This window comes from Schistocerca cancellata, chromosome 2, assembly GCF_023864275.1.
Source record: "Schistocerca cancellata isolate TAMUIC-IGC-003103 chromosome 2, iqSchCanc2.1, whole genome shotgun sequence".
NCBI classification, from domain to species: Eukaryota; Metazoa; Arthropoda; class Insecta; order Orthoptera; family Acrididae; genus Schistocerca; species Schistocerca cancellata.
This window is the reverse complement of record NC_064627.1, coordinates 84296771-84440949: the sequence shown is the minus strand read 5'-3', so window position 1 is coordinate 84440949 and position 144179 is coordinate 84296771.

Below are 144179 nucleotides of genomic sequence, written 5' to 3'. Positions count from 1 at the left end.
CACCATCTGTGTTTACGTTTCCTGAGAGGCTGACCCAACGCATTGCAATCTGAGTTGTCTTCGCCAAGTCTGTCCAATTCTCTGTTGTATTCTGATTAATTTATTCAATAATTTTGTCTTAGTTTATCGTAATGTATTTTGGATCTCGTCTTATAATTTTTTCTGTGTTGTCTTTCTATTCTTTGGAATTGGCCCAATCTTTACTTGTAACAAGTGATGGTCAGACTCGAAGAATCCTTTGCGAGTTCTCACATTCAGAATTTCAAATGTTTTTTTACTTGTTATGACTACCAGGTCCATTTGGAATTTTCCTCATAAGTTTTTGGGGGTTTTTCACGTTGTGAGTTTTCGTCTTGGTTCCTGAAATTGTGTCGACATAACTTTTAAGTTAAAATTATGATAGTACGTTACGAAATGTTCTCCTTTCTTCTCTGTGCGATTGTGTGCCGGATGTGGGCCTGTGATTTGCTTCTACTTCTTCTCTTTGCATTGAAACCTCCTAGTACAATTTTGACGTGTCTTTCTGGTATTCTGATTTTCATTTATTCCATATCTTCGCAAAAGTCTTCTCTTCTTGTGGTCTCTTCTGTTGTGATTATTTGTAGGTGCATGAGCGTTGATGATTCTGCATGTTTTGTTTCCTGATTTGGACGTTATTGTGTAGATTCTTTCTGATACTGAATGAAATCTATGATGTTGTCTATGACTGATTTATGTACTGCAAATCGTGTGCCAGACATTGTTGGTGTTCCTCCCGTGACAGCAGGTTTTCCTTTGTCTATCCTGTAGTTTTCCGTGTTGAAATGGTTCTCGTCAGTAAAACGCGTCTCTTGTATTGCGAGGATTTTGATGTGACTTTTCCAGTACATCAGTAAGCTATTGAAGTTTGCCTATCTTAACTAGTGTGCTGGTGTTGAGAGTGCCAATAAAATATTTGCGAAGAGGTTTCGAGAAACTCCGAGTCTTCTCTTTTTCATGATGTTCCTGGTCCTCCAGAACCCGATGACCAGGAAAATCCAGTAAATTCACTGTGGCCTGGGGTATCTCTTCCGTTGCTCCATCACGATTTTTACAAGTTGAAGGTGGGTGTGGTGACCCCTGTTGGAGGTCACAATTGTTAAAGACTTGATCGTTGAGATCAGGCGTATTTGTAGCAGCAGCACCAACTAAGTGAACAGACGCAAAGTTAATTATTTTAATTTTTTGTATAATGGTCAAATATATTAACTGATATAGAAATGAAGCTCCTCTCGTTCTATCCATCACTGTTCTACAGTTCGCAGATATTGTTCTCTGTGATAATTTGTAAAATTATGTTCGAAGCGATTTGCCCAACCCAGACGCGTCCGTTGAAGTTCAGACAGGAACCTTTCGCCTCATTTTTTTTCGCACTGTTTCCCGTTCAATGAATCCGTAGTCTTCACAATACCCTCGTCATTTATGACTAGAACACCTACTTCATCAGGATTCACCACCTCTAGTTCGGCTAATCATCTTACATTTAGCAGGAGTTGTAGAAGGACGTATAACATCTTTGGTACGAGACTCCCTTGTAGAGCTCAGCTTTTAAATGCCATTTGCACTGCAGGAAAGAAAAAAACATTACTACACCTGGAAAGACGAAGTCGATGTATATCCGATGACGGCATACCCCTCTGGCGATAGTAGATGTACTGATAATGGTTTCAAAGTTGTCCGCCAACGGATAGCGTAGCGGCATAGCTAACAGGGCTCCACTTGTATTTATTGTGTGTGTGTGAAATCTTATGGGACTTAACTGCTAAGGTCATCAGTCCCTAAGCTTACACACTACTTAACCTAAATTATCCTAAGGACAAACACACACACACACACACCTTTGCCCGAGGGAGGACTCGAACCTCCGCCGGGACCAGCCGCACAGTCCATGACTGCAGCGCCTTAGACCGCTCGGCTAACCCGGCGCGGCCCTGTATTTATTCTTTAATAGGGAATAGTATTGGTTAAAAAAAGTCTTGGTTGCAATTTTTAGTTTTTTATTTTTCAACGACGCATTTCGCCTTATTTAGGCATCTTCAGGTTGTCTTTTCAAGATAAACGCGAGAGGTATCAAGATTTGGTAGGAAGCTACCTGAGCCCCCATCTAACTCTGTTACTCTTTCCTGTGAACGGGAACGCGCTATGCAGATCTTGATGCCCTTCGCGTCCATCTTGAAAAGATAGCCTGAAGATGTCTAAATAAGGCGAAATGCGTCGTTGAAAAATAAAAAACTAAATATTGCAACCAATACTGTTTTTAACCAATACTGTTAAGCACTGTTTTGCTGTATGCCACATACGGATTGGAAGAATGTAATAGCCAGAAGGATCAGTGGGGTTCAAACGTGTGAAGCAAGTAGGCAATCATGGCACGTAGACGCACTGATGCCTCCTGCAGCCAACTGAGCGATTGAAAGGAGTCAAACTGTGGCCTTCCGAGCGGTGGGGTAGTCCTTTCTGACCATTGCCACTCAAGTTGGACGTGCTGCTTCAGTTGTGCACCGTTGCTGGTACCAGCGGTCACGTGAACATTCTCACACACGCAGACGAGGTTCAGGACGTCCACGGAACACAGACGCCAGCCAGGGTCGTCGTGCTCTAAGGGCAGCAGTGGCAACTGCCACAGCACAAATTAGAGGGCTAGTGAGCCCAGACGTGTCAACAGGAACAGTTGCGAACCGGCTATTACCGGGACTACAAGCACGCACACCTCTATCCCGTCTTTAAGTCACGCCACAGCGTCGATTGATGCTGTCAGAGGATCACTTGGAAGATGGAATGGCGCGCTGTGGTCTTCAGCGATGAAATCAGATTCTGCCTGCGCGCAAGTGATGGTCGCCTGTGCGTACGACGCAGGCTAGTGACCGCTGTCTCATACCGTGCATGCGTCCAAGCCGCACTGGCCCCACCACAGCCGTTATCGTCCGGGGTGCGGTGAATTACAACTATCGTACACCTTTGGTGCTTCTAGAGGGGAAGCTAAACGGCAATCGGTACGGGCAGAATGTTGTTAGACCCTTCCTTTTGCCGTTCTCGCTACAGGAAGATGATGTGTTGTTCCAGCAGGATAATGCTCGCCCACACAATGCCCGTGAAACCCACCGTCCTCTGCAAGACTTGCACAACTTCCATGGCCAACACGATTTCCGGACTCGTCTCCAACTGAACACGTGTGGGATACGATGAGACGAGAAGTGACTCATGCGACTCGTCAGCCAACAACCGTTACAGACCTATGTTAGCATATTGAGCAGGCGTGGCATAACTTAAGCCAGGACAGTATTCGCCAACTGTACGATCGACTGGCTGCCAGATCCAGCGCCTGCATTGCCGCCCATGGAGGCTGCACCGAGTACTAATGTGGGTGTTTGAGCACAGGTCGACACCTGGTACCTCAGAACCACTCGCGCTGTTGATCTGCAAATGTAATCATTTCATGTACTCCGTGCGCACTGTCGCAACAATGAACTTCGAGTGATGATGATGTTTGGTTTGTGGCGCGCTCAACTGCGTGGTTATCAGCGCCCATACAATTACCCAATCTTTGCTCAGTCCAATTTCGCCACTTTCCTGGATGATGATGAAATGATGAGGACAACACAAACACCCAGTCATCACGAGGCAGGTGAAAATCTCTGACCCCGCCGGGAATCGAACCCGGGACCCCGTGCTAGGGAAGCGAGAACGCTACCGCGAGACCACGAGCGGCGGACAAAAAACTTTGAGTGAATTGGAAACTTCTGGGTATACTAACTTTTTTCTGACAGCGTATTTGGTGGGATGGCCATTGTTGGAAGTTTTTGTTCGCACACTTTCACTATGTTGGTTAGTCGCTTTAGAAATACGTCGTTGAAACATATACGTATAAAAGCCATGTCGAAGTATTCGTGGACCACTCTACCAAATGTCTTTCAAAAGTCCATGAAAGGTAGAACACATTATGCGGACGCTGACGACATAATCACTATTGCGTCCCTGTATGCGCACATAACTGAAAATTCTGTGTCCAGGAAGACGTGTTTGATATCTCTCAGTCGTCTATTTCAATGTAGGTCTCTCAAACTTCAGTTCCTTTCCTTATCCTTCAATTCAGAATGGAAAATTTCTCTGGCTATAGCTTGATTGATAATTTTCATATATCTTTTTCTGTTACAAGCCAAAAAGTTTTGTAAACCTCAGTCAGAAATCCGTTAGTCCTAGCAGCTTTTAGGGCCGGTGATCTTTTTTATGTATTTCTAAACATGGTTGCTGAAAACTTCACTGGTGAGGTTCCCAGGGTCACCTTCGGTTATTCAACTGTCTATTTCGGTACCATCTAATTCTAATAGATCTGGTGCGTAGTGGGGGCTGCACAGATTCTCACAAAGTAATCGATTATTGGATCTGCACGCCTCATTTAATGTCTTCCTGTTCATACAAAGTGCTGTTATCGCCCGCCCGTAAGTTCCGGATGAAATTTCTGCGTGCAGTTTTCTTCTTCAATAAATTATTGTTCAGGTTTTTGCAACCTGAGTGAATAACTGCTCCGCAGTAAGCTATTAATAACGTGAAACTTCCTGTCAGATTAAAACTGTGTGCCGGGCCGAGACTTGAACTCAGCACCTTTGCCTTTCGCGGGCAAGTGCTCTACCAACTGAGCTACCCAAGCACGACTCACGCCCCGTCCTCACAGCTTTACTTCTGCCAGTATCTCGTCACCTACCTTCCAAACTTTACAGAAGCTATCCTTCTGTAAAGTTATCCTGTAAAGCTATCCTTCTGTAAAGTTTGGAAGGTAGGAGACGAGGTACTGGCAGAAGTAAATCTGTGAGAACCGGGCGTGAGTCGTGCTTCGATAGCTCAGATGGTAGAGCACTTGCCCGCGAAAGGCAAAGTTGCTGAGTTCGAGTCTCGGTCCTGCACATAGTTTTAATCTGCCAGGAAGTTTCATAACAGCACACACTCCGCTGCAGAGAGACAATCTCATTCTGGAAATATTAATAACGTATTTTCGACGTTTTGACGATTGTAATTGATTTTAAAAAAAATTATTACGAGTTGTGTGTTATTAGTTATTATTAAAAATTGAAGTAACCATTGAATAAAACAAGATAATTCCATATTTTAAAAATTATATTACTCTTCAAAATAAATGAGGTGTCCCTTCAAAGTACCAGAACTGTCTAAGTGTTCCACCAGAGGAAAATTTTGGGAACCCCTGCTCTGATTGCTTCCTTCTGATATCTTTTATCTGTACCTTCCTTATCTACATCTACATATATATCTACACCTATATCTATATGACTCTCCGATTCACAATCAAGTGCCTGACACCTTCACCAATTTCTCTACCGTTCCAATTTCGAGCAGGGCGCGGGTAAAAAGTACACTTAGATCTGTCTATGTGAGCTCTGATTTTACTTATTTTATTACAGTGAGCAATTTCCCTATGTAGAAGAGTCTAACAAAAGATTTTTTTCATTTGGAGGAGCAAGTTGCTCATGGAAGTTTCACGAAAAGTTCTGCCGTAGCGAGAAACGTCTTTGTGTTAATGATTGCCATCACACCTCGCGTATCGTATCCGTGACACTCTCTCCCCAGTTTTGCGATAATACAAAGACGAGCTGCTGCTCTGTGACTTTTTCGAGTGATCTCTGCTGATCCTGCCTGATGCGGATCCCACACCACAAACCAGTACTCCATAAGACGACTGGCAGGCTCAGCCTAGGCAGTCTCTTTAGTGGACCTGCTGCATTTTCTAAGTATTCTGCCAATAAACCGCAATCTTTGGTCAGCTTTCCCCACAACATAAACAATGTGATTGTTGCAATTTAAGTTTTTCTAATTGTAATCCCAGAGTATTTAGCTGAATTCGCAGCCTTTAGATTTGTGTGATTTATAGTGTAGCCGAAATTTACAGGATTCCTTTTGTAGGCACATGGGTAGCCTCAAGCCACTTTTCTGTATTTTTTCACTTTTTGCACCACACAGATATCATTTTGCAATTGCTTTTATCATTTTATGATTTTACGAGAAGGTACATGACAGCATCATCTACAAACATTCGAAGAGGGCAGTTCAAATCGTCTCCTACCTCGTTTATACAGACTAGGAACACTTCCTTCTGGAATACCAGATATCACTTCCGTTTGACTCCACGGCCTTCCATCAGTTACCACGAACTGTGACCTGTCTGACAGAAAATCACGAATCCATTCACACAACTGAGGCGACGCTCCTGAGGCACGCAATTTGATTAGAAGTCGCCTGTGAGTCGCGTATGTTTATTATAACTTGTTCAGAGTTTGGCCCATTTTACAGATCTCATTGGCAATAACAGTTAAAATCCCACTGTTGTTCTTCAGCACCTTACTTTGTCTCTACTACAGGCAATCAATGTAGCTGTCAGTTCATTTTTCTCACACATTGTCAACCTTTCTATACCTTTCTATGCCTCATTGTTATGGTTTACTGTCATGCTTCATTTAGCTACATTCCTTAGTGTTATCCGCGAGAAAATTATTACGGTTGAGTCTCCACGAACGCCGGCCCCAGTGAAGTGACTGGAACCACTCTACTGCGCTTACTTCATTTTGTCCACTTGATGTTCCGTAAATTCTGTAGATCCTGCTTCCTGATCTGCTGGAGATATGTGTATTTATATGCCGTTCGGATATTTAATTTCCCATGCTTGAGAGCTGTTTGGAAAAATTAAAATTTTGGACATTGGTTTTTCCTACTTATGACACATTTCCAGTCAAATCAGACTAATATTTCATCAAGACTGAGTAACACTTTGGAAAAACTTTGACCTTTCGCATTATGTCGGAATGGATAAGGGTTTAAAATTTTTCCATCAGATCACCGAAGTTAAGCGCTGTCGGGCTGGGCTAGCACTTAGATGGGTGACCATCCGACCTGCCGAGCGCTGTTGGCAACCCGGGTGCACTCAGCCCTTGTGATACTTGACTGAGAAGTAGCGGCTCCGGTCTCGTAAACTGACATACGGCCTGGAGAGCGGTGTGCTGATCACATCCGCTTCCAGTGACGACTGTGGGTGGAGGATGACACGGCGGCCGGTAGGTACCGCTGGGCCTTCATTGACTGCTCGGGCGGAGTTAAGTTTTTTTTTTTTTTTGTTAGCGTTTAAAATTTTACAACTAATGTCCCTCTCTGATAGTCGTAAGTAAATGCTGCCTACTCCGATTCCTTCTCTGGAAATAATTGCCGCACTACAGTCATCTTCTAAGACTAGATCTAAATCTTCTTTGCATCCCGCAATATGCAAACCTTGCAGTAGTGCTAGGTGAGTGCCAGATTGGTATAAGGTACGGTGACAATGTTTCTGGGAGTCGAAGCTAGGGCTAATTTGAAAACTGCGCTCTGCTCCGAATGGAACAATACACTGTAATTGTTAACATTATTAAAGCTTACAAAGTAATGAATAACAGGCACCAAATGAAAATAACGTAATCTAAAATACAGCCACATTCATAGTTACGCTCAAATGTTAGCAGTCAGTAAATAGACGGGACTTAGGTAACTACACACAGCTTTTAAAACGCGCTTGCTCATGCCGCCATACTTCTGTGATGAATGAATCTGATTCAGCAGATTTTGCTCCTCTTTAAGTTTAAGAAGTCGTAGAATTACGAACAACTGCATTTGAAGCTAATTTTGAGCACTAATTTTACTTTCAAAGTGTCAGCTTTCACTTGGGTTTTGTCAAATGTCCGTATGTTATTTGTCAAAGAAACTAAACACTCGACTGGTGTGTTTGTACCGGAAGACATGACAGAAGTTCCACAATCTTAGAAACATTTTCATACGTGTTTTGATGTGAAGTGCTGGGACATTCGTACCCAACGCATGCTCCATTTTTCTATCTACACTCTTGGAACACGTCATTATCATTAATTTTGCAGATTCAGCGCAAGAATTATTGAATATAACGAACGCGAACGCATCATCAAGTAGGCCGTGTGAAAGGATTTCACAATATGGCACGTCATGATATGTTTGATTAGGGATACGATATTCATACTGCAGAAGAATGTAGAAAATCAGATGGACCGATAAGGTAAGATAAGGTCCTCTGTAGAATCGACGAAAAAGAAATACGTAGAAAATATTAACAAGAAGGAGGGACAGGATGGTAAGACATCTACACTCCTGGAAATGGAAAAAAGAACACATTTACACCGGTGTGTCAGACCCACCATACTTGCTCTGGACACTGCGAGACGGCTGTACAAGCAATGATCACACGCACGGCACAGCGGACACACCAGGAACCGCGGTGTTCGCCGTCGAATGGCGCTAGCTGCGCAGCATTTGTGCACCGCCGCCGTCAGTGTCAGCCAGTTTGCCGTGGAATACGGAGCTACATCGCAGTCTTTAACACTGGTAGCATGCCGCGACAGCGTGGACGTGAACCGTATGTGCAGTTGACGGACCTTGAGCGAGGGCGTATAGTGGGCATGCGGGAGGCCGGGTGGACGTACCGCAGAATTGCTCAACACGTGGGGCGTGAGGTCTCCACAGTACATCGATGTTGTCGCCAGTGGTCGGCGGAAGGTGCACGTGCCCGTCGACCTGGGACCGGACCGCAGCGACGCACGGATGCACGCCAAGACCGTAGGATCCTACGCAGTGCCGTAGGGGACCGCACCGCCACTTCCCAGCAAATTAGGGACACTGTTGCTCCTGGGGTATCGGCGAGGACTATTCGCAACCGTCTCCATCAAGCCGGGCTACGGTCCCGCACACCGTTAGGCCGTCTTCCGCTCACGCCCCAACATCGTGCAGCCCGCCTCCAGTGGTGTCGCGACAGGCGTGAATGGAGGGACGAATGGAGACGTGTCGTCTTCAGCGATGAGAGTCGCTTCTGTCTTGGTGCCAATGATGGTCGTATGCGTGTTTGGCGCCGTGCAGGTGAGCGCCACAATCAGGACTGCATACGACCGAGGCACACAGGGCCCACACCCGGCATCATGGTGTGGGGAGCGATCTCCTACACTGGCCGTACACCACTGGTGATCGTCGAGGGGACACTGAATAGTGCACGGTACATCCAAACCGTCATCGAACCCATCGTTCTACCATTCCTAGACCGGCAAGGGAACTTGCTGTTCCAACAGGACAATGCACGTCCGCATGTATCCCGTGCCACCCAACGTGCTCTAGAAGGTGTAAGTCAACTACCCTTGCCAGCAAGATCTCCGGATCTGTCCCCCATTGAGCATGTTTGGGACTGGATGAAGCGTCGTCTCACGCGGTCTGCACGTCCAGCACGAACGCTGGTCCAACTGAGGCGCCAGGTGGGAATGGCATGGCAAGCCGTTCCACAGGACTACATCCAGCATCTCTACGATCGTCCCCATGGGAGAATAGCAGCCTGCATTGCTGCGAAAGGTGGATATACACTGTACTAGTGCCGACATTGTGCATGCTCTGTTGCCTGTGTCTGTGTGCCTGTGGTTCTGTCAGTGTGATGTATCTGACCCCAGGAATGTGTCAATAAAGTTTCCCCTTCCTGGGACAATGAATTCACGGTGTTCTTATTTCAATTTCCAGGAGTGTATTATGATGTTGGGGAATAACTTCCACGGTAGTAGAGAGAGGAGGACGACATAGCCTGGCATATATTCATCAAAAAACTGAGGACATAGATTTCAAGTGCTACTCTCAGATGAAGAAGTGGCACAGGAGACTAATTCGTGGCTGGCGGCACCAGATCAATCCCTTAAAAAAGAGAGAGAGAGACAGAAAGAGAGAGAAAGACAGACAGGCAGAAGAGAGAGAGAGATTCTCTTACAATGCTCAAAACAAATGTTACATGTTTGCAATCTCACATGACGGAAATTTGATTTGCTTTCTAAAAAGCAGTACATGCAGGCGTCCCCGCAGAACCCATTGAGGGCATGGAGACTGGTTTCCAAAAATCGGACGAGGAAATTTCCGCTGCACAGCGCTTTGCAACAGCAGCCGCCTGTGGTCATATTAAATTCATCACCCACTACCGCCTGTAGGAGGGGTGCCTCAACTGCTGCAGCTATCAACCTTAGCCAGGAACCGTGGAGGGAGGCTCTAACGTATTCTGGATCCTGATGCAGAAGATGAAATGGAGCGAAACAGTTCGCATTTGGTGGTGAGGCTGCGTGATATTTACGGTTGGTGCACCTGGTGTTTAATTTTGGTGGCGGTTTAGAAGGACTGAATGTTGACAAACGGCAAAAAACCACAGATGAGAGAAGTACGCGGCAAGAGAGCAGGCTGAGGTCTTAAAGACAAAATTTCTTTTTAAGGTAGGATAATAAAAACGACGATAGTCTCATTTCTGTGCTTATGTTAATGCACAGCGGTTCTTGGTGTGATGCGATGGCTGGCGAGTCTCAATGATGCAGATAGCCACATGGTAGGTGCAAACATACGGGAGAAAGTATCTGTGGAAAAGCCAGACTAACATAGGCTTATTGAAGGTGGCCAGCAGCCTCTTCAGTTTTTGCAGAAGCAACAGTAGGTTTGATTCACTGATGAGGCGTTATAACAAAAGCCAGCATTGACATGGTAACTATGTTGGAACCTTGGGCCGCGTAAAAAAGGAGGAAACTGCAGTCGCTACATTTTCAACGCTATTGTACTGTATAGTTTAAATTACATTCTATAATTACATTCTATAATCACAGCTGCTTCACTCATCTGCTGAATACCACTATTATACAGGGCGAGCCACTAACTATTGCCATCTAGAATAACTCCGAAAGTGTTATGCTAGCTGAAAAGTTGTGGGACAAAAGTTTCCTGCGACAACGGGAGCCATAATATGACGTTGGTTTTTTGTTACTAGGTGAGGTCGCTTCAGAGAAATTAACTTCAACTTCGTGGGATGCTATAGTTTGGCACTTATTTTCTGATACCGGCTATCGAGACGAATCCAGTGATGTGTAACAGTAAGGTCTTTGAAGGCCAACGAACGTCAAAAGGTGGCATGAACGTCCATTTATAGAAGGTGTTCTAAGTGATGACCATTGGTATCAATGCAGTGCTGCAATCTTCTTATCATGGATTGAGTAGTATTCCTTATCACATCAGCACTTATCGAAGCACATACTCTGACAATTCTCTCTCGCATATCTTCAGATGTAATCTTTATAAACAATGTCTTTTATGAATACCCACAAGAAAAAATCCAGAGGCGTCAAGTGATAACTTGTGTCTCACTAGTAGAAATACGAGGTGCATTCAAGTTCTAAGGCCTCCGATTTTTTTTTCTCCGGACTGGAAAGAGATAGAAACATGCGCATTGTTTTAAAATGAGGCCGCGTTCATAGTCAATACGTCCCAGAGATGGCAGCACCGTACGGCAGATGGAATTTTACCACCAGCGGAGAGAATGAGAACTGTTTTAAATACTTAAAATGGCGACGTTTTCCTTACTTGAACAGCGTGCAATCATTCGTTTTCTGAATTTGCGTGGTGCGAAACCAATTGAAATTTATCGACAGTTGAAGGAGACATGTGGTGATGGAGTTATGGATGTGTCGAAAGTGCGTTCGTGGGTGCGACAGTTTAATGAAGGCAGAACATCGTGTGACAACAAACCGAAACAACCTCGGGCTCGCACAAGCCGGTCTGACGACATGATCGAGAAAGTGGAGAGAATTGTTTTGGGGGATCGCCGAATGACTGTTGAACAGATCGCCTCCAGAGTTGGCATTTCTGTGGATTCTGTGCACACAATCCTGCATGACGACCTGAAAATGCGAAAAGTGTCATCCAGGTGGGTGCCACGAATGCTGACGCACGTGTGGCATGTTGCCAAGCAATGTTGACGTGCAACGACAGCATGAATGGGACTTTCTTTTCGTCGGTTGTGACAATGGATGAGACGTGGATGCCATTTTTCAATCCAGAAACAAAGCGCCAGTTAGCTCAATGGAAGCACACAGATTCACCGCCACCAAAAAAATTTCGGGTAACCGCCAGTGCTGAAAAAATGATGGTGTCCATGTTCTGGGACAGCGAGGGCGTAATCCTTACCCATTGCGTTCCAAAGGGCACTACGGTAACAGATGCATCCTACGAAAATGTTTTGAAGAACAAATTCCTTCCTGCACTGCAACAAAAACTTCCGGGAAGGGCTGCGCATGTGCTGTTTCACGAAGACAACGCACCCGCACATCGAACTAACGTTACGCAACAGTTTCTTCGTGATAACAACTTTGAAGTGATTTCTCATGCTCCCTACTCACCTGACCTGTCTCCTAGTGACTTTTGGCTTTTTCCAACAACGAAAGACACTCTCTGTGGCCGCGCATTCACCAGCCGTGCTGCTATTGAATCAGCGATTTTCCAGTGGTCAAAACAGACTCCTAAAGAAGCCTTCGCCGCTGCCATGGAATCATGGCGTCAGCGTTGTGAACAATGTGTACGTCTGCAGGGCGATTACGTCGAGAAGTAACGCCAGTTTCATCGATTTCGGGTGAGTAGTTAATTAGAAAAGAAATCGGAGGCCTTAGAACTTGAATGCACCTCGTATATTCCCCACATCATTTTATTTTTCGAGTGTGGCCTTGCATTTTTTGATGCCTCCCAGGATTCCAGTTCGCTAACTCGAAGATTTTCTCGAAAACGAATCAGTCACGTAGTTTAGAGCTTGAAAATATTCATTATAAAAATCGACATATTCAATACACATACCTGTGCACGATGGGAAAGTCTCAGGCTTAAATGTTAAGTTCGGCAGCAATTCTCTATGCTGGGGTAGTTCCTGCCGGAGAGGTAAATACTTCCTAACGGATAACTTGAAACTCTTAGGTGAATAACATGCTACTTAAGTATTCACTATTGACTCTATTACTGTCGACTCTGACATATATTATAATAACAGAGCACCATGACCAGTCATCAGATATCCACTACTGGACAGAAGCCTACCCTGGCTATTTCCATGCATTGCAGTGTTCAGATGTACGAATCCTTGCCGTTCCTACAGAAAACCAAATACTAAAAACATTGTTTCAGCTAAGCATAACCTGACACCACATTGACTCATTATTACTTGGTTTTATAAAAGACGTCTGTGTACCATTTGTATGAACAATAACAAAATACTACAAATAGTTTTCACTTTTAAGATTATGTGTGTACATTTTTTTCTAATCTAGTGTTTAACTGGGTCCCAAACGTCATTCAGGATATTAAACAATACAGGATGTCGTTCAGGGATAGTGGCCTCAGAAAGGTTGGCAATCATTACTCTAGAGTGGCATAAGATGGTGGGCTTTGAGGAACAATTTTCATGGTGAGTAAAATAATTTTGTTTACTTCTGAGTAGCTCATTGCCGATAAATTGGAGTCCATAGGCCAGGCAGGTGAGCTACGTGAGTGTTCAATAAGTAATGCTAAACTTTTTTTCTAAAAGCAGGTTGGTTTTATTAAGGATTCCAATACACCATATTATTCCCCACTTCTTTGGGTACAGAATCCTATTTTTCAACATAACATCCGGTCAATACGACGGCCTTACGCCTCTTTACTGGGAGGGCCTGTCACGATCAACCTCATAACGCGTAGGCATTTCCGTAAAGATGATCCTTCGTTGCCCGCATCTCGTGGTCGTGCGGTAGCGTTCTCGCTTCCCACGCCCGGGTTCCCGGGTTCGATTCCCGGCGGGGTCAGGGATTTTCTCTGCCTCGTGATGGCTGGGTGTTGTGTGCTGTCCTTAGGCTAGTTAGGTTTAAATAGTTCTAAGTTCTAGGGGACTTATGACCACAGCAGTTGAGCCCCATAGTGCTCAGAGCCATTTGAACCATTTTTTTTTTTTTTGATCCTTCGTTGCTGTTCATGGTCTTCTGTTCGGCGACGAGGAACCCAGCGGGCACGCACTTCTGAGTACCCCAACTGGTGGACGTTTGTGTCAGTACATTGGTTGCCAACAGAGACTTTCAGTTGTGCCGCGACGTGTTTGACTGTGACCCGTAGATCAACAGGTTTGCGCGACCTTGTTGCGATGATGAGAGACGCCTCGCCCATGCTTTTGTTCACTGCCAGGTCTCCGTAAACATTCTGCAAGTGCCTATGAATATCAATGGTGCTCTGATTTTCCGCCAAAAGAAACTCAACGACAACTCTGTGCGTTGAGTGTGCCTCCGTACAGATTCCAATTTGAAGGCTACTTATAGCGCCGCCACCTTTCGGAACTTTATGAATCTTTAGGAGCTGATCCGGTTTTGTATCGCGTCTGCAGTAAGTAAAGCCTTACTGCAGAACGGAGTCATTCGGGAGTAAGATTTCGGCTCCCACGCTGGCTGAAGGATTCGTTGATACAATACGGCGCTGCCGGTGGAAGGTACCGACAGCAGCGAGGTATGTAGGGAAAGCACATTTACTCTGGCGCGAAGCAAGTAACCTTGCTTAATAAATATTTGCTAAAAAAATTCGTTTTTTCCAATACAGATATTAGGAGAAGCCTAGAAGGACGTAAGTACTTTCTTGCAACAATATAACAACGCTACAGAATCGATTATCTTAATAGATAAATAAATAATGTTTAAGCCAATGAGAATGCAGGAAAGGCTACAAAATATCACAAAGTAAATTCTGTGCGCAATAGTCCAGTCGCCAATAGGATGCCTTCTGTCGCACCATTCTCTCAGGAAATTGTTAGTTTTCAGTTACTCATTGTTAATTATGTCAATATTGTCAGTTTGTGGTATTTAGTAAATAAATACATCATAATGGCACCCCTTTTGAACGTTATTACGAATAATATACGTTCTCGTTTCATCACTTAGAATCATAGGAAATAGAAGTGCACTTTACAGAGAACCCGACGGTGCTGATACTGCTTCTGCTAGCGGCATGAATTTCGACAGCTTCTCGGCAAAACAGGTAAAAAGTATCCTACACGACGACTCACTAAGATAGTCCAAGTACGGATTGTCTTAATCTCCGCTAAACGCACGGCCAGTCGTACTGTACGCCTCTTTATGTCATCGTCTACTGGCTTGTTTCCTAAACTGACATTTCTGGAGGTCTAGTGCTGGGAGGAATCGTTCTTACAGTCTCACTTTCCGAACGGCGCTTCCGTTTGAGTTCTGCGTGTTCGTGATAATATTTCGAAATGGGATTTTCGTTTTTTTTTCTTTTTGTTTCAATCATCGATCTTCTAATTGGGTCCACAGTTCCTCCATCGCAGAATTCTCCATAACCTGTCATGCGCATCATAGGCTCTGTGTGCCAGCTACTTGTGCCCTCTATTGTTTCTTCTAACGCCAAGCCAACTACGAGGACTCACGGATTCCACAGCAAATGTTACACTTATCCGCGCTGTCTTCTGACAAGTACTTTTCCATAGACTCTTTCATCACTGATTCCTAGTACTTCTTCATATGCTACATTACCTGTTCATTAAGGAATATGAGTATTTAATTCTAAGAAACGTGACAATACTCGGCCATTATTGGATATCTACATGAAAACATAAACAACACTGCTTCTTTTCTTTAGAACCATATACTTAAAATTATATTTTCTAGTTTTTAAGATTCACTCAAGAATGTTTTAGGACTTTTTATGGCGTACTAAATGACTAACAGATGAATTATGGTTCACTAAGAAATTTTGTCCTGTAGTACTAGAGACTATTGACCCAGTTTGCAGCACTCGTTGGCTGGAATTTTTTAATCCCTATGATACTTATAAAAGTGAATCTCGTAAAGATTTGTTTAAGGTTCGTAAATACTTAACTTATAATGTTTATCTTTCAACATCTTAACAGATTCGGAAAGAGGTGTAAGTTACATACATTCCCCCTCTCTAAAAATCTGCGCTAGGTTTCGTAATACTATCCAAATATCCGAGAAGAAAGCCTTTGTTTGTCAGGAACGAAGACGTAATAAACATATCTACATCTACATCATCCGCGAGTCCATCTCTGGTAGTGTGGTGTAGGGCACTTATGATTACATTATCCTTTCTCCTATTCCCTGTCACCAGTCTTGAATGGCACATCGTAAGAAATCCACAGTGAGGAGCCTAATTTCTTTTAATTTTCTCTTCTGGTACTAGAGTGCTACTTTCTTTGAACGCTGGACTTTATTGAGGGGTTGCGGACCTATTCCTTATTCGTGGCTTTTGGAGTTCATTGGACCCCTGGCGCAGTAAACGTTGGAATTGGTAAGTGAGAAGGGGGTTGTGAGGGGGGATGGTGGTAAATATTTGTCATCTTCAACGTTATTTATTGGCAATCCAATCCAATTTATCAATGCGCCCGAGATTAACAAAAATAAGAAAAATATTACTTGCGGTAAACGCTAAAATAGACATTGCCTTGCAGTGAAAAGGTGTGCACAAGGTAAGCCAACAAGCCTACAGCTAATTAACTACACAGGCTGGAGTCAACCGGGCCCAACTCAGCACACAGTTCCCAATTGAAACACAAACGAGATGTCGCCTGCTACAGGCGTAACCTAACATTGATTCTGCAAGTCAACGATAGGTCGTAGGAAATACACAGTTCAACAACACGATGCTAGAATATGAGCAACATACACAGCGTCAGCAATTCACAACACTAGCGAACTGATTTATTAATGATACAAGTTAACCAGGTACCGTCATTTAACTACAATGAGGAGAACGTACTCACTGTCTAATTTACATAGAATTTGTCACAACTGAAACGTATTTCAGCTAAATACACTTAGGGCTTCCAGAGCTCCACAATTCATGAAAATTCGCAATTACGTATGTGGGCTACCATCAAATGTAGAATGTAATGGCGGCAATGAAAATTTGCGCCGGAGCGGGACTCCAACCAGGATTTGCCGCTTATCGCGAGCGCTCGCCATACCATTTGGCTACCCGTGCACAGCTCACGGCCAGACCCAGACTTCCATATGTCGTCAACCATGCGTCTAGAAACTGTACTCACACATCCAGTTCCGTACAGGAGAGACATTTTACCAGAAATTCTTTGGCCCGATGCGGGAGGATACGTACGATACTGCAGAGCCTGTTTTATGCCCTTCGGACCAGTGTAGAGAACTATAATTTAGTTATTTTCAAAATTTATGAGGAGGAATGGATATAAGTTACACCTCTTGATCATTATCGGTGGACTCCTACGGAAGTATGGCATTTTGCTCACTTCGACAAAGATAAAAAGTATTGCCTGTAATGTTAAAGATGATCCAGATCTCCGAAATCCGGGTCTGTATCATTTGCCACGCGAATGTGACGTGTCTCACATGTGGCGATTGTCAGAACAGTCGAAGAACATCATGGACACACCCGACTAAGCCAAGCAAATCAGCTGTCGCCGATCACAACCTTGAATGTAATCGTGAAATGAGATACTGAGACCAGTGTCATGGTGCAAACGCAAATTTGTGGGACAGCGTAATTGAGAAGTACAGTACATACCCTTCTCTCTGGTGAACACCCGCCGGTGAGGACAACACACTGAGTTCTGTTACTTAAGAAGTCTTCGAGCCATTCACATATCTGGGAACTTATTCCATATGTTACCTTTGTTAACAGTCTGCAGTGGGGCCAACTGTCAAATACTTCTGGGGTATCTAGAAATAGTATGGAATCTGCCTGTTGCCTTCCATCCATGGTTCGCAGAATATTATGTGAGAAAAGGGCAAGCTGAGTTTCTCTCGAACAATGCCTTCTAAAACCGTGATTATTTGTGGACATATGTTTTCTGGCTCAAGGAAATTATCATATTCGAACTGAGAACGTGTTCAAGAAATCTGCAGCAAACTGATGTTCAGGATATTGGTCTGTAGTTTTGCTTCTTGTATAAAGAAGTCATATGCGTTTCTGTACATTAGATTGTGACTTTGGCCCGCTGAGAGATGCGTGATAATGGCAAGGTGAGGAAGGGGCCAATGCCATGGTGTACTCTTTGTGAAACTGAAATGGGGTTACATCTGGATCTGACGACTTATTTGCTTCCAACTCTTTCAGCTTTTCCTCTACAGTAGGCATGCTTATTCATACAAGTTGCGACCACAAAATAATGAGACTGATTTTATTTGCAAGATGTGGCAACCCTGCAGGCTTACGAAGGCACGATATCCTTGACATTGGTCTATAAGCTGCTTCTAGTCCTAGCGGCACATCGATGCAACTGCTCAGTCGTGAGTTGTGCTGTAATAAGTTAACACGTGTTTGTGTCTCTCGTCAAGGAAATGGAACCGCATAATATTGCGCAACGGAATGCCATTTCTTTTTGCGTTAAACTGGGTGAAATCGCGACGACAACTTACGGTAAGCTTCAGAAGGCTTTTGGAGAGGAGGTTGATGTGTTGGCAGAATAGCGAACACCGTGTTGCTAGAGGAGGCCAAAATGCACGCGTTTACGCTCACGCAGACTGGCGTGAGGTCTGGAACAGGACAATGTAATTAATATAGCCAATAAGGTACGTTGCTGCTGGAATACTTAACTTTAATCCATAATTGGTGTACATCGCTCTTGACGGTACATTAATAACAATCTCAATATAAACTGGTAATGGCGCCTTGCTAGGTCGTAGCAAATGACGTAGCTGAAGGCTATGCTAACTATCGTCTCGGCAAATGAGAGCGTAGTTTGTCAGTATAGCATCGCTAGTAAAGTCGTCTGTACAACTGCGGCGAGTGCTAGGACGTCTCACTAGACCTGCCGTGTGGCGGCGCTCGGTTTGCAATCACTGACAGTGGCGACACGCGGGTCCGACGTCTACTAGCGGACCGCGGCCGATTTAAAGGCTACCACCTAGCAAGTGTGGTGTCTGGCGGTGACACAACAGAGGTTATGTCAAGAGCTCAAGTTTTTCTTTGGCATAAAATGTTTAGTGAAGGCAGAACGAATGATGAAGATGAAGACCGCAGTGGACGACCATCAACCTCACGGACGGATGTCAACTTGGCCAGGGTGCGTGAACTCGTACGATCTGATCGAAGATTATCCGTGAAAGTGATTGCAGAAGAACTGAACATCAACTGAGAAACGGTTAGTCTGATAGTAATTGAAGATCTTGGTATGATTCTGCATCACGATAATGCGCCATCCCATACTGCACTGTCATTAATTCTTGTCCCCCCTCGTTCTTACCATCTCCTCCTGCCTCTCTCTCTGCCGTCTCCTCCTCCCCTTGTCTGTCTCCTCCTCTTTCCTCTCTCTATCAAAGTCCTACTTCCCCCCTCTCTGTTCATCTCGCAATTTTTAATCTCAAAACAAATTTCAGTACTACCACAGCCACCTTATTCACCAGATATCGCTCAGTGTGACTTCTTTCTATTTCCGAGAGTCAAAACACCAGTCAAGGGACACCATTTTCAAACAGCACAAAATGTCCAAAACGCTATGACGAGGGTCTTGGAGGATATTACAGAAGATGAGTTCCAGAAATATTACCATCAGTGGCAGAAGCGCTGAAAAAAGTGTGTGCAATCAGAAGGGAACTATTTTTAAGGAGACAACACATTATCTTGACTAAAACGGTAAGCAACTTTTTTCACATCAGTCTCATTACTTTACTGCCGCACCTCGTATGTTCCCCATACAGGAGGCTCTGTCATGGTCGAACGACGATATGTTTGTGCGTTTCTCCTGTGTGAACGATCTGTTAGGAGCGAAATTTAACACTTCAGCTATTCTTTCGCTGTTTTCTGCGGCCACAACAGACTGGTCAACTTTTTACCCAAAACTGCAATATAAAACGTTTTTACTTATAACACATGTCTTCATACATATGGATGTACTTATGTTTGTATATATATAATGTATGTATGCATGTATGTTCCACATCTCCTCGTAAATCACTGGACCGATTATACCAAACAAGGTACTTACTGCTTGGAAAGTATCGCTGTGGAGGCAAGAAAAATATTCCTATCAAAGTGTGGGTGTGCCGGCCGTTGTGGCCGCGCAGTTCTAGGCGCTTCAGTCCGGAACCGCGCTGCTGCTACAGACGCAGTTTCGAATCCTGCCTCGGGCATAGATGTGTGTGATGTCCTTAGGTTAGTTAGGTTAAAGTAGTTCTAAGTCCCATAGTGCTTAGAGCCATTTGAACCATTTGAAAGTGTGGATGTGGTACTGAAAACGCATTGTGGCCGACATCGTGCGAATACCCATATTTTATTTATCCAGTATTTTTAATGAGCGCACTTTGTGACCTGCAAAAAGCTTTACACATAATCTGAAACCTTTGCGAAACTTTTTCTCGCTGAGAGTCCCCGCAAAATTACTTACTGAAAAGTTTACCACTTGCTACATTTTCGTAGTTCAAAAAATGGCTCTGAGCACTCTGAGGTCATCAGTCCCCTAGAATTTAGAACTACTTAGACCTAACTAAGCTAAGGACATCACACACATCCATGCCCAAGGCAGGATTCGAACCTGCGACCATAGCATTTCGCAGTTCCTGTATAAGACTGCCACTAATGAATGACGTTTTAATTAATTACTTGCTTACTACAGATAGAATGCGCTACATCTTTCAGGTATTTTCGCATATACCACCGAATGTACGAACAAAATTAATCATTATACAACACATAGTTCAAAAGATTTGACGACATGAACAATGCGATGTGGGAAGACCTGCTGTATTATGCATGACATTTAAATTTATTATTTCTTTGGTATTAACAGTATTCTCAACACATTTCACAGACAGTATTCATATATTCCGCTGCCTTACAAAATTATATCGTTGTATAACACATAGTTCAGGTGATACAACGTCATAAACATTCAGTGGCGTGAAAATGAAACTGCATGGTGAAATGTGCTAGAGATACAGGTGAGATGTGTGCAAATACGTGTGAAATATATTCGACATCTGCGTATGCGTGAAGTCATGGGTATAAAAGGTCATCCCCTGGTCAACCCCTGGAATGGTTTTGGTCATATGTGGTACACTTATTACTTACGATCCGGAAGCAAACACTGTGAAGGTAACGAGCACCAGGCTCCTAACTGGGGTGGGGGTGATAATGTGGAGAGGGAAGGAGGGAATAGGGGATGGACGCATGCAACTCAGGAAGTGGGAGTTGGACATGGATAGGGATTAAAGAGGAGCCAGAAAGAGAGAGACGGGGCCCAATGTACAGGAAAAAAGCGAGTGGGAGATGGAGAGGGGAAGAAATGAGAAGGACATGGACAGACACGGGAGATGGGAAGAGAGAGGGGGAGCAGGAGTTAGATGGAGATAGGATGAGGAGGAGATGGACCAAAATGGACGAAAAGAGGGGGAGAGGGAGCTGGACAGGGAGAAGAAGGAACAGGAGGAAGACAGAGAGGTGGGAGAACGACTTGGACAGACAGAGGCTTGAGCAGGAGATAGACTGAAAGAGGGGGAGGGGGAAATCGATAGGAAGAGGGGAGAGAAGGCATAGGGAGAGGTAGAGATGGACAGAGGGTAGAAGGAGCTGGACAGAGAGCAGGAGTAGAGGACAGAAATAGGAGGGGAGAAGTTGGAAAGAGAGAAGGGGAAATAGGAGGATGACAGAGACAGGTGCGGGGAGGAGTTGGACAGACAAACAGTTGATAAGGAGATAGAGAGAGGGGGATGGGGAAATTGATGGGAAGGTGGGGCGAGTAGGTGATGAAGAGAAATAGGGAAGAGGAAATGGACAGACAGCGGAGTAAGAGATGGGCAAAAAGAGGGCAGGGTAAGATGGACAGAGAGAGGGGGTGGACGAGTTGGACAGAGACAGGTGGTAGGGGTAGTTGGACAGGGAAAAGTGGAAGGAGGATATAGACAGAGAAAGGGAGAGGAGGTAATGGACAAAGGAAAGAGGAGGACATCAACAGAAAGGGGAGGCGGGGGGTGCAGGTTAACAGAGACAGAGGAGGGGAAAATGGTTGGAGGGGGAGGAGGTGTTGGAAAGAGAGAAGGCAGAGCGAGATGAACAGAGAGGGGGAAGTAGGACTTTGATAGAGGAAAGAGGAGGAGACAGAGAAGGTGAGGTGGAGATGGCAGAGAGAGAGGCAGGAGGAGATGGTAAGAACGACGGGGGACAAGAATTATGACAGAGTGAGAGAGCAGGAGTAGATGGATAGAGAGGGGGAGGAGGAGATGGAAAAATAGAGTGGATAGAGGACAATTAATAGGAGTGGAGGAGGTGAACAGATAGAGGGCGTGAACGAGATGGACAAAGAGTGGACCATTGGAGCCGGCCGCGGTGGTCTCGCGGTTAAGGCGCTCAGTCCGGAACCGCGCGACTGCTACGGTCGCAGGTTCGAATCCTGCCTCGGGCATGAATGTGTGTGATGTCCTTAGGTTAGTTAGGTTTAAGTAGTTCTAAGTTCTAGGGGACTGATGACCACAGATGTTTTAAGTCCCATAGTGCTCAGAGCCATTTGAACCATTTTTTTTTTTACCATTGGAGGGTATGGAAAGAAAGTGATGGAAGGAGGTCATGAACAAATAGATGTCTTGGATAAAAACATACCTGGGCAATGCTGGGAACTCAGTCAGGTCTGATATAAATAAAAAATCATTCCCTTCGAAATTGATGTAGCATAAAAATAAATCGAAACAAACACATAAAGGATTGCGGAAAAGCTTCTCTGTGGTTTGGGCGGTAGGATCTGAGGTACTGGCGGAAGTAAAGAAGCAGTGAGGGCGGATCGCAGGTCGCGGTGGGTCGCGGGTCACGTCCGGAGAGCACTGTCGGCAGCAGGCTCCAGGATCGACTCCCGGAGAGCACACAACTATGAACTTCGTCATCTATGCCGGCTCTGTAGGTAAACTAAGTCTCAGAACTTTTCTTAAGTATTTTGCATGCTTTTAATGACGACTAATCCATCTACAATAACATCTAATGTTACAAAATGATCAGCGTTGAAACGCGTGTGAGCAATTCATCGGAGTAACGTTTGTGAAATTGAAGTACTTGTATTTCAGAAAGTCATGCTTAATGTTGGACCAGAGGAAGGGAGAGCACTTGCTTATGCAGGATGATCAGAAACAGTCAGAAAAACTTATAAGGGTGTTGAAAGATAGGTTCTGCTGTGAAATAACTGTTAAGGTGAAAATTCGATACTCTGTGCCCTTTCCGAGTTAATTAGCATTAAAGTTAGTCAATGAAGCCCTTGCACACACTAATTCAAACGTCCCGCGCGAAATGTTCATCTACATCTAAATCTACACGATTACTCTGGAATTCACAATTAAGTGCCTGGTGCAGAGTTCCTCGACCCATCTTCAAGTTATTTCTCTTCCTTACCACTCTCGAACAGCTTGAGGGAAAAGCGAACACTTAAATCTTTCTGTGCGAGCAATGATTTCTCATATTTTATAACGTCGATCATTCCTCCCTAAGCAGGTGGACTCCAACAAAATACTTTCACGCTCTGAGGAGAAGTTTGGTGATTGAAATTTCATGACAAGATCCATCCGCAACGAAGAGTGCTTTTGTTTCAATGACTGCCACCCGAATTCGACATCGAATCCGTGACACTCTTTCCCCTATTTCGCGATAGAATAAAACAAACTGTCCTTGGTTGAACTGTTTGGATGTACTCCGTCGATCCCATCCGATGCGTATCCCACATTCGGGAGGACGACGGTTCAAACACGCGTCCGGCCATCCAGATCTAAGTATTCAGTGATTTTCTTAAATCTCTCCAGACAAATATCGGGATGGTTCCTTTGAAAGAACGCGGCCGATTTCCTTCCCCATCCTTGACACAATCTGAGCTTGTGCTTCGGCTCTAATGACCTCGATATCGACGGGATGTTAAATCCAATCTTCCTACATTCCTCCCTTTCTTTAGTACCCTGTTCCTTCTCAGCGTTCTGCCAATAAATCGCAGTCTTTGGTTTGCTCTACCCACAACCTTATTTAAGTTGTTACAGACTTTACATTTATGTGATTTATCGCGTAACCGAAATTTAGTGGATTCCTTCTACACTCATGTGGACGATTTCACACTTTTCATTATTTAGTATTTCTTCTGTAAAACTTAACCAATGTTGGGATTCTGCGTTCTTTTATATTTAGCATCATTTTCTCGTGGCTACTGCAACAGTGTTATGACCTGTTATGTGTACCATGGGGGATCATTACTTATCACTTTAAATTCGTTATATGTCTTTCAACTGCTACCGACAGTATTTGTTTCTTTTATCCATTTGTCAGTGTTTCTTCTGTGACAGTATTACTTTTATAAAGTAATGTTCAAAACTGTGATTTTATTTCAATGCATGATGCAGTCCAGCTTTAGATTGATTCTGGTCCTGCTAAGATTACAATGGTGTATTAAAAACGAGCCCATTGTAAATGTAAGTTTACAACGCATCTCTGAACATGTGAGAAGCGTCCGCCTCGGACAAAAAGAAAAATCCGCAGTAGCGGAGCACAGTCTCAGTGAAGAACAGACGTTTCATTTTGAAGAAACCAAGGGACTGTGTAGAGCGAAAGGTTACTGGGATTCTATTATCAAAGAGGCTGTGGAGATAGGGGTCAGTGATAACCTGGCCAATCTGGATAGTGACTTCCAACTCAGCAGCGCGTGGAACACAACATTATCAAGAATGAGACGAGAGCGCACCGATGGAGGCAGTCGGTGGCGGCTCCCCCCACCACGCGCCGACGCGCCGATTCCGCTCGCTCCTGATTGGCCCAACCGGCGGCTATAAAGCCTGTGATCCAGCGGCTATAAAGATCCGGACGAGACGAGAACCCGACACCCACCCACGACGCACACGCACACACACCGCGCTGTGGCTGCCGAAGCGTGCAGACGCTCTGTGCTGACACTGCAGAGGCTAACCCTTTGCTTCGGATCTTGTAGCGACCGGGCGCGCGGGTTCACGCAGTTGGCTACTCGCCTTAGTATTCTCGCTCACCAGCGTTTCTTCCAGATTCGACATCAGCCTGCAAGGGCCTTTAGGGACGGGTGGCAAAATCCACGTGGCGTGACTCCCTATCAAAGAAAGCAAAAATTGTCGTCGGTTTCTAAAAGAGTTAAGTTGTCGTGTTGGGGAGGCACGACATGGAGGAGGAGCCGAAACGAGATGATGGCTTCGGTGAGACGCATGGTGTAGCAGATGACGGTCCAAGGGATGTTTCCGGGACAACCGCAGCGTCTGACCCCCTACCATCGACGAAGACGGCGAGTGAGAGTGATGCGTGTGGCCGCCAGATGGACGTGGAAATTCCCCCTGACAAAGGAGGAAATTGCCGCCGCCATCGCCAGGCTGACCCTCGAGGAGAGTCGCATCTACATGCAACGTTTGGCCACGGGCACACAAGAGGACAGGGAGGAGGTACTCTCGAGACTCCGGTCCTTGGTACCCGAAGGTTGCGACATCCAAGCGCATGTCGCAGCAGCCACGACAGCTGCCTCGCCAGCAGTTGCACCAGCTACGCCGGCTACAGAAGCCGCCACTCCCTCGCCAATGTCCAGGTTGGCAACACCGGACGAGCCTGCAGAGGTCGAGCAAACTTCGCGGAAGCGACCAGCCGCGGCCGTAGAGGACACTCCTTCCCCCCAGGCAAGCTCGGGTCGCGCCAGGCGGAAGAAGAGGAGGGTGCCTCGCCGGACGACCGCATTGCCGAGGAAACCCGATGAAGAAGGCTTCATCGTGCCCTCTAGAGATGGGTAGATCACGAACGAACGGGTGCAAAGGAACGGTTCACCAAGATGAACGAAAGGACCGAGGAACGAATTCCAAGGAACGATCGGTTCATAGTTCACTTAGGTCGCTGCGGTCTACTTATAGTTCCTGGGAACGAGGAACGATCGGTTCATAGTTCACTAGTTCACTTTGGTCGCAGCGGTCACTTCGGCAGTTCTCGTTCCAGCCTCGGTCACGTGCTCGTCTCAGTCTCGGTCTCCCTCGGCTGCACTCGTCGTTCTTCGCATGACCACCTGTATCAGTTCCACTGCCGACTGCTCCTAGCTAGTTCAGTATCCAGTTGTTCGTTTCGTTCACTGTGCTCGCCTATTTTACATGTGTTCCAAACTGTTCTTGCACTTGGTTCTGGCTATTCAGTGTCCACGACCGGTAATCAAAAAGTATTTTATAGTTACGTAAATTACATAAAAATTACGTGGTGTGTAATAGGTACGTCTTTTCAGGTAACAAAAGGGCATATCAGCTCACTTAATTATATCGATGAACAGCAGAAGACATACTTATAACAAGGCAAGTCTTTTTGTTATTCATATATTTTTTGGTTTCATCGACTTGATTTAGCAGCTAACTTTCAATAATTTGCTTAATTTTTAGTGTAAGAAATTTCATATAAAACGATTTTCGTGTATCTTTCATATACAGAACATTACATTTAGGAAGGCTCTAATTATTTTTAAGTTTTGTTGTTTCCAATTTGCATTACCTGCTAGTTTGGTTTCTTTGGAAAAAAAGTGGGTTGTGGGTCATTTTGGCTCAGCAGGAAAAGCGGGGCCTCTCCATTTGAAAAGACATAGATTGCGATAAATTCGTATTTTACTTATTATCTCAAAAACATTTGTTCAGAAGCAGCTTTCAAACCAAAAACTTTATTACTGTGAACTTTATTATTATTATTACTGCTGCATTAACTTTATTAATGCAACATAAAAGCCTAATTTTTACTAAGCGTGTGACGCAAGTATGAGAAAAACCACATTTTATTTTATGCTTCCATAAAGTCTCTACTTCGCCTGCGAACTCAGAGACAACGTGAAGTATATATAGAGTGTAGCCGATTATTGTTTACAACTTAGCATAGTTATGCAGTGAAAGTCGAAACGAAGAATTTCAGACAAGACACTTGTGGTCTATTAAGTTGGGAAACAGCCACCAACAGGTTTGCAAGACTACATGAGCTATAGCCCATGCGCGTCGCGTGAGATTTTCATGTTCTCTTCTCCAGCTCTCTACACATCGTCATCGATTGTTTCGCAATTGTTGCTTGCATTAGCTTGTTATTCCTTCACTGCCTAATTATTACATGTTTGTCTGTTTGTTGTATCTGCTCGTAACGGGCAACACATCGTCCGTAATTGGCGAGCAGTCTGTACTTGGGGCCGGTTTACCGTGCGCCACCCTATATTATTTCCCTGCAATCAGCCACACAAGGCTGCGGTTGGCTAAACGAGAGGTTCTGCAGAATCACAGAAATTACTTCTAAAAGTGTGTAAGAATTGTGTAATGAATAAAAACTCTATTCTCCAGGGAGAAGGCAAGTCCCCCTCTCGGTACCCTCCATCCTTCAGTCACCTTTACAACTAGTTTTCAGTTATTCATACGAACCATATACCAAGCACAAATGAACGGTGAACGAGTAAAAATGAACGGTTCCCAAAAAAGAACGATCAGCAGTGAACTAGTTCCCAAGGATGAACGAGTTTGCCCATCTCTAGTGTCCTCCCGGCGCCACACAGCGAGAGCCAGGACGTTCGAACTGGTGACGCCGGAATAGGCCCAGGCTGCAAACCGGTATGCAGATCTGCCGGAAGTAGCAGAGACCGACGGCGACGGGACCACACCGACTATGGCGACGAAACCGCCCCGCCGCGCGCAGCTGATTACCATCCAGTGGCGCGAGGGCTAAAGTGAACTGAGAGAGAAGGTCTACTCGGTCGTAAAACCGGGAAAGATGATCGCGGCGACCGACACGTACAAGGTTAGAGTAGGATGCATTGAAGTCCACGCGAAACTCATTCAGCTCTGCTAAACAGAGAAGTGGAACTGCTTTACGCAGAGCACGGAACAGCTGAATGAGCTGCTGGTCGTCTTTCGCTATCTTCCGCTGAAGATGGAACCGGCGTTCCTACAGCGGCAGCTGCAGGAAATCGGCTTCCAGACCCGCCGGCCTGATGAGGTCGCCCAGGACCCATAGGGACGTGCCCTTGTTCCTGGTGGTATTGGTTGACAACGTTGACAAACGGAAAATTTTTCAGGTTGACAACATTGCCGACTTCGACGTAAAAGTCGAGCCACTCCGTGAGAAAGGCAGGCCAACCCATTGCCTCAACTGCCAGCGCACGGACCACGCGGCAAAATATTGCGCTGCTGCAAGTGCGCCGAGAAGCACCAGTCGCGGAACTGCCCGAAGTGCTGCAACTGTAACGGGGACCACGTCGCCTGCTATCGAGGATGCGCCACATTCAAGCGCGGGAAGCGCGCCAGCCAAATAGACCCGAGTCGCAGCTTCGCGGACGTCGCTAAGGGGTAGCCGCTCGCAGGGGAGGCCGCACCTGCACCGCAGCCGTCGTAGCTGCCTTCGCCGGTGGCACCGCCTGCAGTCTGGGAGGCCGGCTTGCCGGCGCCCGCGGCTGCGAGGAGGGTTGCCGCCTGCACAGGGTGTTCCTAGCACGCCGCTCTGTTGCCGACTGCGGGAAACGTCGCGATGGTGTCAAACCTTCCCGAAACCGGAAAGAAGACACCACCGAGCTGGCCACGCTTCTGCGGTCGCTCAACTCGGCTACCGGTGTTCGTGGAAGCAGTGACGGCGGCCCTCTAGGCCACCGCCGGGAAAATCCAGCCTTAAAATAAATAACAACCATATTTATTGGTTAACCATTTGCACGTTCAACGTTAGGGGCCGCCGCCAACAGCAGGGTGAATTTCGCCAATTCCTACGAGGCGGTCGGCATCTGCCTTGCGCAGGAGACCTTCCAAAAACCCGGGATCGACATGCGAGCGGCAATTTTTGATGCTACCGACATGACAGAGCCACCCACGGGGGCGGTACTGCCATCTACGTGAAGAAGTCACTGCGCCACCACAGGGTTCAACTGCCGGCGCTTAATGCGCTGGAGGCCACAGGAGTGGCCGTCAACACCACCGCCGGAAAGATTCTTTTCTAGTTGGTGTACTGGCAACATGGCAGACCACTAGACGAAGCCGACCTCGACGCCCTGCTGTCGTTGGAGGGGTGAGTTTTCATTGGCGGGGATCCCGCGCTGTTCACGGTAACGGCGCGATCACTGTGCGGCCGTTTGACCCCACGATCTTCCCTTTACGGGGACAACCGGACGTACTCGATAATGCTCTTCTCAAGGGTATTGGGCAATTCGCGACCGCCGAGACGCGTAACGTCCTGTCCTCCGACCACGTACCGGTCATTTTTGGCCTAGACGTGGTGGAAGCTTCTCTTACAGAGTGCCGTTCGAGCAATCGCAGGCTCGGCGCCGAGCGCTTTCAGACGAAAGCCCTCGAACTGCTAAAGGACCCGCCAAGCCCCGCAGAGGTAGGAGCAGAGCCGCCCTAGCATTCTTCACCCGAAGCAGCAGATGAAGGATACAAGGGATACCGACGTCCTACATGCCGCCACTGCGGTCGTACCTGTCTGAACGAACCTTCCACGTGAGAGCCGACGACGGTACGTTCACAGCCCGGCAGATACGTGCAGGAGTGCCGCAGGGGTCGATACTCGGCCCCTCGCTGTACTCCCTGTACACTGCCGACGCCCCGAAAGTGGCAGGAGTTGAACTGACGCTGTACGCGGGTGATACGCTCCTGTTGACTCGCAGCATGAATGCCCAAGAGCTGAGAAATCGCCTCCAACGCGGTTCCGAAATCCTGGGAGAACCTATCCCATGCAGTGGGACGGCGAAATACCTAGGGGTCACCCTAGACCGCAGGCTCACCTGGAAGCATCACATCCTTGATGTAAAAGGGAGAGCAATAGGACGCCTTCGCGCCCTGTATCCGCTCCTAGACCCGCAGTCGTCATTGCCACCGCAACACGGCATCACGCTTTACCTTTCATTGGTTCGCCCACTGTTAGAGTATGCGGCCGTGGTCTGGGGGAAAACCGCAGATGAGTCTGCAGCGGATACAGAACCGCGCGCTGAAGACTGCATCTTCCTAGGCGCTTCTCGGTCCTGCCTCTCTGAGATAGAATTCGCGCCATCGCCAGAAGTTCTACGAGAAAGCGGGCCACTCCCGCAGCCGGCTCATCCGAGGACTGGCCCAACAACCTCATCACAAGCCAACCACTCGGCCTGACCTGCTGAGGGATTACGTTTTACTAATCCCCCATCAGAGGGTATATTTCTCTTTTTCAGGCTCCACCAGCAAGGACGAATCAACAAGAATGGTAAGATATATTCTCTCCCTCCTAGGAACCGCAGGAATGACAAATTTTTGTCCAAACTGCACCATCTGGAGCCAAGGACAGGCTCGTCTTTTCAGCGTCAGCGTCAGCGTCGAACCCGACACTTCGCCTGAAGATGGCAAGTAAGAAACGTTGCTAGAGAACAACTCATTGACTCAGCTGTCAACCCGAGAACATTTTATCATGGAAATAATAAGTTATTTTTCGATTTGTATTAGTTTTGAAACTTATATTAAAAATGTGGTCCAGCTGTTCAAAATTATTTGCTGAGAAAGCATTCAGTATAGTTTCGGACAACGTTTTATGCCTGCCGCCGACTTTAGACATGTATTTTCGCGGGTAGGGTGAATACATCACCAGCTATAATTGTATAGTGGGGTTCCTATTTGAAATAAGACTCAAGTTTTGTTTGAAATATTCAGCAACTGCACCATCTGAATCAGGAGGACGGTAAAAATAACCAATTATTAATTTATTCCGGTTGTCAAGCATAACCTCTACCCATACTAACTCACAGGAACTATATACTTCAATTTCACTACAAAGTAAACTACTTTTGAAAACAATAAACAGTCAACCAGCAGATGTATTTCATCTATCCTTTCTCAACACGGTTAGGTTTTTTGTAAAAATTTCGGCTGAACCTGTTTCCTGCTTTAGCCAGTTTTCCGTACATATAAGACTTTGAGCTTCAGTGCTTTCTATTAGCACTTGGAGCTCTGGTTCTTTTCCAACACGACTACGACACTTTAGAACTAAAATGCGGATTGTTGCTAGGTGTACTTTTCTGTCCACTACGTGATATAGAAATACTTCCATGCTAGGGGCAGGCGATCATTCATATTTGGCATAACTTTGAAATATAGAAAGGTCTTGATCGCATATTGCGTGCACTCCACACAGCCCCCACTACCTGGTAGGCGCTTTGTTTGTGTAGTTTTCCTCTGAACGATTAAGTGAAACCCGGAAACCCACCACCGTATGGCGCAAGCCGAGGAATCTGCACCTTACACCGTCGCAGAACCGTCTGAGCCTCCACTCGGCTTTGTACCAAAAGACCACAATCGGTTCTGTCGACGATGCTACAGATGGTGAGTTCTGCCTTCATTTCGTAAGCAAGAATGGCGGTCTTTACTTCAGCTAGCTGTCCGATACCAGAGACCATCTCTTCAGATCCAAAGCGACGCAGATAGTTAGTCCGACATGAGCCATCAGCTGCAGCTTCATGATATACGGCAGCAGATTTTCCATATCTGGGGTGACATCTCCCGGCATGCACGCGGAATGTACACTCTATAGCAACCATGTAGTAAGAGGCCACATTACACGCCTAACGTTGGAGCTCCCATATACTGGTAAAGACCTGTTGTTGCCAAATTTGTCCTTCGTTTGGTTTCCTAAAACTGAACAAGAGTGCAATGCAGAAATTGGACACGGAACTCTATGAGAGCAACTGACACTAACTGCAGCTGGCGCGGCTCTTCAATTTTCGCACGCAATATCCTGGCTGGCTAACTTCGGTGTTAATTAACTGCAAAATGGGCAACGTATCGACTTTGTTCGTAACAATTATTTCTCAGCACAATCTACACTGCGAAAACTCTTACCAGCTCTCCAGACTGTTTCTAACCACGCTTTGCGGCTATGACCTTCGACCATAAATATAATAGACTGGCCCTGACGTCATTTTCGTGGCTCCAACATCTCAGGGCTAAAGTCACGTGACTGTTGGCAAAACATGGTTGTTTCGTGTTGCGCTTTCGGCTGTACTCAGCGTTTTGTCGGGGGAAATGGCATTACATTTCACGTGTAAGTGTTCCTATGATGGTGCAGATGCGTTTATGGAAATCTGCTGAAGTGACTTTTAAGTTTTTTACACTTGAAATAGAGTATCAAGTAAATTAAAGTGTTGAAAGTGATGCCTGTAAAGTCAGACTCATATTCCATTTTCGAAAGTATCTGTGATAATTCGGTTACAGAAGTAAGTATAATTGTTTCTCGTTCCTACTCATAGGTTCCCTAAGGATGAAAACCGAAGGCTGCTTTGGATACAGGCCCTGAAATGGAAAAACTTTAAGCCATCTGCACATACGCGCCTTTTTGTATATACAAGTGAGATTATAATAAGGTAAGAGCACCTATAGTCGACACATGAAGAGGATTTTTTTTCTACCTTCTGATACTATTAAATAAATGTAGGCTCCAAAATTATTTTCTGAAACTTCAAAGTCTCACCTTTCATCTAAAATGTCATTTTTTTTAAAAACTGATAGTTTAAACTTTTGTAAAAATAGTAGGAACTGAACCTTTAGAGTGCACCTAAAATTGATACTCTAAAATGGACCTGCTCCTAAAGTCGACAATTTTGGCACCTATAGTTGACGTAATTCCCATATCCCATTTTCTTTTATAAAGTGACTAGAGCTCAAAACGCGGCGAATCCAATGTTAGAAGTTTTGACACGAGCCCACTCTTACCGTTTAAAAGAATTTTAACGACATTTTACTTAGTTTATAGTAATTTCGTCCCGCTGGGCACCAGAGGGGCGTTCGATGTATTTGTTAGATTTTATAAATGGTACTATGAACAAATCCAGGTCAAATGTAGTTCTGACATAATTTTTCGCAAATAAAAAAGTAATTTTTGTTGGAAGCGTTTGGCAGTCAACTGAGAAATGTGGGTAAAATACGATACAAACATAGGATGACAGACCGCTGATTTGAAATCCCGCCACGTTTTGCCAACAGTCACGTGGTTTATGTTGGAGCCACACCAGCCCTATAGCTTCTGCACAGCAAGGCCAGTCTACTAGTATCTATGGTCGAAGGCTATGACCGATAGCAGGCGCGGCGCGTGGAGTCTTGAACAGTTGAACTGCTGAGTACGGTGTGAGGTCGGCGCTACGCTGGTGCTGTCAGTCTGGGGCACAAAGCTGCCTCTGCTTGTGGGAGGACAGCTGCTCGCTCAGATGCCGTACGTGGAGCACCCTGTGGGCTGCCCGTTCTCTGGGCGCTAACCTCCTGCTGAGCCTGAACTTCCGCGAGATTCTGGAGCTTTATAACATTTGGTGGTTCTTTAACTTTTGCTCGTGAAGAGCAGAACTTATCTGCATCGGGGATTGCTGGCAATATACAACCTCGGTTAATCTGCCTCATTTCTCGTGCAGCGTACAGTAGTTGACAGCGCTTTCAGCTCTTTGAAGTGTTAATGGGCAAGAGAACTTGCACATTTCAGAGCGATGACAAGATAGCATTAATGGGTGGGTGAACGATAACCGAGTATGATACTGAACTGATTGAACTTCATAATCAATAGGACACTGACTTTTCACAGCACAAGTTGAAATGTCATCAGCAACAGCTGTTATTTATCTACATATATTTTTATAAAGGGGCTCCGGAACGCCCTATACTTGCAATGTTAAAATAACGCTTATAAATTACATCTTTCCTCGCAAAGTATTTGAGGTAGGAAGTTGAACTTTTTATAAATTATTTATTGGAATATGGGCTACAACTTAACACAGGGATTTTACAAAATTTTAGTTCAGTTATTAAAGATGATTTTTTTTCAATTGTAATGAAAATTCACAACATTTTTTTGCAATTTTTTACTTATATATTCAAAAATATATAGTTTTTTGGAAAAAGGCTGTGTTAAATTATGCAGAAGGTACTGTGTAACATTTACTGAAAGTTTGAAACAAATATGTTTGGAAGATCCTTAGAAAACATGTAATTAGTATGAGAAAATAAAAAGTTGTGCGAATGGAGCCACAAAGATTGGATTAACTTTTTAGTTCATTCCAGGTCCATAGGATGGATTATCTTCATCCTCTGCAAACTACTCCTCCAACTTCCTCTTGTTCCTCCTCCTGTTTACTCTTGCTTGTATTTCTAGACATTTTACAGCCCTGTCTGCAGCCCGAAGGCGTTCCTTGTCTAAAGCAAGCATCGCTCCTACCATGTTAGAATGTTATTATTTACAGTAATAACACATACCTTTGGCTTTCCAACATTTCTCCTTTTCTTAAAAGCCTTCAGAGGATTTCTAAAAACTTTACTTTTACTCATTATTATACTTCAACAAAACAGAGACTCAAGAAACAGAATTAATTACGAATATTTTCGAGATAACGACAGAGTAAATAAACATGAAACAATCGACAATCACACCAGCGATATATATTGAACCATCACAGGTTAGCCACAACACATACTTTATCTCACATCACTAAAATGTACCTGATGAACACGGACGTTAATAATAACACCATTTGACAGCAGTTTAACAGCGCCACAGTGGGTCACGCCCATGTAGAACACATTTCAAAAAAAATTTAAAAATAGTTGTAGTCTTCGGAATTGAATAAATTATATATCTATTAAAAGGGAATAGTCTGCAGATTCAGAAAACGCAAAAAAGTAAAAATTGATCTTTTCATGATTTTGAGCCTTTCCGGAGCCCCTTAAATTATCTTCACTGAGATGTTGGTGTGTTATATCTCGTCTATACTATTTTAATGGTCTAATTGTAAGGATGTGCGTACCTCCCTGGGACGCGAGAAACGAGGCGTTTTTGTTGCAGGGCAGTATATTTTCCCAGGGCTTTGAAAACGTTGGATTATGTCCCTGAGAGCGAGGGTGAACTTACGCATTCAGAGAAAATTATCACACGTGGAATTACAGTACAATACAGTGAAAAAGCTGATTCAACTATGACATCATTTAAACCCCAAGATTAATGATTACGGTGAAATATGCAGAATTATGAAGGTTACAGCATATCACAGTTGCTCTATACACAGTCATTTCTGCAATGTATCTTGCATGTGCCGTCAGTTTAGAGTCAGAATAAAATTGTTCTTAGTAAAACGATTTTGGGGAAAGATACTGACAGATACTCTACACAATTATATGCTGCGTTCATGCAACCAGTTTTATAGAACAATGTAGGAAATGTTTGAGTGTACAGTAGCCCACCTCAGTAAGTACGATTGGGTGTCAGACACAAAGTTTTACGTCCATGAAAGGAGCGTAAAGAGCAACTGCTATTTGTTCTTTGCGTGAGATACACTTTCAGGCTGAGGACACTACTCTTCATTGATTTAACAAAAGCATTTGAGTGTGCGGAGCATGCTGTATTTATGCCTAGGTTGGAAAATTGCAATATTAGGAGGAAAGTTTGAACAATGGTTCTTTTTGTATATTCCTCTCTTATTCTTTGTAGAATGCGATCCTTTAGTGTCAACAGGGAAGATTTCTAAATCTGAATGGGCTGTTGTAAACAGGAGAGAAGGTTTGTCCCACAAGGTAATGTTCTGTATCCGCTGATCTTCGTAACATACATTATTAATGAGTGAAAGGTGTCGAATGTAATATACTGTAAATGATAGAACAGTGGCTCACTGAAAACAGCTGGGGATGGATCCTTAATTGCGTTTACTGGAACAAAATATGTTAATGATGTGCTAGTGCAGTGCCTCCATCTGAGGCCGAAATTAGTAACCCAACACAGGGTCGATACTAGCATCATACAGCATCGACACTGCTGTTACCTGAAAGCCGCTTGAGTTGGTTACCCCCTCCCATTTCAAGGGCGGTACCCACTAAACGTCTTATGCGTCTTATATAGCCCCGTGTGGATTGTTAACTGTGTAGAAATGTTTCAAAAATGAAGGACCAGTCGTTAGTGACTGTAAAGTATCTGGAAAATTTCCAGGAAGGCGTTAAATTTGTAAAGTGGAAAAGTAAACATCAACTTCAACGTGTTAGAGAGTGACCTTGTGCGGCTTCTTGCCGGTCGTGTCTAGTTTTATCAAGTTCTTTGAATCATCAGAACGCCACCTGCAAGAAAAATGTGTTGGAAATTTTCTTTACAGGGAGAACAGCGTACGGAAACAGAGCTCCCTCCACTTGCATAATTAGCAACGGCCTAGGCGCTGCTTTCATTTAATGGAAGCCAGTAATTAATGTTATTTATGAAGGGAATGTTCTTGAGAGCTGTGTTTTAATTAAGCCAGCATTTCCGAGTCCGAAATTTTAAGGCGTAGAAGCGTGTAATGGCTATAAGTAAAAGTCAGTGTTCGTTCTTGTTCAATGAGAAAAAAACTCTTAGGATCAATTTCTGGCTAAAGGATATATGGAGAAGCTGTAGAGAATGATGTGGTCCCTGCAAGCAATGCACTCAAAATATTTTTAGACATTTTTTATCTTTGGTAACGTTTATATGAACTACTTTACTTTGACATAGCACTCGTTCATTTGACAGTCACCGTGCTGCAGACCTGTAGGTAATACGTTTGTATGATACACGTGGACCTGTAGTCGAACCTTACGCATCCGTTAATAAGTTACCAATAATTCGTGTACTATTTTCAGTATGAACGTAGATCGCGCGGTGGAATGGGTGTTGTACGTCACTGTGTAGATATTACGCCGATTTTTCTGTTCGTAAGACGTCTCCGCCGTATGTCTAACTAGATACGAAAAGCGCAATTGTCAGTTTTCGTGGAACTGGATTCTTAACTTCACAGAGAGGACTCAACGCATGTTTGTTTAACAGGGAGAGCTCGTCAAACACAACAGTAACTTCGAGCTTATGCCTAGGATTGTTATCTGTTCGTGAAATATATAAAGAATCTGATGGCTAACATCGGTAGCTACGTAAGGCTGACTGCGAATGATTCTGTTGTCTGCAGGAAAATCACAACGCCAATGAATACTCCCTGATGATTGATACTTTCGTATTGTAGGTGCCTATTAACGCATAAATGAAACTCTCCCATTGCTCGCATACAACTGGACAGACCCACTGTTTTACCCTACTGGAGAGCAACCATAGAATACCTGCTACAGAGTCGCCGAAAATAGCACCCTGGCCGCCGGCAGCGCTGTTGCCAGCTTCCAGCTGCAAAGGTCAGGCGCAACAACAGCCTTACATAGACACCACTGAGGCGTTGCCGTGGAGATGTATACAAAATTTTTTAAAAAACAGAACCAAGGTTTACATTCACTGGGGACATCCTAAGCAGATACACATCACCCACCGAAAAGAAAGAGATTACTTAAGACAAGTAATATTGTTATAAAATTGGCTTAGAGGAAGAGGAGGAGGAGGAGGAGGAAATTAGTGTTTAACATTCCGTCGACAACGAGATCATTAGAGACGGAGCACAAGTTCGGATTAGGGAAGGATCGGGATGGAAATTGGCTGTGCCCTTTGAAAGAAACCATCCCGGCATTTGCCTGAAACGATTTAGGGAAATCACGGGAAACCTAAATCAGCATGGCCAGACACTGGTTTGAACCGTCATACTCCCGAATACGAGTCCAGAGTGCTAACCACTGCGCCCCCTCGCTCGGTAATTGACTTAGAAAATCGAGAAATACAGAAGAATAAAAGAAGCTAAATATGTAAAGCAAAACACCACACAAATTCAGGAACCCACAAAACACACCACAAACTCACACAGCCACAAAGCCACTGTGTTATTTGACCCTTTTTTTCGAAACTGTATCGTAACGTATGTAAAATAATACGAGGTGCATTCATGTTCTAAGGCCTCCGATTTTTTTTCTCCGGACTGGAAAGAGATAGAAACATGCGCATTGTTTTAAAATGAGGCCGCATTCATTGTCAATACGTCCCAGAGATGGCATCACCATACGGCAGATGGAATTTTACCGCCAGTGGCGAGAATGAGAACTGTTTTAAATACTTAAAATGGCGACGTTTTCCTTACTTGAACAGCGTGTAGTCATTCGTTTTCTGAATTTGCGTGGTGTGAAACCAATTGAAATTTATCGACAGTTGAAGGAGACATGTGGTGACGGAATTATGGATGTGTCGAAAGTGCGTTCGTGGGTGCGACAGTTTAATGAAGGCAGAACATCGTGTGACAACAAACCGAAACAACCTCGGGCTCACACAAGCTGGTCTGATGACATGATCGAGAAAGTACAGAGAATTGTTTTGGGGGATCGCCGAATGACTGTTGAACAGATCGCCTCCCGAGTTGGCATTTCTGTTGGTTCAGTGCACACAATCCTGCATGATGACCTGAAAATGCGAAAAGTGTCATCCAGGTGGGTGCCACGAATGCTGACGGACGACCACATGGCTGCCCGTGTGGCATGTTGCCAAGCAATGTTGACGCGCAACGACAGCATGAATGGGTCTTTCTTTTCGTTGGTTGTGACGATGGATGAGACGTGGATGCCATTTTCCAATCCAGAAACAAAGCGCCAGTCAGCTCAATGGAAGCACACAGATTCACCGCCACCAAAAAAATTTCGGATAACTGCTAGTGCTGAAAAAATGATGGTGTCCATGTTCTGGGACAGCGAGGGCGTAATCCTTACCCATTGCGTTCCAAAGGGCACTACGGTAACAGGTGCATCCTACGAAAATGTTTTGAAGAACAAATTCCTTCCTGCACTGCAACAAAAACGTCTGGGAAGGGCTGCGCTTGTGCTGTTTCACCAAGACAACGCCCCCTCACATCGAGCTAACGTTACGCAACAGTTTCTTCGTGATAACAACTTTGAAGTGATTCCTCATGCTGCCTACTCACCTGACCTGGCTCCTAGTGACTTGGCTTTTTCCAACAATGAAAGACACTTTCCATGGCCGCACATTCACCAGCCTGGCTGCTATTGCCTCAGCGATTTTCCAGTGAACAAAACAGACTCCTAAAGAAGCCTTCGCCGCTGCCATGGAATCATGGCGTCAGCGTTGTGAAAAATGTGTACGTCTGCAAGGCGATTACGTCGAGAAGCAACGCCAGTTTCATCGATTTCGGGTGAGTAGTTAATTAGAAAAAAAATCGAAGGCCTTAGAACTTGAATGCACCTCGTAATGCAAAGATCCATTCGATTGGGATAATTAATTGATAACGAGAAATGTGATATGTATAACAGTGCATAAGAACTGTCAGGATTGCCTGATATCAATAACAAGAGGTTAGACAGAGAAAGCTGCCTGTGACAACGAGTATCCACCTCACTGGCCACAGAGCGAAAGGAAAAGAAATTGAGATGTGTTTCTTCAGTATTAAATAGAAGGACATGCGTTACTGGTTAACTGCCTAAAGAATAGCCCAGAGAAGGAAAGCAGCATTTTTCTAAGGAACCCTCTTACCAGTCGGAACTTGGAAGAACAGAAAACCAGGAGCTCGAGTAGGACAAAGAGCGAAAACGCGGAAATGCGCGTTTTCCTTTTAGCGAAGGCTCTGTACGAGACTACTTCTTCTTAAGACATCTTCCTTCACAGCCGCGACCGCCGCCACCACCAGACTTCGGTTCTGCTGGGCTGTGACACCAACAGAGTTGATGTATCGAGGGACATAGATTTCCGGCTGAATCACACTTAGCCATTGGCGAGGGTCGTCGACCTCTCCAGCCTCCACCTACAAGATAATTATGGTGAGATCGACCATGAGACGATGCATGGGGATATTAAAGCCTCTTTATATCATTTCATAACATCAAGTTTCGCGATAAAGACTTGCAGACAAGCCTCCGTTGTGACCAAACGGTTCTAGGCGCTACAGTCGCAGGTTCGAATCCTGCCTCTGGTATGGATGTGTGTGATGTCCTTAGGTTAGTTAGGTTTAAGTAGTTCTAAGTTCCAGGGGACATGACCTCAGGTGTTAAATCCTATAGTGCTCAGAGACATTTGAAATTGCAGACCGACTCAAGGACCAGCTTGATTTTAACTCTGATGACAGGTTCAACGCATTCCTTTCTATAGTACTATATGTACTTTCTACTGACGCCATGACAATCATGGTACAACTTTCCTTTTGTAACCGGCCGGTGTAGCCGAGCGGTTCTAGGCGCTTCATTCAGCAACCGCGCGACCGCTACGGTCGCAGGTTCGAATCCTGCCTCGGGCATGGATGTATGTGATGTCCCTAAGTGAGTTAGTTGTAAGTAGTTCTAGGGTTCTGATGACCTCAGAACGTAAGTCCCATAGTGCTCAGAGCCATTTTTTTGCTTTTGTAACTGTTTCACTTATGCAATTATTGGATTCTTACCCCAGATCCTTTTATCAGAAGTGTCAACGTTTTACTAGAATAATATTGTCATTGCTTGTCAAATGTTTTCGTTCATGGAATGAACCGAATTAATTGGGGGTTCTTGTTTCACATAATAGTCTCTTAATGCCAAAATCATGACTTTGAAGGATACTTTATTTAACGTGTGTCAGACACAGGGCCCAGTCTCCACACATCCAACAAGAAGCAAACGAGTGTAAGCTACCAACTGCAACAAAACAACGGCAGTGCACTGAAACGCAACAGACAACATGGTAGATACTCATATATGGAAATAAATTGGCACACAGAATTGACAACATCCTTAAGAAACAAGGAATAAAATAAGCTTATCAAAGCATTCATCCAATACAAAAATAGAAAATAGCTGATCAGGCAAACATCTGCAACTGAGTAATATATGTATGGAATAGAAATCCACTTCAATTGCTGGTAATCGTGAAACCTCACCTTAGAAAAATTTATGAATTACTGTGCCATCTCTCTCCCCATATCCACCACTGCTGGCAGCTCACCTCCAACTGCGCAACGCTACGCGCTGTTCACATCCAACAGCCCAACACTACAATAGCGAATATTACAACAATGCCAACCAGCCACAGACTGCACACATCACAGTCAGTGATTTTCATACAGAGCGCTACGTGGCGTTACCAATATAAAAACCTAAACAGCCTACTTACATAGCCCCCATGCTCCCCACAAAAAATTTTACAAGTTGTCTTGGGCACTGGCCAATACATATTTGTTTAAAAAATTTTATATTAACGCTAACAAATATATCAAATGCACACACTAATCGATACAATGTTGCTCAAAAGCTAAAATTTTCTCACAGTCCATAAAGACAGTCCTGATCATTCATCACAGTATTAATTACAATTTTATGCACAAAGTATGAGTAGTAAAAGAAAATGCACACAGAAGTAGTGGATTTCCATGCATCTACATCTACATCTACATTTATACTCCGCAAGCCACCCAACGGTGTGTGGCGGAGGGCACTTTACGTGCCACTGTCATTATCTCCCTTTCCTGTTCCAGTCGCGTATGGTTCGCGGGAAGAACGACTGTCTGAAAGCCTCTGTGCGCGCTCTAATCTCTCTAATTTTACATTCGTGATCTCCTCGGGAGGTATAAGTAGGGGGAAGCAATATATTCGATACCTCATCCAGAAACGCACCCTCTCGAAACCTGGCGAGCAAGCTACACCGCGATGCAGAGCGCCTCTCTTGCAGAGTCTGCCACTTGAGTTTCTTAAACATCTCCGTAACGCTATCACGGTTACCAAATAACCCTGTGACGAAACGCGCCGCTCTTCTTTGGATCTTCTCTATCTCCTCCGTCAACCCGATCTGGTACGGATCCCACACTGATGAGCAATACTCAAGTATAGGTCGAACGAGTGTTTTGTAAGCCACCTCCTTTGTTGATGGACTACATTTTCTAAGGACTCTCCCAATGAATCTCAACCTGGTACCCGCCTTACCAACAATTAATTTTATATGATCATTCCACTTCAAATCGTTCCGCACGCATACTCCCAGATATTTTACAGAAGTAACTGCTACCAGTGTTTGTTCCGCTATCATATAATCATACAATAAAGGATCCTTCTTTCTATGTATTCGCAATACATTACATTTGTCTATGTTAAGGGTCAGTTGCCACTCCCTGCACCAAGTGCCTATCCGCTGCAGATCTTCCTGCATTTCGCTACAATTTTCTTTTTCTTGAAGAAGTAGTGTTGTCCTTCAAACAGAAAGATAATGCCGACTCTTGACATGCAGACAGGTAATGGTCCACAACAGAGAAAACCCACAGCAGAGTCAGTCGAAGTTAACGAATATTGGTAGATAGGCCATCACAGAGAAGGCCCACTGTAGTCCTGGTAGAGAGTGTGGTGTTGGTGGGCCATCAAAGGTACAGAACCACTGCAGTCCTTGTAGAGACGGCCAGCAACCATCTGTTGCGACTGTGCAGGTGCACAATCACCATCGAAGAGTCTTGCGAACAATATAACAAGTCCATAAACCACCACTTCTGCACTCAAAAGTTTTTGGAACTGTCCTTAGAACCAGCAATGTTGTTAACCAGTACCTTGCTGAATTATTAACACACGTGCAAACACTAACTGTCCCAACTTCTCACATATTGTGCACATACAATGACCAACAGAAACGTCGACAGTGAAATGAAACTTAATTTGAAGAATTGGTGTCTATACAATTATAAATTTACAACATAAGAATACAATTACAAAGGTACAAAATACATCATTAAAGAATGTAATAGTACGTAATTACATTTGTAGTAATATGGGCTTTACAAAAGAATAGAAATAAACTTGTACATCAGTGTTACAGGAATTATGACATAAATAAAATAATGAGAATAGTTTTCAAAACATTAATTTCACACATGAGCACTAAGACAGAACAGAATAAATAATATCTAAACATCCTTACAAAGTAAATAACAAATTATTAGAAAAATTCTACAACATAACTTTTATCAGATAAACACATAAAGGCAGGAAGAACACAAACACACAAGGGTACACGAACACATAGCGGAATAACACAAAAGGAAAGAACAGGGTTTGTTTTCAGTGAGACGTCTGGTACTGCAGTCCAACCCAAAACTTCATTCCATAGATCTTTCCTCTTATTTCAACATTTGCTCCTGCAAAAAAAATTCTATCCAAACCTATTGTCCCTAAAGCCTACCGTTTTATTCATATCCTCTTTAAAAATAATTGTTTCTCATTGTACAATACTCATTTTGGCCCAAATCTTTTTCATATAACTTCTGAATGCATTCTTTTCCTATTCTTCATAACTCATTCTCTTATACAGCCTACCCACTCTTGTTGTTGTTGTTGTGGTCTTCAGTCCTGAGACTGGTTTGATGCACCTCTCCATGCTACTCTATCCTGTGCAAGCTTCTTCACCTCCCAGTACCTACTGCATCCTACATCCTTCTGAATCTGCTTAGTGTATTCATCTCTTGGCCTCCCCCTACGATTTTTACCCTCCACGCTACGCTCTAATACTAAATTGGTGATCCCTTGATGCCTCAGAACATGTCCTACCAACCGATCCCTTCTTCTGGTCAAGTTGTGCCACAAACTTCTCTTCTCCCCAATCCTATTCAATACTTCCTCATTAGTTACGTGATCTACCCATCTAATCTTCAGCATTCTTCTGTAGCACCACATTTCGAAAGCTTCTATTCTCTTCTTGTCCAAACTATTTATCGTCCATGTTTCGCTTCCATACATGGCTACACTCCATACAAATACTTTCAGAAATGACTTCCTTGGACTTAAATCTATACTCGATGTTAACAAATTTCTCTTCTTCAGAAACGCTTTCCTTGCCATTGCCAGTCTACATTTTATATCCTCTCTACTTCGACCATCATCAGTTATTTTGCTCCCCAAATAGCAAAACTCCTTTACTACTTTAAGTGTCTCATTTCCTAATCTAATACCCTCAACATCACCCGACTTAATTCGACTACATTCCATTATCCTCGTTTTGCTTTTGTTGATGTTCATCTTATATCCTCCTTTCAAGACACTGTCCATTCCGTTCAACTGCTCTTCCAAGTCCTTTGCTGTCTCTGACAGAATTACAATGTCATCGGCGAACCTCAAAAATTTTATTTCTTCTCCATGGATTTTAATACCTACTCCGAATTTTTCTTTTGTTTCCTTTACTGCTTGCTCAATATACAGATTGAATAACATCGGGGAGAGGCTACAACCCTGTCTTACTCCCTTCCCAACCACTGCTTCCCTTTCATGTCCCTCGACTCTTATAACTGCCATCTGGTTTCTGTACAAATTGTAAATAACCTTCCGCTCCCTGTATTTTACCCCTGCCACCTTTAGAAATTGAAAGAGAGTATTCCAGTCAACATTGTCAAAAGCTTTCTCTAAGTCTACAAACGCTAGAAACGTAGGTTTGCCTTTCCTTAATCTTTCTTCTAAGATAAGTCGTAAGGTCAGTATTGCCTCACGTGTTCCAGTATTTCTACGGAATCCAAACTGATCTTCCCCGAGGTCGGCTTCTACTAGTTTTTCCATTCGTCTGTAAAGAATTCGTGTTAGTATTTTGCAGCTGTGGCTTATTAAACTGATTGGTCGGTAATTTTCACATCTGTCAACGCCTGCTTTCTTTGGAATTGGAATTATTATATTCTTCTTGAAGTCTGAGGGTATTTCGCCTGTTTCATACATCTTGCTCACCAGATGGTAGAGTTTTGTCAGGACTGGCTCTCCCAAGGCCGTCAGTAGTTCCAATGGAATGTTGTCTACTCCAGGGGCCTTGTTTCGACTCAGGTCTTTCAGTGCTCTGTCAAACTCTTCACGCAGTATCGTATCTCCCATTTCATCTTCATCTACATCCTCTTCCATTTCCATAATATTGTCCTCAAGTACATCGCCCTTGTATAGACCCTCTATATACTCCTTCCACCTTTCTGCCTTCCCTTCTTTGCTTAGAACTGGGTTTCCATCTGAGCTCTTGATGTTCATACAAGTGGTTCTCTTATCTCCAAAGGTCTCTTTAATTTTCCTGTAGGCAGTATCTATCTTACCCCTATTGAGATAAGCCTCTACATCCTTGCATTTGTCCTCTAGCCATCCCTGCTTAGCCATTTTGCACTTCCTGTCGATCTCATTTTTGAGACGTTTGTATTCCTTTTTACCTGCTTCATTTACTGCATTTTTATATTTTCTCCTTTCATCAATTAAGTTCAATATTTCTTCTGTTACCCAAGGATTTCTACTAGCCCTCGTCTTTTTACCTACTTGATCCTCTGCTGCCTTCACTACTTCATCCCTCAAAGCTACCCATTCTTCTTCTACTGTATTTCTTTCCCCCATGCCTGTCAATTGTTCCCTTATGCTCTCCCTGAAACTCTGTACAACCTCAGGTTCTTTCAGTTTATCCAGGTCCCATCTCCTTAAATTCCCACCTTTTTGCAGTTTCTTCAGTTTTAATCTACAGGTCATAACCAATAGATTGTGGTCAGAGTCCACATCTGCCCCTGGAAATGTCTTACAATTTAAAACCTGGTTCCTAAATCTCTGTCTTACCATTATATAATCTATCTGATACCTTTTAGTATCTCCAGGGTTCTTCCATGTATACAACCTTCTATCGTGATTCTTATACCAAGTGTTAGCTATGATTAAGTAGTGCTCTGTGCAAAATTCTACCAGGCGGCTTCCTCTTTCATTTCTTAGCCCCAATCCATATTCACCTACTATGTTTCCTTCTCTCCCTTTTCCTACACTCGAATTCCAGTCACCCATGACTATTAAATTTTCGTCGCCCTTCACTATCTGAATAATTCCTTTTATTTCATCATACATTTCTTCAATTTCTTCGTCGTCTGCAGAGCTAGTTGGCATATAAACTTGTACTACTGTAGTAGGTGTGGGCTGCGTATCTATCTTGGCCACAATTATGCGTTCACTATGCTGTTTGTAGTAGCTTACCCGCATTCCTATTTTCCTATTCATTATTAAACCTACTCCTGCATTACCCCTATTTGACTTTGTGTTTATAACCCTGTAGTCACCTGACCAGAAGTCTTGTTCCTCCTGCCACCGAACTTCACTAATTCCCACTATATCTAACTTTAACCTATCCATTTCCCTTTTTAAATTTTCTAATCTGCCTGCCCGATTAAGTGATCTGACATTCCACACTCCGATCCGTAGAACGCCAGTTTTCTTTCTCCTGATAACGACGTCCTCTTGAGTAGTCCCCGCCCGGAGATCCGAATGGGGGACTATTTTACCTCCGGAATATTTTACCCAAGAGGACGCCATCATCATTTAATCATACAGTAAAGCTGCATGCCCTCGGGAAAAATTACGGCCGTAGTTTCCCCTTGCTTTCAGCCGTTCGCAGTACCAGCACAGCAAGGCCGTTTTGGTTATTGTTACAAGGCCAGATCAGTCAATCATCCAGACTGTTGCAACTACTGAAAAGGCTGCTGCCCCTCTTCAGGAACCACACGTTTGTCTGGCCTCTCAACAGATACCCCTCCGTTGTGGTTGTACCTACGGTACAGCTATCTGTATCGCTGAGGCACGCAAGCCGCCCCACCAACGGCAAGGTCCATGGTTCATGGGGGGGTTGACTTAAATCTACTGAGGTCAGATGCATAAACTAAGGGATGAGGCTATGCAGCAGCACAAAACAATTAACACATACAGCAATGACAAAAAAATGCAAATTGGCTAAGCAAGCAGCAGTATATCTAAATTAGCACAGCAAATGCAATATTACAACTAATGTGAGGCAATGTGCAGCAAAAACAAGAAAAATAAATCAGTAGTAAAACTGGCTTAACAGATTAATACAAAGTGAAATTCAGTAGCACTATGCTTGGCAAACAGCAGCAGCAAATGCAATAACTTATATCTAAACATGACAAACCCACAAGCAGAAAAAATAGTACACTAAAGACAACAATGCAGATAAGGGAAATGTGTATTCACATCTTAATGTCTATGTCATTAAAGTGGTGCACCACAACAACTTATTCTACAAAAAAAATTCCAAGTACTTGAAAAGAAAATTATGTATGCAGTTACTGTTATTAGTCCCTTCTTATTGTTCTTTCCTTTCCAAGTGCTCCTTTTTTTTGAAGAATGTGGATCATAAAATCATTATTTAACTGATCTGTTGACAGAAAGTGTTCATATTAGCAAATGCATTTAATTTTATTTTATAAAACCAATGCTGAAACACAGCTGGAAACCAGATATCAAGTGAAATAAGCAACTATGTACAAAGCAAAGCATGAAAACGTCATTCAATAGCCATGTGGCATTTCATAAGTCAGTAGAAATTCTCTCAACTTTCATAGAAAGACACTTGTCATAATCAGGTGTGCAGATGTAAGAATATTTCCCATCAATTCATAAGCATTTCAGTAAGTAGCACAAAGTACGAGCTCCGCAGCATAATCCAAGTAATAGCGTGTCATATTTGCAAAGCTTTCTACAAAGGAATGTCAATAGCGAGGTTAATGTCCTCTTTTTTTCTCCACCTAATGGCTTTTTCTCCAGGCGGCTGGCACGGCTGTGCGCCCACAACACATTACGTCAAGGTCACTTAGCTTTCTTACCCAAATATTTACGACAGCATTTTGCACTACAGTGACAGTCTCATATAAAAAATTTTCACAGATCGAAAAATTACAGTAGAAAAGGGTAGAAACGAAATTTTATGAATAGCAGTGTTGTGATACATTCACACATGGACACACAAGTCATAACTCTCAAAGTACGATTCTTGGTTTCCAACATCCTTTTTCAGAAATCAGAGTCCCTAACCACTAACCATTATTCCTTACCTTATTACACATATCCATAGTCGTCGACACTTGTAGCTGAACCTTTACGAGCATCAGCAACTTCTCGAAGAGGGGGGAGCGACCCTATTATCTTCACATGAATTCTTCAAGATTCATTATCTTCACAGTATTATTCGTTAATTATCTTCAGTACCTCCTCTTTAAAAAATTTATGAATTACTGTGCTGATAAACCCCTTACGTTATTTGATTTTCAAACAGCTGAGGAAAACTGAACGTGCACAGACATTTCTCTCTTTACTTATTCAGATCATCAATAAACTGACACACAGTATTTTTCGCACAACGCAATCTGACTTTCAATAATCCCTACAAAAGAATGGCCCTGACTAACAATAACCTATACCTTTCATGAATCACTTACATCACAAAAATCTTCGTTACTCAAACTACTGCAATACAGCGAGCGCCAATTCTGCCAGCTAAATAAGAGATTCTAACTACTGAAGTCACTAACTACTGATAGGCATAGTCAGCAAATGAAAGATTTTGATAGAGAACAAACAATGTATTTACCTTAATAGTGTTCAAAAGTCATTCATGACATCCAGTCTTACAAATTTACTGTCTCTGATGGACACACGTCCAGATCATCCGCTCTCAAACTCCGCCATCTCTCTCCTCACATCCACCACTGCTGGCGGCTCACCTCCAACTGCGCAACGCTACGCGCTGTTAACATCCAACTGCCCAACACTACAATAGCGAATATTACAACAATGCCAACCAGCCACAGACTGCACACATCACAGCCAGTGATTTTCATACAGAGCGCTACGTGGCGTTACCTACCCACCAAATAAAAACCTAAACAGCCTACTTACAATCTTCTTAATGTATCCCACGAGCAATTTCCAAGCTTAATGCTTCATCTTCAGGTGCCACCAACTGCAAAGGAGAGGAAGGGCAAGTAACGTAGAAGTACTATGGTATTGACAAACTAAAATGGTAGCTACAGTTGTGTAAAGTGATCTACTCACATAGTTATAAAAACATAAAAGTGTGGCAGCCGGCCCAGTCAGGCATTAGCGATCGCACCCACGGCTAAAAAACGCGGGCGACTGGAACAAAACCGCTATCTCTGAGTGCGGTTCTGGACAGAAATGAACTCAGTAATACCGCAAATATATAAGTTAACGGAACACATGCGTTGGACCGGCAGCTACAGCGGCCGCCTGGACAGCGCGACACGGGAGTGACTGTACAGTGCAGGTTGCCCGGGAGCCAGCCGACTGCGCAAGCGGAAGCGACTGACGTACGACCGACCAGTTGGGGAACAAAGTATGTGGCCGCAGAAGAGCGGGAAACGGGGGCCGACTGGTCCGTCCGCTGACATTAGTGTGGTTCACAAGATCGATACAAACTAGAACTACAAAGATAAGAATAATAAAATAACACACAAATATGGATAACCGGCGAAAATGCCTAAAAGCCGACGTGACAGATTGCATCAGTTTATAGAGTTGAAGGATAAAAATATACATCTAACCCAGGACATACGATTGATATATAAAAAAATGTGTGTAAACTGACCAATAAGACAACGAGAGGTGTGTTGCTAGGATCGGTACTCATGCATAGATTCTTCCATACCAAGTAAAAACGTCTTAGTATAAAAACCTTAGTTAGGCTTAAAAAATGATGTACGCAACAGGAGTAAAAGTTCTGACATTTTAGTTAAAAAGTTGTGAACCTCTGTAGGTATGACAAACCAGCAGATGAGGTTAAAGAACATGGAAATATGCTACCAGCTATTCAATATTTGCAGAACACATTCGGCAAGAAAGCCAATACCCTATCACGATAGAAACACACACGAAAATAATCATATTCATCAACAAGATACATTTTCTGAAACAAAAAGAAAATTTCCAAATTTCGAAGTCAGTCGCAAAAAAGATATAATAAATGAGCAAACAAACATTAACAAGTAAACGTCAAACTAATGGGCCACATAATATAGGGTGATTCAAAAGAATACCACAACTTTAAAAATGTGTATTTAATGAAAGAAACATAATATAACCTTATGTTACACATCATTACAAAGAGTATTTAAAAAGGTTTCTTTTCACTCAAAAACAAGTTCAGAGATGAAACTTCCTGGCAGATTAAAACTTTGTGCCCGACCGAGACTCGAACTCGGGACCTTTGCCTTTCGCGGGCAAGTGCTCTACCAACTGAGCTACCGAAGCACGACTCACGCCCGGTACTCACAGCTCTACTTCTGCCAGTACCTCGTCTCCTACCTTCCAAACTTTACAGAAGCTCTCCTGCGAAACTTGCAGAACTAGCACTCCTGAAAGAAAGGATATTGCGGAGACATGGCTTAGCCACAGCCTTGGGGATGTTTCCAGAATGAGATTTTCACTCTGCAGCGGAGTGTGCGCTGATATGAAACATCCCCAAGGCTGTGGCTAAGCCATGTCTCCGCAATATCCTTTCTTTCAGGAGTGCTAGTTCTGCAAGTTTCGCAGGAGAGCTTCTGTAAAGTTTGGAAGGTAGGAGACGAGGTACTGGCAGAAGTAGAGCTGTGAGTACCGGGCGTGAGTCGTGCTTCGGTAGCTCAGTTGGTAGAGCACTTGCCCACGAAAGGCAAAGGTCCCGAGTTCGAGTCTCGGTCGGGCACACAGTTTTAATCTGCCAGGAAGTTTCATATCAGCGCACACTCCGCTGCAGAGTGAAAATCTCATTCTGGAAGTTCAGAGATGTTCAATATGGCCCCCTCCAGACACTCGAGCAATATCAACCCGATACTCCAACTCGTTCCACACTCTCTGTAGCATATCAGGCATAACAGTTTGGATAGCTGCTGTTATTTCTCGTTTCAAATCATCAATGGTGGCTGGGAGAGGTGGCTGAAACACCATATCCTTAACATACCCCCATAAGAAAAAATCGCAGGGGGTAAGATCAGGGCTTCTTGGAGGCCAGTGATGAAGTGCTCTGTCACGGGCTGCCTGGCGGCCGATCCATCGCCTCGGGTAGTTGACGTTCAGGTAGTTACAGACAGATAAGTGCCAATGTGGTGGCGCTCCATCCTGCTGAAATATGAATTGTGGTGCTTCTTGTTCGAGCTGAGGGAACAGCCAATTCTCTAACATCTCCAGATACTGTAGTCCAGTTACAGTAGCACCTTCGAAGAAAAAGGGACCAAAAACTTTATTGGCTGAAATGGCACAGAAAACGTTCACCTTAGGCGCGTCACGTTCATACTGAGTTGTTTCCCGCGGATTCTCGTCGATTCACTTCTGCCGTACTCAATAACACAAAAAGATTTCTGTTGAGCGGTCGCCATCTTAGCATCAACTGACGCTGACGCCTAGTCAACAGCGCCTCAAGCGAACAAATGTACAACTAAATGAAACTTTATAGCTCCCTTAATTCGCCGACAGATAGTGCTTAGCTCTGCTTTTGTCGTTGCAGAGTTTTAAATTCCTAAAGTTGTGGTATTCTTTTTGAATTACCCTGCATAATTTATTTCAGACGAATAGCAGATACAATAGACTCTCCGACAACTGCGGAAACAAAACAAAAGACAGTCGCGTCCACTAACACCAAAATAAAGTACGCGTGTTGTAAGTAGACATACACAACGTGGAAACTAAAATGTATTACGCGTCAGTGAAGTGCAGCGATTAAAAATCAACCAGATACGTGTAGAAGAACGTTAGGATGAAGAAGGCAACAAAAGAAGTTGTGGGTAATAACAATAATTTAACTGTTTCAGACCGAGCGAGGTGGCGCAGTGGTTCTCGCTGTTTGATTCCCCTCCCCCGAACCAGCAAACCAACCGACCCACTGTTTAAGAATAGTAACTTGAAACAATACAACTGTTTACGGACTTGGCATACAGATTTGTAAGTAATGCCATATTAATAGTGTGATTCCAGGTGTCCTGTCGAGTTCTTTCCATTTTCTGTGCAATATTTCGACGACCGACCAGCCATCTTCTTCAGGTGGCGCGAGTTTTGCTGTTACCTGTACTTGTCGATTGGATTCCGACCAGACTTTGAACTATTGTTGGTCTCACGCCGCCATTTATAGCCGAGTTCGATTACCGGCTCGTTCTAACTAGGTATTTTTCGGTATTTGTTTGGGCTTATTTACTACAGGTGTTATTTACTTTTTGCTAATAAGGGGTGAAGAGCCGAAATGTCAATTATCCATTGCAGCAGTACTAAATTTTTTAGTTTTTAAATAAACCTTTCTTGAAAAACGAGTAATTTTTTTTTTAAATTTCCATTGCTTTGAAATACTGCGTTATAACAGAGCGTGGTAAGAGCGGTCAGTGCCAAGTTAAGAATTGGTGCAGCACTGCTGACACAGATCCTCGATTACAACATGATTTTCGAACAGAGTTTCAAAAAATTAGAATACTGGTGATTATTTCTAATTTTCAGACACTTAACACTTTTCGACAAACTGCTAACAGTGGATACATTGTTTTCTTTTATTTGCCCGCTTAATGTAATATTTTGATTCTATGCATCTTCACACTAAGGGAGTCAAAATTTTTCAATCTTCCTTCGATTTCTACGTTTATTACAGGTAATACTGGGAATAAAAAACCAAAAATAGATTATTTCAGAAATCGGTAATTCTGAGCAGTTTCAACAGACAGGTTAAACTGGCTGTTATAACCCAAAGCTTCAGCGGTAACCGACATCCCTACTCCCGACTCCCACCACGCAGTTCGACGCTGTTTTGTTTTTCAGAGTCCTCGCTGATATTCCGTCTAACGCAAATTCTATCAGCGTTTACCAACTGGCGGATGTGATGGCCAGCGAGATATTGATAAACAGAGTGTTGGTCCCCCAGCGTTATTTAAATTGAAACCGCCATCCCTGTTTATTAGGTTTTAATTTCGATATACTGGATAATTATAATTAAAGCTAAACTTTCAAACCGCTGCACAAATAACACCACTGGTCAGAATGACGTCAAATTGCAACGGAATATTACCGTAGATGGGAGAAAACGTATGGTAGAAGAAAAATAAACAGTCACAAAGTGGCGCTGTACAATCATAATTTAATAGTGGTCGATTACAAATTACAGATGAATCATACAACAGTGCCTAAGGTGTATGTCTGACGTTAAACAAACTGTACTACTTAGCGTGCATGGGTGAACAGGTATGATACTGTTAGTTGCGTAAGCCCATCCACCACGGCAGAGTCATATCACATCGGATGGGAAAAATCTGTTTTTAATTGTCCTGAGGCCAAAAACCACATAAAAAGCATCAATCACATCGGTTGTTAATTGTCATGAGGCTGAAAACCACATAAAAAGCATCAATCAAAACCAAATCGGGTTATTAATTTCCGTGTGACCGGTGCAGAACATTTTCAGTATGCTGTCCACCGTTTTCTGCAACAAGTTGCAATCGAGAAACAGCATGTTCCCCAACTTACCGATGTGTTTCCGAGGTCGCGTTGAGAACATGTTGCGCAATGCGTGCCTTCAATGCAGCTAAGTTTGCTAAGTTGAACACAACACCTTTCAGGTAGCCCCACAGCCAGAAGTCACACGGAATAAGATCAGGTGATCAGGAATCACAGGCTGAAGGGAAATTGCGGCTGATAATTCTAACGTTTCCGAAATGGCGCTTTAGCAGCTGCTTAACTGGATTTGCAATGTGCGGAGGTGGGCTATCTTGTTAAAAAATGATCTCATCCACACATCCACGCTGTTGGAGAGCTGGAATGACGTGCAAAAGACACTTATAGCGCCTACCAAGCACAGGTACAGGTAACAGGGTAGGGAGCACCTGTCTCTTCGAAAAAATATGGCCCTATGATAAATGACGCCGTAAACCCACAGCACACACTGACCTTTTCAGGGTGAACTGGTACTGGTTGAACTGCGTGTGGATTTTCCGTTGCCCATATTCGACAATTCTGTGTATTGACATATCCTGTCAAATGGAAGTGGGCTTCGTCTGTCCACAAAATCTTCCGCAGCCAATCTTGTCCACTTCCACGCGAGCAAGAAATTCTAAAGCAAGGTCTCTCTTGCTGGCAGGTCAACAGGAAGCAACTCATGCACATGGGTAATTTTGAATGGATAGCAAAGAAGGATGTTTCGTAGGATTTTACGCACCGTACTCACGAGTATGTCCAATGTTCGGGCAATTCTCCGTGCACTACACTTTGTCCACCACCACTCGTCTCCTTCTGCATTGCTATAGCCGCTGCTTCCACTGATGTAGAATCATTTCCTCCCTCTACCAGGTTGCTCACGAAAAGAATCTGTCGTTTCGAATTTCCGAATCATTTTCTCGAGACCCACGGCAGTCATCGGACCAACGCCTTTTTTTCAAACCCTTCAGTGTCAGGAACTTCTGCAGAGCGATGTGTGCACAGTCATCATTCTTGTAATACAGCTTTACAAGTAGAGTGCTATCCTGCATTGAAACAGTCATGGCGAATGTCGCAGACGCGTAAGGAGGGAAAGCCGTGTACCCTGTGTGTTTATACCAACTGCAATGGGTCGTGTGCATGACAGGTGTTTTCATTTATGTATACCGACTCATACAGTGCCATCTATTGATAAGTTTTCACACTATTTTTTTCTTGAGCCATACTTCCCCCCCCCCCCCCCCCTTTCTCCGATAATATTCCGTTGCGATTTGATGTCATTCTGACCCGTGGCGTTATTTCTACAGCGTCTTGAAACTTTAACTTTAATTATAATCCCCCTGTACATTAGAAGGCGAATGGATAGCTTTAAGAGATGAAATAGTGACGGCAGCAGAGGATCAAATAGGTAAAAAGACAATGCCTAATAGAAAGCCTTGGATAACACAAGAGATATTGATTTTAATTGATTAAAGGAGAAAATTTAAGAATGCATCAAATGAGACGGAAGAAAGGGGAATACAAACATCTAAAAAAATGAGACTGACAGAAAGTGCAAAATGGTTAAGCAGACTAGAGGACAAAAAACACAGATACCGCCTACAGGAAAACTGAAAGGGCCTTTGGGGGAAAGAGTAGCAGCTGTATGAGTATCAAGAACTCAGTTGGAAAACCAGTCGTAAGAAAAGACGGGAAAGCTAGAAGGACTGTATAGAGGGTCTATACAAGGGAAATGAAAGCAGTATCATAGAGAGGGAAGTGCACAGAGAACAAGAGGAGATGGGAGATGTGATGCTGAGAGAAGAATTTGACGGAGTTCTGAAATATCTAAGTCGAAACAAGGCTCCGAGGATAGACGATATTCCGTCGGAACTACTGATAGACTTGGAAGAGCCAGCCACGACAAAGTACTTCCATCTGGGGCTCACGATGTATGAGACAGGCGAAACATCCTCGTACTTCAAGAACGCAGTAATTCCAATTTCAAAGAAATAAGTTGCTGAATGGTGTGAAAATTATCTAACTATCAGTTTAACGAGTCATGATTGCCAAACACTAACACAAATTCTTTACAGAAGGATGGAAAAACTAGTGGAGCGCGCTCTCAGGAAAGACCAGTTTGGGTTCCAGAGAAACGTCGGAACATGTGAGGCAATATTGACCCTACGACTTATTTTAAAGGTAAGTTAAGGAAAGAGAAACTTAAGTTTATTGCATTTGCAATTTCAGAGATAGCTTTTTACAATGTTGGCTGGAATATTCTCTTTGAAATTCTGATTGTAGCAGGAAGAAAATAGAGGGAGAGAAAGGCTATTTACGATTTGTACAGAAACCAGACGGCAACTATAATAGTTGAGTGGCATGAAAGGGAACTAATGTTTGAGAAGGGAATGAGGCAGGGTTGTAGCTTATCCCAGATGTTATTCATCTGTACATTGAACAAGCAGTAAAGGAAACAACAGAAAATTTCGACGAAGGAATCAAAGTTCAGGGAGAAAAAATATAAATACTTTGAGGTTTGTTGATGACGTAATTCCGTCAGAGATATCAAAGGACTTGGAAGAGCAGTTTAACGAAATGGACAGTGTCTTGAACGGAAGACATAAAATGAACGTCAATAAATGCAAATCAAGAATAATGGAATGTAATCGAATTAAATCAGATGATGCTACGGACATTAGATTAGGAAAAGAAACACTTAAGGCAGTAAATTAGTATTGCTATTTGGGTAGCAAAAAAATGGTTCAAATGGCTCTCAGCACTACGCGACAAACTTCTGAGGTCATCAGTCGCCTAGAACTCAGAACTAATTAAACCTAACTAACCTAAGGACATCACACACATCCATGCCCGAGGCAGGATTCAAATCTGCGACCGTAGCGGTCGCTCGGCTCCAGACTGTAGCGCCTAGAACCGCACGGCCACACCGGCCGGCCTATTTGGGAAGCAAAATGACTGATGATGACCAAAGTAGAGAGGATATAAAATGTAGTATGACAGTGCCAAGAAAAGCATTTCTGAGGAAGAGAAATTTTTATCATTAAATACTTATTGTTACGAAGTTTTTTCTGACGTTATTTGTCTGCACTGTAATCTTATATAGAAGTAAAAGATGGACGATAAACACTTTAGACAAAAAGAGAATAGAAGCTTTCGAAATGTGGTGCTGCAAAAGAATCTTGCAGATTAGGTGGGTCTATCACAATCCAATGAGGAGGTACACAAGAAATTTGTAGCACAGCTTGATCAAATTAAGGGATCGGTTGATAGGATACATTCTGAGATATTAAGGGATCAACAGTTGAGCGTCCGCCCCAGGTAGCTCATTGGTCAGCACGACGGAATGTCATACCTAACGACCCGGGTTCGATTCCCGGCTGGGTCGGTGATTTTCTCCGCTCAGGGATTGAGTGTTGTGTTGTCCTTATCATGATTTCATCCCCATCGACAGCAAGTCGCCGAAGTGGCCTCAACTCGAAAGACTTGCACCAGGCGAACGGTCTACCAGAGGGGAAGCCCTAGCCACACGGCATTTCCAGTTTATCAGTTGAGTACTGGAGGTAAGTGTGTGGAGTGAAACTCGTAGAGATGAATACAGTAAGCAGATTCAGAAGTATGTAGATTGCAGTAGTTATTTGGAGATGAAAAGGCTCACACAGGATAGAGTAGCATGGATAGCTGCATCAAACCACTGTTCGGACTGAAGACTGCAACAACACCACGGAGACGTATAGCCAGCCGCTTTTCTCTCGCTCTGTTTGCGAGTGGAACAGAAAATGAAATGTTTTAGGGGTGGTACAGTGTGCACTCTGCCACGCATTGTACGGTGACTTCCGGGATATGTATGTTGACGTAGGTGTAGAAAAGAAGGTAGCGTGTATTACAATTTGAGCAAACTTCCTTCGTTGGCACGTTGTGCATGCACTTCTCATTTCCTCTGCCACCTGGTCAGTTTAAGGAACTCCTGTGTCAGTGTGGAAGGGTGCCTTCCGATCGACACGATGCTTGAGATCACAGCGCGACGCGTTTGAGTGCGTGACTAAATTAATGAGTTTTCTCGAAATTAGTCATACTAAAGTATGTCTTTCGGACTTTTTATCGTATCAGATTAAAAGTTCAGGTTATCCGTCTTGGCCCAACATTAGTGTATATACAAAGATTCAGCATTCCTATCACAGGATATGAGTTACGAGTCTTTCGTTTCGCAAAGAGCATTGCTTTGTCTTCGTTGCCAGCGAAAATGACCGTTGCCCGACGACTCATTGTAATACATGATGTCGCACAAAAGATGAAGTAAAATAAATATTGAATAGTATTCAAAAGACAATCAATAATACAGAAAAATAATGTTAATAAAATTTTACGGTTTTAAACATGGCTGTTTCTCACCACCGTATATAAGTTTCAGCATAGGAGTCACACAGAAAATCGGTTGCAACCAACGGTGTGATACATTGACCTAAGTTTCGACACCTCTAATAAAGCCTTTATTAGAATGAAATTTTAAGAAATCCTATAAAATGATGCATAGAAAATTAACTTTGGCAAAATTATTAACCAAGATGACAATTATCGTGGCAAAGAAAGGTTCCTTACGTAAAGCTACATTGCGAGAGAGCAATGGTCACAGCATCAAAAATTAAAATTAAACAAGTTCCAGCCTTTGGCACGTATGCCTTGCTAGGAACAACATCAGGCTAATCAGCCTAGTGGCCTACATTGCTGACATAAAAACAATACTAGTTGCGCCGCTTGTCGGGCCCAGACAATGACATATGCCCATTTGATACATTATAATAGAAATAACTGACTTAAACAACAGTTCATTGTAAAAACAAAACACAAAGGAAGAAAGGTTAATGTGTTCTGAAAACACAAAGAAGTTAATCAAATGTAGTATAAAAGAGCCACCTATTAGGACATACAGAAATTATCATTACGTAAAGCACAGGATATTATATAATATTTATACAAACAGTCCACAATCCAGAAACAAAGATATCTGTATGATATTTGCAGTACACATCTATAGGATTCGAAGAAAAATAGGTTTCGAAACTAGAGGCAGGAAATGCACAGTAATAATAAAGGTTTTGTTTGTGGTTTGCGGTAAGTTCCTATGGGACCAAACTGCTGAGGTCATCGGTTCCTAGGCTTACACACTACTTAATCGAATTTGATCTAACTTACGCTAAGGATAACAGACACTCATGCCTGAAAGAGGACTCGAACCTCCTACGGGGAAAAAATAAAAGAATCAAAATTCTGCGAGTAGTAAGAAATGTTTGTTATGTAACTTTAACTGTTAATTGAGGATGAGGTCATTGTTCTTAGAAATATGCTCGAAAATCTCCAGCTCTTCAAGTACGTCGAGTGTGTGACCTTTCTTTCCCCTATGCACTATTCAGTTCGTGACCGGAAATTAACATATCATCAGCAAAAGTGGAATTATGTGCAATAGTAATGAAGAGTAGGCTGAAGTTCAAGACATTAGTCAGGAAGAATCAATACGCAAAGAAGTGGAATACGGAAGTACTAAGGAATGACGAGATACGTTTGAAGTTCTCTAACGCTATAGATACAGCAATAAGGAATAGCGCAGTAGGCAGTACAGTTGAAGAGGAATGTACATCTCTAAAAAGGGCCATCACAGAAGTTGGGAAGGAAAACATAGGTACAAAGAAGGTAGCTGCGAAGAAACCATGGGTAACAGAAGAAATACTTCAGTTGATTGATGAAAGGAGGAAGTACAAACATGTTCCGGGAAAATCAGGAATACAGAAATACAACTTGCTGAGGAATTAAATAAATAGGAAGTGCAGGGAAGCTAAGACGAAATGGCTGCAGGAAAAATGTGAAGACATCGAAAAAGATATGATTGTCGGAAGGACAGACTCAGCATACAGGAAAGTCAAAACAACCTTTGGTGACATTAAAAGCAACGGTGGTAACATTAAGAGTGCAACGGGAATTCCACTGTTAAATGCAGAGGAGAGAGCAGATAGGTGGAAAGAATACATTGAAAGCCTCTATGAGGGTGAAGATTTGTCTGATGTGATAGAAGAAGAAACAGGAGTCGATTTAGAAGAGATAGGGAATCCAGTATTAGAATCGGAATTTAAAACAGCTTTGGAGGACTTACGGTCAAATAAGGCAGAAGGGATAGATAGCATTCCATCAGAATTTCTAAAATCATTGGGGAAGTGGCAACAAAACGACTATTCACGTTGGTGCGTAGAATATATGAGTCTGGCGATATACCATCTGACTTTCGGAAAAGCATCATCCACACAATTCCGAAGACGGCAAGAGCTGACAAGTGCGAGAATTATCGCACAATCAGCTTAACAGCTCATGCATCGAAGCTGCTTACAAGAATAATATACAGAAGAATGGAAAAGAAAATTGAGAATGCGCTAGGTGACGATCAGTTTGGCTTTAGAAAAGTAAAGGGACGAGAGAGGCAATTCTGACGTTACGGCTAATAATGGAAGCAAGGCTAAAGAAAAATCAAGACACGTTCATAGGGTTTGTCGACCTGGAAAAAGCGTTCGACAATATAAAATGGTGCAAGCTGTTCGAGATTCTGAAAAAAGTAGGGGTAAGCTATAGGGAGAGACGGGTCATATACAATATGTGCAACAACCTAGAGGGAATAATAAGAGTGGTCGATCAAGAAGGAAGTGCTCGTATTAAGAAGGGTGTAACACGAGGCTGTAGCCTTTCGCCCCTACTCTTCAATCTGTACATCGAGGAAGCAAAGATGGAAATAAAAGAAAGGTTCAGGAGTGGAATTAAAATAAAAGGTGAAAGGATATCAATAATACGATTCGCTGATAACATTGCTATCCTGAGTGAAAGTGAAGAAGAATTAAATGATCTGCTGAACGGAATGAACAGTCTAATGAGTACACAGTATGGTTTGAGAGTAAATCGGAGAAAGACGAAGCTAATGAGAAGTAGTAGAAATGAGAACAGCGAGGAACTTAACATCAGGATTAATGGTCTCGAAGTCAATGAAGTTAAGGAATTCTGCTACCTAGGCAGTAAAATAACCAATGACGGACGGAGCAAGGAGGACATCAAAAGCAGACTCGCTATGGCAAAAACGGCATTTCTGGCCAAGAGAAGTCTACTAATATCAAATACCGGCCTTAATTTGAGGAAGAAATTTCTGAGGATGTACGTCTGGAGTACAGCATTGTATGGTAGTGAAACATGGACTGTGGGAAAACCGGAACAGAAGAGAATCAAAGCATTTGAGATGTGGTGCTATAGACGAATGTTGAAAATTAGATGGACTGATAATGTAAGGAATTAGGAGGTTCTACGCAGAATCGGAGAGGAAAGGAATATGTGGTAAACACTGATAAGGAGAAGGGACAGGATGATAGGACATCTGCTAAGGCATGAAGGAATGACTTCCATGGTACTAGATGGAGCTGTAGAGGGCAAAAACTGTAGAGGAAGACAGAGATTGGAATACGTCAAGCAAATAATTGAGGACGTAGGTTGCAAGTGCTACTCTGAGATAAAGAGGTTAGCACAGGAAAGGAATTCGTGGCGGGCTGCATCAAACTAGTCAGTAGACTGATGACCAAAAAAAAAAAAAAAAAAAAAAAAAAAAATGTACCTTTTTCCCCACCAAATGGTCCTTGTATCTGACGCTGAAAGATCTTCCATTTTGACCTATATAATAGACGGGACACGTACCACAAGTGATTTTACAAACTCCTGAAAAGTGTATAGGAGGGACTGTGGACTTTGTGAATGAGATTTTTTTTGCAAGTTAGTTTAGTGGAAAATATAACTTTGCATTCATATTTTTTAAATAGAAGGCGACTAAGTCTATATGAATAGGGCCTAAAAGTGTAATATATAAATTTTTTTTACTCGTTATTGTCAGAAACAGTGTTGATGCCTAAAACGGTTAATTTAGCGTCAGTTTTAACTTTGAAGGTCATTTCGACTAACGAGGGATCATAACGGTTATTAATTGCAATAGTTTTTATTAAATTAATCTCTTCATTAAGCTTTCCAAGTGACTTCTTCAAAGTTAAAAATTACGCTTTCTGTTGACAGTGGGTGTCGCATGAAAGACGTGACGAGCAGGAATTGTCGGGAGTGACTCCAGCTACGCACTGCAAAAACGAAGTCGCAAATGCATGCTGAAACACAAGGGAAAAAGCGCCTGATGACTGACAGGAGAGACACGCAGTGTACAGGGTGATGCAAAAAACTGATGTGACACATCGGGCATACGACAAAGATCAGTAACCACGTACGAACCAGGGCTCGCAACGCCACGAGATGGCGCTACGATCACGAGACTGAAGCTACACAGCGAGTGTCCTCTTCATCGATGAGGCTGTGTTCTCACTCGAGGGTGTGATGAACGTTCACAACCTGCATACATAGGTGGATGTGAATCCACATGCTACACATACGCATGCTTCACAATGCAAATTTACCCTTAATGTATGGTCTGGAAACGTCAGAGACTGTTTAATTGGGCCATACGTTCTCCAAGGGCAATCTGATGGTGGCACGTGTCCCGCATTCCCACGAGAGGTTCTGGGCGACGTTCCCATGCCTATCTGTCGCCGCATTCAGTTTCTGCACAATGGAGCCCCCACGTATTTCAGCAGACAAGTGAAAGCACATCTGCAGGCAACCTTTCCCGACTGCTGGACTGGTTGGTGGGCCAGTTGCATGGCCACCACGATCTCCCAATCTGTCGCCAATCGACTATTTCCTGTAGTGTTGCGTATGAAACACCTGTTCTGTCATCAGAGGACCTAGTGTGCTGGATTGCTGAGACAGCAAGATCTTATTGAGATACACCACGTATCTTTGAAATGGTGGCGTTGATGTCAGGTGTGTCTCGACGCATCGGGATGTATCTTTAAGCGTCATCTGTAGTAGGTGTCCATTTGTGGCATATTTCTAAATAACTGCAACGTCATCTAGTAGCCTCAATGGGACTTTTCAACCCCCAGTTCCTAAGTGATTACTGACCCTTGTTGTATGCCTGATGTGCCATGTCAGTTTGTAAACGTGTCTTTTTTTATTTTTTTAAGACCCTACATGTAGTATGTATGTCTGGCCGGCATCTGCCCTCAAACGCCTAGATTGATTTCAACCAGAACTGGTCAACAGCCACTTCACGAGTATCAGCCCTTAAGGGGATTAAAACCTCTACAAATGAAAATATGGCGCAAAAATATTTATCAGCCCCAACATGTAGGCTTCCCTGCACAACAGGGGACTTGTGTGGGAGTAGTATCAGCCTGCCTTATCGACCTGCTTCTCAGGGCAGCGTAACCATCAGGTGCAAGAAACTGATCTTATGATCCTGACATGTAGGTTGCCCTGCATAACTGGTGTGTTATGGGGATAGTATTGGTTTGCTTTATTGGCTTCTTATGTAGGGGCTACACATGAGCTATGTCTTGTGGAAGGTTGAGAGGGGTAAATGTGAGGATGGGCAGGGAGAAAGGGTGAAGTAATTAGTAGAGAGATGGGGAGAGGAGGAGATGGAAGATAGACAAAGAAAAATGGATGAGTAGGTGATGTACAGAGAGAGGGAATGGAGGAAATGATCAGTGAGAGGGAGTAGTGGATCTATGGAGAGGGGAAAGGAGGAGATAGAGCAACAGAGAGAGGCAGAACGATAGATGGACACACAGGGGGGAGGAGAGGGAGAAGCAGGAGGCGGATGGAAAAGGAAGAGTCAGGTTGAGGAGATGGAGAGAAGGATGGGGAGAAGAGATGAATACACAAAAAGAGTTGTGACGAGGAGTTGGGCAAATGTGGGAGGGTGAGGTGGTCAGAGAGATGGGTGGGAAGCAGGTGGACCCAGAAAGGGGTAGGAAGAGATGTGAGCAATATATGTGGTGAATTTGTATGTGAGTGAAACCTCTGTTGAAAACCTATTTTTTAAATAAAAGAAAAAAGTAATTGTATCCAACAATGTGATGCTGAGGTCTTAAGCAGGTACTATGGCAGGTGACATTAAAGAATCGAATCAAACATATACTTTGCAGGAAAAGTAATATTCAAACGTAACAGTCACCTGTGGAAAATCAGCAGCACATTGTGTATTTTTAGGCACGTCGTAAACAGGTGACAAATAGGATATGACTGAAGGACGTAATGTAGGGCTCAGGTCACCATTTTCGGGACAGATGGTAGAGGTCTGGTGATCTGATAGAGGAGGCGGCACGTGAGCGGGGCGTGCATTTGCAGGGGCGTTGCTCCAGACTGCACGGCCATTCGGTCGTTCAGACAGCCACGCGCAGCCCATTTGTTCAGCCTTCAGCCCCCACAAGGCACGTCGACCGCAAATTAGCACGTTTCCCTCCTCCCACCTAGCATGTGGCGCGCCTTGGCTCTGCGGCGACAGCGAGGCACATTCCCACGTTTGTTCCGGCATCGTTAATGAGCAAATACTGCCGGCCTTTCTCTTGCGGTCGCTTCGTATCGCGAGATATCAAAGGAGTTCATCCTGTTAGTCTGTGGCCTGTGTCACTTCGCACTTTTCTCTGTTACTCGTCTCCATGAATGAATAATGTGAGCCAGGTCGGCCTTTATTACGTTCCGAAGATTATTACACGAACTTTGAGGTAGTCCTATACTGTCTACTGTGGAGTCCTAATAAATTCCCCACTTTACTCAGTGCCTCCTAAAATTTTTCGCATCATTATCTGATAGAAACAATGTTCCCTAACAGGTGCTACAATTCTTTTAGAAATACTAACATCAATGCATTTCTTGCTAAACGAGGCTTCATATTGCATAAGGATAAAGGTCTGCCGGCCGAAGTGGCCGCGCGTTTCTGTCGCTGCAGTCTGGAACCGCGAGACCGCTACGGTCGCAGGTTCGAATCCTGCCTCAGGCATGGATGTGTGTGATGCACTTAGGTTACTTAGGTTTAACTAGTTCTATGTTCTAGGGGACTAATGACCTCAGCAGTTGAGTCCCATGGTGCTCAGAGCCATTTGAACCATTTTTGATAAATGTCAATAAATTACATATCACCAACAGGTACAGTTTATTATTTGAAGGTATGAATGTTAGGTATATGCAAATTTCAGAGAAAATACGTCCAGATATCAAGAAGTAATAGAGTAACTACCGGATTCCGTGTTGCTAAAGTCTAAGCTCTGTGGCACATCTTATGAATCAGTACTGGAAGTGAGGTGTTTCTTTGTTATTATTATTATTATTATTATTATTATTGTTATTTATTGATGATAGAACGACAGCCAAATCTAAGCTTCTTGTACAAATGTCTTTTGCATATGCACAGACGTCTAGCAGTTTATAGCTGTTGGCATCAAGGAGAGAGTTTCAACCCACAACTCTCGTGGATATGTTTCTACTGACCTGCGTTGTGAGTCCAAGGTTCCATAACACTGAGGTCGAAACGACAAACACCAACTTTTCGGAATGTCTTTTTACTGTCATTCGTCGTATTGCTCCGTTTGATTATGACCGCTCTCACTGTTGCTCCTATACAACTTACCAGACTCGAATATCCTTAGATTCACCTGAAAATGTCTCTCCTGACTGCCGTAACTCATTGGTAAACTCTGTTAGCTCTTTCCAGTTTGATCCGAAGCAACTCAATATAGTACGCTGGTTTCAGACGCCTTTTTTGTGGCGTCGGCCACGCACTACATCAGAATTACGGAGAATCGTATAAATCATATGGTATGCATAATTTGGAATGACACTGAAGGCCAATTTAAATATATTACATGAAATGACACGGCACGAAGATGGAAGGGATGAAAACATGCAAAAACTTTAATCACAAAAACTATCGAAAATAAAAGTTAAAACGCAATGTGGTTGCTATACAGGGTATCGTAGGAGTAGTGGCTAATATTTACATATATGACGGGAAAGATCATTTCTACCAAAGAAGTCTAGTAAACATGGGCTTTAAAATGCATACTGTAAGAGCTCTGACTACTTCTTCATCTTCGATACTGGGGAACAAATTTCTTCTACTGCAAGCTCCTTGCTTTCCATACCGTTAGAGGTATGGACAGAACAAGAGAACGATCGGTTTCAACAATTTGTTCAGTAGAAGTGATTCACAGCACGCTAGCGAAGGTGGACAAGTGGTCATAGCTGGACTGGTGTATCACCTGGCGTGATGGTATGGGATGCCATTGGTTACACGTCTCGGTCACCTCTTGTTCGCATTGACGGCACTCTGAACAGTGGACGTTACATTTCAGATGTGTTACGACCCGTGGCTCTACCCTTCATTCGATCCCTGTGAAACCCTACATTTCAGCAGGATAATGCACGACCGCATGTTGCAGTTTCTGTAAGGGCCTTTCTGGATACACAAAAAGGTTCGACTGCTGCTCTGGCCAGCACATTCTCCAGATCTCTCAGCAATTGAAAACGTCTGGTCAATGGTGGCCGAGCAACTGGCTCGTCACTATACGCTAGTCACTACTCTTGATGAACTGTGGTATCGTGTTGAAGCTGCATGGGCAGTTGTACCTGTTCACACCATCCAAGCTTTGTTGGACTCAAGCCCCAGGCGTATCAAGGCCATTATTACGGCCAGAGGTGGTTGTTCTGGGTACTGATTTCTCAGGATCTATGCACCCAAGTTGCGTGAAAATGTAATCACATGTCAGTCCTAGTATAATATATTTGTCCAATGAACACCCGTTTACCATCTGCGTTTCTTCTTGGTGTAGCAATTTTAATGACCAGTAGTGTATATCGTACATTTTTATTCCCAAATACACTCTAAGACAAAAGAAACGGGAACGACGCACGACGTAGGAATTACCCGAATGGAACGAAAATCGGTAGGTACGATGTACATATACAGACCATTACTCCACGTTATCGTGCAGTATCGCGGGCGACAGTTGGGCTGGTATTCCACCGCTGTTCGGGTCGTCTCCAGACATGTGTTTGCTGGTCACCGGGGCTCAGTTTGAAGCGGCAGTCCTCACTAAAGACAATTCTACTCGAGTCAATAAGATTCCAGGCGTCTCTGGAGACACGCCCCTTCTTATTGCCCTTCGTGGCAAGCAATCCTGCTCTTAATTTCAGCAAGATAATCCTCGCTGGTACAAGACGAAAGTTTCTACTGCTTGTCTTCCTGCTTGCCAAGCCATACCTTGGCCGAATCTCTCCTCAGTTGAAAACGTTCGGATAATTATGAGCAGTGCTCTCCAACCATCTAGGTATTTTGACGATCTAACGCGCCATTTGGACAGAATTTGGAACGACATCCCTCAGGAGGACGACCAACAACTGTGTCAGCCAGTGCCCGGCCGAATAACTGCTTGCACATGGGCCAGAGGTCGACCAACGCGTTACTGAATTTCTGAGTTACTTGCTTGTCTGTACCTGGACATCACAAAAACAGATTTCCGTCCTATTTCGATAACCCTTTCCGTGGGACGCCGCTTCTTTGTTTTTCAGTGAAATGACATGAATAACTCTAGTTCCGAGAAATTTTAGTTTCCTACCATAATTCCCTCATTGAGAACTGCGTCGTCTAGGAAGAAACTGAAACTGCGACTACTTCTGAGGCTGTGCATCCTGGACGACGTGCTGGTTCTTGCCTGTCCGTAAATTTCCGCTACGTGGTCGAATGTGGCCTCTTCATTAAAAGAGTACTGCTGATCCAGACGGTTTTCAGAATCCTACAAACACCGAAACAACTCGGTTTCCCTATCTGGACTCTATTAATGGTATGGGAGTAGAGCGCGAGATAAATTTCGCATGACCAATTCTTGTAATTGTCACACAGAGGAATATTTTGTTCAAGGTACACTATGTCATCGAAAGTATCAGGACAGCCTCAAAAAACATAAGTTTTCAATATTAGGTGAATTTTGCTGCTACCTGCTGCCAGGTACTCCATATCAGCGACCTCAGTAGTCATTAGACATCGTGAGAGAGCAGACCGGGGCCAAAAAACATGTTTTCAATATTAGGTGAATTTTGCTGCTACCTGCTGCCAGGTACTCCATATCGGCGACCTCAGTAGTCATTAGACATCGTGAGAGAGCAGACCGGGGCCAAAAAACATAAGTTTTCAATATTAGGTGAATTTTGCTGCTACCTGCTGCCAGGTACTCCATATCGGCGACCTCAGTAGTCATTAGACATCGTGAGAGAGCAGACCGGGGCCAAAAAACATAAGTTTTCAATATTAGGTGAATTTTGCTGCTACCTGCTGCCAGGTACTCCATATCGGCGACCTCAGTAGTCATTAGACATCGTGAGAGAGCAGACCGGGGCGCTCCTCGGAACTCATGGACTTCGTGAGCGGTCAGGTGATTGGATGTCACTTGTGTCGTATGCATGTACGCGAGATTTCCACACTCCTAAACAGCCCTACGTCCACTGTTTCCAACGTCATAGTGAAGTGGAAACGTGAAGGGACACCTAAAACACAAAAGCGTACAGGCCGACCTCGTCTGTTGACTGACAGAGACCGCCGACATTTGAAGAGGGTCGTAATGCGTAAGAGGCAGATATCTATCCAGACATCACACAGGAATACCACACTGTACCAGGATCCCCTGCAGGTACTATGACAGATAGGCGGGAGGCGAGGAAACTTTCATTTCATTGTCTAGTGGCTGCTCATAAGCCGGTAAATGCCAAACGACGCCTCGCTTGGTGTAAGAAACGTAAACACTGGACGATTGAACACTGGAAAAACATTGTGTGGAGTCACGAATCGCGGTACACAATGTGGCGATCCAGTGGCACGGAGCGGGTATGGCGAATGCCCAGCGAACGTCATCTGCCAGCGTGTGTACTGCCAACAGTAAAATTCGGAGACGGTGGTGTTATGGTGTGGTCGTGTTTTTCATGGAGTGGGCTTGTACCCCATATTTTGCGTGGCACTATTACAGCACACGTCTCCATTGATGCTTTAAGCACCTTCTTGCTTCCCACTGTTGAAGAGCAATTCGGGGATGGCGATTGCATCTTCCAACTCTAGCTGTTCATAATGCACGGCCTGTGGCGGAGTGGTTACACGACAATAACATCCCTGTAATGGACTGACCTGCACAGAGTATTGACCTGAATCCTATAGAACACCTCAGTGCAGCACTCCGTGAAGGATGGGCTACCATTTCCCAAGAAATCTTCCAGCACCTAATTGAACGTACGCCTGCGAGGGTCGAAGCTGTCGTCAAGGCTAAGGGTTGGCCAACAACATATTGAATTACAGCATTACATATGGAGGGCGAAACGAACTTGTAAGTCATTTTCAGCCAGGTGTCCGGATACTTTTGATCACATAGTGTAGGTCATAGCACTGACTATGTTCGCTAGAATTCTGATGCCACTAGAGGTGAGTAATATAATACGGTATTAGTAGTGGGGATTGGGCATTCTGACGCAAAGGGGGTGTTTTTCTCTTTAAGTAAACAAACCAGACACATCCGCTAGCCTAATTTAGTGGCACTTGTCTAAACAAATTGTTCACTTGGGCGCATGTTTTGTTTATTTAGGCAATAAGTAATAATGAATTACTGTCCTAGTAATTACTATAACTTGTAGCAAAGATGGTGGCCTTGCTTCATGTTTACTGTGGTGTTCAATGCTTTTAGCTTGAAGTAATAACTGTCATTTTTAATTATGATAATTTATGACCTATAAAAATGACACCATCACTGCGCTGCTATTGTACGTCCCTCGCCCCCAACCTCCACAGCTTCGGCTACACCTCAGAGGAGGAGGAGATTAGTGTTTAACGTCCCGTCGACAACTAGGTCATTAGAGACGGAGCGCAAGCTCGGGTGAGGGAAGGATGGGGAAGGAAATCGGCCGTGCCCTTTCAAAGGAACCATCCCGGCATTTGCCTGAAGCGACACCTCAGTGTGCCTGAGATTGTCATTCTCAATATGGAACTCACTGGAACGGCAGCAGCATCAGAAAATTCAGCTGATATTGCAAATATCCAGCATAGCAATGCACCCAGCAGTTTTGGCCTAGTTTTCACGAATGTTCGGCATCCAATGCTATTTTCCGCAACATACGAAAATATTTACAGTTTCGTGGCTATTTTTTAAGGAAACGCAGGTTTCATGGCTATTTTACCAATTTCCACCACTTTTTAAGAAAATACATGTAAAGATGGATTTCCTTGCTATTCCGCCTACTTTTTAAGAAGATACACGTAAATATGGGTTTCCGACTAATTTTACCGATTTTTTACAACAAAATACATAAATACGAATTTTGTTGCTATTTTATCCATTTTCAGTAAACACACATGAACTACATAGCTTCAAACGTTTAATAATAACAGTACCAATGTATGTTGCTACGTACAATCTTAAGCCAAATTTTATCGGTATTTCTCCCCGTATTCCGCAGATACGTATAATTTTACCGATTTTGAAGGCGACACACGTAACTACGGGTTTTTTGTTAAAGTTATGTCGACTTCCTCCACAAATAGCTCCTTTTTCAGGAATAAGCACGTATAAAAATGGTCAAACAATGACAACATTGGATAATCTAACATATTATGCACATAATCAGCGTTAAAAACTTCTTACTTAAAAACTGAAAATGCACATGGCCTGCATTTCAATTAAAACGAACTAATACCCTGCACTTTTAGTGTGTCTGACGTAAGCATCAGCTCTCCTAACACTATGCGATTATAGTGGACATGCAAAAAATAATACTTCGCTGATATGCTCAACTCTTGCGCCACTGCCACCAGAGTGAAAAACGGGAGAGCTATGCACTGTGCTAAAGAGCAATAACTTCCCATACTTCTCACAGTTCTCCTTCCGCACCACTTCCTCAAAGTACTTGATATGACGGAGGCCGTGGAAAGAGAGCTACCATTACTTCTTTACTTAATACTGAAAAAAAAAGCGGCAGGACCTATCCCAGTACACGTTACGTAGCCCTCAACTGGAGGGCCGCTACTTTAGTACGTGTCGATGGTAGCTTACTGCCACACGTGGATAAACAAATCATTACGACTATAGTGCTCGAGCTGTCTTCACTGTCGGCCGTGCCCCCCGCCCCACGACACCCCATCCCGCTTCCTGCTCCCATGGCCGCTGCAGTATTGTGCTGCCAGTCACCCTATCACAGCTGTGGTACTTAAATGTGCAGACACACACTAAGACTTTTCTAATGTAACATGGTCCCTACTTCTATAAATGAGACTTTATGAATATCTCATCACGCTAACACATTTTTCCCCATAACAAGACACGTACAGTTGGCTTTAATAAGTCATCTGTACTACCAATGATATTGCGATAGTGCACGGAATACACCTTAATGGCTCGTTGGTATACCATTTACGTCGGAAGCAACGTACGTTCTGTGTGATACAAAGCTTATATACGTTTTCACACGTATACAATTCCGTAAGTTTTCCGAAATTTACTTTCCATCGCAGTTTGACACTTCCAGTATTTATTTTCCCTCAATCCGACAGAATGTGTTAAAATGACGATCCAATTATGGCAGACGCCTCTGCCTTCGCTTCAGCTTCGCTGTCATAGCGATCAGATACTCGCTCTGTCACTCCTAGTAATTGTCAAACACATTTGTTTTTCGTCTGCAGTTAGAACTATTCGTGATTTGTACATGGAGAGAATGTCTGTCTGTCGATCAAATTTTTGAGCTGCAGAGCACTTGCTTCACATGACTTTATCTACTAGTCAACAGCTTTAATATACGAGGTTTGATCCTTCGTGAGTAATATATCTTTTCGTACCACATTCTCGTCTTTCACAATTCCACCACTACAAAACTTCAAGCATCGATATATAAATGTACAGCGCAGCAGTAATATCGCCTTTCTTCCATTCCTGTCCCACCCTAAGTTATCCACAAGGAGAAAACAAAACGACAGAAGTGAATGTCTCCCTTCGTATTAGCTCTTTATTTTCTCATTGCAGTCATTTCGCGACACGTGGTTGGGAGGGAGTAATATGTTAGCTGACAACACTTGGAAGAATCGCTAAAGAGATCATCTGTCAGCCTCCCTTTTTGTGAGAGAATTGTTTAACTCCCACATGCTCACCGTTGATATCGATATCTGGCATTTTTGTTATGATGACAAGTAAGGGTGGCCCTAGGTGTCGCATCACGTTGCGGCAGCGCTGTTCCATTAGTTAGAAGGCTGGCTACGTAGTGAGTTAACACAACTAGAAATATAGCATACTAACGTAAAGGAAGAATGTCACAACGATGTGGATGTGTACGTCCGGATATTTTTTACGTCTGGTACTGCTTACAGCGATTTGTAATCAACGATGTAATGGGAAAGTAGCAGATCTCTTCGGCTATTTTAAATTCGATAGTTACATTAATCTGTATTCAGCTGCAACGCCCACCAATCATCAGCCCTCGACATATCGCTGTAGCCTATCCGTGTCGCTACCCTGCTGTAGACAGGAGAATAAATCTGAATACATGTTCCACAAATCACTGCATAGGCGTGGACTATGTCGTAGCAGTCTTATCGATTTCATCATTCCTTTTCAACTCACATGCGTCGAGATAAAATGATTGTATGCCTCTGCATACACACTACTGGCCATTAAAATTGCTACACCAAGAAGAAATGCAAATGATGAACGGGTATTCATTGGACAAATATATTATACTAGAACTGACATGTGATTACATTCTCACGCAACTTGGGTGCATAGATCCTGAGAAATCAGTACCCATAACAACCACCTCTGGTCGTGATAACGGCCTTGATACGCCTGGCTATTGATTCAAACAGAGCTTGGATGGCATGTACGGCTACAGCTGTCCATGCAGCTTCAACACGATACCACAGTTCATCAAAAGTAATGACTGACGAATTGTGACGAGCCAGTTGCTCGGCCACCATTGACCAGACGTTTTCAATTGGTGACATATCTGGAGAATGTGCTGGCCAGCAGTCGAACATTTTCTGTATCCAGAAAGGCCCGTACAGGACCTGCAACATGTGGTCGTGAATTATCCTGCTGAAATGTAGGGTTTCGTAGGGATCGAATGAGGGGTATATCACGGGTCGTAACACATCTGAAATGTAACGTCCACTGTTCAAAGTGCCGTCAATGTGAACAAGAGGTGACGGACACGTGTAACCAATGGCACCCCATACCACCACGCCGGGTGATACGCCAGTATGGCGATGACGAATACACGCTTCCAATGTGCATTCACCGCAATGTCACCAAACACGAATGCGACCATCATGATGCTGTAAACAGAACGTGGATTCATCCGAAAAAATGACGTTTTGCCATTCGTGCACACAGGTTCGTCGTTCAGTACACCATCGCAGACGCTCCTGTCTGTGATGCAGTGTCAAGAGTAACCGCAGCCATGGTCTCCGAGCTGATAGTCCATGCTGCTGCAAACGTCGTCGAACTGTTCGTGCAGATGGTTGTTGTCTTGCAAACGTCCCCTTGTCTTGAGTCAGGGATCGAGATGTGGCTGCACGATCCGTTACTGCCATGCGGATAAGATGCCTGTCATCTCGATTGCTAGTGATACGAGGCCGTTGGGATCCAACACGGCGTTCCGTATTACCCTCCTGAACCCACCGATTCCATATTCTGCTAACAGTCATTGGATCTCGACCAACGCGAGCAGCAATGTCGCGATGCGATAAACCGCAATCGCGATAGGCTACAATCCGACCTTTATCAAAATCGGAAACGTGATGGTACGCATTTCTCCTCCTTACACTAGGAATCACAACAACGTTTCACCAGGCAACGCCGGTAAAATGCTGTTTGTGTACGAGAAATCGGTTGTAAACTTTCGCCATGTCAGCACATTGTAGGTGTCGCCACCGGCGCCAGCCTTGTATGAATGCTCTGAAGAGCTAATCATTTGCATATCACAGCATCTTCTTCCTGTCGGCTAAATTTCGCATCTTTAGCGTGTCATCTTCGTGGTGTAGCAATTTCAATGGCCAGGAGTGTATCATAACCCCCACTATGATCGTTATAGCAGATATAGATTTCTACTGAGCAACGAAGCCTTACTGCTGCACCTTTAATATATCAGGATTCCAAAAAAAATCTGATTCATAAGATCTGCAATTCATCGATATCGAGTGACTGTCTACAGATATGTCCCTGTACTTGCCCTAATCTCATTTTTCGCATTCCAGTGGTCACTACGCTTGATACGTACGTGATGGCATAATGGCATCAGAATCTTCGTTAATAGCATAGTGTTTCACCAGAAATACATCACCTTTCTTCATCTCGGATACATTTCCATACTGCGATTCTAACAGTATCGTAGGGCTTCAAAAACTTTCACTATCCATTGAATCACATACATCGGAGCAAACAGCCTCGCACATCCACACACGATTCAGAGCTACTGCTAGAGTAGTTTAAGATTCAGAATTGAATTGTAACATTGTCGATTTTTCCCCACCACGCGCACTTCGAGAGTGGGCTGACCACGATACCGCACTCTGTCTACAGCAGCGTACATCGAAATGGGTAGTGTGCGTACCCATAGTGCTAATTATTTATTTACAAGCAAAACCAGTACTTACACACTTAGCAGGTATTATACATCGAGAGCCAATTAATCAAGAACAACAGGTCAGACCTAATCAGTGTCAACACTTCATCCAGCAACAGCAGTGAAGTTGCCTCTTACACCTCGAGCCAAATTGTAGTACCAGAGTCTTTAGGTGACATGCCAATGAGATTTGCGACCACTCACCTCCTACACCGTCACTTCTGAGAGCCTGGTTACACCCCTTAAAAAAATCCTTACTGTTTGGGTTACCTCCCTTAAGATTCCGGCAGATAAATATGAGCCTGAAGTTGCATTCCACGTCAGCTCACCTCCACATGCTTCCTGCTGGCCATTTTACTGCAGTTCATGCTTCTGACGACGGTGTACAGAATCAATACTCCTATTAGTGTGCAATAGATTTCGTTATGTTAATGTCCTGTACCAGCTCCATCACAAGTCTTCCCGCCTGCTTGTAGACAACTGTATCATCTGTAATCATCCTACATCTATAACAAATACATCACAAGCTGTTGTACAGTGCATGAAGCATCACAACGGTATTGCCAGTTACTTCTGCATCCTAATCTCACGTGCTGATCGAGTTAACATGATCGGCTGCAATACCTCCACACATACCCCAATCCACTGTTACATTTGTGGGAGAAATAAGTCATCTTTCACAGAGATTTTTTTTTTCTGTTACATATTCGAATGGAGTGTGAAGTCCAATACGATGGTAGAATCATCAACATGGTGCTTTTGTTTCGCAGATCAGCTATATAACACGAACAGATGTGGGCTCAAATGATTGGTAGTGTTACGTACCAACCTTGTATCAGCAGCTGGAAGCAGAATTTCATAATTGCGAGATCCCGTTCACTTTGTGTTCCTTGCGGAAGTACCAACAAGTGTGACACGAAACGGTAGCGTTTCATCACGTTAGCAGGTCAGGCGGAAAGCAGGACATTAGCGCTTTGCGCGAACTGGGTAGCTAGCTTCATCAGAAGCTTAGTAAAGCAATACGACTGGGAAGTATCAAGTCACCATGTTACGTGAAGCAAGAAGCCGCGTCCCTAACGCGAGAAGGCATACTGAATATTGTTACGGACCAGTCTATTGGTATAACAAATGTGTTAACCAAATAGGGCGCGATGTGAACCGCTGATACATTCGTATTAGAAAAGCCTATGGGGCCATTATAAGTGACTTTGGGCGAACACCAGTCGATATTTCACACTGTAAATACTCCAATTGAGTTCAGAGGGGAGCAGTTGACCAGAAGGATAGATGGGGTACAGGCCGCGTGCACTCGATTCCCTGACACGGTATTAATGCCTGTTGTAGATTTCCTACTGGTACTCAGCACCGGCAACAGCCGCCGGAGAGGTGTCTTCCTCTCCATAAGCACCAGTCACCATTTCGACTCTGCTGACAGCTTCCTACGCAGATGGCAAGGCCTGAGGCCTGGAGGTCTTCCGTGTCGACTTGCGCCAGGACACCAGCGGAGCCATGGGGCCTACTTGCACGGCAAGCCAGGATCGGCGCACTTCTCGACCACACGACAACCGTCATCGCGGTTCAGAGAGCTGAAATGAGCCACAGTTACGGGAGGGGATCGAGGACTTCCTAGGCCGGCGTGTGTAAGCCGCCACCTGCTTCGAACATGGAGGATGAAGATGCAGCATCCACTTCCGGAGTAGCTGCCGGGCGCTCGCGGCGCGCGTGGACAAGCAGCGGCAGAGGACCGCCGTAGCATCGATAAAGGAGAGATGCATTTGCAGAAATAAATGGTTAAAAGTCACTCTTCTTTCACTGCGCCCACCGGCGAACACAGGTTACAACCACCTCCTCTTCTTTGAGGAACCGGCAAGTGGCGAACTGGGAGAGTACCTCGTGGCACACCATCCATCTGCCACGCCTTCCAATAGTCACCCCCTGCAGTAGACAGCAACGATGTAGTATTGTTATGTCGAAGAGATGTCGCTGTTCCGGAGCTCATTCAAATAGACTGGAGGTATCAGTGCGGAAAACTGACATATATTGGCAGGTAGTTGTACTATATATACGAGCATATTTAGGATACGCAACCAGAAGTGACGTCCTGATCACTTGAGCATGTCAGTATCTTAGGTCTTTAGAGTAGACTATACATAAAGGGAGATTCGAAAGCAGATCGCTCTTGTAAAATAGCGGATGTCTGACGGCATTGGAAAGATTTGTCTGTGTCGGTGTGTCTGTGGGCGTCAAATTGTTTATTTTGTGTGATACTCGTAACCTGTGCTGAATGCAGATACTCCCTCATTCATCTCCTACATCATGTTAGCTCACCCTAGAACACATGGTGTCAGGCATCTTCCAGAGGTTGGTCTTTTGCTATTAAGTAACATGGCTCGGTTCTTTTATACCAGTGCCGAAGATTAACAGTGTGTTTCCATTGTGGTGGAGGGCTTAAATATTGGGACATAATGCACAACACGTGTGATGAACACGCTGTGTGGTTTTCCAATTGCTTGTTTGTAAGCTTGTGTGGATAATATCTGTCGGAATATCGATCCAAAAATTGTCGCAAAGGATACAGGTAATACTAAACTTCCATCAAATCTTCTAAAAGCATAATCAGGATAGTATACGGCTGAGAGAGCTGGTGACAATGCTCACCTCTGTAAAAACCGCTTCTAGGAACAAATGGAATTACTATTCTTTCCCTGCAGACATATTGCTGCTTGCGTTAAATGTGCACCTACCCTTTACTCGTATGCTATGTGTCAGAGACTTCTTTCAGCGACAGTAAGTGCATTTTTGATGAAGGAGACGGTGTTTTAAGACACAGTACTATATTACGATCCATATTTTTATATATTGTTTATACATATCGTGAAGAATAAAGAATTATAGTTAAAATTCATTCTTTTCTTGTTTTTTCTTACATCAAGCACGACTAGGTATGCTCTTAATGTGATAGCTACGATTAATATGTGGTCTTAATAGGTCCTGGGCTGTTTCGAAGAACTGTGACCTGTTAGTGTGGAAAAAGGAGAAAGAAATCAGCAAGTGGAAAAGCAACGAAGAAATCGATAACACTGCTAGGACATAGTCCGCACTGCGGTTTGCAGAATATGTCTTTAGATTTCTGCTTGTGTCTAAAAGCAGGTTAGTGACATGGGTAGTCTATAGTATCTTGCAAAGTATTAAGGACTGGTTTGTGTTGGAGCTCAATGTACCTGTAGATAAATGTAACTACTGATTCTAAAATAGCCGAAGAAAACTGGTACTTTTCTGTTATGTCGCTGGCTACAAATCACTATAAGCAGTACCAGTTAAGAAAGATATCTGCATGGTTAACAATATCTTCCTGTATGTTAGTGTGTTAGTTTTTCTTTGTGATAGCTCTCTACATAGCTAGTGCTGGGTAAAGGCCCAACAGCCTTCTAACTAATGGAACAGCGCTGCTGCAACGTGATGGGATTTCAAGAGAATTAGCAGGGCTCTGTGATTTGGCTGGGGATAACTACAGCTACCGTTACTCCTCAAAATAACAAAATACCATTTACCGGAGACTGGAAGATTCATGAACGGTGAGCATGTGGGGGTTAAACAGTTCTCTCACAGCAAGGGAGGCTAACAGGTGATCTCTTTACCGCTTCTTCCAAGTATTGTTAGCTAACATAGTACTCCCTCCCATATACGTCTCGATAAATGACTGCAATGAGAAAATAAAAAGCTAATACGAAGTTTGTTACTGGGAGACATTCACTTCTGTCTTTTTGTTTTCTCTTTATAAATATCTTAGGGTGGGATAGGAAAGGAACAAAGATGATGTTGCTGCTGCGTTGTACATCTACACTCCTGGAAATTGAAATAAGAACACCGTGAATTCATTGTCCCAGGAAGGGGAAACTTTATTGACACATTCCTGGGGTCAGATACATCACATGATCACACTGACAGAACCACAGGCACATAGACACAGGCAACAGAGCATGCACAATGTTGGCACTAGTACAGTGTATATCCACCTTTCGCAGCAATGCAGGCTGCTATTCTCCCATGGAGACGATCGTAGAGATGCTGGATGTAGTCCTGTGGGACGGCTTGCCATGCCATTTCCACCTGGCGCCTCAGTTGGACCAGCGTTCGTGCTGGACGTGCAGACCGCGTGAGACGACGCTTCATCCAGTCCCAAACATGCTCAATGGGGGACAGATCCGGAGATCTTGCTGGCCAGGGTAGTTGACTTACACCTTCTAGAGCACGTTGGGTGGCACGGGATACATGCGGACGTGCATTGTCCTGTTGGAACAGCAAGTTCCCTTGCCGGTCTAGGAATGGTAGAACGATGGGTTCGATGATTGTTTGGATGTACCGTGCACTATTCAGTGTCCCCTCGACGATCACCAGTGGTGTACGGCCAGTGTAGGAGATCGCTCCCCACACCATGATGCCGGGTGTTGGCCCTGTGTGCCTCGGTCGTATGCAGTCCTGATTGTGGCGCTCACCTGCACGGCGCCAAACACGCATACGACCATCATTGGCACCAAGGCAGAAGCGACTCTCATCGCTGAAGACGACACGTCTCCATTCGTCCCTCCATTCACGCCTGTCGTGACACCACAGGAGGCGGGCTGCACGATGTTGGGGCGTGAGCGGAAGACGGCCTAACGGTGTGCGGAACCGTAGCCCAGCTTCATGGAGACGGTTGCGAATGGACCTCGCCGATACCCCAGGAGCAACAGTGTCCCTAATTTGCTGGGAAGTGGCGGTGCGGTCCCCTACGGCACTGCGTAGGATCCTACGGTCTTGGCGTGCATCCGTGCGTCGCTGCGGTCCGGTCCCAGGTCGACGGGCACGTGCGCCTTCCGCCGACCACTAGCGACAACATCGATGTACTGTGGAGACCTCACGCCCCACGTGTTGAGCAATTCGGCGGTACGTCCACCCGGCCTCCCGCATGCCCACTATACGCCCTCGCTCAAAGTCCGTCAACTGCACATACGGTTCACGTCCACGCTGTCGCGGCATGCTACCAGTGTTAAAGACTGCGATGGAGCTCGGTATGCCACGGCAAACTGGCTGACACTGACGGCGGCGGTGCACAAATGCTGCGCAGCTAGCGCCATTCGACGGCCAACACCGCGGTTCCTGGTGTGTCCGCTGTGCCGTGCGTGTGATCATTGCTTGTACAGCCCTCTCGCAGTGTCCGGAGCAAGTATGGTGGGTGTGACACACCGGTGTCAATGTGTTCTTTTTTCCATTTCCAGGAGTGTATATATCGATGGTTGAAGCTTTGTAGTGGTGGAATGATGAAAGACGAGAATGTGGGAGGAAAAGACACATTATCCAAGAAGGATCAATCCTCATATATTAAAGCTGTTGATTAGTAGATAAAATCCAGTGAAGAAAGTGCTCTGTAGGTAAAAAATTTTGATCGAACGACCAAGAGAATGTGCCAGGAACGAAAGCAGGTATATTGGATTTGAAGTCCGTTGTTTGAAGATTACGTAATAAATGGCGCTGGACAAATAGTCTGAAGCAGCGTGTAGCGTCAAGGTAAATGGAATAAGGTTACCAAAGATGTTTCGATGACTTGTGGGAGAAAACGTTATACATCGCCAACACGAATTTGTTATGAGATTTAGCATTTTCTTTTAACTTCTCAGTTATGAAATACATGTTACTTCGATAATTATTAACAATCCTCTGATAAGGTTAGCAGAGACTTGTGAGTAACAAAGGATGTCGGGTGCATGGTGTACATTCTTCCGAGACCTTTAGCTGTCTATAAATGCGTGGACTGACATCTTAATCAGTAGACTAAAATTTACTTTATTGATTCGTAGATAAAATATTGTGAATAAAATTTTGGAATTACTCTGCAGTCCGCAGCTCGTGGTCGTGCGGTAGCGTTCTCGCTTCCCGCGCCCGGGTTCCCGGGTTCGATTCCCGGCGGGATCAGGGATTTTCTCTGCCTCGTGATGACTGGGTGTTGTGTGATGTCCTTAGGTTAGTTAGGTTTAAGTATTTCTAAGTTCTAGGGGACTGATGACCATGACCATAGATGTTAAGTCCCATATCGCTCAGAGCCATTTGAACCAATTACTCTGTAGCTGAAAAACTCGGACCGACAGACAGACATTGTTTCCGTGTGCAAATCACGAATGGTTCAAACTGCAGACGAAAAACAAATATGACTAGGAGGGACAGAGCGTATATCTGATCGCTATGATGGTGGAACTGAAGCAAAGGGAGAGTTGTCTGCCATAATTGGAGCGTAATTTTAACACATTCCTTCTGAATGAGGGAAAATAAATACTGGAACTGTGAAACTACGATGGAAAGCATATTTCGTAAAACTTATTGAGTCGTATAAGTATGGAAATCTATACAAGCTTTGTGTCACATGGAACTTACGTTGTTTTCGACATTAATGGTGTATCAATCCGCCGTTAATGTGTATTCTGTGCACTACCGCTATGTCATTGGCAGTACAGTTGACTCACCAAAGCCAACTGTGCATGTCTTGCTATGGAAGAAAAAACGTATGAGGTCTTCATAAAGTCTCATTTATGGAAGTAGGAACCATGTTAGATTAAAAAATTCTTTGTGTGATATTTAGGTAGCACAGTTGTGATAGGCCGACTGCTGCAGACACAGGAACAGAGGCCCAGGGCTGGGATGACGCTGGATATATGCACGTGCTGGACAACTGTGTGATGGAAGCCCCCACACTTTTTTTCACACTACAGATGATTGGGAGGGATATAAATACGTCCATGCGGTCTGCTACAGTACATAGGGCTACCATTGGTACATGCCTTTTCTTCGGTCGAGATATGTGTGCACCGATGTTGCTCATAGAGAATGGCTGGAATGCCACACAGTTGCCTTCGTGATTATGCTAAAATAATATATCCTGACCAACCATGTGAGTCTACGTTTTTTCGTGCTATGTAGCTGATCTGCGAAGCAAGTGCATGGTGTAGGTGCTGCTAGGATGGTATAGGTTGGCCTACTCCACTCAGGTATGTGACGGAAAACATAGTTTGTGGGGAAGACGACGGAGCTTTCCCAGAAACATGGAGTTGAACAGGGTGTGTGTGGAGGTATATAGACAGTCACTGGTTAACCTTACATCCCCAATTCTTAAGATAATCAAATAATACTGGTGCGATGCGCCATGCACTGTAAAGCGGCTTATTGCGTATTTGTTTCAGATGTAGGAAGTTCACAGGTGATGGAGTTGTCATTTGCATGGATTTTTAAGGGGTGTAACCTACCCACGAAGAAGTGGCAGTGTGGGAGGCGAGTGGCTATAAATCCCATCGGTACGTCACCTACAGACTGTGACACTAAAATTCAGATTGAGGCCTAAGACGCACTAAGACGACTTCTGTAGCTGGAGGGAACATTGACACGGACTTGGTCTGGCTTGTACTTGTTGGATAATTTTTTCTCGATGTATCATAGTCAGGTAAGCATGTAAGGACTGGTTTTGCTTCTAAGTAAATAACTACCACTACCACACAACCCATGTATGGTATCATGGTCAGTCCACTCTCGAACACCACTTGGGGGGATGGAGAGGGGAATTTGAAGGGGTGATGGTCAGGTGAGTGGGATTGGGGAGGGGTGAGGTGGGGGCCACAGCTGACAGCAAAGACAACACGAACTCTATAATCGTAATGTTTTGTTATCAATGTGCGCCAGCAAGCTGCCTTCCACATGTACTACAGTAATTGTGCTCCAGCTGATGGCTGAGTAACACGGACCAGGATACGTCGCATCACATTTTCTTTTTTCCAGTCTCCAGTAAAGAAGTAATGGTAACCCTCATCTCACAGGTTCTGTGATATCAAGACAAATGGTTTGGGGTGTGCAGTGTGGTGTGATAGGAAAGCTGTGCGGAATACACAGTTACCGTTCTTTAGCTCTCCGTTCTTACCTTGGTGGTAGTGGCGCAAGTGTGGAACATACACTGATGAGCCAAAACGTTATGACCACTCCCCAAAGCGACACTGAATGCCTTCTGGTGGTGTTGCAGCCACATGACGCAGTAAGGAAAGAATGTTAAGTGGAAGACGGGCAAAGAGGCAGTCCTTATAGCGAAGACACAGACCACAAATGCGGATATCCACTGTTATAACAGGTTATGCCAAAGAGCACATTATTGTGGCACTGCAGCTGGAAGCGAGAATCTCTGAAACGGCGAATCTGATGGCCATTTGGCATATTACTGTTGTGAGCACCTGTATAGAGTAGTTGAAGAATGGTGAAATTACGAGTAGACCATATGGTATTGGACGACCAAGTCTCATCACATAGGATTCTCCGCTATATAATCCAGGACAGGCGGTGATCTGTGGCAGATCCGATGACAGAGTAGAATGCTGGTGCAGGTACAACTGTTTCAGAGCACACCATTCAAAGGTCATTGTTGTATATGGAGCTTCACATCACATGACCCCTATGTGTTCCTGCGTTGACACAGCGACATCGTCATTTATGGTTCAAATGGTTCAAATGGCTCTGAGCTCTATGGGGCCTAACATCTGAGGTCATCAGTCCCCTAGAACTTAGAACTACTTGAACCTAACTAACCTAAGGACATCACACACATCCATGCCGAGGCAAGATTCGAACCTGCGACCGTAGCGGTCGCGCGGTTTCAGACTGAAGCGCCTAGAACCGCTCGGCCACAACGGCCGGCGTCAGTTATGGTTCAAATGGTTCAAATGACTCTGAGCACTATGGGACTCAACTGCTGAGGTCATTAGTCCCCTAGAACTTAGAACTAGTTAAACCTAACTAACCTAAGGACATCACAAACATCCATGCCCGAGGCAGGATTCGAACCTGCGACCGTAGCAGTCTTGCGGTTCCAGACTGAAGCGCCTTTAACCGCACGGCCGCTTCGGCCGGCGTCAGTTATGGTTGCCGTGGATACAGCATTACTGAGTTTTCGCTGTGGATCAATAGAAACGTTTTGCCTGTCGGAGGAATCGCATTTCCTGTTACACCTGGTCGATGGTTGGGTCCTTACACGCCATCATCCTGAGGAATGGCCGCACGAAACATGCGCTGCCACACAGATGCAGGCCTGTGATGGCAGAGTTATGCTGTTGGGTACACTGAGTTGGGCTTCCATGGGATCTGTGGTGGTAATCGAAGGCATCACGACAGCAGTGAACTACGTGAACATTATTGCAGACCAGCTGCATCGCTTCATTCTTGAAGTCTATCCCTATGCTGATTACATCTTCTAGTAGGCTCTGAGCACTATAGGACTTAATTTCTACGGTCATTAGTCCCCTAGAACTTAGAACCACTTAAAAAACTAACTAACCTAATGACATCACACACATCCATGCCCGAGGCAGGATTCGAACCTGCGACCGTAGCGGTCGCGCGGTTCCAGACTGTAGCGCCTAGAGCCGCTCGGCCACCCCGGCCTGCCATCTTCTAGTAGGATAATTGTCCGCGTTGCAAGGTCAGAATCGTGCTACAGTGGATGGACGGTCATTATAGTGAACTCACACTGATGTCTTGGCCAGCAAACGTGCCTGGTCTGTACCCACTGGAACACATATCTGGCACCAGCTGTGCGCCTGTATACCACCATACCGTAATTTGTTTGCATGGCTTGACCTGTGCACAGACCTCTGGTGTCACATACTTCTGGAATCACGCCAAGGACTTTTAGAATCTATACCAAGCAGAATCTCTGTTGTTCCGTCTTTGAGAAGTGGAACATCACACTATTAAACAGGTAGGTGGTCATAATGCTTTGGTTTGCCATGTACCAACGAAGTAGATACTTTTTTTCTTATAGAAAGATTCCAGAAATTATTTTTTTACAAGTCCACTATAGTCACATTGTGTTAGGAGAGTTGATAGTTTATACACAACTAAAAGTGCAGGTCATAAGTTTGTTTTAATTGAAAGCTAGACGTGGTGCATTTTTGTCGTTAAATGGCGTCTTAGAAATTGGCACTATTTTGGGCATTTGCGGAATACTGCGGGAAAAATCGAGAGAATCTGCTTAAAAACTGTAAATAGCGTCATATTTTGGTGGTTTTAGTAATTAGTTTTCTGCTGTGTTTGATGCTAGGCAGTTTTTGCAAGTCTGTTATTAAGTATTGCAACCAAGTTCGTTTTAAATGTCTTACCTATAGTCAAGTTTTGGTTCCTCTCTACAGTTTTGACCCTCCACATTTCATTCATTTCTAAATTAACTGTCTCAAATGCCAGAGAAAAATGCATCGGTTCAAACGATGTCTGTGTATTTTATGTGTGTTTTCTGAAAATCGATAAAATAGCAGTGGAACTCTTATTTGCGTGTGTTGTCTTTAAAAAAATCGGTAAAATTATTCACGAAACCCATATTTACGTGTACATTCTGAAAAAGTAGTAGAGAATAGCAACGAATCCCATATTTATATGTATTTTCTTACAGAGTGGTGGAAATCGGTAAAATAGTGATGAAATGCTCCTCTTCTTAAAGAAAACTGCTGCGAAACCAAAAATAGCATCGCATGTCGCAGAAAATAGCATTGGGTGCTGAATGTTCACGAAAAGTGGGCCATATCGCTGGGTAATATGCTGTGCTGTTAATCTGCAGAAGCACATGAATTTACTGATGCTGATACTGCTGCTCCAATGAGATCCACATTAAAAATGACAGTCTCAGGAACGCTAAGGAACAATGGGGACAGTAATGGTTCCTGGAGGAGGGGAGGGGGACACGGCCAATAGCAGCACAGTGGTGGTTTCATTATTGTAGGTCATGAATTACCATAATGAAAAATGACAGTTATCACTTGAAGCTAAAAGCATTGCACACCTGAATAAACGTGAACTAAGTTCACCATCATGACAGTAATTGTCCATTAAATACGGCCTAAATGTACAAAACATGCACCCAGTTGAGCAGTTTGTTTCATAAGGGCCATTAAATTAGGGTAGCGAATAATGCCCCCTATATGGTAGAATGCCCAACTGTCCACTACTGGTATTGTGTATTTCACTTGATGTTATTGTTGTGGTTTTCTGTCAGAGGACTAATTTCCTGCTGTGTTTGATGCTAGTCAATTCTTGCATGTTTGTTATTAAGTTCGTCTTAAATGTGTTAACTCTAGTCAAGTCTTGGTTCCTCTCTACAGTTTCAACCCGTCACATTTCATTCATTTCTAAATTAACTGTCTCCAGTGCCAAATAAAAATGCATCGGTTCAAACGATGTCTTCTATTAATTAAGTTGTACCATAAATTTCTTTATGACTCGACTTGATGTTGTACCTCTCCATTAATTATCTGCTTTGCTCGTCTAATCTCATTTAGAGCATCGTATTTGAGTAACTTCTGTTCTCTTGTCATCTACACTTTATCGTCCCCATTTCACTTCTATATAATGGTGCAGACAAATACCATTATGGGCGACTTACTGCCGCTTAAATTTGTATTAAATATTGACGTATATCCTTTTTTCAACTAGTCTCCATTTTATATCCTCCTTATGTCTGCAATTGTCAGTTCTTTTGTAACTGAAATATCAAAATTTCTCTACCACTCTCAGTGCCTCTTTTCCTCTTCTACCTCCCTCAGTAATACCTGAATTAATTCGACATTATTGGACAACTATTTTTCTACTTTTGTTGTTCCTTCCAAGACATACTCTATGATGTGTTGGCAAATGTGCCAACACCTTGTAGATAGAGGAGGCCGAAATGCACGCTATCTAACGCAGACGGGCGTGAAGTCTGGAACAGGATACGTAATTAATGCTATAATGAAAAGTACGTAGCTGAGGTTATACTTAACTTTACTCCATCATTGTGGTAGATCGCTCTTGGTTATACAAGTGAGACTCTATCCAGATATGGTTAATGGCGCCTTGCTAGGTCGTAGCCATGGACTTAGCTGAAGGCTATTCTAACTGTCTCTCGGCAAATGAGAGAAAGGCTTCGTCAGTGTAGTCGCTAGCAAAGTCGTCGTACAACTGGGGCCGAGTGCTAGTACGTCTCTCTAGACCTGCCGTGTGGTGGCGCTCGGTCTGCAAATACTGACAGTGGCGACACGCGGGTCCGACATGTACTAATGGACCGCGGCCGATTTAAAGCTACCACCTAGCGAGTGTGGTGTCTGGCAGTGACACCACACTCTATTCCCTTCAATGGATCTTACAAGTCCTTTTCTTGTCTGTGGTGAATTATGTTGAAGAATGGAGTTAATAAATTTAAAAATTTTGTGCATTAACTGGTTGGACACTCTGGGGTATTATTGGGCCTTAGCCACTTAAACTGCATTTCAGAGTCTCTGCTACTGATTACCACGACACTCGCTTTCGCAGCAGTTGGACTGCTGAGTGAGGCTAACGGGTTTGCTGGCGGGGCTCCCTGGCCAGTGCCGCCCCCTGTGGAGAGCGGAGAGGGGTGGAGGTGGGGGAGAGTGTTGCCACCTCCACCTGCCCGCAGCCCCCACCGGCCGCAAGAACCCACAGCCCGCCTCGTCACCGGCCCGGCCTTGTCTCCCGGTAAATATTTGGGCACACAGCAGTTCGTCCGCTGGCTGCAACCCTCGCTCGTCACGTCTGCCTTGTTTGCTGGATTTCTTGCTGGTACCAGTCCACTGAATGATGTGCTACAATTGAGACAACACAAACACAGCCGAGCGTAGAACGGCCTGTAACGGCAACCCTGTACCGTGTTCTCTGTTCTAGGATTACGAATGAAATCACTTCAGCATTATAGTACACCAAACTAGGCCGCACCAGGCACACTGTAGCGTTCAACGTGGAGAAGGAATATGAGAGTCTTCCCCAGGTGTCAAATAGCCTGACAATCTTCTCTTCATCTACTCGTACAATTAGACAGTCGGCAGTGGGCACTTATGACACCGCCAGCATGCCCTGACCCTTCCCTTTCTTACCTGATCTATTCTCGAACGGTACATCTGATGAAAGACAGTGGAGACACCTCAGTACGAGCTGAAATTCCTCTGGTCTTCCTATCATGGTCATTTCGGGAGAAATGTGTGGCAGCAAATAATGTGTCGTCCGCCTCCGCTGGGAATGTACGCTATCCGCACCTGAACAGTACATCACTCTCAGATACACGATGCCTCTCTTGTAGTGCCTATCACTGGATTTATTTATTATCTCCGCAACACTCTCGCGATCACTAAACGATCATATGACAAAACGTATAGCCTTTCAGAGGGTCTTCCTACTTCTTCGAAGAGTCGTGTCTGGTAAATGTCCTAGTGTGACTTGCTATAGTAAGATACGTTACAAGGAGTGTTTTGTAAGCCACTCGTTCTGTGCATTAATCACGTTTATTTAAAACACTTCCATTCAATCTCAGACTCACGTTTACGCTCTGAGCACCATGGAACTTAACAGCTATGGTCATCAGTCCCCTAGAAGTTAGAACTACTTAAACCTAATTAACCTAAGCACAGCACACAACACCCAGTCATCACGAGGCAGAGAAAATCCCTGACCCCGCCGGGAATCGAACCCGTGAACCCGGGCGTGGGAAGCGAAAACGCTACCGCACGACCACGAGCTGCGGACAAACTGACGTTTACATTCCCTACATCACATTCTATGTCACCATTCCCCTTTATGTTGCACTGGACGGTTCCTCCTAGCTGCGGATGTCTATTTACAATATATCGATGACCGGAATGTAAACATCCATGTTTAAATTTCGTTACTCAAGTATTTACAACACTGTAATATTGAAGTTACAGGCGAAATACCGCCCTTAGGTTTTGACGAATATCCCATGGCACTTTCTACCAGTGCCAATAACATCTTCGTCATTTAAAACAGTCTTTCTCTGAAAATAGCTCCTAATGACATTATTGCAATGATTAAATGAATATAAATTGAATCCTGAAGGAAAAATCATAAATAATTTTTTCCAACAAGGTTAGTTCTCGAACAAAAAAAAAACTTTTGAGAAACTGTTTGAGTTGATTACTGTTGTTGCAATGTGGCGTTCTATCTGGGCCACGCACTGCAAGTGGAAGGCATACATTATCCTACTATTTGCATTTTTATTCCTGAATTGGCGGTTGCGATGGCAACCAGCAAAATGCGTAGATAAAGTTAAGGGTTTGAAATGCATAATTATAAATATCACAGATCTATTAAAAGCACAATGAGTACAAGCTGTATTGCAGTAAGAATCAGGTATTATGAAGAACTTTTCCATAGCAGAGTTCTCTGTTGGAAATGAACGGAAGTGGGCTCATTGCTGAGCAGTCAGTGGGAGATTCTGTAAAACCCAAAGAGAGAGCCGCCCATGGCGACATCCTGTGCGCAAGCGGCCCTTTGATCTTACCCTGGACTGGACGCCCCCACCAGACAATGATGGCACCGTCGCCGAGCGGCAGAGGGACCTTCACGAATTCTGAGCGTGGCGCAGGTGTGGCGCATGGGCCAGTGAACTCAAGAAAACAGGCGCCTCCCAAAAGCAACGTTGATTGGCCTACCTCTGGGCGTCCAGACAGCGGGAGGGAGTGACGCTAATTGGGTAGTTCGTAAGATAATTGGTACTGTTGGGCGCGGAGTGCCAAGTGAATCTCATAGCACAGACATTAGAGTCGTGTTTTGGCTTCGAAGACGAGCTGTCGCTTTTGCTCCAGTCTGTGCAATGGACTGATAGCAAAGTTTCTGGCAGCCCAGACATTAGTTTTGCAGGTACACGATTGTGTGGGGCAGTCACAGCTGTAAAAAGACGGTGAGTCATATCTCGACACAACGCGGGAGCCACCTGCTGGGGTTTCGACATTAAAGAGAACTTCACAGGGTACATATCCGCAGCTCTGGCTGTATTCAAATCGCTCTCGATGAGATAAGTACAAAAGGACTAGTTGTGGGCCATATATGCAGTGCAGTGCGTGCTCAAGAGTATTTTTCTTCTGTATGTCAATAACCTTCATGTTGATACGTAAATCAACGAGAATGTCGTGCTCTCTATCCGTGACAGGTGAGGTGCCAATCCGTATTTAAAACTGATAAAAATAGCACTTTTCTATTAGTTGTCATTTTTATTTAAACACACTATGCCATAATTAATCAGGAAGCATCACCTCATCGTGGATTTTGAGATGTTAATGTAATAACCTAGTAGTAATAAAAATTTGTTAAATTCTGCTCAGTTCTTCTGGGATTCAGTTGAAATTTTTGCCTTTTTATTAAACTGATTCTTATTATACGTGTGGTATATCTCCTCACCTGGCGTGATTCTTCAACAGGAGGAAGGGATTAAAAGTAAGATATTGCGTATAGAAGTCATGTCACCGAGATTCTTTGTAGAAATCTTAGTTAGCACGATGCACGATCTGCATCTCAAGATAAGATCAAGTCGGAGGACGCCTCCCATAACTGGCGACCCTGCTTTTAGACACGTTCACTCTTATTTTCAGATAAATACACCAAGATACTCAGTTTTATACATATATCCAATATAAAAATTGTTTTGATCATCACGTTGCCAGTCAGTAGTCACAGAAATTCACATATTGGGCTATTTAGAAGTTCCGCGTTTTGGTCACAGCTGGCGCGTTTTTACTAATCCAGTGTATTTTTTCCCTAATAGATGTTACCTTTTACGGTAATTTGTGGTTTTCGCGACCTGTGCGTCACGTCTGTTTGAGTGCGGTAGCACATCAGCATTGTTCACACGGTGTTGACTGGTTTAAATGTGATTGTATTACTGGCTAGGAACTTCATTAGAGTCATTTGCATACTGCAATCCGTGACACAATGTTCCAATGTTACGCTCGATGCGCAGCCCTACCAAACTATTGTGTCTGAACAATCAAGTAGACATGGCAGGTACTCAGAAGAATGATAGCAAAGGGCAGGCCGCTTTCATATATAGCGAGATAGAATTTACGGACGACAAGATTTCAGAATGAGTCATAATCAACCCACAGTCGGTACAGTCGCACAACATTACGATTTTTCTAAATGACGCCATCAATGCCACTCGCAGCCATTCGCATGTGGAGAGATATAGGTGTACAAGCCCAACAACACAGCAGTGCGATCGCTAGGCGCGTCCAGTCGCGTATTTTGAACTCAGTCACTGGGAGTACTACACGTGGTTTGGTACAAAACAGTAGAAGAACGTAATGCAGACGATGACAGAATGAGTGTATTCTGGAAATGTTAACAAGCAATGCGAGAACAAGAACGGGCAAGACGTGGAGGAACTCCAATAGAGAACTCCAGGCTCAATTTGATAAGTTACAAAACGGCGACAGCAGTATACAAGCCCAAATCGCCACAGTTAACGAGGCATTACATAAAAAAATCGAAAATATAGATACACTACTCGCGGAAGTCGCGGAAGTAAAACGAACGACGACTTCTGCCAAAAGAGTCGCCTGTTTAGCAAGAGTGGATGCCGCCACTGCTAGAAAAACGTCACATGTTCCCATACACAAAGCGAAATTTACGATGACATCTAAGGCAGTCAACGATAAGTTTGCTGCAGGAGAACAGAAAATCACTGAACAAACCTTCTCTCACTAAGAAAACAATAAGAAAAAATTCGAGTTAATTGATCGAAGGATCACAGAGTTGAAACAGACGATCAACACTCAAAGTCTGCATATTGACAACTCATCAATTAATCATACGCCGCTGTTATCATGTACTTCCACACCGGTGGCGACAAACATATCCCAACGAACGCTCTCAAGTCCACCCTCGCCGCAGCCAATGGCAAACACTCGAGGTGCACAGCAAATCTCAGCGACAGCGTTATTCCAGTGGGAAGTCATAGTGATCAAGCTACCATTGGCCAGCTTCAAAACATGCACTTCTAACAACAGGCACAATTACAGAATGCATCAGCGGATGTTGCATTTGACTTCTAGCACTACCTGTTTATTAGGCCATTCACAACATTGAAAGAGGATCGTCTATTACACCCAGTTGCGGAGTAAAGACAGTTCCAAAATACATTCCCCGTGTCTTGGCCAATACACGCAAAATCAAGGTTTTTGTACACTTTTACTGCCGAAAAGATGCGTCGCGCGGAGTAGTAGTGCGATTCACACCCATCATTCATAGAAAAGTTCAAGGCGCTCTATTGGTCACCAACAGAACAATCACGTGAAAAACACGAGATTATGCCGTGCGTCGATCATGAAGCTTTCCAATACAAGTATCCCATTAAGATGCTAGAAGCACTAATCCGGAGAAATCAGTTACCTGGCTCTCCGTATTTGGAGGGGTACATAATATGGATATGTTATTCTAAACTGCCTTTCACCTACCAGCAGGCGTTGGTAGAGGATCGCCGCGACATTACTGACACGTTCCGGCACCTCTTGCAAGACCGTCCCAAGAAAAGAGAAGGCAACGAACAAAACGGACAGAACAACACTGTCTCGCGGAAACACTGGGCGGCGAGATAACTACTCAAAAAACAATAAGAAGTACAACAACAACAGCGGTATCCACAATAACAACGGCAATTACCACAATAGTCACAGCAAGACGACAAGAGGAACACGAATTGGCGCTACTAGGGACAAAGTTCACAGGCGAACAACGATATTAAGGGCCAGCACTTTGTTGAATGGAACGGCGAGCTCGTCGAATTGCGGGGTCCTAAGTCGCCCTGAAGCCAGGCAAGAACGCCCCAACAACCCCAATCGACACCAAAGACACGAAACACCATCTCGTAGTTCCCGACACAACAAACAACAACAGGAGACAATAAACCTCATCAGATATGAGGACATGCGGGACGTGCTCGTCGATGAGCGGGAGTGGGACATTAATCATGCGATCCATCCCGTCACCTCAATCACAGTAGATTCTGTTCAATTACGCACTATCGTCGATAGCGGCAGCCATCTTACTGCCATCTCAAAAAGGGCTTTTCGATTGTGTAACATGGACAAAGCTTGGCCCACGCGTCAGAGATGCGATTGCCGGAAAGACTACTGAAGTAGGCCTGCAAATTCGTCTACAATTCCTCTGCCAGGGGCATCAACTGGAAGCAAAAATTCCTAGTGGTGCCTAATCTCTCATTGCAAATGGTCGTAGGAATGAACTTTTCGTGTGACCACCTGACACAGATAGACACTGACAGAGGTACTGTTACTATAAGAAAAGATTGCGAAATCACAATCAAATTCGAAGACTAGGCTATTAAAGCACATCTGCCCACAGACAGCATAAAACTATGCTACATGGATGACATACCTGAACTGACACCACAGCCTTCCGAGCGTGCAGTGATGAGAGCGAACAGGCCGAATGAGCGGAAGTCATACACCAGGTGATCGCGCAAAAACTGGACACACCCTACAGCACATACGCGACGGGGAAAGGGAACGGTAGCGCACCATCCTACAGGACAACGATGAAGTCTTCTTGCCTAAACCGAGCACTATTAAAAATTTCACGTTAAATTTGAGGTCAAACCTAGGAACAAATTCCTCGTGACACTGTACGTCATTCCGCACTTATACCGGGACGCAGTGGCAAATGAAATTACACGTATGTTAGCCGACGGAGCTATCCAGCCCGCCCGTTCCACCTCGTACAACCCAAAGCCGCAGAGACGAAGGACGGTTCTATCAAGCTGGTGCTATATTCACCTCAGATAAACACAATTATTGACGCCGAGACTGTTAGACCAGAACTGCCGCAGAACTTTCATGGTGTGTCGATATTTACATCTACTGACCTCCGCAGCTGCCTCTGGCAAACAGAGCTCCACCCGGAATGCAGGAAATACAGAGCCTGTTTAGTCTTTGGGAAGTGCTGTTAATTTCAACGACTTTCCTTCAGCCTTAGTCTTTGGGAAGTGCTGTTAATTTCAAAGACTTCCCTTCAGTCTTAACATCTGATCAGCCGCATTCATTCGTGGCCTACACAGTATACACATCGAGTTTCTCCAGTGAGAGGTACAAAATACGTTGACGACCTTTTGATAGGTGAAACGTCATGGGAAGACCATAACTTTGTGCTCCAAGAACTACTTCGGTCATTCAAACAGCACAATGTAACTTTGAACATTGAATAGTCGTGTTTTGTTACTACATCAGTGCGCTTCCTGGAGCACGTAATTACTATGGACGTAATTTCTCACGAAAAAATCGCAACAGCTGTGAAGTTCAAGTGACTTCTTATATACCGTACATTTTCACCAAAATTTCTGCACACGTCCTGCCGTGGCAGCCCACACCTAAAAACCCGTGTCAATGGGACCAAAACGCGGAGAGTCAGTTTTTAGCGCTCTAAGAAGCGTTGATCAATGCGCCGATACTTTCACACCCTAATCTGGCAAAAGATTTTTGTATCATAACGAATAGCTCGTTAACGGGTCTAGGTGCCATGGTTTTCCTGCTGTAAAAAGAGAATGGGACGTTAGTCAGAAAGATTACTGCCTTTGGGAATCGTGTACTCCCAATAAGTGAGCGTAACTACTCGTTACAGGGTTGGAGGCACTCACCATGGTCTGAGCTTTTCAGAAGTTCCTATACTCCCTTTATGGTAGGCGGACAACAGTATACACAGACCACAAAGCGCATTAGTTTTTGCTGGTAGAAAAACTCACCCACAGACGTCTTTCCCGCTGGGTACTATTATTGCAAAAGCACTCCTTTCATATTGTACATATAAAAGGCAGCGGGGACATAATACCTGGCGCCCTGTCTCGGTCTGCGATAGACTTCGAGGAAACCATCGAAAAATGACCTTGAAGAGGACGACTTTAGCCTCTACTACATGAAGACCGTAGCATACGAGGAATAGGTAATAGCGAATATGAAAGACATCCACTGTCAACAGGACTGCTATCCTAAAATGCTTGCCATCAAGCAAAAGTACAAAGATAAACAAGAGGCAAAAGTGCGCCAGTGCTACCTACTGAAAAAAAAAATTCTCCACAGCACGTGCATTGATGACGCGGTTATGTGTTTAAGTTTATTGGGGATAATTGGATTCAAGGGTGTCTTTAGGCTCGTCGTGATATGGTTGGATCATCAAGTCATTTAGCAAGCCCGCCTCAACTACGGAACTTTGGGACAAGGATGTTCTTTCTGAAGCTGAGAACCCTTGTTCATTTCAGTGACATGGAGAGGCGGGTTAGACGTGTACTTTCAGTATGCAAATCATACCAGATATCCAAACATATCACGACGATATACTAAGATGGTATCTGTTCCTTCGGACATGACCGAAAGAACAGATACCATCGGTGACCATGCAGCTCCTTAGAATGAAATTACAATGGAATGAACACCATTAGCTGCTTACAGGCGTTGACATACGTCAACGGGGACAGATGAAAATGTGTGCCTCGACCGGGACTCGAACCCGGGATCTCCTGCTTACACGTCAGACGCTCTATCCATCTGAGCCACCGAGAACACATAGGAAAGCGCGACTGCAGGGATTTATCTCTGGCACGCCCCGGTCGGGGCACACATTTTCATCCGTCCCCGTTGACGTACGTAAACGCCTGTAAGCAGCTAAGAGTGTTCATTTCATTGTAATTTCATTCTAACGAGCTGCATGGTCACCGATGGTATCTGTTCTTTCGAACATGTACGCCGGCCGCGGTGGTCTAGCGGTTCTAGGCGCTCAGTCCGGAGCCGCGCGACTGCTACGGTCGCAGGTTCGAATCCTGCCTCGGGCATGGATGTGTGTGATGTCCTTAGGTTAGTTAGGTTTAAGTATTTCTAAGTTCTAGGGGACTGATGACCATAGATGTTAAGTCCCATAGTACTCAGAGCCATTTCAACCATTTGAACATGTACGAAAGAACAGATACCATCTTAGTATATATATATATATATATATATATATATATATATATATATATATATATATATATATATATATATATATAGTTAAGGCTCACCGGCCACTTGACTATCTTCTTCTTCTGTGCGAATGCACAAACAGTGCCCGAACTCTTACGGGAATCGGCAGCGCACCGCCAGTAATGAGTATAATGGGCGGGGGCACTACGAATGTAGTGCGGGACAATACGTTGAGAATGTGGGTTTTGCGGGAGGCGTGCCAGAGATAAATCACTGCAGTCGCGCTATCCTCTGTGTCCTCGGTGGCTCAGATGGATAGAGCGTCTGCCATGTAAGCAGAAGATCCCGGGTTCGAGTCCCTGTCGGGGCACACATTTTCATCTGTCCCCGTTGACGTACGTCAACGCCTGTAGGCAGCTAAGGGCATTCATTTCATTGTAATATCACGACAGCCTTTTATCCAATTATCCCCAATAAACTTAAACATATGACCGCGGCGGAACTAATAAGACCCCTCCCTCACACCAAAACAGCGTACTGCCCCATTCTGGTATTTCTGGGACTTCTTGCCACAAGTAGGTCATGCAGAAAAACTGATTACGGGTAATGGTCCCTAGTTCCGATGCAGCCTACGGAAGGAAACGTTTCTCAAACACAATCCAGTCTACATATAGTCACAACACCGGAGTTCAAACCCTCCTGAACGCGTTATGAAGGTTCTGTGGAATCTATGTCAAACACATTGTGCAAAACAGCATGCAACCTGGGATGTACTCTTCACAGATTTCCAGGATGTGATTAATGAGACATCATATGGCGTTGCCTGTCTTGCCCCTATTCAGGTCCTCAAGAATAAACAGCCTGTAGATCTGATTAGAAAAACTGTCGACTTTCCTCCAAGGGATAAAGACCAACATGCGTATCTTGTTGGCATGGCTCTCAAACGCATAAAGGCGGCAGCGGTTAGCGGGAAAACACGCACCGACAAAAAGACACATGCTAGGAAATTTAACGTTGGAGAGAAAGTCTTGTTAAATCATTCCGCCTTTCAAATAAGGCCCAGCGTAAACGACACAAATTCTTCTTCATCTACAACGGACCGTTTCACGTTAGAAGGGTGGCAAATCAGAATTCACTGGAACTGGAACACATGGAGTGCCACAAGTCGATAGGACTACATCATGTCTCCCATGTGAAGCATTTTCGGGAATGGACAGAAAAATGGTAACACGTTAACTGTGACATCTTGCCTCTACCTGCACATAGCAGACTACTTTCTAATTGTTCGTAATTTTAGCGTAATTTTTAACCTAGCTTTATACATTTGTACGCTTGATTTTTCTTTCTGTTTCTTTCATTGTTGTTGGGAGTTTAAGATATTATGTTTTTATGTATTCTCTTGACCTTGTTAGTCCTGGTTAGCTTGGATTCGGGTAGAGCATCAAAAACTATCGCTGGGCGAGTTGCCGCAGGCAGTACGGCAGTTAGAGCATTTACTGCTCTTAATTAATCTACGCTGGCAATATTTTCATACCTTGTCCGGTACGGAATTCTCACAAACTCTGTGGAATTACCATGCTTTCTGGAATGGAATGGAATATGAAGTAGAAAAACACCTGCAGAAGGTTCGTTAATTCTTGCCGGTATCGAGTTCGTGTCTATGAAAGAATTTCCCCTTACGCACATAGCTTTGGGAACTGACATCTTTTCTGCTACTTCGGAATGGCTCTGAGCACTATGGGACTTAACTTCTGAGGCCATTAGTTCCCTAGAACTTACAACTACTTAAACCTAACTAACCTAAGGACATCACACACATCCATGCCCGAGGCAGGATTCGAACCTGCGACCGTAGCGGTCGCGCGGTTCCAGACTGTAGCGCCTAGAACCGCTCGGCCACCCCGGCCGGCTACTTCGGAATCGAGCCGGCGCAGTCTTATCATAGACGTAATGGCCCCCACGACTGAAGTATGCGATCACAGTTTGCTGTGCTGAAGACCTTGAAACGTCCCCTTAGAACAATTGTATATGACTGTGCTTAAACTGACACACAATATTTTTAGCGCAACGCAATCTGACTATCAAAGATCCCTGCAAAAGAATGGCCCTGAGTAACATTAAACTATACCTTTCAGAAATCACTTACCTCACAAAAATCTTCATTACTCGAACTACTGCAATACAGCGAGCACCACTACTGCCAGCTAAATAAAAGATTCAAACTACAGAAGGCACTAACTACTGATAGGGATAGTTAGCAAATGAAAGATATTAATAGAGAACAAACAATGTATTTACCTTAACAGTCATAATATATATAGCAGTTCATGACAAATTTCAAAACTCCACCATCTCTCTCCCCACATCCACCACTGCTGGCGGCTCACCTCCAACTGCGCAACGCTACGCGCTGTTCACATCCAGCTGCCTCTGCCCAACACTACAATGGCAGACAACAATGCAAACTAGCCACAGACTGCACACAGCACAGCCAGTGATTTTCATACAGAGCGCTACGTAACGTTGCCAATAAGAAAACATAAACAGCCTACTTACATAAAGAAAAACTTACAACCTTGCTGCTGCGGAGAACCACACCCTGTCCACCATTTGTCTCTGCTCCGGCAACTCCTCACGCACATGTTGCGTATGACTGGAGCGCCGTTCTTCAAAACACGTCGTTTGTCCGGCTATTTTCAACGACTGCGACCGATATGGATCCCACAGAAACCACCTTACGCATGTTTCCCCACGACAGTCACTCGGAAGCACAATAACAATCTTTATAGCACGCTAATTACTAGCCAATTTCTTAGAATCGCCGGCGACGTGTTTCTAGTTGCACAGTTAATGACGCCCATCTGCGAGTTTCACAGTCTCTACTTGTTAAACAATACGGGAAGATAACAACGGCGTAACATTCGCCCGGTATGATGAGAGCACTTTCACCTCTCACTGACATTCTAATGCAGAGTGTCGTTGGACACAAAGATGGATTTGGGAGAACTCCTCGACAGAGACATACACGCCCTCGCAATCGGGCTTTCTCTGCAAAAGATTTTTGCGATTTTCCGTATTTTGTGGCTACTTAACCCTATCTTGGTTTTCCTCGGGAGACGACGAGCCGTAGATCAACGGCAACAAATTAACAGGACACTCAGTCACGTATTCTTATCAATAGTTAACGTTAGTCATAATCTGGGAGATAAGAGCACTACATGCATCCTAGCATGTTAGAATTACTATCTTCCTACTAAGATAAGCTTGCTTGTTACTTTAAGGGCATGCATAATTTATCGTAAAATTTCCAGGTTTACTAATTCAGTGGAAAAGTCACTTGGTGTTGGCCACGTTCCTACCTTCACTTTCACCATAATCACGACATTGCAAGAACTGCTCATTCACAATACAGATGTCGTATCCCAGCTTCCCAGTAAGAGCTTAAGTTCTTTTCTTACCTTTCTGTCACCACTCATGCCAAGAGTATATACTTAAAATTAATTCAAGTATCGTACTGTTCTAATATTCTTGTTCAATCCATAGGTTTTTTGTAAATAATTTATCTTTATGGTGATAATGATACGAGTATGTAAGCTGAACTTATTACTGTAGTGCACTGTTCTAATATTCTCATTTTATCTATAGGGTTTTTGTAAATAATTGATTTTTATAATGATAATGATCTATTATTAGTAAGTAATCTAAATTTATTGAGGTATTGTCTTCTTCTAATATTCTCGTCTCATCGGTAAGTTTGTGTAAATAACTGATATTTCTAATGACAATGATACATTACTGCATATATCAACGTAATAGTAATAATAGTATCTTTACTCTATGTCTGCCCACGTCCACATTATTTGTAGAGACTGTCCTTTGTAAAATACATGTTTGGGGTAAGAGTACGTAACTTCTGTCTCTCTGTAACAAATTAAAAGGGCACAAGTCATTTAGAAAAGGATTGTGGATTAGCTGAGATGTTTCATTCGTAGAACGTGAACGTCACCACAGCTGCCTCCACATCAGTCACAGGGCGCTGAGAGGGTGTGGGCAGTGCGTAAAGGGAGAAAGCCGGCCCTGCTGAGGACCCGCTATCCCACTGTGTGAGGGCCTAACAAGAAGCTCAGCAGCTACGTGCCGCACTGATGGGTAAACCCGGCAACACGCCACAGCAGGCCGCGGCCGGCGTCACAGAACGCTAAGGCCTTTGCACACGCACTGACAGAGGCTACGTGTCTGTACGTGGGGCTCGACCGACCAGCCGGCTCATATCAACGGGTCTTTGAGAGCGCCTCTGGCATCTCCAGACGGCAGAACTGTGAAAGATAAGCACGCTATGCCGGAGCTGGCAACTGCAGCTATGCGGCGCCGATCGCCACAGCAATACAAAACGAGATACTCCTCCCGACGCCCCATGCCACTATCTCCCTGATCCTACACCTCACGCCAGACCTGCAATAAACCACGTGCAACAACACTACTTCACACGTTTGAGCCACCAACCAAATGTTAAGGTCATGTGGAGCCAATCATTGAATGATTAGGTAACAGAAAAAAAAGCACGGTCACAATCCTGTCCATTGACAGACATCTAAATTTTACTTTTTCTCCCTCAATCTTTATAAAAGATTGTTAATGATTGGTCATATTCATTAATACCATTTCATATTCCTTTCAACAATCACGTATTATTATGTATGTATATTCCTCATTACTGTGATTCTACTTACACTAATTGTCCTTACACACTTCCTGATGCAAATGTTTGTATTGTGTCTTCACGTATTGTTTTCTCTCTTTTTCTCTCTTCACTAGCTTCACAATTCATTTTGTATATCTGCCAATAGGGCTACAGTTCAATATAGCATCAATTTTTGTCATGTTTTGTCTATCTAGAGTGACAAGAGACATCAGCGTCTCTACAACCACAACGATATTTAAATTGCAACTGAAACATACACTCCTGGAAATGGAAAAAAGAACACATTGACACCGGTGTGTCAGACCCACCATACTTGCTCCGGACACTGCGAGAGGGCTGTACAAGCAATGATCACACGCACGGCACAGCGGACACACCAGGAACCGCGGTGTTGGCCGTCGAATGGCGCTAGCTGCGCAGCATTTGTGCACCGCCGCCGTCAGTGTCAGCCAGTTTGCCGTGGCATACGGAGCTCCATCGCAGTCTTTAACACTGGTAGCATGCCGCGACAGCGTGGACGTGAACCGTATGTGCAGTTGACGGACTTTGAGCGAGGGCGTATAGTGGGCATGCGGGAGGCCGGGTGGACGTACCGCCGAATTGCTCAACACGTGGGGCGTGAGGTCTCCACAGTACATCGATGTTGTCGCCAGTGGTCGGCGGAAGGTGCACGTGCCCGTCGACCTGGGACCGGACCGCAGCGACGCACGGATGCACGCCAAGATCGTAGGATCCTACGCAGTGCCGTAGGGGACCGCACCGCCACTTCCCAGCAAATTAGGGACACTGTTGCTCCTGGGGTATCGGCGAGAACCATTCGCAACCGTCTCCATGAAGCTGGGCTACGGTCCCGCACACCGTTAGGCCGTCTCCGCTCACGCCCCAACATCGTGCAGCCCGCCTCCAGTGGTGTCGCGACAGGCGTGAATGGAGGGACGAATGGAGACGTGTCGTCTTCAGCGATGAGAGTCGCTTCTGCCTTGGTGCCAATGATGGTCGTATGCGTGTTTGGCGCCGTGCAGGTGAGCGCCACAATCAGGACTGCATACGACCGAGGTACACAGGGCCAACACCCGGCATCATGGTGTGGGGAGCGATCTCCTACACTGGCCGTACACCACTGGTGATCGTCGAGGGGACACTGAATAGTGCACGGTACATCCAAACCGTCATCGAACCCATCATTCTACCATTCCTAGACCGGCAAGGGAACTTGCTGTTCCAACAGGACAATGCACGTCCGCATGTATCCCGTGCCACCCGACGTGCTCTAGAAGGTGTAAGTCAACTACCCTGGCCAACAAGATCTCCGGATCTGTCCCCCATTGAGCATGTTTGGGACTGGATGAAGCGTCGTCTCACGCGGTCTGCACGTCCAGCACGAACGCTGGTCCAACTGAGGCGCCAGGTGGAAATGGCATGGCAAGCCGTTCCACAGGACTACATCCAGCATCTCTACGATCGTCTCCATGGGAGAATAGCAGCCTGCATTGCTGCGAAAGGTGGATATACACTGTACTAGTGCCGACATTGTGCATGCTCTGTTGCCTGTGTCTATGTGCCTGTGGTTCTGTCAGTGTGATCATGTGATGTATCTAACCCCAGGAATGTGTCAATAAAGTTTCCCCTTCCTGGGACAATGAATTCACGGTGTTCTTATTTCAATTTCCAAGAGTGTATTTACGTGTAGTACCATCAGTGTTTAGTTAAGTGTTTCTTTGGTGTCTGTTATTCAGGACATGTTAACGTTGTCACGATATGTGGCATGGTACCCCAAATTTTCGTTTTGCTCTGTTGTTCAGGACTGACAAGTATTCTTTGGCTAGTCCTTTGCGTAAGCCCCATACTTGTAGGATTCCTTTTGCTCTGCTCACACCTTGACTCACAGGTGTACACGCAGCCACACGAAATTCTAGAAGCAAGTGTGGGCAGATGCAAGGTGGCATCCCATCTGGGCCATGCACTGCAATTTGCATTTCTATTGCTGAACTGAGTGTTGCGATGGCAACCAGAAAAATCCATAGTTATGACTATCACAGGTCTCTTAAACGCACAATGAGCACAGGCTTTATTGGAATAAAAGTCACGTATTATGAACAAGTTTCCATGGCAGAGTTCTCTGCCGGAAACCGCTGGAAGTGGGCTCAGTGCTGAGCAGTCATGGGAAGGTATAACACCCACAGAGAGAGGCGGCATACTGTGCGAAAGCATCCTTTTGATCTTACCCTACACCGGACGCCATTACCAGACAATGGCTGCTCCATCACCTGGCGGTAGAGGGAGCTTCACGAATTCTGAAACGGCGCCGGTGTGGCGCATGGGTCAGCGAACTCAAGTCAACAGGCGCCTCCCGAAAGCAACACTGACAGGACAGCTGCTGGGCGTCCGTACAGAGAGCAGGAGTGACGGTGATTGGATAATTCATTAAAAAAATTGTTACTACTGGACGGGCCCTGGCGCGGAGTGCCAAGTCCTTCTGATAGCCACAGAAACTAGAGTCGCGTTTTGGCTTCGAACACAAGCTGTCGCTTTTGCTCCAGTCCATGCAATGAACTGATAGCAAAGTTTTGTATTTTTTCCGTCAGTCCAGACGCTTATTTTGCACATATGCGACAGTGTGGGGCAGTCACAGCTGCAACATGACGCTGATCCACATCTCGAGACCACGAGGGAGCCACGTGCTGGGGATTCGACAGTACATCACAGAGTTAATACCCGCAGCTCTGGCTGTATTCAAATCGCTCGAGCCGAGACGGGTACAGAAGGGCTAGTTGTGGGCCATGTATGCAGTGCAGTGCGTGCTCAGAGTGTATGTTTCTTCTGTAATTCAATAACCTTCATGCTGATAGGTAAATCAACTAGAATCTCGTGCACTCTATCAGTGACAGGCGATGTGCCAATCCGTATTGAAAACTGATGAAAATAGTACGGTTCTATTAGTTGTCATTTTTATTTAAACACACTGTGCTATAATTAATCAGGAAGCATCACCTCATCGTGGATTTTGAGAAGGTAATGTAATAACCTAGTAGCATAAGAATTTGTTTCAATATGCTCACTATTTCTGGCTTTCAGTTAAAATTACCCACCAGTTCCTACAAGCCAGTCATTATTTTGGACGATTATTTTTGCACTTTTATTAAAATGATTCTTTCTATATGTGCTGTGTGCTTTCTCACCTGGGGTGATTCTTCAACAGGAGCAAGGGATTGAAAGTCAGCTATGCCATCTGGGAGTCACGTCAAGGAGATTCTTTGTAGAATTCCGAGTTAGCATAATGCACTATCTGCATACCATCTCTCGGTAAGATCAACTTGGAGGACGCCTCCCATGGTGAAACCCAATGAAGCATTATTAAACAGATTGTAGCAGCAAGTCATCAGCTAAGAGGAGAAATACATCTCAAACTAACTGAAGAAGTATATGAAATGTATTTGCAGTGGCGAATGTGCACAACCATCAGGTGTATAATGCAGTGACGACAATGAAAATTCGTTCCACACTGGGGAGATATATAATGGATATACGAGTACAAGTTGTAGACACGTGGTTGACGACATATGGAATTTTGGGTCTGGCTGAGAGTTGTGATCGGATAGCCAAATGGTAAGGCGACTGCTCACGATAAGCGGAAAATCTGGTTTCGTGTCCCGGTCGGGCTCAAATTTCCATTGTCCTCATTACATTATACGCATGATAAATTCTGCATATTCGCAGCTGCAAATACTAACACATTTCATGTATTCCATAACGGCTGCAGTCGGCACAGTGTCAGTTCCTTCAGATATGCATACATGTCTGAAGGGACATTGCATCGTAATTACAAACCACACGGGCACTGGAGTATCGTAATTGACGAAGTATCTATTAGATGGAATTCAGACTGCTGTATGATCAAAATATAAACGACAACAAATCTGGTTTATCGACTGCACATTATACAATATTTCAATAAAAAGTATAATTTGTGAACTGGAACAGAAACGAATCTAACAACACAGTTCAGTTATTATAAGAAACAGTACCTTCTACACCTTAAACAAGATCCATTATAAGTGTGTAATCTCATCATCGATACTAACTCTCCAAAGTTACAGAAAACTGAGCTTAGACATTCAGCTGTTTACTCACACAGTTAGCTGATGAAAGTCTACCGGCCATCAACAGTGCCATACAGTGAAGGCAAAGCGTCGCTCAAAAACTTTATTCTTATGGTCTGACTAAAAACATTGTGGGACCTGTAATGTTAGTTATTTAATTCCATTTATCATAAACTATGTTTCTGGAAAGCCTGAAACTCTCAGTCATGATTTAAATAATAAAAACTGCAGCAGTTAGTTATTGTTTCATGCTTAGCACAAGGCGTTTCGAGAATTTACTCTCATATTCAGCAGCGTTTTACTTAAACGTTTTTGTGGTGTTTCCATCAGTGATTTTCTGCCTCTCCTGCACCTTACTATCTTTTTGACATTGTACTGCAATCGTAAAATTTAATAAATGAGTCTTGGAACGTTAATTTTGTAAATATTAGTGATAGGTTTTTTTGTTTTTCTACAAGTGTTGTCTCTCCTTCATTACACAGAATATCACACACACACGCAAGCCATCACTTAGACTCTTACTTTTTGTAATGAAAACATGCTGCAGAGATATAACGAGACTATGTTTTCACAAAGCTATTATGTACAGTCAGAGTTATTACATTTTCTGAGTATTTCATAAAGTTGTCAATTACAAAATTTATTTTACCGCTATTGACAACTGAATTATCGATTATGTTTCTATTCTGTTGTACATGTTGAGTATGGACTATGGGACAATGCATATTTATACGGAAATTACTACATATGTCATAAGCATCAGAAACATTTGAAAAAATTAACTGATCGCTATCTACTTTGTCACTGAGAATTTTTTCTTCTCGGTTTTTGCGGTGTACGAAAATTTCTAGCTCCTCCATTAAATTCATTGTATGTGTTTTTTGAAGTCGTGTGATATCTTAAGATCTTCCGCTATGTATTTGAATCGATGTCCAGCGCTTTTTATGTGTGTTGCTACTGCTGGTTTTGTAAATTGGTTATGTGTGTAACAGTTGATGTGTTCATTGTATCTAATTTGAAAGTTCCTGACAGTTTGCCCTATGTAGTAGCTTGAGCAAGTTTTACGTATGATTTTGCATATTCCTGAGTCTGAGAATTTATGTTTTTTATTGTTTAAGGTCTGGACTCGTTCCTGCTGTAGTGCTTTGTTTGTGGTGAATGCTACTTTCATATTATGGGACGTAGGTAGGTTTGCTATGTTTTGGCAAATGTTAACTATGTAAGTTATGCTGGCTGTACAATGAAATGTGTTACTGGTTCCTTTTAAGGAGCTAGGAATTTCTTTTTTTCTGATTTTTGTCGACCTTAGAGCTTGAGGACACTTAAGCCTCTGCAATTTGCTTAATGTTGTCTAATTTCTTCTTCCTGTCTTATTTATTCAATGGAATTTTTGTTTGTTCTACGTTCAATCCTTTTACATGCAGCTTTCTTCTGTACATCTGTGTGACATGATGTGGCAGATATTATGTTGCTGGAAGTCGTTTTCTTTCCATAAAAAACTTGAACTGGGCCTGTTTTTATTTTCTGCACGCAAATATAGAAAATTAACGGAATTATTTTTAGGAATTCATCTGTGATATTTATTTGCTTCTGTAGATTATTGCAGGAAAAACTGTTTTGGGGTTGATTATTATCGGCCATCGATGTTTAAATCTGGATGATGAAATCGAAAACAGCATCCGTGAATTGCCATTGTGGCCTTGTCCCTCTCCTTCCGAGTTAGTTTACAGTTGCTGTTGTTTCCATTGGTCTGTCACGAATAGTGTAATGGAACAATGTACCAGTTATAGTTTGACGGAAAAAAATTACAACGCTAAAAAATAATTAATGTAGAGTAATTAAATTTCGGGACTATATTCGTGTAGGTCACATTGTAAGATCACAGGTCAATGTAAATGCGTGATAAACCATTGCAAATGTGAAATGCTGGTACATTAACATCCAGTGTAACCGCCAGAATGTTGAATGCAAGCATGCAAACGTGTATGCATTGTGTTCTACGGAATCTGGATGACAGATTATCGGGTGGAATTCCAAAGCTATTGCGCCTGCTCGGTCAATACAGGGATAGTTAATGCTGTTTGTGGATGACGCTTGAGCTTCTGTCCGCTGATATCCCATGTCTGCTCGGTTCGAGACAGATCTGGTGATCGAGCAGGCCGAGGCAACACGTCGACGTTCTGTAGAGCATGTTAAGTTACAACAGCGTTATGCGAGCGTGCGTTATCCTGCTGGCAGCACAATAGGTCTAGTCACCATATTGACGTACCCACGAGAGTGCTCTTACTGTCGTACGAAATCGCACACCAGACCATAACACAATGTGTAGGTCCACTCTGTCTAGCACGCAAACAGGTTGGTTACAGGCTATCAACTGGCTTCCTCGTAACCAACACTCGGCCAACATTGTTACCGAGACAGAACCAGCTTCGTGATGGCTGGGTGTTGTGTGCTGTCCTTAGGTTAGTTAGGTTTAAGTAGTTCTAAGTTCTAGGGGACTTATGACCACAGCAGTTGAGTCCCATAGTGCTCAGAGCCATTTGAACCATTTTGAACAGAACCAGCTTCCGTCACAAAACGCGACAGACCTCCACCCTGTCTTCCCGTGAGTTCTCGCTTGACACCTCCGGCTCCGAGCTGTCCTTGAAGTAATCGATTTGTAACAGTTCTTTGTGTTACTGTTGTGTCAATTGCTCTTCAAATTTCTGCTGCAGATGCAGTACAGTACACCAGAGTCATACACCGAACATGATGATATTCCCTCTCTTTAGTGCCACGTGGCAGTCTGGGCCATGTCTTCTTCCAACAGTAGATTCTCGTAACCACTGCTGCAAACAATCATGTACAGTGGCTATATTGCTGCCAAGTCTTTCTGCAATATCACAGAAGGAACAACGTAGCCCTGTTACACGACCTTGTTCAAACTCAGTGAGGTGCTGATAATGACATCTTTATCGCCTTAAAGGTATTCTTGGCTAACATCAACTCACCACGTGCAGTCTCAAAGGTGACTAACGCACACACCCTTTACTGCGTGTACTTAAAGCAAACCTGATTTGTATCGCTACTAGCGCCGCTATTATGCAACTAGCGCGAAATGTAGTTCAAAATGGCTCTGAGCATTATGGGACTTAACATCTGTGGTCATCAGTCCCCTAGAACTTAGAACCACTTAAACCTAACTAACCTAAGGGCACCACACACGTCCATGCCCGAGGCAGGATTCGAACCTGCGACCGTAGCAGTCGCGCGGTTCCGGACTGAGCGCCTAGAATCGCTAGACCACCGCGGCCGGCGCGAAATGTGAATAGACGTCATCTTTCAGATGTACAAACGCGCCTACCAAATTTCGCACAACTTCTTACTGTTGCGATTTTTTTTCCGTCATTGTATTTATGCGCAATGTGTTACACTTATTCACGTTCAGGGTCAAATGACAAATTCCATGCACACATCTGTTTATCGGGTTTTAAACGTGCTAAGGTTCACAAGTTTTCTTGATTCGTTTAAGTTCATCATCTGCTTATACTACCAGGATAAATCACGCTATTGTGATAAATGGGCATAAATAAGACATAAAATTAATACGACAGATATTCAGCCCTTAACGGTATGATACACATATTTTACATCATCTTCACAGTGTATCCGCATTGGTTCCCCTCACACCGTTCAATTTTTACCATAAACATACTACCACTACAAATTGCAGCCGGAAAAACTGGCCACAAGAGCTATCTCCTTGCGAGGACATTGATTAAAGATCACCTTTGATCCACACGTACATTACGTATGAAAACACAAAATTTTAGTTAACGAATTTAAATGCCTCGTATATTGTATAAGGAAGACGCGTAAAACTTTTGGAAAGTGGTGGCCGCCGCGAGGTTTTATACAGACGTCAAGTATTTCAGTTCGGGCGGAAAATATGGAAGCACCTCCATAAATGCTTGCTTGTGCTCTTGTTTTTGACTACGAACGGCACCTATGCAATGTCCTCAATATGTTGCAAGTGTCAAACAGTGTTCGGCTCAGTGGTGAGTGCTTTATGTCGGACATAAATAAATTCGAACGTGACCAAATTGTTGGTGCTCCTATAGTGGTTACTTCCGTAACCAAGAGAGCCGAAGTGTTCGGTGTATCAAGAGGCATCGAATCGAAGATTTATACCGCACGCTGTTATCTAACTCATAAGCGGGAAAGAGTTGGTGCGAATTACGTAAAATATGCTGCAACTCTTGAAGGAGGCCGAGAGGTACTTCCTCGGAGCCATTCACATCGAGATCATTGTCACTTGCTACGAATAATCCCTAATCTACATCAACATCCATTCTCTGCAAACCAATATGAGAGCAGGGCAGAGTGTACCACATGTAACGCTTGCTCCCCTCTCTATTAAGCTCCTCTCTGGGTACTGTAATTAGCTTTGTACTGTTATTTTGCGGTGTGTGCGGCTGCAATACGTTGACAACAGTACTACAATGTTGTGTTCTTCACTCAATACTCGTCCCCGATACTTCATAAGTACCTTTGCGCCTCACATTAGACATATGCCTTCAAGAGACTGAGGAATGAATTTCTTAACATTTTCGTGATCGTCTCCCGTGGATCAAATAAACTTTTGTCTATTCGTCCTACCCTTTTTCTGTATACTTTCAGCACACATTTTAATCCTAATTGGTATGGGCGCCACATTTTGCAACATTCTGGTATGGCACCCATGAGTGTTTTGCAAGCTGAAACCTGGTAGTCAAGGGAAGGCAGAATTCGGTTACGATTGTGGACGGGGCCGTAATCAGTTACTATTAATTGCCTTTTACACTTCCACACAATTTATTTTAAACCAGTAATTCCAGACTCAACATTAAATAATATACCACACGTTATCAATGAATGAATAAACAACTGTGTAACAACTGTGTTTTCAGTGAGTTACAATTCAGAAAAATCACCATTAAATACAGATACAGCAGATAATGTTTTAAAAGCAAACCACTGTGATCTGGGTAGAAGGCCTTCCACGCCAGGAATGGCAATAAATTAAGAACTGCTTAAAACTCGCTGCAATTTACAAATTACAGGTACTGAAATATTAAAGGCAAGTCGCCACAAACACAGCAGAAGGCATCAGACGCCAGGAATGGTAGTAAATAAGGTTTTAAGGCTTACTGCGTAAATACAAATAAGAAAGTAGAATTTTAAGGCAAGTGACCACAATTGCGGCTGAAGGTCTTACACGCCAGGTACGGCAATAATATAAAAAATTTAGAAACCTGCTGTAAAACAGTAAACACAATAGCAAAGGTTAATAAAAAAACAAGCAACTGATTACCAAACGGATGACTTCAAACACTTTGTTACAGGAAATGTTCAAAATGTCCTCCGTTAGCGAGGATACATGCATCCACCCTCCGTCACATGGAATCCCTGATGCGCTGATGCAGCCCTGGAGAATGGCGTATTGTATCACAGCCGTCCACAATACGAGCGCGAAGAGTCTCTACATTTGGTACCGGGATTGCGTAGACAAGAGCATTCAAATGCCCCCATAAATGAAAGTCAAGAGGGCTGAGATCAGGAGAGCGTGGAGGCCATGGAATTGGTCCGCTTCTACCAATCCATCGGTCACCGAATCTGTTGTTGAGAAGCGTACAAAGACTTCGACTGAAATGTGCAGGAGCTCCATCGTGCATGAACCACATGTTGTATCGTACTTGTAAAGGCACATGTTCTATCAGCACAGGTACAGTATCCCGTATGAAATCATGATAACGTGCTCCATTGAGCGTAGGTGGAAGAACATGGGGCCCAATCAAGACATCACCAACAATGCCTGCCCAAACGTTAACAGAAAATCTGTGTTGATGACGTGATTGCACAATTGCGTGCGGATTCTCGTCAGCCCACACATGTTGATTGTGAAAATTTACAATTTGATCGCGTTGTAATGAAGCCTCATCCGTAAAGAGAACATTTGCACTGAAATGAGGATTGACACATTGTTGGATGAACCATTCGCAGAAGTGTACGCGTGGAGGCCAAACAGCTGCTGTCAGTGCCTGCACACGCTGTACATGGTACGGAAACAGCTGGTTCTCCCGTAGCACTCTCCATACAGTGACGTGGTCAACGTTACCTTGTACAGCAGCAACTCCTCTGACGCTCACATTAGGGTTATCGTCAACTGCACAAAGAATAGCCTCGTCCATTGCAGGTGTCCTCGTCGTTCTAGGTCTTCCCCAGTCGCGAGTCATAGGCTGGAATGTTCCGTGCTCCCTAAGACGCCGATCAATTGCATCGAACGTCTTCCTGTCGGGACACCTTCGTTCTGGAAATTTGTCTCGATACAAACGTACCGCGCCACGGCTATTGCCCCGTGCTAATCCATACATCAAATGGGCATCTGCCAACTCCGCATTTGTAAACATTGCACTGACTGCAAAACCACGTTCGTGATGAACACTAACCTGTTGATGCTACGTACTGATGTGCTTGATACTAGTACTGTAGAGCAATGAGTCGCAAGTCAACACAAACACCGAAGTCCACATTACCTTCCTTCAATTGGGCCAACTGGCGGTGAATCGAGGAAGTACAGTACATACTGACGAAACTAAAATGAGCTCTAACATGGAAATTAAGCGTTTCTCGACACATGTTCACATAACATCTTTTCTTTATTTGTGTGTGAGGAATGTTTCCTGAAAGTTTGGCCATACCTTTTTGTAACACCCTGTATAGAGTGAGGGTAAAGGAGAATATAAGCGGAGAGTAGGGGGAGAAGGAGATGTTCAGGGAGAGGAGGGAGAAAAAGATGAACTAATAGAAGTTTAGAATATCTAATAACTCAGGTAATGCCAGGCTTTGCAGCTAGTATTTTCAGTACATAGATGTATGTTTGTACATATGTAAATACGTCCCACATTCCTTCCCAAAACAATGAATCGTTTTCAACTGAAGTTGGTACACATTTCATTTGCTGCCGGGAAGAAGAACTGTGAGAGTAATAACCACGTACTTCTTAGTGTGGTCGTGATGGAGGTGGGATCATACAGGAGATGGAGAGAGAAGGGGAGGGGGAATGGAAAAAGAGAGGGAGAAGGTGGAATTGGGCAGAGGGAGGGGCAGGAGGGTATGAACTGAGAGGCTTGGAGGAGGAGATGGAAAGAAAGGGGGGTTAGGAGTAGATGAAGAGAGAGTGGGGGCAGGAGGAGATGGATAGAGAGATAGGGAAGCAGGAGGTGGACACAGAGGGGTGGACAGAGAGTGGAGGAGGAGATGATCAGAATGAGGGATGGAAGGTAATAAAGTGGGGGCAGGAGGACATGGATAGAAAGTTAGGGAATTAGGATTTGGGCACATAGAGGGGAAGCCACATGGCGGTGTACCACAGATAAATTTGAAATCCTTTCAAGTTAAAATGATTCAAATGGCTCTGAGCACTGTGGGACTTAACTTCTGAAGTCATCAGTCCCCTAAAACTTAGAACTATTTAAACCTAACTAACCTAAGGACATCACACACATCCATGCCCGAGGCAGGATTCGAACCTGCGGCCGTAGCGGTCGCGCGGTTCCAGACTGTAGCGCCTAGAACCGCTCGGCCGCTCCGGCCGGCAAATTCTTTCAGGATTTATGTGGCGTAAAACAGCAGAGATTCAGACATTTATGTGTGCAAGGTATGTGCATATGCAGCTGAAGCTATAGGTAAATAGCTAGGACTCATAAAAGAGACTCCAATGACTCGGTTACAATTAGAATTAGATATAGGGCCTTACTGCAGTTAACAGAGACGTGAGGGTTAATGTAAACACAAACAGCACAATTACAGCTGCAATATCGCATCTGTGTTTTCAATAATCGACCAACGTGGGCACTTGGACTGTCTTCTACATGCTACATTCTAAAGAGTCGAATCGATTTTCCTTATAGGTTATCGAAATGTTGATTACGCTGGCGTCGGATGATGACCTTCTTCATCAATCGTCCAGGCCCCATGTGGTAATTCTGGGAGGAGCTTTTGCCACACAGCAGCTGCGTCTCTGCTGCCCTCGGGGGTGTCTGGCAACGCGAATGCTGTCCGATTCGCCACTGTCTTGCGTCTGCAGCCCAATTGGTTTAAGTCAATAACGGAAGGAGCATCGGAGCAGGTTTCGCACAGGTCTTTATGCTGTTTCCAAGGAACTTTGGAAGATCTGCTGCTTATGACAGCTTGTACTCTTCAATTCTGTGTCGTGACAAATTCCAGTGTACAGAAATCTTAGTTAATTGGACTGGAGCGTCAGTTAAATGTTATAATCAGGTTTCCGACATAAATAAAAAAGCTTTATTTACGAACAGTGCACGTTTAAACAATAAATATCAAAAAGTATGTTTCCCGTACTAGAAATAATTGCAAAAATATTTAGTAGTTGTGATTGCAGCCGCCTTGGTTCGTTAAAGGCCAGATTTATTTTCTTAGTGTCTTACCAATAAACGGAAGTCTGGTACCAACGTTATCTACAACTGAACTGAGCACATATGATCATTCCATTTAATATCTCCACAAATCGTTACATCGAAATATTTGAATGAATTGATTGATTCCAAATATGACTCACTGTTTTTGTAGTCATAAGTAATGACTCATCTGTGTTTTATGAAGAGTACAATTGTATATTTTTGAATGTTTATTGCAAGTCGTGAAACCATATAAAATTTTTGAGTTCTGCAAAGATCTGACTCAATCTTTGTTAGAAAACTACAGGAACGGCAAAATCTCTGAGTTCACTGTCAATGTTGCCGGTCAGGTCATTAATGTACAACATGAACAGAAAATACACCGACGCATTTGCCTAGGACACTTTGAAATTACTTACACATCTGTCAAAGGTATTCCACCCAAGATTACATGTTGCGCCATCCTAACCTCGGAATCCTAAATCTAGACACCAGATTCGTTCGGTACCGCATATGAACGTACATTCCTTAACAAGCGTAGGTGGTACATTGAGTCAACTGTTTTTCGGAACCCCAGAACAGCGCACCCACCTGTTTCCCTGAATTATGGTTCTCAGGATGTCATATGAGGAAAGTGAGAGTTGGATTTCGGATGGCCGATATTTTCTAGAACCGCACTGATTGACATGGACGATAGAAATCAGTTCAAGATTTCTTCATACGTTCGATATCAGAATATTTTCCAAGAGTAAGTCTGATCACTTATGTCTTCATGCTCCGGCTGGAAAACCCTCCAGTACAGTGAAGGACGTACGAATTTAATTCATGCATTTTGTAATATGTTAAGAGATCAGACGGTACTTTCCCTATTTCAGCAGAAAGTCGTACAAACATAGTACATATTTTGAGATACTGTGGTTCCCCTGATCTCTCCCCTAAATGACAAGGCAGAGCTATTTAAGACATTTTCAGGTTGGTTAGCTGATTCTGTTCTTTTTCCAAGGAATGATGCAGCCAACCACACTGTTTTATGTTGCTGTTGCAGCCTGTTTTCGGCTACCCACGTCTTACTTAGGTTTTACAACTATGATCATGTTTATGTTCTGAATCATTAGAAGCTCTACAACTGAGAAAATGTGAGTGTAAGTGTAATGGAGCATATACAGGGCTATTACAAATGATTGAAGCGATTTCATAAATTCACTGTAGCTCCATTCATTGACATATAGTCACGACACACTACAGATACGTAGAAAAACTCATAAAGTATTGTTCGGCTGAAGCCGCACTTCAGGTTTCTGCCGCCAGAGCGCTCAAGAGCGCAGTGAGACAAAATGGCGACAAGAGCCGAGAAAGCGTATGTCGTGCTTGAAATGTACACACATCAGTCAGTCATAACAGTGCAACGACACTTCAGGACGAAGTTCAACAAAGATCCACCAACTGCTAACTCCATTCGGCGATGGTATGCGCAGTTTAAAGCTTCTGGATGCCTCTGTAAGGGGAAATCAACGGGTCGGCGTGCAGTGAGCGAAGAAACGGTTGAACGCGTGCGGGCAAGTTTCACGCGTAGCCCGCGGAAGTCGACGAATAAAGCAAGCAGGGAGCTAAACGTACCACAGCCGACGGTTTGGAAAATCTTACGGAAAAGGCTAAAGCAGAAGCCGTACCGTTTACAATTGCTACAAGCCCTGACACCCGATGACAAAGTCAAACGCTTTCAATTTTCGGCGCGGTTGCAACAGCGCATGGAAGAGGATGCGTTCAGTGCGAAACTTGTTTTCAGTGATAAAGCAACATTTTTTCTTAATGGTGAAGTGAACAGACACAATGTACGAATCTGGGCGGTAGAAAATCCTCATGCATTCGTGCAGCAAATTCGCAATTCACCAAAAGTTAACGTGTTTTGTGCAATCTCACGGTTTAAAGTTTATGGCCCCTTTTTCTTCTGCGAAAAAAGCGTTACAGGACAAGTGTATCTGAACATGCTGGAAAATTGGCTCATGCCACAACTGGAGACCGACAGCGCCGACTTCATCTTTCAACAGGATGGTGCTCCACCGCACTTCCATCATGATGTTCGGCATTTCTTAAACAGGAGATTGGAAAACCGATGGATCGGTCGTGGTGGAGATCATGATCAGCAATTCATGTCATGGCCTCCACGCTCTCCCGACTTAACCCCATGTGATTTCTTTCTGTGGGGTTATGTGAAAGATTCAGTGTTTAAACCTCCTCTACCAAGAAACGTGCCAGAACTGCGAGCTCGCATCAAAGATGCTTTCGAACTCATTGATGGGGACATGCTGCGGCGAGTGTGGGAGGAACTTGATTATCGGCTTGATGTCTGCCGAATCACTAAAGGGGCACATATCGAACATTTGTGAATGCTTAAAAAAATCTTTTTGAGTTTTTGTATGTGCGTGCAAAGCATTGTGAAAATATCTCAAATAATAAAGCTATTGTATAGCTGTGAAATCGCTTCAATCATTTGTAATAACCCTGTACTTCACGCTTTCCTGAACTTCTAAATATTTTAGCCACTTTCATTTGGAACTATTTTACAATTTTGGCAAAGGTATTAACAACCTCAATTCTCTCTCTCTCTCTCTCTCCCTCTCCGCACTATATATATATATATATATATATATATATATATATATATATATATATATATATATGGCAGAGAGAGAGAGAGAGAGATGAGGTCGTTATATATATATATGGCAGAGAGAGAGAGAGAGATGAGGTCGTTATATATATATATATATATATATATATATATATATATATATATATATATATATATATATATAGCCACTTTCAAATGAAAGTGGCTAAAATGTTTAGAAGTCAGGAAAGCGTCAAGCATATGCTCCGTTACATTTACACTCACATTTTCTCAGTTGTAGAGCTTATAATGATTCAGAATATAAACATGATCGTAGTTGTAAAACCTAAGTAAGACGTGGGTAGCCGGAAACAGGCTGCAACAGCAACATTAAACAGTGTGGTTGGCTGCATCATTCTTTGGAAAAAGAACAGAATCAGCTAACCAACCTGAAAATGCCTTAAATAGCTCTGCCTTGTCATTTAGGGGAGAGATCAGGGGAACCACAGTATCTCATAATATGTACTATGTTTGTACGACTTTCTGCTGAAATAGGGAAAGTACCGTCTGATCTCTTAACATATTACAAAATGCATGAATTAAATTCGTACGTCCTTCACTATACTGGAGGGTTTTCCAGCCGGAGCATGAAGAACATAAGTGATCAGACTTACTCTTGGAAAATATTCTGATATCGAACTTAATGAAGAAATCTTGAGAGAGAGAAGAGAGCTATAAATTCTGTTGTTAGCGACTATTGGTAATATTAATGCAAAAAAACACAATGTTGACAGTATAGTCAAGTAAACGAAGGAATTTCATTACAGTTTCAAGCAAATGACTTCCAGCGTATATTAGCAGATATCTTGAACACCTTAAAATCATAAACCCTCTGATAGGGACGGACATACAATTGTGGTGGTCCAACATACACATGACAGTTATGAAGGAAAGGTAACTGAAATCCGTTACTGCTGTATTTCATTTATCAGAGAAAGAGGACGCTACAGGCTAGGAAATGGCTAAACGCGATATTTCAATCTGGTACGCTTGAAACGCGTGCTGCTCGCTGTGAGATTACGTGAACGCGGCGGCCGGGTCATAAATCATTTGCGAGGCGTGTATGCTCCTTTCTTCATGAAATATTAACGTCCGGCTTGAAGGAACGGCGTCTCTGGCCGCTCAGAAATTGCTGCGGCAGAATGTTATTAAACGGTACCCAGTAACATGGCTCAGTCTGTGACTAGAGGTTATGAATTTTGTCGTCCATAGACGTGTGAATCATCTGAAATTCATGAAACGGAGGTCTTTTGTGCGCTTAGCTTCCAACATGCTATCATTCTTCAGTATCTGAGGGAAACTGTGTTTCAAGGTATTCAAGAATTAAGTTCCGTCACTTATTAAACAAAACTTAAATACCCATTATGATAAAAGACTTTCTGTCAAATAGGTGACATAAATGGTGTTCAGTGTGGAACATACATCCTGCAAAAGAATGTGAAACACGTTGCTAGATGCACTTAGTTTTCGTGTGGTCCTAATGAAACAAGTATTCAACTAGGATAGCCTAGGGCTACGTCGAACATTTAATGCTGAATTTAACTTAAAAAACGTTTTCTCTAACACTATTTATATACTTAAGGGGCTCCGGAACGCCCTATACTTGCAATGTTAAAATAACGCTTATAAATTACATCTTTCCTCACAAAGTATTTGAGGTAGGAAGTTGAACTTTTTACAGATTATTTATTGGAATATGGGCTACAACTTAACACAGGGATTTTACAAAATTTTAGTTCAGTTATTAAAGATGATTTTTTTCAATTGTAATGAAAATTCACAACATTTTTTTGCAATTTTTTATTTATATATTCAAAAATATACAGTTTTTTGGAAAAAGGCTGTGTTAAATTATGCAGAAGGTACTGTGTAACATTTACTGAAAGTTTGAAACAAATATGTTTGGAAGATCGTTAGAAAACATGTAATTAGTATGAGAAAATAAAAGTTTTGGGAATCGAGCGACAAAGATTGGATTAACTTTTTAGTGCATTCCAGGTCCATAGGATGGATTATCTTCATCCTCTGCAAACTCCTCCTCCAGCTTCCTCTTGTTCCTCCTCCTGTTTACTCTTGCTTGTATTTCTAGACTCTTTACAGCCCTGTCTGCAGCCCGAAGGCGTTCCTTGTCTAAAGCAAGCATCGCTCGTACCATGTTAGAACCTATCTTCATTCCCATATTTCTAAATACCTTGCACCTTACAATGTTGCCATCATTGAAAGTCGCAACAGCATCATACACACCAAAGTGAAGCGTTTCTATTCCAACAAATACAGTCTTGGGGATTCTCGACCATATAACACTATTTACACTTTCATTGGGGTTTTGAGTTTTTCCGTGAATACACTATTTCAACAGTTCAGGTGCTGCTAAGTCTCTGAAAATAGGTTTTATCACCTCCATTATTGCATGAGGCAGACTATGCTTATGTGTACACTTCACCAGTTAGCAATCCTTTGTTATATTTACACCAACTGTCTTCTTCTTTGGGACACAAGCTATGTTGGGGATTTTCATCGGTTGAAGAAGTATGAAAAAAAAGAGCCCAAACAGCCTTCTTCATTTCGTCGACACTTTGGATTTCTAATTTCTAATAACTTTACTTTTACTCATTATTATACTTCAACAAAACAGAGACTCAAGAAACAGAATTAATTACGAATATTTTCGAGATAACGACAGAGTAAATAAACATGAAACAATCGACAATCACACCAGCGATATATATTGAACCATCACATGTTAGCCACAACACATACTTTATCTCACATCACTAAAATGTACCTGATGAACACGGACGTTAATAATACCACCATTTGACAGCAGTTTAACAGCGCCACTGTGGGTCACGCCCATGTAGAACACATTTCAAAAAAAATTTAAAAATAGTTGTAGTCTCCGGAATTGAATAAATTATATATCTATTAAAAGGTAATAGTCTGCAGATTCAGAAAACGCAAAAAAGTAAAAATTGAACTTTTCATGATTTTGAGCCTTTCCGGAGCCCCTTAAAGAGAACACAGATATTTTGTAGAAATTTAAAGTATATTAATTGTTAGGTTGGTGTATAAGTTCATAGCGCTTTTGTTTTGAATGTTGGTATTCCGGTTGTATGAATTTATGTATCTATTGTCATTTTTTATTTCTAGTTCATTGTTGCTATTTGAGTTTACATATCGTCAGTTGTCATTTGGAGACAGCGGGTGGAGCTGTGGACGCTATAAAATGGTCAAGTGGCGAAATCGGAACATTTCCGACATATTATTGAGCTTGATTACAATAGGGAGCCGACAGGAGCGGAACCAGCTAAAAACATTTGCGCCGTGTATGGGGATAATGGCATTGGACAGATCACGACATGAAAATATTTTTCTCGTTTTAAGGAGGATCGTTTTGACATTAGTGACCTTCCACGTTGAGGAATACCTTCGATGTTTTATGAAGATCGCTTAAACGCATTAATCCACAGTGATCCACATCACTGTACTCGAGATGTGGCAGATGTGATGAGCTGTGATTATTTCAGCGTCGTGCGATATTTGCATGCAGTGGGAAAAGTTCAAACATCGTGTGTATGGGTGCCGATACTCTAAGCCAATATCACAAACATCAGCATGTATCCATATGTGCCATTGCTTGTTATCAACTGGCTCGTCAGCAACACATAGTATTTCTATCCTTTATCGTGTAATGGTGATGGTGTCTTTATGCTAACATAAGGAAATGAGAGGAATGTTTGAGCCCAAAGAAAGCAGCAACTTCCCGTACAAAGACCTGTTTGCATCCACAAAAGGTAATGTTATGTATCTGGTGTAATAGCGATTGTGTGGTGTATTATGAATTACTTCTCCGAGTTGTAACCTTCACTGCTGACATTTATTGTCCACAACTAACACGTCTTGCAGACTAAATCCAAGAACAATGACCAGGAAGACTGCGTAAAGTGATGCTACTACCCAATCACGCCTGTGTGCGTTCTGCTAGGCTGATAAAGAACACTATAAAAGAGCTGGGTTGGGAAGTCATTCCGCATCCATCTTATTCACCTGATCTTGCGCCCTCAGATTACCACTTTTACCGCTCTCTATCAAACAACCTCCGAGGAACGTCCTTCCGAACGAAAATGCACTTCGAACATGGCTCCACTAGTTCTTCGCCTCAAAACCATTTGATTTCTACAGTCTCTAAATTGAAAAGTTATCCCAGCGTCGGCAGCAATTGAAGTGGCCAGCAGAAGAAAGTGCTACCCCACATGAACATACCGAATGTTTAGGCATTACATGCTATAAGTCTGACAAAATTCAAAGACAAGAACATAAATACAATAGGACAAAGCAATTAATACAGTAAGCAATGGTTCCTAAGAAATATGCAGGAAACTACTTATTTCTCGATTGTGATGATTCGAAAATACGACAGATTATGTGGTCATACTAATTCTTACCAAACTTCCGTCGATCGCTTCAGCCTTCAGTTATTAAAGTTTCTCACAACTAATAAGAACACGTGTCAAAAATCTGATCACCACTGTGGTCATTGCGATCAGTTCCTAACAGAGTTTTAAATGAAGAAATTGAAGTACTAAGTCCTAAGTTCGTATTAATTATTTATGGCTTCATAAGAATATAATAAACTTTTATATTGCGAAAGTTAATTACTGTTACAGTCAACCTATTATGACTAATTCTTAAAATTTGGGACGAAATGACATTTGACTGTTGAGTCTGGTTTTTGAAGTTGTATGCCCTTCGTAATAACATTAAGTACAAAAATATTTTCTGTAAAAGTGTGAAGCTTACATAAGAATAATAGAAAACTTGATACTCTACAAAATATGTTTTACCTGAAGTAAAATACCTCTTGCCAGTACTTCGCACACACGTGTCGTGGAGTCATGCACTACGGCTTTTGCGTGACCCTTTTTACATTTTGGTTTTGATAATTCACTGAGAGCCATTAAAATTGATACATCACGAAGATGACGTGCTACAGACGCGAAATTTAACCGACAGGAAGAAGATGCTGTGATATGCAAATGATTAGCTTTTCAGAGCATTCACACAAGGTTGGCGGCGGTGGCGACATCTACAACGTGCTGACATAGGAAAGTTTCCAACCGATTTGTCATACACAAACAGCAGTTGACCGGCGTTGCCTGGTGAAACGTTGTTGTCATGCCTCGTGTAAGGAGGAGAAATGCGTACCATCACGTTTCCGACTTTGATAAACGTCGGATTGGAGCGTATCGCGATTGCGGTTTATCGTATCGCGACATTCCTGCTCGCGTTGGCAGAGATCAAATGACTGTTAAGAGAATATGGAGTCGGTGAGTTCAGGAGGGTAATACGGAACGCAGTGCTGGATCCCAACGGCCTCGTATCACTAGCAGTCGAGATGACAGGCATCTTATCCGCATGGCTGTAACGGATCGTGCAGCTATGTCCCGATCCCTGAGCCAATAGATGGGGACGTTTGCAAGACAACAACCATCTCCACCAAGAGTTCGACGACGTTTGCAGCAGGATGGACTATCAGCTGGAGACCATGGCTGCGGTTACCCTTGGCGCTGCGTCACAGACAGGACCGCATGCGATGGTGTACTCAACGACGAACCTGGGTGCACGAATGGCAAAACGTCATTTTATCGGATGAATCCATGTTCTGTTTACAGCATATTGATGGTCGCATCCGTGTTTGGCGACATCGCGATGAACCTACATTGGAAGCGAGTATTCGTCATCTCCATACTGGCGTATCACCCGGCGTGATGGTATGGGGTGCCATTGGTTACACATCTCGGTCACCTCTTGTTCGCATTGACGGCACTTTGACCAGTGGACGTTACATTTCAGATGTGTTACGACCCGTAGCTCTACACTTTTTCGATCCGTGCGAAACCCTACATTTCAGCAGGATAATGCACGTCCGCATGTTGCAGGTCCTGTACGGGCCTTTCTGGATACAGAAAATGTTCGACTGCTACCCTGGCCAGCACATTCACCAGATCTCTCACCAACTGAAAACGTCTGGTCAATGGTGGCCGAGCAGCTGGCTCGTCACAATACGCCAGTCACTACTCTTGATGAACTTTGGTATCGTGTTGAAGCTGCATAGGCAGCTGTACCTGTACACGCCATCCAAGCTCTGTTGGACTCAAGCTCCAGGCGTATCAAGGCCATTATTACGGTCAGAGGTGGTTGTTCTGGGTACTGATTTCTCAGGATCTATTCACCCAAGTTGCGTGAAAATGTAATCACATGTCAGTTCTAGTATAATATATTCGTCCAATGAATACCTGTTTATCATCTGCATTTCTTCTTGGTGTAGCAATATTTATGGCCAGTGGTGTAATTTCACGTATAAGCCGAGACTGAACACCAGTCAGGACAGCAGCGCCGTCTGCAAGGGGTAACCCATCACAGAAAAAATAACATAGCAAAGAACAGCTGAAGAGTTTGCCTCGGGCGATACTGTTTCTAATTTGTATGTACATACAATGTCCTTGCAAACTCAAATATTGCATGCATAAGCGATCCTCAGAACCTATCAGCTATCACAAATTTGAATTATAAGTAATTGCCCAGAGAGAACTCTGCGACTAGAGCCGCAGTTCAAGCGCCATTGCTCCCCGTGTTCGCAGAACAGAGACCTGCTGCATCGGAGTGGATTCTGCGCTTCCTGGATTTGGATCTAGTCAGCGGTCGGTCGCATGGCGGCGCTGGTGGATCGTCGTCGTGTGGTCGTTTCGTCACGTCCTCACAGCTGCTGCGGCGTTCTGGTGTAGTCGCTCCTGTCTCTGCATCGCTATCGTTGGGAAGGCCATCGTATCGGATGTGCGTCTCAGGACTGTGACAGGTCTGGGCTTGTCTCCTCGACGTGGTTCGTCGTCCTTGACTCAGCAGGTTAACTCAACAAGTTACAAAGGCTTCGGTATGAGAAAATGTATCTCTTTCGTATTTCTCCTGATTACCAGACCACCAGCACACATATAAAAATCAACTGTAGATCGCCTAAGCTCTATCTTTCGGATCAGTGTTTGGCTTTATAACGTTCGAGCCCTCTTACCGGGCTTTCAGGCTCGTGTGCGTGTCTGTTCGGTTCTGGTGATAAACTGACTGACGAAACCACTCTGCACATCGTCAAATTAAACGTAAACAATGTATCCCTCTTCGTTGCATCCTCCCGATCGTGGCCCAAGCGAGACAGCGTTCCTCGCCACGGTAAGCGGTACACTAAAGTCACCGGCATTATCGTATCCTACTCTCCCCGTTTCATGTCCAAGTGCATAGAGACCACATTTCCCAGTGTCTTACTAAAACTTTCGGCTGCTGGGTGATAGGCAGTTGTCATACCGTGGACGATGCTGCATCGTGAAACTGCCTGAAACACTTTTGCAGGAAAAGAGATCCTCAAATGTGGTGCTTCATGTTTCTTCAAAGAACCTGGCTGCATCCGGAGCTTGGGCAGTCAGTATAATCGTTCCGCGACACGGCGGGTGAGGTAACACAGCGCGGTTCCCCATCGCTGGCGCCGCAGTGAGCTCCGCGTACTGGTTCGGATGTCGCTACGTGCACATCCTTAGCAGTGAATTACGGCTGTGTTTGGCAACTGCTGACCCAGAACCCTAGACTGGCGTGGGAAAAGGTAATGTAAATTTCAAGAAACTATAGCTTTCCGTCCACTACATAGAATATTGAGTACCTATAGAAAGCAGAACAAGGACACATGAGGAACGAAAATGAGTGAATGAAATAGTCGAAACATAATTGCAAGAGGTGTGAATTGAACTGGTGACTGGCTTGTAGCCATCCAGTGAGTACAACCGCAGCATTTTAACTGAGCACACGGCAATATAAACGCCACAGTCCCCATAAGGAAGGTACTCTATATTGTCATTTCGGTTCCTTTTCTTCTTCTTGGTAGAGTGACATGCAACGTCTTCGGGCCAATGTACTTTCAACATCTCCAATGTTCCTTCTACATTCCTTATGTTACACGTCTACATCTGTGGAGGATACAGCAGCGTAAGAGCGAACTGGCATAGGCGTAAAGAGAAATCTACTAGTGTCAACGCAGGCCTTAATCCGACCACAGCATTTTATGGTAGTGCAACATGGACTGTACGATAATAGGAACACATGCTACCGAAGAATGTTGAAAATTAGGTGAACTGATGAGGTAGGGAATGAGGCGTTTGAATCGTGATTTATTTTGTAAGAATATTCTTAAGAATTTATTTTATTTACTAGCGACTCATCAAGAACATTAACACATTTCATCAAGCTACGTAATCATGGAAGTAGTTGCCAGGGAGTAACTGATGACATCATAACCAAATTCCTTTTAAGAAATGGGAATTTTACTCACTTTAATAGTGTCTAAAAGCTTTTTTTTAAAAGAAACAGATTTAAAATTATAATCAGAAAGCACCCTCTAAATATCAAAGTTAAAATTTATTCAGAGGCAGAAAAAAACAAGTTTTGACTGTATGAGCTTTCAGGCAGAGAACCTTGCCGCTCCCTTTTGACACAGCCATAGTTACGACCGCTCACAACAGCCTCTGAAAGACTACACTGGTGCAAATCTGCAACACACCAGATAAATTTAACCTAAGAGTTTTAACAATTTACACAAGCACAAAAACTATGCACCCGCCGTAGGAGGGATGTAAATGGTACAAAACACTAACAATTAAAATTTAACCTTGCCACCGAAGGTGCACCTTAGTTTTAACTTCTGAGAAAAGTCTTACGGTGAAAGGGTGGCAACTTTAATTACTAAAATGATCATTTAAACAAAAACCCATGAAATGCAATCTTATATAAAATTCTACAAGTTTGGCCAAAGATCAAAACATATTTCAGGTATTAGGCCGTTACACTTCAAGCAATAAATTCGTTAACACACCAAATCCGACAAACATGACAGAGGCAGATACTAACGTACGGTAGATTGATAGCTCTAACCCGTCCCTACTCCACAAGGAATAAACGAACCACCCAATTTATAAACAACCACCTTCCTGCGGGTGGGCAAACGGAGAAGGATGGTGGGACGACCCCAAAGTAAAACTGCTAGTGACCTCACCAAGAAAACAAGTAGAATTTAACAAGAGTAAATCAAACAACATATCACCAATCACTTCTCATAAACTGCGATTTCTCGAGAAGACCGGGCACAGCACCCCCAAATCGCTCTCCCGAACCGTCCGCTGCCAGCCGCTTCAACGGACGCAGGAAATCGCGCCGATCTCCCGTCTCACGGTGTCGCAGCTCGCACCGGCCAGACCGATGTCGTGGGTTGACTCCTGTTGCTCTCGTGTCGACCGCGAAGTCACTACCCCTCGCTATACGCCGCGGCCCACTGGACTCACGTGGCGACCGCACATGCGCCGACGCTGAAGAAGGAGACTGACCCACACTGACCGACTGGCGAACTCATTGCGACCCTCAAATGCACGTGAACAGGCAACCTTTCCCCTTTCCCACCAGAGGGAGACACCAAAGCTGCGATTGCCACAGGGCGCCACCGCCAGAAACAGAGGGCGACTGCTTCACACTACGCGCTGCGGCGCGCCCTTCAAAACAGCAATTTTTACCATGGCTCAGCGTTCTTCACAGAGCCGGCTAGGAAAGGATTATATTGTGGATACCACTGACAAGGAGGGACAGGATAATATGACATCTATTAAGACACCAGGGAATAACTTTCCTGGTACTAGAGTGGACCGTAGAGGGTAAAAACTGTAGAGGAAGATAGAGACCACAGCGCATGCAGCAAATAATTGAGGATGTATGTTGTAAGTACTATTCTGAGATGAAAAGTTTAGCACAGGAGAGGAATTCGTGGCCGGCCGCATCAAACCAGTCAGAAAGAGGAAATAAAATAAGGTAGGAGAGACGGGGGGACCCCACTTGCTGACGGTGTCGAGGAATCGGAAACGATTCATAAAGATGGGGTGTCAGGGTTACGAGATACGTTTTTTCTTGTGAAGTCTTCGACGGCATCTACTTCTAGCCAGGGACTACATTTGGATTATAAGGGAATAGTCCTATTCGTTGGATTTCTTTCGTGGCGTAAACTTGGGCTGCACTTCTGTTCCAAGCCTCGTAAATGTTTGGGCAAATACCAAAGTCCTGAGCGGAACATCAGGTTGGCTGCGAAAGAGGCATCTGGCTCCTTTCTGCTTCATTACTTGGAAACTGTCCTATGTCCTGCTGAAAGGCTGTAACACGTGTGTAATATGAGGCTGGAGACAGATTTATGTAGTATTGTGTAGAGTTCTATGAGCAGTGAGGGCGAAGTTCAACTATCATTAATGTCTTCCTTGAACTTTGTGACTCTAGAGCCACACTCGAAACGTAGCCTGACTAATGAAACCAGTGTCTGTCATTCCCATGTGGGAGCCTGGAGGAATATATTCCTCGCAAACTTCTTTGAACCGCTGTCACCAGCAGGTGGTGTTGTGGCTAGATTGCCGACTCTCGGTCCCGGGGTCCCGGGTTCGCTTTTCGGGCAGGGATTTTCTCCGCTTGGGACTGGATGTTTGTGTTGTGCTCATCGTGATTTCATCAAAATCGACGCACAAGTGGCTGAAGTGGTGTCAGATAAATATACTTGCAGAAGATGGCGAATATCTCAGATGGGGCCTCCCAGCAACAAATATTGTATGCACATTTTGGAATCCCTTTCGTCCGAAAGTAATAAAAGCTGATGTAAAACACGGCTACGAATTACAGGTCTGACATTCTCACTTCTTTCAGCACCTATCAGCTTCCCAAACTCTCGCTTTTGTTTTTCACTTACGATTGTGTGGGTTTATTGTTAAGTGGAAGATCACTTGAATCAACATGATAGAACTCTGTGGGGTTTCGGATCACAATAGTCCCAGTTTTATGGTACAATTCAAACAATTCCTGGGCAACAATTTTATTCAGCTGGGCGCTCTTGCTTTGGAAAGCCCCACCCCCCTTTCCCACCTCCGGCCTCTGTCCCATCTTAAAGAAAGCCTCTTCAATAAAGATAAAAAGTATTGTCCCAAAAACTGTTTTTCCTTATATTTCAGCATAAGAAAATCTTTTTTCGTAATTTTCAGAACGTGTGTTTCCGAAACCTCTACTCAATTTTTTCAGTATTTCTGTTAAATGGTTTCTTCATCCACTGACAGAATAGATTTGATGCCTAACTGATCTGGAAGAAAAGTCTCTTTATGGCCTGAAAGCACTAATTTTGTTCTACAGTGTGAACATTGTAGTGTTGGAAAGAGCAAACTCGAGTTTTACGTGGTTCCCGCTAGGTAGCAGCAGTGTATGCCCACTTCTGTTCTAGTAAAAATGGTGTCAGAACAACAGAGAGCGTTTTGTGTTCTATGTTTTGCGCACTGCGGGTGAATGTGACAAACGTAATTTCGTTCTTGGTGAGATGGAGGATGACAGTTTTCTTCCACACTTAACGTTTAGTGACAAGGCAACACGCCATTTAAATGGAAAGTTGAATCGTCATAATATGAAAATATCGGGTACGGAACAACCACATGAAGTTGTACAACATGAGAGGAACTCTCCAAAATTTAACATGTTTTGTGCAATTTCACTGGAAAATGTGAGCGATACATTTTTCTTTGCCGAGAACGCTGCTACAAGAAGCACAGATCTCGATATGCTTAAGGACTTCCTTTTCCCACAGTTGGAGACTGATTCGAACGACTTCATTTACCGCCACACTGACATCTGGATGTGCGGGAATTTTTCAATCATAGGATTACTGAATGATGTATCAGTCACACTGGAGCAAATGACTCAGCCTTACATTACTGGCCTCCAAGGTCACTGAACCTGGCTTTATGGGATTATTTCTTGTGGTGGTTTATAAACGACTCTGTTTATGTATATTTGTTACCAACAAGAATGAATGAACCGAAACATTGCATAACAGCAGCTGCAACTCAAGACTTGCTCGCTGCAGTGAGAGAACAATTTGAATACCGCATTGACATATGCCATACATCTCAAGGGGGGTGTATTGAACACATATGAAAAGATATGAAAAAACCTTTTTGAGTTTCCCAATCATAAAAAAACAAAATTCATTGCAGATGTTTATTATTTTCAAAAATACAGGCGTGCCAAAGCGGATGATTCTTTTTGATACACCCTGTATAATCTTTTTCAATAGATCCAATGCACTGTTTAGTATCATTTTAATCCTGACATCTCTTGGGACTTGACTTCTTTCTGTCCGACATGTCCTAAAAAATCACTTCAGTTGTCTTACACCTCATTACCATAGTGCTGTAGGTGGAGGTTAGAGTGGCTGAAAAATCAGTCGTTGGTGGAACCAAAGACCTTCACCTATGGCAAAATGCAAATCAGCCCGAAATTTCTCAAAGGCCCTAGTTACATCAGCTCTGGCAGTGATGGCCAAGTCGAAGACGGAGGTTTAGGTGTTGTCGATGAAGGAGAAGATGAAGGGCATCCAACCCGTTAGCTTCCCTGTGTTACATTTGAAGACGACGAGTACTTTTTTGCCTTACATTATATACCGTCGATGAAGAAACAATACCGCGTAACTGACAAATTTCCGATTTTTCGTTATTCAGGCAGATGGTGTCGTTGACCGTACGCGCATCTGCTCTTAACGCCACAATGCCGAATTTTTAATTATTTACCATGAAAAAATTATCTAAAACAGTACCGCGTATGTGACACAGCAAATAAATAGATGGCAATACCGCGTAACTGTAGAGAATTAAATATTGCGTATCTACAATCTATGGATACCGTACTGTAAACAATACCGCGTATATACAGAAGCGCGCGCAGCCGCAGCACATTGGTACTGCCTTATTACGTATTTAACAGTGCTCGAAAGTGGTTCCATGCTTGTCGCATCATTCGTGATAATGGGCAGAGACATACAGGGCTATTACAAATGATTGAAGCGATTTCATAAATTCACTGTAGCTCCATTCATTGAAATATGGTCACGACACACTACAGATACGTAGAAAAACTCATTAAGTTTTGTTCGGCTGAAGCCGCACTTCAGGTTTCTGCTGTCAGAGCGCTCGAGAGCGCAGTGAGACAAAATGGCGACAGGAGCCGAGAAAGCGTATGTCGTGCTTGAAATGCACTCACATAAGTCAGTCATAACAGTGCAACGACACTTCAGGACGAAGTTCAACAAAGATCCACCAACTGCTAACTCCATTCGGCGATGGTATGCGCAGTTTAAAGCTTCTGGATGCCTCTGTAAGGGGAAACCAACGGGTCGGCCTGCAGTGAGCGAAGAAACGGTTGATCGCGTGCGGGCAAGTTTCACGCGTAGCCCGCGGAAATTTGGCTCATGCCACAACTGGAGACCGACAGCGCCGACTTCATCTTTCAACAGGATGGTGCTCCACCGCACTTCCATCATGATGTTCGGCATTTCTTAAATAGGAGATTGGGAAACCGATGGATCGGTCGTGGTGGAGATCATGATCAGCAATTCATGTCATGACCTCCACGCTCTCGCGACTTAACCCCATGCGATTTCTTTCTGTGGGGTTATGTGAAAGATTCAGTGTTTAAACCTCCTCTACCAAGAAACGTGCCAGAACTGCCAGCTCGCATCAACAATGCTTTCGAACTCATTGATGGGGACATGCTGCGCCGAGTGTGGGAGGAACTTGATTATCGGCTTGATGTCCGCCGAATCACTAAAGGGGCACATATCGAACATTTGTGAATGCCTAAAAAAACTTTTTGAGTTTTTGTATGTGTGTGCAAAGCATTTTGAAAATATCTCAAATAATAAAGTTATTGTAGAGCTGTGAAATCGCTTCAATCATTTGTAATAACCCTGTAGATCTTCTTACTGAAGAAGAAATTGTTTCTCAGCTGAAATCACCTTATGAAAGCGGAGAATTGTTCCTGAGAGTGACTGACAGCGGTAAGAAAATTGTTTTATTATTCACCTTTGAATGTTAATAGCACCATAAGTGTCTTATTGTGATATAAATCAGAACGCCCCCACTTCACTCGTTCTGTGTTTTATTCATTCCTGCCAAAGATTTCTAGACTGTCCACTTTCTTGTAGGATCTCCCGTAAATGCAAAACAAACAACAGGCGAGAAAAAGTAGTAACGCTGAAGTTACATTTACTGAAGAAGAATTAATTTCGTATATGTGGTTCTCGGTTACTGTTCCTGCAGCATCTAATGACACAGGTAAATTTTCTTGGGATTATTGTTAATAGTATTACTGATATCGTCGTTCTCATAAATACATGAATTGGAGCATCTTTGTCTGCTTAAATTTATATATATTTTTCCATCTAGTAGCTTCAGTAGCTGTATCCAACAATGCTCAAAATGAAACAACAGTCACCGTTTCCACTAGAAACGGTAGTACTTCACAGTCATTGCTATGCGATGGTGCTCATTGTCTGCCAAACACTCTGGATAAATTATCGGAAGACCACGGGAGCAATAATGATGCTGACAGTGAAGGCCAAGAATTTTATGGTGACGTAACCAGTGACAGGAAAAGGAAGTCTAAACCACATCCTGAAGATTGGAAGAAAAATGCCAATAAAATTCTGAGAATGCGTGGACAGGCGTATATTGGATACAAAAGAAGTCGAATTGGTAAAATCACTCATGATACTCCAATAGACGAAAATTAGGTCCAACATGTGCTTCGAAGATGTGCCAGAAATCCCTTCAAAGGAGGTGTCATCAGTTTTCTGCTGATGATAGGCAGGCATATTTAACACATTTTGGGAAGCGATGTCATCAGATCAGAGGAAGGTTTACGTTATCAACCTTGTGGACGTAATTCCAACCAAACGTCCAGGAAAGAACACTGGCGAATCCAGGAGAAAAAGGATGCTCATTTATCATTTGAAAAATGAGCTGGAGAAACATAAAGTATGCAAAAATATGTTTCTCAATACTCTCGGGATCAAAGAATGGACTGTCCGATATTGGTTGGGTAATTCCACAAATGGGATGAGTCCTGATACAGTATCGTCATAACCTAGAATCAAACAGACGAAGAAGAAAGATGAGAGAACCTTCATTAAAGAATTCCTGGACTCCCTTCTGAAACTTCCGTCGCGTTACTGCAAGAGATCCTCCTCGAAGTTGTACCTGGAGCCTATTCTACGAGCCAAACAACAGCTGTACGGACTCTATGTGGAAAAATTTCATGCGGAGAAGGTTTCGCCATTAAGTCAAGCTACCTTTAACTTGATTTTAGAAGATGGTAATATTAGCTTATTTTCCCCCAAGAAAGACCAGTGCGACTTATGTTGTAGTTACAGGCTTGGTAACTTGAGTGAATACGTGTGGAAGCTACACACCGAACGGAAAGAGCAGGCAAGGATGCAAAAAGATGCTGACAAGAAAGAAGCCCAGCAGAAGCTGGACTTACAGCTCCATTTTTAAGTGAAAGTGCAGTTTATTATAAAACAAAGTCGACTGTTTATGACTTTACAGTGTATAATTTAGAAAGTCGTGATGCATTATGTTACTGGTTCGATGAAACGCAAGGTGATTTGGTTGCATCATGTTTTGCCTCATGCATTGTGGACACCCTACCCAGAACGATTAAGAAATATCCCGTTCAAGTTATTCTGTATTCTGACAGCTGCAGATATCAGAACAGAAATGTGATATTATGAAATGCTCTTTTAAGATTAGCAATTGATACTGGAGTATTGATTACACAAAAGGTTTTGGAGAAAGGCCATACTCAGATGGAATGTGACTCAGATCACAGTTCCATTGAGTGCAAGCCTAAAGGACGTGAAGTTACACTTCCAACCCAATACGCTATGATATCTAAAGAAGCGAGAAAAAAGCCACAACCATACTAAGTCCATTACCTAGATTATTCCTTTTTCATCAACTACGCAGAGAAAAGTTCGTGGCTGTACGACTCAATTAGGCCTGGAAGAGCTGTAAAAAATGAGCCTACAGCTACCGATCTGAGGGCGCTACACTACCGCCCAAATGATATTATTTACTGCAAGTGCTCTTACAACGAGGTGTGGCAAGAATTACCGAGGTGCCCGTGGAAAATTCTTGGAGACGTTTGCTTCCAGAAACTATACAAGGAATGACTGAAAATCAAGAAATCCAAATGGGATCATTTACAACAACTTAAATCTGTTCTTCCTAAAGATTGTCGTAGTTATTATGACAGCATTCCTTACGAATAAAAATTATAGCGGAGGTAACTGTCTGACGAGAATCAGTGCAGCGTAATTCTCTGTTGCTGCTTTGAGTGACGTTTAGGATTTTTCTTGAAGAAATGTGCAGACATTATCGGAACTATGTAAACAGTTTATTTATTTAATATGTTTCTGAGAAATATTTCAATAAAAAATGATTAATGCTCCAAAACGTGTTCTTACCAGCTTTCTCAGCACCAAATGCCAACGTAAATGTGTCAAGTCTTGCCGGGAGACCGACAAACAGACACCGCGTAAGTAACAGATCATGGCATAAATACCGAGACAATTCCGCGTATGTGACGTAATTAAGCTTTCTAAAGAGTATTTTTTTTTTGTTTCACATTTTTATTTGATCCAGTATTTCCTTGTAGTGCTACGATGCAAATTTAGCACCGCTGTGAAATGTATTGGGCATTTTAGACAGTTGTTTGTCTCTCGTGTAAAATTCGTATTTTGTTACTTACGCGGTATTGTTTCTTCACCGACGATACCTAACATCTCTTTTACCCCTGGTCATGTGATAGATGCTCACTTCTTGGGCTGCACTGATACCTGCTTTGGGTCTCATGCACCATATGGATCATGGGTTGAACACCCCTGCCATATATGAAGACCCGGTTTCTGTTCGAGTCATTATTACAGGCTAACCTTACATTGAGGCGTTTTGCATTCCGTACCGAATTCAGACTGGCTGGGTTCCAGGTATCCAGAGAGATGACCAATAAAAATGCTCCTTGGAACATGCGGGTCCCCTTCCTTAAGCTTTTCCCTATCTGGTTAAACAATAATGTTCGTCCTACCGTCTTACTTAGAAAAAGTCGCTTGTATCTCTCTCTGTTTCTTTCTACTACCAATAAGGCAGTCTGCATTGGCACAGCCAAACTTATCTAACTGACCTGTAGTTTACTTAGACGAACCAATCCCTGTAATTTTTATGTTGTGTGAACATTTGGAAATGTGAGACACCACTGCTTGTGTTGTACATAAAAGAGTCAATGCGTTCTTGGATCACACCTCTTTCCCAGCGCCCACGGTTGCCACAAACCCTCGAACGAACAAGAGCGCATGGCTCGAAGTTTTACTCCCGGACCATAGGCGGCGCCGGATGCTGCGGTGGGTGTAGCAAGTGTAGTAGCGTCTGAAGGCGGCGACCATGAAGGAGTTCCGCCGGTAATGGTCCGTTTAATGGGTGGGAGCGATAGGAATCCAGAAAGAGTTGCCACACGCCTCCTTGGCTCCAGGCTCAGGTTCGCGTTCACCTTGACCTCAGCTCGCTCCCAAAGAGGTTACCCCCGGTTCGGTCTACCACTCCCGTTTTGTCGAACTTCGAACGAAGTTCATTAATATGACCTTCATTTATACAGATGGCTCTAAGACCAATTACGGGGTCGGGAGTTCTTTTATTGTCGGGGCACAAAGTTTCAAATACCGGCTCCATGGCCATTGTTCGGTCTTCACAGCTGAGCTCTTTGCCCTCTACCAGGCTGTTCTTTACATCTGCCGCCACCGACATTCTGCTTATGTCATCTGCTCCGATTCCCTGAGCGCCATCCAGAGCCTCAGTGATCCGTATCCGGTTCACCCTTTCGTGGACCGGATCCAACGCTCTCTTCAGCAGCCGGTTAGCTTTATGTGGGTTCCTGGCCATGTCGATATCCCTGGGAACGAAGCTGCAGATGCAGCGGCCAAGGCTGCGGTCCTCCAGCCTCGGACAGCTTCTTGTTGTGTCCCTTCGTCAGATTGTAGCAGGGTCATTTGTCGGCGCGTTTTATCGCTGTGGCATGCCGATTGGGCTGCACTTACAGACAACAAGCTTCGGGCCTTGAAACCTCTTCCCATGGCTTGGACGTCCTCCTCCCGCCCTTCTCGGCGGGAGGAGGTCGTTTTGGCCAGGTTACGAATTGGACACTGCCGGTTCAGCCATCGCCATCTGCTGACGGCTGCGCCGGCGCCGTTCTGCCCATGTGGGCAATTGCTGACGGTCCGCCACATTTTAACGTCCTGCCCGGATTTTAACACACTGCGTCTTGACCTTGGCCTGCCCTGTAGTCTAGATGCCATTTTAGCGGATGACCCACGAGCAGCTGCTCGCGTTCTTCATTTTATCAACTTGACCAACCTCTCTAAGGACCTTTGATTATGCTGTTTTTTTTAATCCTTTGCCTGTCAGTCTGTCTTTTATCGTGTTTTCCCTTTTAGTTGCTGTTTTAAACTTGTGCCTGGCGGTGCATTCCTAACGTAGTCTGGGCGCTAATGAACATTGAAGTTTTGCGCCCTAAAACCCCCCCAAAAAAAAGAAAGAGTTGCAATGCCTGTTCCCACGTGTGGGTGGTTCAAGGCTTCGTCATCTGTTGTTTAAAAGTGCGTACGAATCGTTCTGCTTCTCTGTTGGACTCGCGGTGAAACGGAGCACTTGTTAGATGATGAATTCAATTTCGTTCACAAAACTGTTCAAAATCACGTGAAGTGAACTGTCCGAAACAAGTACTTGGCAAACTTTCGATACAAAATATGGAGGACAATGCTTGAATGGTGGTACGTGATGTGGCAGAAGCCATAGACACCGGAGATGAGAACTTGCTAAGACAGTCTACCACTATGAGCCAACGAGTTTTCCAAAGTCAATGTGCGCTCGTTGCCACAGTGATTGATTCTTAGGCCAAGCTGCGAATGTCTGTGGCAGAGCTGATTGGTTATCCACGCAATCGCGACACTGTCATGTTATCTGTTCAGTATGGGCGTCCATGCCCTGCCATGTACAGTGCCGTCGCGCTAACTGTTTAGTGCGAACAATTCCCAAATGTCCTTCATGGAACAATTGCAACACATCTTTTTGCAACACTTTCGAAATAAGCACATGCGATTGTCCACTGTCATTCTGAACTAGTTTCACACCCTGTTGTAGAACAAACACTGGTAGCAGTTACTTCTGTAAAATATCTGGGAGTATGCGTGCGGAACGATTTGAAGTGGAATGATCATATAAAATTAATTGTTGGTGAGGCGGGTACCAGGTTGAGATTCATTGGGAGAGTCCTTAGAAAATGTAGTCCATCAACAAAGGAGGTGGCTTACAAAACACTCGTTCGACCTGTACTTGAGTGTTGCTCATCAGTGTGGGATCCGTACCAGATCGGGTTGACGGAGGAGATAGAGAAGATTCAAAGAAGAGCGGCGCGTTTCGTCACAGGGTTATATGGTAACCGTGATAGCGTTACGGAGATGTTTAACAAACTCAAGTGGCGGACTCTGCAAGAGAGGCGCTCTGCATCGCGGTGTAGCTTGCTCGCCAGGTTTCGAGAGGGTGCGTTTCTGGATGAGGTATCGAATATATTGCTTCCCCCTACTTATACCTCCCGAGGAGATCACGAATGTAAAATTAGAGAGATTAGAGCGCGCACAGAGGCTTTCAGACAGTCGTTCTTCCCGCGAACTATACGCGACTGGAACAGGAAAGGGAGGTAATGACAGTGGCACGTCTAGTGCCCTCCGCCACACACCGTTGGGTGGCTTGCGGAGTATAAATGTAGATGATGTAGATGTAGATGTACTGAAAGGTTATGCCAACGTGCAAAATATCGGCGCACTACTGAGCGCTGAATACTGTTCAATGAACAAGGCCAAGACGTGTGAATATACTGCAACAAAACCTTGAGGTCTGGGTCAAGTTCCGTGGCCTGTGCAATTTTTCTGTAGTGCAAGGGGAAAGATTCCAGCAATTCAGGATCCTGCGAATCTATTAGGCAACAACATGTAGCAGATGCATTAAAATCAGTCTGGGTCAATCAGAAGACGAGATAGAGCGTCTGCATTGGCACGCTTTGCCGTGGGTCTGCAAAAAACTTCGTACTGATACTGAGAGAGCAACAAAGCCCACCGTTGCAATTTTTGAGTCTTGCATGTAGGAACCGACTCTGACAGATGAAAGAAGGCCTGCAAAGGCTCCTGGTCTGTCACTAAATAGAACTTGCGACCACACAGATACTGACGGAATTTTGTCACACCATACACAATACCGGGAGTCTCGTTTTCAATTTGAGAGTAATTGCACTTAGTCTGAGTTAACAACTTTGAGGCAAACTCAATAGATCTGTCTTGCACACCAATTCTGTGCGAAAACACAGTGCCGATTCCGTAAGAAGAAGCGTCGACTTGCAGCACTACTGGCTTGGCAGGGTCAAAATGCACTAAACATCTCTCACTAAGCAAAGCATTTTTTGCGTTACTGAAATGCGTCTTGACACTCTTTGGTACACACGAAAGGTACATTTTTGCGACGCAAGGGATGCAATAGAGCCGCGATCTGAGCGGCATTCGGTATGAGTCGAATGTAGTGTGTCATCTTGCCTAGTACTGTCTGCAGTTGAGACATATTGCGAGGAACAGGCAGGTCACGGATTGCAAGCAAATGAGATTGGAGGGAGTGCAAATCTTGACTGTTTATCACATGACCTAAGTACTGTAATTCTGTCTGAGAAAAGTCACACTTTTCGAGGCGACACTTCAGTCCTGATTCTGACAACACTCGAAAAAGAATACGCAGATTTGCAATGTGGTGTACGACAATATCTTCAAGGTATCAAGTGGCACATATGCAGTCAGTTGTTCCAACTGACGTTCAAAAATGGCGGGTGCGGAAACACTGCCGAAAGGCAAAAGTATTTACTTGCACAGTCCTATGTGTGTATTTACAACAAACATTTTCTGTGATTCTTCATCCAATGGAATTTGCAAGTAGGAATCACGCAGATCTGTCTTTGAAAAGTAACGTCCGGCACCAAGCCTGTTCATGAGTTCCTCAGAGCGAGGTGAGGGATAGGTGAATAGAAATGAGCGTGATCTTATTTCGTTCGACGCCACATTCGGCGACTTGTGCGCCGGTGATGAGGATGAAATGATGATGAGGACAACACCCAGGGGTCCCCGAACGGAGAAGATCTCCAACCCGGCCAGGAATCGAACCTGTGCCCACTTTCATGGGAGGCAAGAACGTTACCACCCAGCTCAGCAGGCGGACGACTGATAAGTGTTCACTACTGTCTGTGGGTTGACTTGAAGTCGACATAAATGCGAATACGACCAGAAAGCTCAGGCAACAAATCGAGAGGACTTGCCCACTGAATAGCTTGAATGGGAGCAGTAACACCATTATCTTGCAATTCTTTCACTTCATTGGCTACTTTGTCTCTCAAAGCAATTGGAACGGGGCGGGCCCGTAAACACTGAGGCTGGGCATTGTCTTTCAATATAACATGCGCTACAGAGTTACTAGCTTTTCCCATTCCTTCTGAAAATAGTTCACGAAATTCTTTAAGCAAGCTACCTACACTGTCTTTTGGAGTAAAAGCAGTCACTGAAAGTACAGGGTTATTACAAATGATTGAAGCGATTTCACAGCTCTACAATAACTTTATTATTTGAGATATTTTCACAATGCTTTGCACACACATACAAAAACTCAAAAAGTTTTTTCAGGCATTCACAAATGTTCGATATGTGCCCCTTTAGTGATTCGGCAGACATCAAGCCGATAATCAAGTTCCTACCACACTCGGCGCAGCATGTCCCCATCAATGAGTTCGAAAGCATCGTTGATGCGAGCTCGCAGTTCTGGCACGTTTCTTGGTAGAGGAGGTTTAAACACTGAATCTTTCACATAACCCCACAGAAGGGAATCGCATGGGGTTAAGTCGGGAGAGCGTGGAGGCCATGACATGAATTGCTGATCATGATCTCCACCACGACCGATCCATCGGTTTTCCAATCTCCTGTTTAAGAAATGCCTTTTCCGTAAGATTTTCCAAACCGTCGGTGGTACGTTTAGCTCCCTGCTTGCTTTATTCGTCGACTTCCGCGGGCTACGCGTGAAACTTGCCCGCACGCGTTCAACCGTTTCTTCGCTCACTGCAGGCCAACCCGTTGATTTCCCCTTACAGAGGCATCCAGAAGCTTTAAACTGCGCATACCATCGCCGAATGGAGTTAGCAGCTGGTGGATCTTTGTTGAACTTCGTCCTGAAGTGTCGTTGCACTGTTATGACTGACTGATGTGAGTGCATTTCAAGCACGACATACGCTTTCTCGGCTCCTGTCGCCATTTTGTCTCACTGCGCTCTCGAGCGCTCTGGCGGCAGAAACCTGAAGTGCGGCTTCAGCGAAACAAAACTTTATGAGTTTTTCTACGTATCTGTAGTGTGTCGTGACCATATGTCAATGAATGGAGCTACAGTGAATTTATGAAATCGCTTCAATCATTTGTAATAGCCCTGTACGTTGTCTTGGATGCTAAGTCTAAACAAATCAAAGGCATCTCTACTGAATATGTTCTCTCTGTCACTTAATTTCAGCACAGCAAAATTCATTGTCCTAGTGTGAGGTTTGTAGGTGGCAGACAAACTACACCGTCCAAGCACTGAAATTTCCTGTCCGTTGTAAGCAGTGAGGTGCTTGCTAGATTTAGAAAGGCGTGTTGAGCCTAACTGTTCGTACGTGGCATGATAAAAGCCGTCGACACGAGGTCCGTGCACTCGAACGTTGATCGTGCCGAGTTTCTTACGTCATAGCGTGGAAAAAGTACGTTGGGGATTCTCCCCAAAAGTGCAGATCAATATTTAGCATGTCAGATATTCTGAACGTGCGTTTGAACATTGACCAATGAGATGGAAGAATGCCACCTATGTCACACGCATGTCATCTCTCCACTCAGCAGTGTCACAACTTTAGAAGGAGAAATAAGGCTGCTTGGACATGCGACGAATTGTGCGTACTAATATAATAACCGACTTCACAGAAGAACAGTGTTCATATAATGTGAAATGCAAGAACTACCAAAATAAACATTCCCGGTCGGAAGCTCTAAGCAGAATGTTCGAGAAAGTTAAAAGTGTTCGGTCACTGTTATGGAACCCGAAAGCGTGCCAGCCAGAGTTTTCGAATATGAGAAACATGTTCAGTGTTGAAAACAATTAGATAAGAGATAGCATAAAAACCGGATCAGGAACAGATGATGTAAGTATTTATTTTTCTTAGATTTGTCTGTTATAATGAACGATACTGTATTTACCAGCGATCTAAGTAAATCGCAGCACCGTGCGTGGTAGCGGCGTTGTCTGAGGTGCCTTGCACGGTCCGTGCGGCTCCCACGTCGGAGGTTCGAGTCCTCCCTCGGGCATGGGTGTCTGTGTTGTCCATAGCGTAACATAGTTGAAGTTATAGGCTTAGGCATCGATGACCTCAAAGGTTTGGTCCTATAATACCTTACCACAGATTTCCCAAAATTGCACCACGTTGTTATTATAGCATTTACTATCGAAATAAATAAATCACTGCACTTGTTTTTTACGTATACACACCAAGTTTATGGTACTTTTAAAAAATTCCTGGAAGACATGTGCCACGGAAAACGAAGGCAACTCACTTGAAATTCATGGCAGTTTATAACACTGCAACAGCATTTACGTAGCTTGTGCAATCAAATACCAAATTTGGTCTATTACGTACTATGCCCCAACACACCACTAGTCCTGTCACGGAAAAGCCACGTATAACGCTACCGTCCGCTACTGCTATACCATAACCTCGGAGCTGGAGGCAGTTTGTAAAATAGAACTATTTTATTAGAGTAATAATTATGGTATAAAGCAACAGAGCAGTGTTACCCTCTGAGAGGAATTTTGTTATTTTGACCGTGTTGTACTTAACGGAGGTGCCTTATCAGAAATAAAAGTCAGAAATACGTAAATATTCGAACAGTAACAAACAATATTTTGCCTGTCTACACTGTTTAAAGAATAAAGAAAACGGTCGCCAGCCTAATTAGGCAAGAGAATGATTAACATTCTTGTTTAAGAAAATAGTTATTAGTAACAACATTCTTGTTTAAGAAAATAGTTATTAGTAACTTTAACGGATAAACACAACCTATACTTCACCACACGCGAGTGCAATGAACTCTGACACCTGCATATGTTAACGTTAAAGTTGGAACTAACAGCTAGAGCAGCACAAACTATTTGCAAAAATATAACAGATAACGAAACACACTGTTACTTTCAGGGCTTATTCAAACTGAATGGTCTTTATAACATTACTATTAATATTCACTGCAGAATCATTAATTGGACATAGGTTCAGTATTATTGTTCAAACATTTTCCTAGCTGACATAAAATTATAAATGTAGTTCACTGCAAAATTATGAACTGATCACTGGTTAAGTCTCTCTCAACTAAATACTTTTCTAATAAGAATGAAGGTTAAATGGAATTCATTAACAGGTTACTTCTCACTGTCTTTTGAATAAAGAAATTATTGTTTTCATAGATAGTGGTCTTCCCGTCACTTGTTACCAAGCATTAACACAATAGACAAACTGTGGATCCTGTTATACTATTAATACGCACTTCCAATACACAAGAGAGACAAACACTTAACAAACATGAGTATATAACTCTCCATAAATGCAGTTCACGACTTTTACTACAGTGAGACACAATGTTAACAAATTTGCAAGAAACTGACTCACCTTTTTAAAATTTACTACAGGCAGCACTATAATCATTAACTAAGCAAAACTTTATAAGCCTCCATTTTAAGAACTTTTAATCTTTAAAAGAAACAGCAAATTGTCTTTATTACCACAGTCTTCTACTTTCAAGTAAATGATTAAATAGGTGACTTTCAAACTCCACCAAATTTTAAATTGGAATATTTCCATCGCTGGGAGGCTTTCACAAAGCTACAATTACTACCTCCCACAATTTCACTAAATCCACAGTAAATCTGAATACTCCCTTCTTACCAAAGATCAAACAACATTATTTAATTAACTATTTGGCTTTGGGGCTTTCATTTTTTTCCACAAACTAGGACACTCGGTAATCATAGTTCAAATGGAGAGGAACCTGAGAGGTGTCGTGATAAGGAAAAAATCAAGGTAGGTACATAAATTCAGTTATAAGTTACCTTATATTTGTGCACACTAAAACATCCAATAAGCTGATCCTTCACTGTACATTACTATAGTGCTCCATTATAGTGATTACCGCAATGTGGTGGTGATTGCATGTTGGTTGGTGGTATTGTAGGTAGAATTGCTGGACTCTGTCTTTTCTTGGTGGCAATTATAGATACCAATTCCAGAATAATTCAACTATTTATCCATCCATCCGAGGCACTGGTCAGTGGCAGGAAAAGCTTCTCTCGGAACCAGCACAATATACAACTTTTACATGGGCAGTGCACAGTTTTGTGGCTTGTCCCCGACTGACTCTTGGTTCCACCTTTTCTACCTAGCCACCCACAGTTTGCGCGCGCTACACAGTTCCGTTCCTGAGGGGAACTACAACACCTTTTGCATATTAAATAATTAGGAACCCTAAGTGAGGATCAGCAATTTACATAACAGCAAACAAACATTTTAAATAAAACAGAACATGTGCACATATTAACATTTCTATAAAAATTATTTAAACAAAATTACAGTTATATACAGTAAGTTTTGTCTCCCTCCAAATGAGACAAAGAATTTAAATGATAGATACACTACATTACATAGAATCAAATCATGACATCAAAGTTTTAACAAAGAAAGGAATATACAATTTTGTGTTATCGATTCAAACACATTTATAAAAATGGTTCCAATGGCTCTGAGCACTATGGGACTTAACATCTCAGGTCATCAGTCCCCTAGAACTTAGAACTACTGAAACCTAAGGACATCACACACGTCCATGCCCAAGGCAGGATTCGAACCTGCGACCGTAGCGGTGGCGCGGTTCCCGACTGAAGCGCCTAGAACCGCTCGGCCACCAACGTCCGGCAAACACATTTACAGAAGCTCAACGATGTAACATTAAATAAAACAAAAGGCAAAATAAATCAGTAGAGCATTAGAGCTATGGTGTTACAAGTTGCCCACTATTTTCAGGTTTGTGTAAATACTTTTATGTGTAACTGTTTCTCCACATTTTGGAATCGACAGGCTATGTCAATTTCTATTGCTTTGTGTTAAATATATCATTAGATTTTTGTACTGAGCCTGTGTGTTATGCCTGTAAGTGCATGGATGGGAACATAAACTATTACAGTAGTTTTACCCAACCAACTGAAATGTGCATCTGCCCAAATTGTGCCTGTTCACATTTGTTGAAACAGTCTTTGTCTTCTCGAGGAAAGCTTGATATATCTGTATAACAATTTTTTGCAACTGGAAGAGCAATGTTCGTCACATGCATCAGCAGAGTCTAAATTGTAAAGCACTACTACAACTAATATTACTACTACTGTTGTGAACTGGTATTTATGTAAAGACCTTATTTCCAACCATATTTCACTTTAATTTTATTGGGACAGTTCAGATAGCGTCAATATATACTAATGCCTATTTTCCAATTATTGCTTGTGATAATTGTTGTAATGTAATGAGTAAGTGTAGAAGAAATACAGCTGAGGTTGGTCAGACAGCCAGCACAAAATAACAAAAGTTATCTGTCATAGCGTTTTATTTCTGTTCACTACAATTTTTAGGGAATAATTTCTATATAGTCTTCAATAAAAGCAACCTGAGTGTTTTGTGTAAAACTTTGTTTTATGTTGCAGGTAGATGATTGTGGCACATCAAAGGATGATGATTCAGATTCAGCATATTGTGAACTGGATCCTGTGGCAAACGATGTTGAGGATGTCTTCAGTAACAGTATGTTTGTAGTGAATGATCCAGCATCCTCACAGACAGCTCATGAGTCGCTAGATGTTGAAACGTCCACACCTAGGTCCTCAATAACTAAGAAAAGAAAGCGAGGTGAAGCATATGGGTCTTCAGTTCAGCTGATTGCAAAGGCAGTCCAGGAAGATGATGATGATGGTGATGATGAAACAGACCTGTTTGTTAAATTTCAGGGAGCAGAAATAAAAAAATTAATCTGACAAAAAGAAAAGATGCTTAAGATTCGAACTATTGAAAGTATTGTATCAAGCATTAGGTGAATAAATTTAGTTTTGAAAGGTAATATGCTTCTAGGCTAAGGAATTATATTCTGTGCCTGTCCCACTATCTGTATCCTAATATTATCTTCTTAGAGAGAGTAATATGGGACCATTCATGTCTCCAGGCAGTGTTTGTTCATATGAGCAGCCTGACAGCATTTACCAGTATTCACAAGCAGTTGTAAATAATTAACTGTGTGCAGAAAATCTCTCCAAATCTGACCAAGTGGAGAACAGACTTTTGTATCAGTATTTTTGTGCAGTATAACCAGTTTATTTAGGTAACTCAGCCATCCAATGTGAACCATATTATAGGAGCATCGGAAATATTGTGTTATAACAACTTACTTTGTGTAGAATTAAATTCAAGGATAATAGCAACATTATATAATACTGGTAGTTCCCATCTTTATGTACATTGGTTTTGCATGATAACATTCTTTCAGTGAGGTGAAATTTACCTGCTCTTTTTTTTAGTACCTTTTTCATTGACAGTATGAAATGATCAATTCAATCACTTACATAATTAAAGGATTACATTTCAAAAATGTTGCCAAAAATATGACCACAGTTCCCTATTCAGCTAAATAAAAGGAAATGTGGCCGTGAGTACTACATACATATGAAGGAGATATGAAGGTGGAAAGGTAATGACCACCATTCTCTCTTCTAATCATCAATACTTTTATTACGCGACAAACGTACAGGTTGAAGGCTAAGCGGGAACTGAGGTCCCAGAAGTAAAACAAAGATCAACTCGAAGACATAATACACATATGATGTTTTGGCCTATCGAACCGTGGATCGACGCCACATAGCGCCCCCCCCCCCCCACCCCTCTGCAGTATGTACCCGAAGGTGAGGGGGGGGGCGGGGTGGAGTGTTTGAGTGGGTTACAGTGAGTTCCTCCGCTTCTATCGACACGGGCCTTGTGGGAGGAGAGCATGGAGCAAATCCTGGAATGCTGAAGTCTTGAAGAGACATATCCACATATGTGTGTGTGTGCGAGTGTATACCCGTCCTTTTTTCCCCCTAAGGTAAGTCTTTCCGCTCCCGGGATTGGAATGACTCCTTACCCTCTCCCTTAAAATCCACATCCTTTCGTCTTTCCCTCTCCTTCCCTCTTTCCTGACAAAGCAGCCGTTGGTTGCGAAAGCTAGAATTTTGTGTGTATGTTTGTGTTTGTTTGTGTGTCTATCGACCTGCCAGCACTTTTGTTTGGTAAGTCTGACCATCTTTGTTTTTAGATATATTTTTTCTACGTGGAATGTTTCCCTCTATTTTATATATATATAAAATATGTCTGCTTGTGTCTGTGTATATGCGGATGGATATGTGTGTGTGTGAGTGTATACCTGTCCTTTTTTTCCCCCTAAGGTAAGTCTTTCCGCTCCTGGGATTGGAATGACTCCTTACCCTCTCCCTTAAAACCCAAATCCTTTCGTCTTTCCCTCTCCTTCCCTCTTTCCTGAAGAGGCAACCGTTGGTTGCGAAAGCTAGAATTTTGTGCGTATGTTTGTGTTTGTTTGTGTGTCTATCGACCTGCCAGCGCTTTTGTTTGGTAAGTCTCATCATCTTTCTTTTTGAATATATATATTCAAAAAGAAAGATGATGAGACTTACCAAACAAAAGCGCTGGCAGGTCGATAGACACACAAACATACACACAAGTGGCACCAGACACAACAGTCTACTAAGTCAATTGTGCCACAGCTCAACCTCCCCCTTTCTAAGCTGAACAAGCCTCCCCTGGAGCTAAGAACTCACTCCACTGGAATGTTTAATCTGATTGAGATGAACCCTTATGAGCTTCCCCTTACCAGGCCCCTCACCCAAAGATTGACCGGGCTCAAAATTTTGACATTGGTATATTGATGTAGGAAACGCGGGACAAGCTTCCCTAAGTGTTTATCCCAGGAAGTCTGCCCAGGAACATTCCTGATGTAGACAAGATGCTCTATCTTCTCTTGAAAGGGGTGCTTGTTTCAATTATAGAGACAGACCCGACAATCGTTAGCTTTCCTAATATTTGCCCAAACTTGTCCCAAATACTCCCTAATAACCTTCAAAGTAACAGATGGAGGTAAAAGATCATTTACCTCCCATAAATTGGAGAGCAGGGAATTCATGGGATATGCTAGCATTAGGCTAGCTGGGGGTGGCCTGGGATGCTTCATGCCACGTGGAGTTAAATGCTAAGGTTAACCAGGGCAATGTGGTATCCCACTTCTTGGGCGATTTATGGTGGTAAATAATCAACACTGTGTTCAAGTTGCAGCTAATTCTTTCAGCAAAGGAAGCCTGAGGATACTAAGGTGTGGTGGAGCATGTTGTCTCCCAATGCCAAAACAGAATTGTCTAAATGATCTTACCAGAAAGCCAGGAGCATTATCCGTAACTAATGCCCTTGGTGGCCTGAACCATCTAAATATATTAGTAAGATGAGAGATGTGATAAGAGTGGTCACACCCCAGCTAGGTATCAACCTAATGAACCTGGAGAATGCATCCACCACTATGAGAACATAGGAATTGCCTTTTTTCATCAGGGGAAGTGGGTCCACATAATCAACAAACAATTTGTCCAAAAGATACTCTTCCCGTTCCGACTGCAGCAATCCCTTTGCGATTGAGTTACATGGTTTTCCCCTTCTACAATCTTGGCTTTCTTTGACTAAACCTCTAATGTATTTGTAAAATGTTAGCCAGGTCAGCTGCTCCTTGACCTATAAGGTTTGATAAATACCTAAATACCCTCCTACTGGAGAGTCATGGAAGTACCGGAAGACCAGAGTAACTAAGATTCATGGGAGACAAATTCTACTTTCCCCA